Source organism: Eutrigla gurnardus, assembly GCF_963514095.1.
Source record: "Eutrigla gurnardus genome assembly, chromosome: 15".
Taxonomy (NCBI): domain Eukaryota; kingdom Metazoa; phylum Chordata; class Actinopteri; order Perciformes; family Triglidae; genus Eutrigla; species Eutrigla gurnardus.
This window is the reverse complement of record NC_139938.1, coordinates 13,230,948-13,361,144: the sequence shown is the minus strand read 5'-3', so window position 1 is coordinate 13,361,144 and position 130,197 is coordinate 13,230,948. Positions and strand designations below refer to the sequence as shown.

At 40.6% G+C, this 130,197-nt stretch overlaps 13 protein-coding genes across 14 annotated transcripts; 10 read left to right on the top strand and 3 right to left on the bottom strand.

Annotated features, from left to right (window-relative positions):
* Nucleotides 1-10,627: 10,627 nt before the first annotated feature.
* b3glctb (beta 3-glucosyltransferase b) lies at nucleotides 10,628-23,187 on the bottom strand. The gene is made up of 15 exons (XM_084028809.1): nucleotides 23,047-23,187; nucleotides 22,177-22,214; nucleotides 22,045-22,084; nucleotides 21,724-21,833; nucleotides 17,526-17,602; nucleotides 17,294-17,405; nucleotides 16,979-17,115; nucleotides 16,614-16,677; nucleotides 16,309-16,425; nucleotides 15,569-15,638; nucleotides 14,404-14,517; nucleotides 14,023-14,122; nucleotides 13,639-13,758; nucleotides 13,063-13,207; nucleotides 10,628-12,575 (listed from the first exon to the last, which is right to left on the bottom strand). The coding sequence occupies exons 1-15, from the start codon at nucleotides 23,132-23,134 to the stop codon at nucleotides 12,450-12,452; spliced, it is 1,458 nt and encodes a 485-aa protein (XP_083884935.1). The 5' UTR covers nucleotides 23,135-23,187; the 3' UTR covers nucleotides 10,628-12,449.
* Nucleotides 23,188-24,800: 1,613 nt separating this feature from the next.
* On the top strand, nucleotides 24,801-26,366 carry medag (mesenteric estrogen dependent adipogenesis). The gene is made up of 5 exons (XM_084028976.1): nucleotides 24,801-25,271; nucleotides 25,351-25,469; nucleotides 25,734-25,849; nucleotides 25,952-26,125; nucleotides 26,227-26,366. Exons 1-5 carry the CDS (start codon nucleotides 25,072-25,074, stop codon nucleotides 26,239-26,241), a joined length of 624 nt encoding a protein of 207 aa, XP_083885102.1. The 5' UTR covers nucleotides 24,801-25,071; the 3' UTR covers nucleotides 26,242-26,366.
* A 196-nt stretch (nucleotides 26,367-26,562) lies between these two features.
* alox5ap (arachidonate 5-lipoxygenase-activating protein) lies at nucleotides 26,563-29,438 on the bottom strand. The gene is made up of 5 exons (XM_084028977.1): nucleotides 29,224-29,438; nucleotides 29,052-29,133; nucleotides 27,561-27,631; nucleotides 26,929-27,010; nucleotides 26,563-26,853 (listed from the first exon to the last, which is right to left on the bottom strand). Exons 1-5 carry the CDS (start codon nucleotides 29,381-29,383, stop codon nucleotides 26,691-26,693), a joined length of 558 nt encoding a protein of 185 aa, XP_083885103.1. The 5' UTR covers nucleotides 29,384-29,438; the 3' UTR covers nucleotides 26,563-26,690.
* Nucleotides 29,439-31,266: 1,828 nt separating this feature from the next.
* Nucleotides 31,267-42,852, bottom strand: uspl1 (ubiquitin specific peptidase like 1). 2 transcript variants are annotated; one of them, XM_084028944.1, is made up of 10 exons: nucleotides 42,709-42,850; nucleotides 42,198-42,265; nucleotides 41,551-41,707; nucleotides 40,773-40,895; nucleotides 39,725-40,655; nucleotides 39,037-39,147; nucleotides 36,214-36,343; nucleotides 34,603-34,728; nucleotides 34,074-34,234; nucleotides 31,267-33,647 (listed from the first exon to the last, which is right to left on the bottom strand). In XM_084028944.1, exons 3-10 carry the CDS (start codon nucleotides 41,674-41,676, stop codon nucleotides 31,759-31,761), a joined length of 3,597 nt encoding a protein of 1,198 aa, XP_083885070.1. In that variant the 5' UTR covers nucleotides 41,677-41,707; nucleotides 42,198-42,265; nucleotides 42,709-42,850; the 3' UTR covers nucleotides 31,267-31,758. The 2 variants fall into 2 exon arrangements, with proteins under 2 accessions (XP_083885070.1, XP_083885069.1); XM_084028943.1 differs by lacking the exon at nucleotides 42,198-42,265 and having other exon boundaries at nucleotides 42,709-42,852.
* A 3,181-nt stretch (nucleotides 42,853-46,033) lies between these two features.
* On the top strand, nucleotides 46,034-50,156 carry hmgb1a (high mobility group box 1a). The gene is made up of 5 exons (XM_084029521.1): nucleotides 46,034-46,180; nucleotides 48,535-48,694; nucleotides 48,875-49,020; nucleotides 49,173-49,347; nucleotides 49,475-50,156. Exons 2-5 carry the CDS (start codon nucleotides 48,548-48,550, stop codon nucleotides 49,628-49,630), a joined length of 624 nt encoding a protein of 207 aa, XP_083885647.1. The 5' UTR covers nucleotides 46,034-46,180; nucleotides 48,535-48,547; the 3' UTR covers nucleotides 49,631-50,156.
* A 14,520-nt stretch (nucleotides 50,157-64,676) lies between these two features.
* Nucleotides 64,677-93,512, top strand: ubl3a (ubiquitin-like 3a). Its single transcript, XM_084029870.1, has 5 exons — nucleotides 64,677-65,311; nucleotides 87,778-87,886; nucleotides 89,425-89,511; nucleotides 90,606-90,683; nucleotides 91,578-93,512. The coding sequence occupies exons 1-5, from the start codon at nucleotides 65,285-65,287 to the stop codon at nucleotides 91,628-91,630; spliced, it is 354 nt and encodes a 117-aa protein (XP_083885996.1). The 5' UTR covers nucleotides 64,677-65,284; the 3' UTR covers nucleotides 91,631-93,512.
* A 14,841-nt stretch (nucleotides 93,513-108,353) lies between these two features.
* LOC311025331 (olfactory receptor 1-like) lies at nucleotides 108,354-109,337 on the top strand (the record flags this gene model as incomplete). The annotated part of the gene is made up of 1 exon (XM_084028180.1): nucleotides 108,354-109,337. The coding sequence occupies one exon, from the start codon at nucleotides 108,354-108,356 to the stop codon at nucleotides 109,335-109,337; it is 984 nt and encodes a 327-aa protein (XP_083884306.1).
* Nucleotides 109,338-111,487: 2,150 nt separating this feature from the next.
* LOC311025330 (olfactory receptor 1-like) lies at nucleotides 111,488-112,456 on the top strand (the record flags this gene model as incomplete). Its single annotated transcript, XM_084028179.1, has 1 exon — nucleotides 111,488-112,456. One exon carries the CDS (start codon nucleotides 111,488-111,490, stop codon nucleotides 112,454-112,456), a length of 969 nt encoding a protein of 322 aa, XP_083884305.1.
* Nucleotides 112,457-115,189: 2,733 nt separating this feature from the next.
* Nucleotides 115,190-116,181, top strand: LOC311025329 (olfactory receptor 1-like; the record flags this gene model as incomplete). Its single annotated transcript, XM_084028178.1, has 1 exon — nucleotides 115,190-116,181. The coding sequence occupies exon 1, from the start codon at nucleotides 115,198-115,200 to the stop codon at nucleotides 116,179-116,181; it is 984 nt and encodes a 327-aa protein (XP_083884304.1). The 5' UTR covers nucleotides 115,190-115,197.
* A 2,168-nt stretch (nucleotides 116,182-118,349) lies between these two features.
* LOC311025328 (olfactory receptor 1-like) lies at nucleotides 118,350-119,318 on the top strand (the record flags this gene model as incomplete). The annotated part of the gene is made up of 1 exon (XM_084028177.1): nucleotides 118,350-119,318. The coding sequence occupies one exon, from the start codon at nucleotides 118,350-118,352 to the stop codon at nucleotides 119,316-119,318; it is 969 nt and encodes a 322-aa protein (XP_083884303.1).
* Nucleotides 119,319-122,029: 2,711 nt separating this feature from the next.
* LOC311025327 (olfactory receptor 1-like) lies at nucleotides 122,030-123,013 on the top strand (the record flags this gene model as incomplete). The annotated part of the gene is made up of 1 exon (XM_084028176.1): nucleotides 122,030-123,013. One exon carries the CDS (start codon nucleotides 122,030-122,032, stop codon nucleotides 123,011-123,013), a length of 984 nt encoding a protein of 327 aa, XP_083884302.1.
* A 2,166-nt stretch (nucleotides 123,014-125,179) lies between these two features.
* LOC311025326 (olfactory receptor 1500-like) lies at nucleotides 125,180-126,148 on the top strand (the record flags this gene model as incomplete). The annotated part of the gene is made up of 1 exon (XM_084028175.1): nucleotides 125,180-126,148. One exon carries the CDS (start codon nucleotides 125,180-125,182, stop codon nucleotides 126,146-126,148), a length of 969 nt encoding a protein of 322 aa, XP_083884301.1.
* A 2,720-nt stretch (nucleotides 126,149-128,868) lies between these two features.
* Nucleotides 128,869-129,860, top strand: LOC311025325 (olfactory receptor 1-like; the record flags this gene model as incomplete). The annotated part of the gene is made up of 1 exon (XM_084028174.1): nucleotides 128,869-129,860. The coding sequence occupies exon 1, from the start codon at nucleotides 128,877-128,879 to the stop codon at nucleotides 129,858-129,860; it is 984 nt and encodes a 327-aa protein (XP_083884300.1). The 5' UTR covers nucleotides 128,869-128,876.
* Nucleotides 129,861-130,197: the final 337 nt, after the last annotated feature.

The window sequence follows — 130,197 nt, the reverse complement described above, 5'->3', positions numbered from 1 at the left end:
TTAACGAGATTTGGCAGTGGATTAATTTATATTGATAATAACGGTAAAAGAATGGATTTTCTTTTTCATCCACAATCTCAAACCAACGCAGTTTAACCCAAAATACAAGCTGAGGCGCGCACCTTGTGGTCCGGGTGCGCACATTACGTCCGTGCACGGCAGTGTGCACGTCGTAGCCGGTGCACCGCTGTTTTTTGTGATTTTAGTAATAGGGGGCCTGTGCCCCAGTAGAGCTTTATGTCTAGCGACCCCTGGACTCACTCGACTCACTCCCGTGCTGTCACCGGCTCCAGCAGCAGTGTGTGAAATAGGCAGATGTTGTTACAAGACCTGCTGGCTAATCAGCATTTTGGAGCTAACAGCAGATTTCACTATGATTTATATCTGCTATATTTCCCAATCCTACAACAAATTGTTTGTTTTTATTGTGTGAGTTTAGGCCTTACAGAACTGTTCAAGCAGAGATACCCGTTTTACATGTTTTCTTTTGTTGTGATTTATAAACAAGAAGACTGCTTTTTTCTTATCTGTGCACTTTACGATTCAGTTTGCAGATAAAGTTTGTGGATTTCAGCCATTTGTGCAGAGCTGAGCTATAGCATATGAGACAGTGTCATTGACACTTGAATAACAATGTTTTCAATGTTAATGAAAGTTTATTTTTTATTATTTTATTTTTTTATTCCATCAAAGGTTTTCATGAACTCTCTGACAAAACGAGACATGAAGGAGTTGACTGGCAGCAGCATTGTTGTCATCATTCTAAACACTGAGCACATGTTTCACTGCTGCTCTTTGTTTAGCATGGCGGGTCCAGAGATGTGGCTTGCTTGTTTAGCTAACAGCATCTGAACACGAGCAACACGCCAGCTTTTAAACTGTGACTTCGCTGCTGTGCCCGTTCTAATTTTGGAATCACACTTCATGTGAATGTTTTGGCCTTTTTCTTGCTGAAGAGAAGTCGTAAACCTCAGAATTGGCCCCAAGGTCATTGACCACATCTGACCAATTTGAACCGACAGCTGTGAGAATCTGAACCAAGTCAAAGCAAGGGTTTCGCATTTTGTTTAAATAGTTTAATTGTTTAAGTAGTTTAAATTAAATTAGTCTCTGGGAATTCATTATTTAGTTTCCCCAGATTTCCTCAGATTCCCACTCATTTGTCTAAATTACAGCTGTTGTTTTCATGCAAACCAGACTTGCAGTCGAGGAACTTGTTATTCTTATTTATGTTTAAAACTAATGACTGTTGTATCTATCCTTAAATGGACAAAGTAAGGAAAATGTTGGTCCTCCTGCAGACAAGCCTCGGGGCAGATCTCTGTGATCCCAGTATGATGTTAAGGATGGACTGTGTTGCACAGAAGAAACAAGTTGGCATAACATTTCACTCCCTGTTGCTTGTTGTTCTCAGTCACCGGGGCCTGGAGGTGGAAACGTTCCCCATGACATCTGTGTTCTCACACAGTTTTCCACTGTTAAAAAGGAATGCATAGTATTTGATCTATTTGATCATGAGCTTCCAAAGATGAGTGATTTTAGATTTAAATCATGAATGGCCACTTGGGTGCAGTGGAATGGCCTCAAAGCGCGACTTGTTATCGTCTTCTAAATTTCATGGGCTGAGCTGCACATGACATGATCCAGCACACAGAGCCCAATCCAGATCCAGATGTCACCTGGTTTTAACTTTTATTCGTTAAAACAGCTTCAATATGCAAAATTAAAATGGTTGATGAATAAACCAGGTGTGTAAAATTGTTTTTTCTGTGTGAATTTAATATGCCATTCTTTGTGAGCCTCAGGGCTTCCCCTGGTTACCTCAAGTTTAACATCACAATGCTTGGAATTGGGGATAATTCCCAAAGGCAACGTCTGCAGAAATGCGGATTTACAGAAAGAATGCAAAATCTGTGTGTCCGTGATTGTGGACGTTGGGATTGGGCCATTTATTTGGAGACATGTTTCATTTGAGCTTTTTGTCTCCAGGAACTCCTGAAGGAAATCTCTGGCTCTTTAGCAGCTGCATGGTTTTCTTTGTCTGCATGTGGCTCTGGGAAGGCAGTTTCCAGACTTTTTTTGTTAACCAAACCAGTAAATTGTAGGCTGTAAAGGGTTCAGGTGAGTGGCATGATGGGAACATGGCCATGACACTCTGTGGAAGATAACAGTGTTCATACACTGGAAATCAATGAAAGCAGAGGCAGTAAAGAGAGCCTAGAACAAAGAGAAGCCCTGCAGGGAGTCTGCTCAGAATGAGTGAAAACAACCAAATTAACTTTTACCAGTGACCGTCCCTCGCCATCTGTTACTTGGACGGACATATGCACACAAACACACAAACACACAAACAGGGACTAAAGAGGCTCATTGGACTCAAAATATCACAAATGCTTTTAAAGATAAAAAAGCAAATGTTTATTCATGATGAGTTTGTGAGCAGCTGGGAGGGAGACCCATTTGGCTTTCAGAGGAAAGAAACTGTTGCATTCAACAGAGGAAAACCCAGAGACAAAGTTAAGTCAGACATACATTTAATTCTGGAACTTTATATTAATGATTGGGAATATAAAAATCTTTTACAAAATGCTCAGTATATTGTGTTTGGGATTTTTATGAGTATTTGCTGACTTTGATATATCTCTCCCTCTCTCACACACCCACACACACACACACACACACACACACACACACACACACACACACACACACACACACACACACACACACACACACACACACACACACACACACACACACACACACACAGCCAGGTATCACAAAACTTGTTGGGAACTTCCCTCAACTGGAAATGTCATTAAAAAGTTTCACTGTAAGAAGTTTCTTTTTGTCATTTTATTCATTTCATGGGCAAACCAGCTTGAGGGACAAACTTTCCTCCATATTGTAATAAAAATGTGATAAAAGAACTTATTCCTTGAAGAGAATTTGGGTTGTCAGAATTTATATATTGCAGCATTGAATGTCCTTCCATGATGGTCTGTTGGACGTCCGTCGCTGCCAGTAGATCCCACAGGATGCTGATTGGTCCATGCAGGACAGGATGGGTGATTAGTGGTACCCCGAGCATCAAGGATATTGATTTGCTGTCACCAATTTCATCTGTGGCTGAGTCTGATTTCAACTCATAGCAGATTCTCACCAGATCGTGTGCTCCTCTCCAAACACTTTATTTAATCATATATGAAGGTCAAGAAGCAAAAAATAGTTTGCCAGAGTCAAATTATATGAGTAGTATTAGCATTTCAACTCCCAAAGTAATTTTCCCTGATGGGTATATATCGACAAAGGGCATGTGTGCCTGCCAAGGAGTGGAGACAGCAATTTCATGTAACTTCCTGCTCCTCCACTCTAATTGGAGATTGTTAAGAAAGGAAGAATGGAGGTCAAAGAATAACACTGTGACGGATAAAGGAACACTCTTATGCACTCACAGACCATGTTTCCACCCAAGTTGAGTGCACATTTTAACCAAATTGCCAGAAAATGTGCAAAAATCTGAAATGCTAATGTTTCCATTCACTGATGTTGGTTCGTCAATACAAACAGCTGGTGCAACAATGATGTCACTCAAATCCTAAACTCATTTAAAAAATGTGGAAAACATGATGGAAATACTGTATGTTTGTCTCATGTTTTCATTTGAGAAACTCCAACAACATGTAGTCCAGTTCATTATGTTACATATGAAACAGCAATTCTCCAATTTAATGTGTCAGGTAGCATGATTCCACAAAGCATGGTCCCAGTCCTCGCCCAGTCCTCAGCCAGTCCTCGCCCAGTCCTCACCCAGTCCTCACCCAGTCCTCGCCCAGTCCTCACCCAGTCCTCGCCCAGTCCTCACCCAGTCCTCACCCAGTCCTCACCCACTTTTAGTGCACAGCAGCAAACAGGCTTTTTTTGCCCACATATCTCAATTTTTTCTTCTTCTTTCATTTTGATGGAAAATTCTGCAGGAATGATTACATGGCTTACCAAGCTAATTGGTCACTATGGCAGGCTGGTCACATATTATGATCTCATCCTCCAAGCTGCTCTGGAGAAGGTGTACTGACACACACTGATCAGGGTTTAACAAGCACACAAGGAATCAGCAGGAGAATAGGACGAGAACGGTCAGATGTCACTGTGGCTTTGCAGGAATTATCTGCGCTCACAAACACCCCAGGAGACTCTGGCTATGATGACAGTGACACTGTTACGGCAGTGGTGTGGCTCCATGGACATCAGGACACTCATGGTCCCCAGAGGATGAAAAGTAATAATTTTGACCCCCTGACTTTTCATTTAGCACCACCAGGTCAAAGTTCCAATCTGTCCAATACTTTTTGTTTATGGCTAAATACCTGTAAACTAGCTGTGGACTCGTCTCCTTATTACCACACACGCTGTTTTTTTTAATGCTCAAATTGTATCAGGATTTAACCGATGATGCCAAGATGGCTGCTGAGGACAGTTTGCATGAGTGGCTCCACTAAAATCTGCCTTATTGTATCACTCTCTAGCATGGCTTGGCATTTTGACCCACACTTCTCAGCAAGCTTTCAACACTGCTCAGTGACTAAGCAGAGAGGAAGGAAGGGACCGTTTCACCTGAGATGCTACTGATTCCTAATGGACAGTGTTTATAGCCGAAGGAAAACCTTTAAAATGGTCAGTAATTTAAGTTGCTCGCTTCCACTTGCTTATTAAATGAGGAAAAACAACAAACCCCCAAATAAACAAGTCTCAGCACAGTTTCAATCCCAGGCCACCAGTGACTGAACAGGCAGCTCCACACTTGCACAAGTGCAAACTTGGTGGAGGATTTGATCATCCTGTAGGCTTAAGTCCAGAATCCACTGTCTGATCATAATATGACTCTTAGCATCAGGAAATTGACAGAAAACAGCCTGCAGTGTTTTGTCTTGACTTATCCGAATAAGTCAAAGTCCAAAATGCAATTTGAACATGACCTTGGGATGAGCTTATAAAAATGGAGTTTCTTTGTCAAATAATGTACAATGATAGTGCTACATACAGCTGAATACAATGATGTAATCATAATCAGCTAATGGACAATAATGATCCTTTTCTTTCCAATCAGGAAGAAATCAGCCAAGTTGGCTGTTCCTACTTCTCAGAGGGAGTTTTATTGGGGGGGATATATTTGGGCTCAGGACACGGTGTAAGATAATTCAAGAACATGCAGCACTAAGCCCTGAAATAAACAAATGGCCTCTGCCAAGTGCAGCACCTAGAAAATAGCTGTGAGACAAATGCTGAGGTGAGACAGCAGAGAGAGAGATAGACATATTTTTACATTTGTGCGGCCCACCAGTATTTTCAGGATCTCCAGGTTCTCTCTCTTATTCACACCACATTGTGAATTATTAACAAGAAGGGACTTAAAACGTCCATTTTAAAAGTCACATGCGAGTCAGGCTGACAGCTCTGGAGAACCTGCGAAATCCATTTAAATAGACATTCTTACTCACGTTAATGTACCAGGTGGAGCGGCAGAGCTGCCACGTGTCCCTCTGTGTGTGTGGTTGTGTGTCTAACAAGCAGAGAGTAGGTGGATTTATTTTAATATCTTATACTTGAGTTGCTGTTTGGTGTGTTTATAGTGTATTCCAACATATTATTTATAGTGTATTCTACAGATATATTTCTCGTGTTGATAATTAGATTCACACAATACGTATAATTAATGGTGTTTTAGATTTAGATTCGAGCTGCTGTAACACAATCATTTCCCAGTTTGGGATTAATAAAGTACATCTATCTAAATCTACGATGACAACCGCGTGCCGGGTGTTGGACAGGACACCTGATGTCTAATCTAATGACCAAAAACTCATTAGGTTACAGCACCCTCACAAGTTAAGAGCTTTGGTCTGATGCGAGTATTTAATGATACAATCTTTCATTCTTTAGATCTTCATCTGGGCAAAAGTTTGCAACTCTCCCAGTTTATAATGGCATCACAGCATCAATGGGGGTACATACTTGAACTGAAACATAAGTATACTGCATCTATCGTATACTTTTAAACCAACAGGATGTTGTGATCAACGTCTAATATCAAAACTGTACAAACCCACTGACCTCTACCTAACCTGACATGAACAGGTACATCAATGTTCCTCTATCTTTGAAGACATCTGTCTCAACTCCTTATCACTTTAAAAGCTCCTCTCTGAACTAATGAAAACAATCCATCAGTCCACGGGTAAAAGAATAAAGAAAAGCGCCTTTAAAGATTCACCATTATACAAATCACACACACACAGATTCAGGAAGATCGACGCTAATAAGTCTACATAATTAGCTTGCATGAGAATTCTGCCCCTGAATGAAAAATCAGAGAAATATGTGCCATTTTCACTGAATGAGGAGAAGAATAATATGCAACAGATGGGACCATGAACGAGTATGGAGAAGCAACTATGATGGTTGAGGCTTGATCACCTTCCAGATGTAACCACCACAGCTTTGCAGTGATAAACCGCATAATTGCATATGACTATAAGTATATAGGGATGCTGAACATCCATCCATTCATCCATTTATCCATTCATCCATTGAACTAGTCATCATCATGTCTGACTTTATTACGCCACAAACCTGCAGCGCAGCCATGATATGATTCAATCTCAAGAAATCACAACCTTAACCCACCGATTCAAATTTAACAAAAGTGGAGCTGGAGGCAATAAACCAATATGATCAAGTTACACATTGATGGATACACTACATTTTTATGTTTTATCCTCAGAGAAATCGTTTTACGGGTTTAGTGTGGAAGAACTTGACCAGCCTCGACCTCATCCAAAACCTCAGTGATGAGAGAAGGATGCTCTGAGACAGGCGTTACAGGCAGTGCCTGAACTTCCAAATACTCTTGCACTCTGCAGCAAATCACAGCAGCCAGCTCCCCAAAGACGCTGAAGTAACACGTGCATGGGGACGTTTCTGCAAACGATTTTACCGTGAAGTAAAAATCTCCTCTTTTGAATGTAATTTGAATGTATTAACAGCACGCTGGGGGCCCGCTGTAAGTAAGCTGTCACACAAACCACTTATCTGACTCTAATGCTTAGCTGTAGGGAGAAAAAAAGGAGAGGAAATGTAATCCGCTCTAGTTGTACAAACGAGGTTTTCTCAGGTTGCACTCAGGCAGCAGCATGCCGCGTTGGTGGTGTTCTGCTCCGAGCACAAAGGGAGCAGATTGAGTTTCTCTCACCTGCATATAGCCTCCCCCCTTCGCTTGTTCCTCATTACTGGTGACTTGGTTCACCAGTTAAACTCACTATTTCTGTGCGGATAACAACGCTGAGCTGTGTGACAAAAGCCAAGCCGACATAACCATCTGCCTAACAACTGATTTTTAATGAATGCCACAAAAAAAAAAAAAAACCTGAGAGGAAACATGCCACAAAAGCAGTTCGGCCCATTACACCGAAATATCAAACACAAGTGTTCATATGTCAACAACGAGCACGATTGGCGATGCAAATATTCCACAGAGATGGCAGCAACCTGGAGGAGCAATCAGCAGCAAGCCAACAGAATGACATTGCTCAAACTAATTAAAACCTACTTGCCAGCAGTGACAGCAGGCATTTAGCCAGGGATGCAAACACGTGGCTACAGTTCCCCTCCTGCAAGTGCAGCAGCGTGTCTAAACTTGCAGACTCATTTCCACCAGGGGATGTTTTCTGAAGACTTTGGGTGAAACGTGAAATGCCTTGTGCATCGCTTTCAAGCAGGTCAGCGAGATGGGACACGAACGCTGCCCGATAAGTGTTGTGGTTAGGTGGAGAAATTGCATTTCAGGGGGTTGTGATGAGGTGCATCTTCTTCTTCTTCAATTAATTAGTCCTGATCTTTCTTATAACGATCTTTCTCTAGGGAACATGTCGTAGCATTTCAGGTGTGATCTTTACGCCGTCGCCCTGGCAACAGCCATGGCCAGAAGGCCAGTATTATTGTTCAGATTGGATGGATGGACGGACGGACGGAGGTGATATCTCAGCAACACCTGAACGGAATTTCTTTAGATGGCACGAAAGACCACGTGGAAGATCAAAGGTCAAAAGGTCATTGTAAACCTCACACACAAAACACACTGTGGGCCACAACTCAAACACTTATTTGGTCATTTTGACAATTTCAGACTAATAGGATCAAAGGAATGAAATTTTGAACAGACATTGATTTTAACGGCAGCATCATGCCAGAGAATAAGTCATCAGGGCCTGCAGCCACAGGAAAACAATAGTACGCCCTAAGAAGCAGGGCAGTGATAGAACTGTCATGGTTTTAGTTCAGCACTCCATCCGACAGATTTGAAAAGGAAATAATGAGGTTGAAGTGCTGAATAAGAATCACTGTTATACCAGAATGGTTACATTTATGCATACCTATTTAGTGCTGCAGGACGGTGACCCAAACAGACATTTTTTTACTGACAAAGAAATCCCATTTAGTCATCCCTTTCTGCACCATCATCAGACCAAAAAATATAAAATATAAACGTCTCCCTTTTGTTTTTCCCCTCAAAAGAGAACACAGGATGATTGATTTACAGCTCAGATGAATGCTGTAGCAGGAAGGACAAAAGCACTTGGATTTCCATTGGTCTAGAATTTTAGACCTCAATCCGCCTGAGCGGAGATTTCAGTTGTTAAGACCAAACAAAAGGCAAGAAGAAGAAGAAGTGAAGCCATACAAGCCTGGCGGAGTATTACCATGGAAACTTCTGCAGACGTCTTAGACTCTTAAGTGTGTGTACAACTCTTAAGCTTCCACCATTTCTACCCATCATAATACACAGCTTGCCTCTAGATTCATTATCAGTTGTGTGTGTGTGAGGAATAAATAAACCAGCCAGTCAGCAGCTGTGTCTTGCAGTCATGAAAGTGAGATGGGAAGTAAGGGGTCCCAGTAAGTCAGTGCTAATATCGTTGATGGGAGTACTCAATCATTCCTCTGATGTCTATCAAAGCTTAGATAGAGAAAGATATAGGAAACAGGAATGGATTTGAATGGATTGATAAGATTTCACAGCATTTTGATACCGAGAACAAGTAAAGAACAATTATTAGACAAAACAACACAAAGTCTGAGGGGGAGCCGTGTATAAAAATAGTGCTACAAGAATAACACAATTAGAAGAAGTGTCCAAGGTGCTATGAGAATATGAATCATACAATCAGGCACTGTGCATTTACAGGGTTTGTACATCCATTTTTCTTCTGGATTATGACTTAACAGCACATTTTATGTGAAGATAAGGAGGTGTGCTTTTTGTTAATATGAACATATTTGAATTTTGTGAAACCCCTTTCCCAAACAGCTTTGACGAGAAAGCTGACCTGATTAAACAAACTGGACATTGTCTGTTGACAATGTCCAGTTTGTTTAATCAGGCGGTGATATGATTTTAATTAGAAAACAGCAAAGAAAGAAGGAGGTTTATGGAGGTTTATGAGAAATATTTAGCCTCAAAATGATTCATGAGTCACTGAATATACCTCCCAATCATACAAGATTTTTTATAAGATTTGGCTTTGATGAACTGCGTCCATTTTCTCCGGTAAGAAAAATGATTAATCAGAAATGTGGTGAAAGCTAAAGAAACAAATGATGGCAGAATCTCGGCAACAGGAAGACCAACCGGTATGATCAGAGAGAGTCTCACAGCATTAATGTTGGTGGGTGTGTGTCTGCATGTGTGCGAGTCTGTGAATGAAAGTTGCAGGAGGAACAGAGCGATCCATTTTTGTGAAGCTTGAAGAGACATTTACACATGAAAGAGCCGTGTAGTAATAGGCCCCGAACTGTACGACATCCCTGCAGCTGCAACCTCATGGAAATGTAAGGGAATTGTGATAAAAAAATAATACAAATGATAACGTCTGAAAGTTTAGGAGAGCAAAGGAGAATAGACCGTCTTACTTTATGTATTGTTTGAACCATTTTTATTTCCCTCACACAGAAGAACATTTACATATATCAATGCAAATTAAACCCGGCGACAATCCAACGCTGTATGAATAATGTGGCAGTGAAGTGAGAATGTATTCATTCTTTCTTTCTCAAAACCAACTGGATACATATTTACAACAATATGTCATCCGGTAGACATCACACAAAGCCGCCAAAGAAGAAACTGTCACGACAGGACCGTCCCTACGCGTAGTCAATGTCCCTGTTGCTATAGTAACGGATGTCACGGTGACATGATACTAAGGCACTTTCGCGATTTATGGGATTCTGGCCGCAATGAGAAAGAAAAGTCTGGGAGTATGAAAGACAAGCTGAGGCAGAGAAAAGAAAATGTAATATATTCGAGTGGCATCCTCAGCGTGGCGATCACTCGGCGACCAATTAGCCTTCTGGCGGCTGTGGCTCAGAAAGCCGGCTCCTACAGTCCACATGCCGAAGAGGACAAGATACTGAACCCTAAATGTCGCTGTGTTTATGTATGTGAATGGGAAAATAGACTGAATGTAGTGTGAAGTAGCCGGAAAGGCTAGAAAAGCCTTCTATTTATATTATAAATAACACAACTGTAATCATCATCAAAGGTTGAGTGGTTCTGTTTTTCAATCCGTGTCCTACAACTGCATGCGATTCTCACTTTCGTCACTCAAACTTGTGTCATTCTGTTATGAGGCAAACACAAAAAAACATGCACAAAAAAAGTTTTGCTCAACCTTATGAATCTTTTATTTTCAAATGATTTAAAAAGTCTGATTTAGCAGGTTTTAGCGAGTACTCACATTTGTATATTCATAAAAACAGCTGCAAAAGGACATTTTGACACAGGCTTGCCAGCTGTGGTTGTAATTACTTTTACACCCATCCACAGTGACTCCCATAAAAAATAAAATTATACAAAAAATTAGACAAAACTTAATTCAGAATTCCTCCATTAGAGACTCATTCAGGTAATTACTATTCAGCAAGCTCATTAAAACATGTACACACAACTTTTATGCATTTTCCCCCCAGAATATATAAAAGTTTGACATCTATCGGCATATTTCCAAAAAGTGATTTTGTAAAAAGTGTCTGGAAGTGAAATGAACACAAAATATTAGAAAACATTACTGAAATAAATGGATTACCATCACCAAGACTATTGGTAATACTATGGTAAATTGCTCCTTTGTTAATTGTCTCTATTCTGAGCTTAAATGTATTTTAGCCTTTTTAATACTGTTACCTATTTTATAGATTTTTTTTATCTTAGCTAATGCCTGACTTTTCTGTCTACAACTTCAGATCTCCTTTGTAGAGATTTCCAACCTCAAAGATACTTACCTGGCAATCACAATGCTAACATGATGACAGCACAATCCTTCAATAAAGTAAACATCTTGGTTCATGATAGAAAAGTGTTTGGGGGGTAAAGTGACAGTAGTGACATCATTTTTCACAATCTAAGTGGCACTTTCAGACGACCTCGGACGTCCTCCAGCTTCTTCTAATAGATATTTAAAGTCTCTCATTTCTGCCCTCGAGCAAATGTTAGCATGCTAACATGCTAAACTAAGATGCTGACCATTGTAAACATAATGTATGGTGAGCATGTTAGCGTGCTGATGTTAGCAGCACAGCTCAAAGCTCTGTTGTGTCTCTTTTTTTTCAACAAGTAGTTGATATTTGGCCACTAGAGGGAAGAAAGATACTCTTATCCATGACTAAGACAATAGAGTGCTGCAGGGATGAGTCCTTAAACCCAGAAATTAGTTTGTTATTTGTTTTTAGAAGCCTGAAATACAGTCTGTGGTGAACACAAGTTTAAGGGAATATAACATTTTATTTCTCATTTTTGGTCTTAAAAAAGGCAGTTCCCACACTCACAGCCTCATGTGTGTACTAAAACAGGTGTGAAGATTATAATATGTTATAATTATCTTGTATTATAATGTTTTGTTTGCCAAACTGCATATTTTGCAATATTCTGCAATGATCCAAAAATCAAATATAAAATAAAAATACCATTGGCGTTTTATCGAGGGAACCACTGTGATGCTCACTTCCAGGGTTGGCTTGGAATAAAAGTCATCCCTGCAGCACTCTATACACATATTTAAACAGTCAGCAGAGGCCAAGAAACATCAGTATCCACTCAGCAAGTCTGTCTGTCTGCTGTTTGGTGCTGGGTCGGCTCTTTTTAAATAGCTCTGATTCAATCATACAGTCAGTGCACAGGCTGTTAAACCAAATAGGTGATACTTGGCTAATAACTCTATTACCACCTTAACATTACCCACAGTCATTTCATTTAATGTTGAAATCATAAATATTCATCAGTGCTAAGAATGATGTTTTCAGGGCACGTTTTGCTGCTCGTTTGCTCTTCTTCAGCTCCTCGCTTTTGTGCAAATCTGGGTTCAATGTGGGTCTGGTATAAAGTTACAGTAGTTTATCTACAGTTCATCTCGTGGGTGTGTGTCCTGCAGCCAGTGTTTGTAGACGGCCACAGGATCTACGTTCCAGTGCTTGTGGAAGGAGACGGCCTCCTCCAGTGTCTCGGAGTAGTCGTACGGTCGGGCCTAAAATATCAAGAACAAGGGATTTGTCGCGTGTGTATGTATATGTGTGTGTGTGTGTGTGTCCATGTATAAGTCTACTTAATTATTCATGTTTCATTCATTCATGGGAGTCCCACTGGCTGGTGACAATGTGCTCCAAGGTAGTTCATTCAATATCCTGTTATTATTGCCTGTGCAACCCGCAAGGGAGCCTGTCTGTCTTTTCCCACACATTGAAGACAAATATGAAAAGAATGGAGCTGACTCTGGATAAATGGTAAAGCCTTAAATCTGGCTGATATTGGAATACATTTAGCTCATTTAACGGTGAAATGAGATCAGAGGATTTGTTCCTCCGGAAGCTGATTTATAAATAATCCCGATGAGCAACACGCCATCGAACATTGTTGTTATTGAGTGTTTGTCAGGTTAAATGGGTTATATAGTTAAGAGAGGTCCTCATAACCATATGTAGAATATGTACTGTGTGCGTGTGTGTGTTTCCCACCTGGTGGAAGAGTGGACTGTGTGTGATGGGAACACCGAGGGAAGTGAAGCACCTGCCCAGCACCATGTCATCAGGAGCATCATCACTGTAACAGCGACAACCACTGGATACCAGCTTGGACGCCGCCACCCGACTGAGCACCATCCTGTAGCAGAACAGACACTTAAATAAGAAAAGGAAGTTGTTTTCCCACAAAAGTGAATCCAATGTTTGTAGAGCATATTTTAAAATAACCAGTCGAGCAGATAAATGCAAAGCAAACAGCCGTAAGAGCAGAGGAACACATCTGGGGAACATGGCAGGAGTAAAAAACATACACAACGGAAGATGAAGACAGCCTAAACTCATGTTCAATGTTATTTTTAGGTACAGCGATGTGTTGGGCCAGTTACCAACTGAGTCAGGTAAAGACAGTCTATACACACAGAAATGGTTCTCCGTCGAGAGCTTAAAGCTACCGCCTGTGCGGTGGTTACATTGGCTGTCGAGGCGAATAAAGACAAATGGCGCATCAAATTCCATTCACTTTCTGTCTGAACACCTGAACACCAAGAGCACGACCACACTCAGGCTCACCCTCCTCCTCCTGTGGTGTAGCTGTATCCATTCTGAAGCAAGCTGTAGCCGTATCTCTCCCCCAGGCTCACTGCTTCCTTCGGGTCATAGCAACGCAGCAGCCGCCGCAACCTGGGCAAACTATAGATGGAGAACAATCAGATCAATGAACAGACAGGAAGTGAGTCAAGCACATGCATGCATGCAAGTAGTGACCTGCATGCATCGGTGCATGATCGTTAAATAAATAACATCCTTTGAAGAGATGTAAGTAAGTAATAATTTTAATTCAGTGAGTCACCGCTGCAACTTTAATGAATAATGCATTTGAACAGTTTGTGTTGATGCTTTAAATGAGGAGAATTAGGAGTGGCAGGTGGAAACAGAATCCCTTCTCCCGGCTACCTGATGAGTGTATCATCATCAACAATGAGGAGCCAATCAGCCTTTGGCACAGCTTTGCTCAAGAACCGCCTCAAGATGGCAAACGTTTTCCCACAATGCCCTGCAGGGACACACAAACATACGGACATGGATATGAAATCGTCTCTATTGCTGTGGGTTTGCTTCGCCGCCACCTACTTTACATGCAGCGCTATCATTACTGGAGTGAATCTGATGGATGAATCACAAACAGCTTAAGGCATGTTTTCAGTTAGTGTCGGGTTATTCTCAACTTCTCAAGAGATATGTGGGGTAGGTTTTGAATTTGCAGAAAGTTTGGATTTGTTGGGGCGGGGATTAATCTGTGATTTAATCCCTCCAACACCTCCAAGTTCAGCTCACCTCTCTCAGTGTTCGGCACTCCCAGACTAATAGTGGGAATGGAGGCATCGGTGACATCGCTGTAGTACTCTAAATACCCAGCGTCTTTCTCCCAGGTTGCCTTCACAACTGGTACTGTGAGAAGAAAGAGGAGAGGGGGAAAAAAGAGATCAGTTGATAGAGAGACACATGGAGCTCTTAATGAAATCTCAGAGTTCCTAGTGCACAAAGGACTTAATGATTAAATCTCACGTCTCTCACTGCAGGTTGGTTTGGGTAAGAGCACCATCTGCATTAAAACTTCAAAATGATAACTGGCCACACTATTATTTTTTACTCAGTACACTATGACAGCTTGCGCTGCAATTTTAATAACCTGAATTTAAAGTAGCAGCCATGTTAATTAATTCGACTTTTGATGTTGTTCATTGCTTTAAAACAGTCAGTCAATAACTACTGGCTCCTTTGACCCCTAAAAACAGACAGAAATGTTTTGGATAATTACACAAAACGGTTGCATTTTCTGCCGACAGTAGATGAGGTAGTTTTAACCTCACAGGTTAACCAGGACTGGATGACCAGCGGACTGTAAGTGGCAGTCAACAAAAAAGCAGTGACAGAAAAAGAGTGCAGGGTACTTTTTGCAGCTAAATGTCCTGTAATTTCCATTTAATTTCCATTTATTCTGCGATAAACATAACCTGAAAAGAGGTTTTTTTTTTGGCAGTTTTGGCTTGTAAGTGTGTTGTGTGGTGTGTTTCATTGCTTAATAACTCCAGAAAAGCAGAATTTCTCTTCACTGCACCTAAACAATGGACAAAAAGTAGAAATATTACAGTTATTGAGATTCATTCATTAGAATAATGCAGTAGATGTAACCACCACTAATGTAACCAGTGGTGTAATGTAATTATTCATTTACTAGAGTACTGTAATACATTTTGAGGTACTTCCTTTTTATGCTACTCATTTTATTTTATTTTATTTTTATTTTTTTTCTAGTATAACTTTGCTGGTAATATTTCTGTAATAACTAAGCAGGATTTCTAATACGGGACTTTTTCTTCTAATTGAGTATTTTTGCATTAATTTATTGGTACTTTTATTCATGTTAATGATCTGAATGGGCCCTCCACTACTGCATAATATTTTTGAATTAATTCAACTGGGAATAAAGCATACGCACCTCGTTCTGAGTGAAATTTATGGCAAGTTTTCACAGCAATAAATACTTCTTCCCTCGACACCGGATCTCCCTAGAAAAGAGACACAAAAAAAAATGTTCCTCCTCGTTCACAAAAGATACACATATTTCTATTTAGCTTTCAGACTGACTTAGCTCACTCATCCTTGATAGGACCTGGTTATTTGTATTCCTCTACAAGACCTCGGCAGTGGCAATGTGAATAACGTTATTCAAGCTGGACTGCCGAGTCATAAATGTGATTTAAAGTGATGAATCATAAACGCAACCCTCTTTGATGTCCTTGAAGTGCTGCTTTTGAAAATTACCTCTGCGGAAATCTATGCATATTTATGGAACCAGATTATCACTGAGGGGAAGCAGGAACACCTTGATCACATTGGTGCAATAACACACGTTCACACCTGAAAGCAGTTAAAGGCCTCGGTCAAAGACTGCTAATGAGGGACAAGCAGTGCTGATGTCCCATCTTTGCACCACCAGATATATTTAGCTGGTCCCAGTCACAAGCTCACTCTTCTAACCCTCAGGCCACCCAACTTCCCAACATACAGTTGGGATCAGTAACAAGAATTCATGTGCAAAATATTTCACGTGCCTGTTGGTATATCAGTATATCAATGGCTATTTATTATCCACAAACATCCGTATCACAGATGCATTCACAAATACAAATAGACACAAATACAGAGCTGTTAAACATCAATAAGAGTCATACATACACAGTCTGGCAGGTAGGATGTAAATGTTGTGGCACAGTCGTCTCTCGTCTCTGTACAAAACTCTGGAACTGCTGTCAGCGTTGGACCATTCCCTTCCTCCCAAATATACAATGCAATCTGGAAAACCAGAGACAGACACGGAGACGAGGTACAATGGCTCAATCTGGGTCCTCAAATGGATGCCTTGAATGCCTTCCTAAGTCTGCTGTCCCCACGAACCGACCCGTCACAGGTAGAAAGAGAACGGATGGATTGAAGAGATGACACATAGAATCACAAACCGCCTGGGAACTGTTTCAAAGTACCTCATGCTTCAAGTCGATGGTGAAATCTGACTTTAGATGCTCATGTTGGATCCGCTCAGCAAGTCTGAAACGCATGAAAGTGAAAGATGTTGAAAGAAGAGAAACAGCGGAATAGAAATGGAAACCGTATATGAGGATACACAGTCACAGTCATGGAAGTTCTTGGTTTGGTTCAGCAAAGTCTTCGAATCCTGTTTTGCGTTTTCTGCATTAAGAAATAGCAAAAGCTCCTGATTTGATGTATTTGATCCTTTGAATCAACGCTCTGTAGATTAATAAGTACTAATGAGATAATCATATGAAGGTCCTCTTAAAGCAAAATGTCCAAAAGAAAGGAAATCAGTAACACATTCATGCAGACGCACCTCTGGAGCAGCGGCGTGCTCAGAGCCCAGCCTGCTGCAGGGTCAGGGTAGCTAAAGGAACTGGGGTCTTCAGAGAACGCGTAGTGGTGGATAATGGAGGCCTCGTTGTCATGGAGACACTTACCCAAAAACCATTCCTTTGAGTCGCAAAAAGGAGCACGACGTCAGGATGATATGTAAAGAAAGTTGCACGGTTATTTTCTTGCCGTTGCTCGTTAAGATCACGATTAATACATTCACATAGCAGGAAATGCCGTATAATACATATAGTCAGTATTGTTAAGAGGTATGCACGTCATGGCGTCTGCATCTCACCTCATGGACTTGATATCTTTGGAGGACCTGCAGCAGAACAGGCAATCTGATGCTGGTTTCCTCCTCGATGAAGAAAAACCAGGATGCTGAGTGGCTATAAGTGGCAGAGAGACTGGAAAGATCCACATGAAGTTATTAACATTATGCATGCATTCATGCTGTAGGAGTCATTAAAGCTTCAACTTCAATTAAATCTCATTGAATCTGACTTCTGCGTGTGTTTATCTCTTACTGAGGAAGTGCAGGAAGGATACTCCAATCTCCTTCATACTCTGACAGCTCATGGAGAAGAAGAACACCTGGAAGTCCCTGCATGACGTAAAGTAATTACATTTGAAAATGAGTACAAACTTTGTGTGTGTGTGTGTGTGTGTGTGTGTGTGTGTGTGTGTGTGTGTGTGTTCACTCCTATATATCTAAAATCTTTATCTGTTTATTCAGTCATAAAGGTAAAGGAGTTTGTTAAACACACTCCATAAGAGGTGTTTATTAGTGTGTGTTAGATGTTTTAGTTGTTACAAAATAATGCTAATTAGAGACCTTCCTTTACTCGACATTAATGTTGTATTTTATTCTTTTGATATACCAGGTTTTTGTGGAATATGCATGTATTTGGGAAACAAATATAGCCAAAACTATCATGTAAATGACAGCTTACACATTAAGTTTACCAAAAAACAAACATTGTATGCATTTGATTGAATTTAAGTGTCAAATCATGCTGAAACAATGAAAATGTGTTCTTTCAATGTTTTTCTAAATGTTAATCTGAGACAATCAAAGACATCTAGGGTCCTGCTGGAAGATGGTGTGATTTGTTTACTGCAAGACTCTGCAAGTTTGACCAACTCCTCGAGGGATAGTTGATGATTAACAGCTCAAAATGGTCATACAGTTGAATCCACAACTTGCTAAAATGGTTTCAACAAATACATTTTAACCTTCATGAAGGCAGGACGTTTTACAGGACTGTTGCATAACATGAGTTTTAGCAAGGAGCACTGTATCTAATAAATGTAACGACTAAAAGTGACATTTTAGACACAAGTAAAAGATCAAATATTTCATTGCTAATAGTCATCCTCTAGCAGTACTAACAATAAAAATATGTGTCCATGTTACAATGAAAATAGTTGATTTTCATCACTTGCTGATAAAACTTTTAGTATGAGTCATGATGAACACAACGTTTTGGCAGTTTGCTTACAATTACACAGAATATTCACCACAAAAGTACGGTTACTTCATGTCCAAACAGACAATCAGGACTGAAAGTCCACTCTTCTCAGGTCTACCTCAGATTCTGAGGGCGTTCGATGGGGCTCATCACCATCTACTTCCAGTGTTGTGGTGACATGCGGGCAGAAAGAGCCGAGAGAGAGCGGCGGCCAAACGAGCCAACTCTGTAATGAGGCTGGATGATGTGGCTGGATTAAAAGGCCAGCAGCCACCATAGGACTCCTACTCTCTCCAGATAAATCGGAGAGAAACAGTCGAACTGAGAACATAAACACCTGGTTTCACGTCAGCCGAGACAGGCGTGACGCACAACCTGCCCTCGTTCAACACGGTCTGCTACAATCAAGGTGTATCTGGCTGTGATAAACATCACTAGAGAAAGATTTCACTCGTCTACCTCACTTAGACAACACACACACACACACACGCGCGTTTCAGGGCGAGTTTGGAGAGGAAGCAGGGCTAGCTGCTGTTTGGCTTACACCAAGGGCCAGGTGTAGGCTAACTGTTGAAATCTGCAGAGCTGCCTGTCTTCTATCCCTCTCTCTGTTCTGGTGCCAACATGATCGCAGGCCAAATGCTGGCTGGGGCTTTTGGACGGATTACTTTTCATTCTTAGTTTTGTAGATCTACAACTTTTTGTACATAGAGTCTATGTGTTGGAAAATACATTATTGTCATTCTTAAACCATAACAAGACAAATGTTAAGCTCATTTTCATAACTGCCATCTAAAAAGAGGCAACACATTGTCTGATGTCACTATGTTTAAGTTACATGACACCTACGTGTACGGTAAGGGCATAAACAGCATTAGTCATCTTGAAACTTATTCTTGTAGCTGACAAACCTGCTACATTTGAATTGAAAATGCCGTAATAGTGTTGCTCGAACTGCAAATCAAGGCTGAAACTGAAACTGAATGTTAATTGAATGGCCAACAGAAGAAAGGTTACTCAATTATATTCTATATTTTATGGAATAACATAGCAATATTATTAGAACACTGTGAGGGAATTAGGGTGGACATGAATGAAAATATTTCCACTTTTGCTCTATTAATTTGCAGGTCCAGTCAGAGAGAGAGATATATAATATCAGCGAAGCAGTTGTTGCCAACTTAATGATTTGCTCATAAAAGCTTTGCATGAAGAGCTGTGGGTAAGTCAAAGGGAAACTGTAAGACTTGGGGGCAAAAATATAGAGTATAGAAAAGTGAGGGAGGTGTATAATTCCCATAATTAATATGAACATATCATCGACACACATTATATAGACATCTTTTACATATTGTACATAATCATGCAGTCTATATGCTTCAAGTATTTATCTCTTTGAACTTGTATTTTTTTACAACTTCCCTATTCCTTATATTGTACGTGCAAACAAACTCGGCCAATAATACTGATCCAGGTTCACAGCTGTCATGCATGTCCTTAAGAGCCATGAAGCTAAACTAATGTTTCTTGAAGTTCCCACTAACTGCATTGTCTTTATGTCTCTCAGGTAGAAATTGGTGCAGAAACACCTCGAACCGACACGTGGCCTCAAAACCAAAACTATCCCAGAGGTGTCAAATTCAATCACTGCTCCCATTCTGCCACCGCTGAGTCACATACTGATGTGTTCGCAAACAAGGTGTCCATGATTCAAGTTTCTCCAGATGCTACACCGCATTTGTTTTATTTTTTTATATAGGCAGAGGTCTCAAACAACAGACTCGGAGGACGAAACATTATCATGATCAAATCACAGCGACCCACTTCCTGCCTTGACAGCCAAATAACGCCAGAAACATGTGAGACGCTTAAATCGTCCCACAGTCAAGGGAAATAATGATTTCACAACAGTCTGGGGCATTTTTTTTATTTCTAACATGTTCGAATGGAAATCATTCCACGGAGCCCCTGCTGACTGCCTTCTGGCATCTTTTTCTATCAGGGAGGGTTTTTTTCTCAAAATGAGTTCGGAGGCAATTAAAGACAGCATGACCTTCTTTATTTCACAGTTTCCATCCCCATCAGAGGAAATTCAACAATTTTGCATTCTCTACTGCATGCTGTTATGTCCATAGATCTTCATTCACTGCATAACACATTAGTCTTGCAGGCACACATGAGTAAATTACAGTGTGAGAATGGAGTTCCTCTCAGCTCAGGTAGGAGAGCTCTATGACAAGGAGGACACCTATTGGTACCAGTGTAATACGACAGCGAAGTCAAATTCCAAAAGTGACACATTAAAAGTCAAACTGCTTGCAGCATCATTATGTAATTGCCCACACAATATATTATATTACAATATACACAACCTTGAGCCCTTAATTGTGCTTCCAACCATAAACTGCTTCCTACAAATCTGCCTCAAGCAGTAAGCTTACTAAATGATGTACCTATATTAACGATTCCAAAAGCAAGAGTACGCACTTATATTTGTTGACATTTCCAATGCTGAGCTAACTTGCTCGCTGGCAGGATTTCTTCAACAAACTGACTTTCTCTCCGTCTACTCCCTCTTACAAAGCCAGACTTATGTTTTCCTCACCGAATCAGTCAAGTTGCTTTTCAAGGTTTACTGTATGTCAGAATGAAAATCCTGGATGAATACATAACGCTGAGACTCTGTGCACACAGACAGCTGTCAGTTGATTTCTGCTGTCACTGCTAATTAAAACAGACAAATAGTGGAGAATATATGTTAATGTTTCCGAATGAGCAGGATCATCGTCCAACTGCAGAAGGAAGACAATAATATTTTTCATCTCCAGTCAATGGCTCCTGTGTTTTGTTTATTGTAGGTTACAGCCTAATACACAGTCACTGTTGAGGAAATGTAAGTCTGGTAAATGATGAATTCATGGGCAACACGGGAAAAATGTAACTGTGTTAACTTTATAACACTTTTTCTGCTCCGACTCCGGCTGTTTTTCTTAAAGATAAATGTGCACAATCTACATCTACTGGATGGAAAATGGAAGCTCTGTCTTTTAAATACCTGTTGCCATGGTGAATCGTGAACAAACTCTGATCAAATGTTCTGGAACAAAAGACTCAAGAGTTTCCCATCCCGGTGTTACTCAACTCAGAGGTCAGGGTTAGGCTCAGACTTTGTTAAACCTGCTTTCTGAAACAGGGCCAACCGCCGAGATCTAAACCCGGCAAAGATGTTAATCTTCTGCCGGTCAGATATTACCTGTCCCAGCTCAGCAGCCTGCTGCAGAACCTCCGCCTTCTTCTGACCCCCTCGACGGGCGTGGAAGGAGTTCCTCTGACTCTGGATCACCAGCACCACCTCCTCCAATCCTGAGAAAGATGCACACAAGGAAGGTGACAACAAACCTGGAAACGATGTGTTTATTGTAATGAACGATCTTACAGATGTTGGTGTTTTACCCATGTACACTCTCTGGATCAAATCAGACCTCATTAATATGCAAAAAGTAATTGATTCCTAAACAATGTGTCACCACTGACAAATCCTCAGAGCATCTACGGTGAAATCCCCATCACTCACCAATAGAGCTGTGTGCTGTGTGCTCCTGGTGCTCTGCTGCCTGCCGGGAGTCAAGAGGGATTCTCGTTAAGTCTGACACACGCTGAGTCACACGATGAAGCACGATGACAGTGAGAATCTGAAGGCACTTACGTGAGCATGGCCAGTGTGTTTGTCGTCAGCAGAGGAACCTTGAGGAAAAGATTATTATGTAATCAAAAAGCATTAATTAGTTGTGATTAGTTTATGAGTAGCCAATTCATCTTTCAGTCAACTTAACGACCAGTAGAGGTGAGAGTTCACAGCAGAGGTCGTATGTCAAGCAAAATTGTGTGCCTGTTTTTTAATCATTGGAAACAGAACATCTCTGGATTTTGTACTGAATATGTCACTTTGAGCGACAAGACACATTAACCAATAATGGAAATAATTGCTAGTTGAATCTCATTAATATGCAGATATTTCTGTCAATAAGCTTGTCTTCACTGAAAACTTAAGTGCAGCGAGTACAAACTATGAAGGCATGAAAAGAACCACTTTTCAACTTAATTATTTCCACGGACGCTTCTGTCTAATTTCATTGGTGCATATTTTTTTTTTAAATACATGACACAATAAATGTAATTACCTTCACGTGCATCACTTAAACTACCTCTGGTTTGCACAACCCGAGTTCACCTGCTTTGTGGTGTGTGCGTCAAGCCATCCACTATAAAATCGCCTGCATGTATGTAATTTCAAACTAAAACTCACTATTCAATATTTTGAAGCAAAGCAAGTACCACACTGTCACTGACGAATACAATATGATTGGTGTCTTAATAAACACATATGCTGACACGTTTTTTTTTAAACTGTAATGGCCTCTATGTGTTGATAAGTTATAAACTACCATTACATTGAAGGCCAAATCGAACCAACTTCCGGTATTTTCCAGCCGTCCTGACGCAGTGAATCGTGCTTACTGCTAGCGGGTTTAGCTAACGCGGTAGCTGTCTCAGTAGGGCGTTGACGCCCCCTTACCAAGCCAAAGAAGAAGCACGGCGACCAGTTTACATCCGTTCACCACATTATACTGTCCCATGGTTCCCCTGGCTGGTTTTTCTTTCATTTGAAATCACCGTCCGTTCATGGCGAACCGCCGAAACCGGTAGCTACATTCCTGTACTGGCAGGAATCTGTGCTCAACTGTGGGGACTGTTAGTGCAGAGCTATAGCGACCTCTAGAGGCCACTGGTGTTACTACATTGACATACAGTACTGTTGTTAACGAGGCTGCAGTACACCAGAATAGTATTTTGTCCTTCATTTTGATATAGTATATAACATATATAATGTCATATATAATAGTTATACTAACAGACAATGTTGTTCATGTTTAGCATAGTAAATATGCATCAAGTATTACAGTTTTAATTATAGAGTTGTGTTTTACAGCGAGGCTATAGTTACCTAGAAGATAATGATTTTACTTACAAATATTATTGGCTGATACATTACACATTGTATAGATTATACTTATGTATCATTTTATAAACATTTGACCGATGATGTCTAGTTATATGAAATATAAATCTCATATTTAATGTAAAAATATATAAATCAGCTGTGCTCATGATTTGTATACATTTACATTTGTCATATCGTTAAAGTATAATATCAGTTCAGAGGTTTATCAGAAAAAAATGCTTTAAAAGAAAACTGATTGGTACTTTAAATTAGCACAAGATATCTGTATTTTTCCACACAAATAAAAGAAGGTCTGAGTCATGCCACAGAGTTTATTTTCCACACTCTTCCTCCTCCATGCTGCAACTCAACAAAAGATTCGCTGACTAATCTCTGAAGTGCACCGTCTGTCCCCGTCTGCCCTCCAGATGGAGGTCTGAGATTATATGAAAAGAAAAACACAGTAAACAGATAAAGACAAACTGAACTCCATGGGCTTTACAAACATTGTGTCTGTGAGTAAGAATAGTGTTTTCAGGACAGGTGTCTTTTTACGGTCTTATGTGAGAAAGCGGTAGCCAGAAATGAGGCTGAAAGCATGATTTCGGTTGTTGGTCAGTCTGGCGGAGACATCCAGAACAAATGAGTCAACAGTCTCCTGACCACAGAGTCTAAACATGGCCATGAAAATTAAACAGGCTGGTTCTGCTGTAGAACCACAACTGTGAGCCGTCACATTTTTGTGCAAATAAACTTTACGGTAAGAAATCCAAACGACAGGGCTGCAATCTGTAGCAGCTTGAAAGAATGAGGACAGTGGAATACTATGTGTGCTGAAGGATAAGCTGCTATTATTCACTTTGTAGCACAAGTGGGTATGTCATAAAGGTCAAACTGTTAAAGGTGGCAATAAAACCAGAGAAAAAAGTGATTTATGGATTTGTTTTGGATTCTGTCTGTGGGTCATTTGCTGAAGAAAGATAAATTACATGTGTCGCTCTAAAAGGTCCTAGCAAACATTGCTTATGGATTACAACTTTGACTTGCACGCCTAGACGGTTGACCTGAATCACAACTATGCAGCAAATTGATGTTGTCATTCCCACACAAACACTCTCAGGTGACAGACAGCTTCTGTTACTTTACAGCCTCCACACTGGAAGTAAATAAAGTCCTCTTGGAAGAGCTGTGTCATAACCGCAGGCTGCACAGGTCAGGTCCTGCATAATGAAGCAGGAAGTAGAATATATTTGCCTTCAAAATAAAGTTAGTTTTAGGAAACATCTGAGACTACCGGTACCCATATATATTTATTCAAACACCAAATTAAGTAGAACATCTGTAACATATGGACAGCATGATTTAATTTGAACTTAACATTTATTTGAGTGGCAAACCTTCACGTTTGAGACAATGAGAATGGGTGATATCCTTGCTAAATGACTACCATTATTTTGGCGAAAGAGAAACCGGAAGTCCCCTCGACGTCATCACATCCAACTTCACAGTGCTTCTTAAAGCCGCAGACTCGAGGCGGGCGACGTAAGACAGCTGCGGCCGCAGGAGGAGCGGGACGTACGGGGGAAAAAGTGAAACACCATGACGAGAGACAAAGTGTCCCACAGCAGGATGAGAGTGACCGAAGTGGGCGAGTTCCTGAGCAAACCTCCGGCCGGTTTCTCCGTGGAGGTTCTCAGCTCGGGATACCGAGTCCACAGCGACCCGGAGGAGAGCCTGGTGCTCATCGACGACTTCTCCTCCTGCAGGGGGGAGATAGTTTTCCAGAAGTCGCTGGGAAGGTGAGGGGAGGGATTGATGCACAGCCCTATCAATACGTACATGCATTCATATTTACAAAAAAACATGTTTTTTAAACAGGAAAGTGAAAATGCAAAATCTATGGGAGTACAGCAGCATGAGAGCGAGTCTGCTGTCAAAGAGGATCTACCTGCTGGTGTCTGCCTGCGAAGAAACCAACAAAAGGGCAGAAGCCAGTGGTGAGTTAAACTGTAGCCTGTCATTCATATAACCATACGACCTGACTCTGGCATAATGAGGCTGCAACGAAATAATTACACAGTAAAAACTGTCCACTCAGCACCACTATGCTGGGTCATGCAGTGTGGTTTGCTGGCTTCCTAATTTGGGATGTTTGCAATGGATGGAGTAGAGAAATTACAAAAGCAGCACACATTTAACAATAACAATAGCAGCACACAGTTTTTTCTGCATTTAATCTCCCCTCTTCAACCCTGCATCAGTGCTGAAGCAGTTTGTGGTGTCCACAGACGGCAACGATCCCTTCATCAAGTGGCAGATGGAGCGAGGCCTGGACTGGACCATCTCCTCTGTCGCTGGGGAAAGCTACAGGGTAGATGTGAGCACGACTTTATGGACTTTCTCTTTGCTTTTTTTTAATATGTTTTCAGCTGTCTCCCTTGTATCTTGGTCCTGAAAGTGGCTTTTTTCCTGATATCAGATTGACTTGACTGAACAAGTGGAGAACTGGGCAGCACAAAACATCCACATCGCAGCTGACGAACTGAGAAAAGTCAAACCTGTGTGGAGAGACGCCTCCTTCACCCTCAAATACTACTCTGATGCCCTCTTTGACTTCCCACACTGGTTTGGGTTCAGCAAAAGAAAATTTAATGTAACAACCTTTATTCTCCTATGTATGTGAATGTTGATGACCATTACCTGTTCTGTATTAGTCTCTAACTTCTCCTCTCTGCTTATCTGTTGCCCTTAAAGTTGAGACTGACATGAGCCAGCAGTGGATGGAGGAGAGGGAGGAAAAAAGACTGAGTTTGTCTGCTCGGTTTTTGATGGAGTTCAGGTCTGCTTCCTCAACTTGATCAACGGACGGATGGTTGTAACCTGTCAGGAGAAGCACCACCTCTTGGGACTGCAGGAATTTATAATCACTGTTGGGTCCAGATGAGGAATTCAAAAATATTTAGGCAAATGTTGTGTCTAAATAGATTTTTTTGTGTGTCGACATTTACCTCACTGTCTGAGGTGTTGAAGGGGTCACATCTGTGCTACTGCATAATGAAAGGTTTGTAGATATTTGTATATTTTGACGTTTTTATTTTTTATTCAACTCAAACGCAATAAATGCTCTTTTACAAAAACAACCAAAAACTGTGTTTTGATTGAGTTCTATCAGTTAAACGTGGGGACACGTTGTTGCCGTTATGTGACAACGTGCAGCACTAAGGGATGAGGAGCAGAGCGCTCGCAGCGCTGGTGATGGTTTCCACGGTCTCCTTGTAGTCGCTGCCGTAGAAGCGCACCAGCAGGTAGTTGAAGATTCCCACGATGCACATCAGGACCAGGAAGAAGACGATGCGTTTTCCAAACATGAAGCCCGGGGTGCTGGGTGTGAAACATATATGAGTTATACCATGGATCTACACACACAGAACACAGATCACTTGAGTTCATTTTTACCTTTGAGAGGTTTGTCCCATGTATCCGACAAAGTACTTCTGCCTGACTACCAGATACATGATCCCAGCAAAGGCAGCAGGAGCTTCAAATAGATGACAGAAAAACACTTGAATTCTGCATATAACCTTCATTTGTGTTAATAATAAGAATCCATGTGGAAACATATAAATACATGGTGCACTTTTGGCCTGGGGTTTTGTTTTTTACGATTTTGGGTGTGGCCCTCTTTTTTTGTGACACACATAGAGTCACATTTCTATTCTTGGGATTAATCTTATCAGTGAAGCCCATAAAACTGTTGGCAGAGGGCTAGCATGCACATGATGACTGACTGTTTGCATTGTTAGTGGAGGAAATTCCCACTCCCGCTTGAGGCAGTCTACACTACTATTTTTGCCATCTTTTATATGTAATGTGTTGAGGCATGTTAAGCTTTAAGGCAACAGTGAGTAAGCTATTCTTCTTTAAATGATCAACGCAGAGTGGAATTAAGTGTAATGTTGTTTAGAGGGCTGCTGATTAACATAAAACTGATGCACAGATCCAAATAACGCTCTTAAATGTCTTACTGTGTGGGTGTATTGTGTTTAAAAGTGGGTCAGTCTGCTTTATGGTAACTGATTAATGATTACCTTGACTGAGACACAGGCCGGCGCACCACATCACTGCCAGGAACGTAGGATACGCATCCATGCAGTTACGACTGGAAACATGTAGGAAAGACGTGGAATCAGCACATTTCAAGGAGGTCACCTCTTAAACTACGAGACAATCTGTGTTACAGACAACATGGAGACTGAAACCGAGCCCCCTTTCTCCATTTCTGTGAGGACATGCTTTGAAACTGGCTGTAAAATCCAAGGGATCAAACGGTGCATGAGCTAAGAAAACCTCGGTGTGTCAGACAGAGTGTCGGAGGAACAGCGTTGCATTGGGAAGCCAGGAAAAATTGAGCCCACTCTCAGTCAGCACGCACTGGCTGTTGCAATACATTGCAACAATAATCAGTACAATGTGTTGCACAGAGCCGTGGCCCTCAAACAAGGAGGGTTATCCAGAAGACATCATACCTCAGAACAGTTGTCAAGCCATGGTTGAGGATAAAGTGGCCCCAAAGATCAATCTGAGGGGTCACAGGCTGATTTGTTATACCAAATCCTTCCAGGGTTTTCTTGTGAAACACTACGGCCTTTAACAAGAGCTATTACAAATTATTAAACTGCCACTAAACATTTGCGTCACATTTCAGACGTTTGAAATCCTCAAGTTACCTACAAGACAGGATGTGGCTCAGATGTTTCCTTCTAAAAAACGGGAAGTGCATTGTTGCTTGTGGACTAATAGAGCCATTGTGTCAGCTACAAATATATGATTTGAATGTCAGGCTTTGGTGTAATAGTCAAAGCAGCGATGATGCAGCAGCGTGGATCGTTATCTGCAGTACTGCAATGCATGATTATGATTTACTTGGTGGACTATTTTTAGTCACAAGGCCGATAAAATGTTAAAAATGTTGGTATGATCGCAATTTCATAAAGTTTGGGGTGCTGTATTCAGATTGTCAGACAGTTTAAAACACAATCACTTTCAATTAACAATGATAGAGAACTTTTTTTTGTTAGTTGTAAACTTCTAAACTAAATCTATGAATTGATAAACATTTTGTTTGATTGTTGAACTGAGACATCTAAGTTGTGAGGCGTAAAATTCAAATTTTTTGAGAAACAAACTTGCTTTTAAGTTGCACATGATCCCTGGATTTAAATTTGAAACGGAGCAAAGACGGCAAATGTATGAGCAGTTTTCACTCTAACTCAACTTTCACGGAAGCAAATGACGATGAGTCACATAACTGAGAGGCTGGAGGAAGAAATGTTTATTCTAACGGCTATTGTTGCCTTGTCAGCAGGCATTCAAATGAGCTCATTCATTTTAATGCAAATGAGAGTAATTTGAATCCACCCCCTCCCCCCTATATATAGGTAATATTTGGTGGAATGTAAAACCACGTATTTTTTAAGTTTATGAATATGAGTGATAGTACAATAATGACACAAATCCCATTGTTTTACTTATATGTTTAATTAGATTAACAGAGGAACTGAGTGTGGAAGGGTACTTACTTGGCGCAAGAAACTCGGTCAAAAGCAGATGTTTGGGTAGTTTGACAGTTGCAGGCCTTCTCTACCTTCAGGGCGAAGAATCCTAAAAAAAACACAGAGATCATCAACGTCATCACAACATCCCTTTAATGAAACTCAAACTACTGATCTGATCATTCCTGCTTCTCCTCACCATTCTGGAGTACGCTGATGAGGGTGACGATGACCAGGAGGTAGATGTTCTCCACCACTACGCTGTCCATGCTGAGTGTCGGAGCAGGTCGACTGAGAGGCCGTGCTTCTCTTTCACCTCCAGAAGTGCGACTTTGCCGTGAGCTTACAGCACACAACATAAACCCTGGTCTGTCCCTGACATCATCTGCTCGCCCATCCCACCTCCATCCCAAGTACACACTTGTTTGTGGCTTCCTCTTTATGTAAATGATGCTCTGGCTTAATACAGAGGGGTGCACACAAGCCTGCCACTTCCTCTGTGCTTGTGTGAGACACACAGACACACCAAATTTGCATTGCTGCTGCCCTGTAGGCTCGTTGAGTGGCCTTTAAAAAGGATCTGTTAATATTATTATATGAAAAGGCCTTATTTCACAATGGCTCAGTATTGTTATTGATTATAGGTGTGCTCTTGAGTGTCTGCTGCTCTGGTAGAAGAAGTACTGAGATCAGAAATACCTGTAAAGTATTCCATGACAGGTTAACATTTGACTCAGCGTAATGAACCTATAAAGTGTGTGGAGTGGACAGTCATTGTAATATTGTAATTGATCATATATTTTGTATGTGAGATATTGATCTTCAAAGTTTCAAGTATCTGGTTTAAAATACAACAAGGAAACACAAGTGCCTCCACATTGTACTTCAGCATAGTATTTGAGTAAATGTCACCCCCCACCACTGGTCTGCTGTGAAAATATTTTTTAGTGGTTAACTTCAGTAAAATACAACTATTTACAACAATGACTTTGCCTAACAAGTCAAACAGCACCAGCATGTGCTTTTGAATGGTAATGCAGCTGCTCTCCCCCATTGATTGTATAATTTTAAAAGCTCCACAATTTCCTAAATACAAATATTTTGCGACTGATGGAGTGAATCCAATTAAAGCAACAAGGCCTACTCCCTCATCAGTGTTCAGTAATAATCGGTTATTAAGTGACATTTATTTGTAGAGATTATTTACTGATGAATCAAATCAGTAAAGTGAAACGCAAAAAGTCAAATTTATTCATTAAAAATTCTAATAAAATCATTGATTGAAATTTCAAAGACACAATAAGAGTATTACATTATTACAGTAATTAAATCATGTCTTTAAAATGTCCTTTAATTTATTACGTTATCGATTAAATCGATTTAAGAGATAACTAACGAGATAATGAATTATAATCAAGTACTATAAAACTCTAACAATTACCTTTACACACTTCCAAATACACACGAGGAAGTGTGGAACTGTATCTTATATACTGTGACGGCCTGTGAGGCGTCCGTGTCCCATATGGTCTAGCGGTTAGGATTCCTGGTTTTCACCCAGGCGGCCCGGGTTCGACTCCCGGTATGGGAACTACTCTTTTCGACTAACCCGTCGCGAAGCACTAATAAAACCGGTTTATGCTGTATATGTAGCACGTTGACACAAGCAACGGTAGTCAGCTGATTAAACAAGGCCACATGGACCGATGTTGGGAGTGGTTAAGGTTCCACTATTACCCTCTTATAGCCCGGATGTCAGTTATTTTCGGTTGAGAGACCATTCTGTTTAAATGCATTTTGTCCAATTAAGACACCTATTTAAAAACACCTGAGACCCAAACCTGTACATTTGAGTTTATATTCAACTTTAAATAAAAATATTAAGATAATTATTTATGGGTACATGTTCAAAAACAATGATTCTGATTATTTTTTCTTTAAGGTTGTAATCTTGCTAGGTATGTAATGCCAAACTCCCAGAGTTGCATATATGACCTTATTATCAATGCAAGCTTGATGTCTGCTTGACTGTAGCCTAAATTATGCTGACATCTATAAATATGTTTTCTGAAAGTGACTTTTTATTTTCACAACATTATGTCCGTCTTCTTTCTGTCATAATCAGTAGCAGCTTTGCTCTCAGCTACAACCTCAGGCTGATCAGTGCTGCAACTTTGAAGAATTGTTAAGATTTGTCATGCTGTATGTGCAAAAATGTGACTCAAATAACTAGATACCAGAATGGCTTCAAGCAAGTATTTACTTTTAAAAATTTAATATTGATTCGATTCCTCTTTGAGGAAAATGACACAAAACATGACACACGTAATCTGTATAATACTTCTGACATTTTGTACAACAAAAACTAGAGTCATCTAAAGTATTTATTAATAGAAACTTAAAAAAAAAAATGTTTTATGAGATTTTCAAGTTAATTATATTTTAAAAAAGAAAAGAAAAAAAAAGGCAAACAAACAGTTTCGGCTGCAAAAGGGATTGCTTACAATCCAGCAACATGCAATATTTACAAAGTGCCAGACTAGCAGAAAGAAATGTCATCCATGATTCAACACTTGCACACAACAAAACAGCTAGAAATGTAAATACAATAACAGTTGCACTACTTTAAAGTTCACGTGGAACAGTACATTTTGCATAATCTCCCTGCTGATACCGAGGACTGGTTGGTGTGATCAGTGCTTAGAGCCTGCAGACGACACCGACCCCCCACAGCTCAATGGAAGAATGCGAGTGCACTGAGCGCCTCCGTCTCCATCTCTGTCGGTCTCTGAGCCACAGCCTGCGAGAGAAACTCCTCCAGGAAGTTCTCGGCGTTGGGCGCGCTCATCTGCGGCAATGCGGCGACGGCCCCGCAGTCCAGCCGGTCGACTCCTTCCTGCCCGCTGGCGAGCATCTCGAGGAAGCCGGTGCTGTCTGGCGAAAGGTTGCTGGCTGTCGTCGCCGGGGAGAGCAGGTCCGACAGGAAGTCGTCGCAGGTGGAGCCGTCGTAGGTGCTGGAGGTGACGGTGTTGGGTGAGCCCAGGTGAGTGCTGTCCGGTCGGAGGCTGGTGCCCTGTGAATGGCCCAACATTTCATTCAGCTTCGCCAGCTTCTTCTTTTTTGCCTTCAGCTTCTTGATCAGCTTGTACCTGAGGGCTTCCGTGTCACTGAGGCCCGGGGGGAGCTTCGTCGGCAGCCGCGTTGCTCCAGGCATAGGAGGCGATGTACCAGACACCACTGTAGTGTACATTTGGGATTTCTGGAGGTCACGCGTTATGTGTTGAAGCGGTTTGGATATGCTGTTGAGAAGTGCGGGAGACGGGTGCGGACTTTGCGTGGTTGAGCCCTTCCCAGTGAAACCACCATACATTTCCGCGGCTTTCAACGGGATACCTTCACTCTCCTCTGTCCTGAGCTGAGGTTTGGGGAGGAATCCTCCAGGAGTCTGCGGTCTTCTCACAGGGTTGGGCGTAGAGTGAGCGGGAGCAGTGGGCTTCACGCGCGGGACCGAGGTGGGTGTGTGGATGGGGGCGAGTTCAGCCAACGACCTGGGAACTTGTGGGTGTCTGCTGAGCAGGAAGGACCAGCGGGCGCTCTCAGTCGGGAATGTGGTACTTGTCGGACTAGTGGACGGGGGTGAGGTACGAGTAGAAGACACTGAGGACGCTTGCTGTGTGTCTTCAACAGGCGGTGTGTCATCCGGAGGAGCAGACGTGGTCTCAAGTTCGCTACAGACTTCTTCGGAGGGCTCCGTAGACGCAGGTGGTGAAATGTGTGGCGCTGCTTTTGTCGAGGCTGCCTTTGTTGAGGCTGCCTTTGGCGAGGCTGCTTTTGGCGAGGCTGCTTTTGGCGAGGCTGCTTTTGGCGAGGCTGCCTTAGTCGGGACTGCCTTTGGCGAGGCTGCCTTTTTAACCTTTCGTCTTCCAACTGCTCTGCCTCTGCCAACTCCTCTTCCTCTACCTCTCCCTCTACCCCTCCCTCGTCCTCGTCCTCTCCTGTCTCCAGGCACATATGCAGGATCGCTAGACAAGCCGTCCGCAGATTCCGATGAAGCGGAGGGGACGAGCTCAGCATCAGGACCGTGAGACATTTCACCTCCCGTGAGAGCGGAGGAGCTATCCGGCGTGGGGTCGAGCATCTCTTTCCCGGTGGGAGCGCTCACGTCCTCGGTTTGCTCCTTGTCATTTAAAGGCTGCATCTCTGAATCCACTTTTATTTCCACAAGCGTGAGTGTAATGATGTCATTGTGAGAAAGGCCCTCGAAGGCGTCGAGCAGCGTCGTGGAACCTATCGACGCATCGACCGCTGTGACGGTTGTGTCCATGACACTGCCGCCGTCTTCAGATGCCGAGAGTGCACAGACAATGTCGGTGTCATTGTGACACCTCAGAAGAGACTGATCGGGAGTGCGAGCCAACGCTTCGTCTTTGTCACCTAGACTGGTGTCCATTACATTTTTACACGGAGGAGATCCGGCAAACGTGCTGGAGGGAGAACAGGCACAGGGCTCTTTATCCTCCTCCCCCTCCCAGAAGACGACGTGCATCTCCGTAGCAGGAACCGGGAGCTTTTGGTGCGTCTTACAGTGTGGATGCTTCAAGTCGTCATATTCCTGCCAGAATCCTGCGGAACAGGTACGACAGCACATGGTTAGAGCGACATTCGGTACGAAAAATGTGGACAGAATAATCAAATATTGGTTAACTTAACACATAACACATAATATGCAAATGCCAACGAAAGAAGCCTTAAATGGCTGCAGTCATCTGCAGGATAATATTGCATGAACTGTCCAGCAGAATGTGCTGTTGGCAAACAGACACCAATGTAGAGGAATAAAAATATCATGTGACTCAACTAGAAGCTGAAGTGTCTGTGGTTTGTCAACAAGAGCAAAACAGCTAAAAGATGAATACACCGAAGCAAAAACACAAGTTCCGCTTCAGTTCACTTATCCATGTAAAATACTGTGATATATAGCATCATTTTAAGGCTTAAAATGGTCCCAACCAGTGGAAACAGATGATAAAACTATAACAGAATACTCACCATCGGAATTACAAATCCAGGTGGAAAAGTGCTTAAGTTGCTGGTTGTACTGTATGACAGTGGTGACGGAGTAGCGTCTCTGCTTGAAGGTGAAGGTGTAGATGTTGACATCGCTGTCAGGAAGCCCCTCTACAAAGTGCAGTGCAAACACTGGAGGTACACTAAACAAAACACAAAGCAGAAGCCTGATTAAATGGAAGGAAGGACTAAATAATATGCCCGATGTGAAACGGTTAAACTCAATATGTAATTATGGACATTGCGGTATTCGATTTATCTTTAAATTTCAGACTACGTCAAGTGAGTAATAATTAATTGGTAAATGAATTCTCCTTGGCAATCATTTACAGCCACTTTAATACAAAGTGCTTTAACTGAACACCTGAAGGCAGACAATTCAAGGGAATTAGCTAGTGCTGTAGGGACATTTGTAAATCGTAGATTTCTGCTGGACTTGGTAATAAATGCTTGTACTTTTACACACATATGCCCACGCTCACGAGCACACACACAAACACACACTACCTACCTCTCCAGCATCATAGTCCTCCTCTGATTCTTCTGACAGCACACATTGCATGGGGCCAAGTGGACTGCATCAAGTGGGCACCAATCAGGCAACACTTTTGTGAAGGTGGGGAGAGTCTTCATCACCCTGAAAAGAGTGTGGAATACATTTAGGATTAATACAGTCTCACAAAGAGGAGCATGTCTTTGAAAATCTTTCCACGTCGACACTGAATATTACTTGTAGTATCTAGGATATCCACATAAGGACCCCCGTTTGATCTTGTATCATCTATTGATTTAGTAATAACACTTCATACAGTGGTCTGATGAGCATTTATTCACTTGATGTGGTGAAGTGTTCTACCGTACATATCACTGTCCATTGACAACATCGGCCACCTAGTTTACACAAACCTCTACCATGTTTACCAAAATTGCTTTATTTTTGAGATCCTCTGTTTGTTTACGTTTTGTCCATATAATTCGGTTCGTAAAAAAATCACGTCATTAAAATCCTCCTTCTAGCTAGAATTAGAGTTCAGTTCTTGTAAGAAACTATTTTTAACATTCGGCTAAACGGTTCTCTTGACTCTGTCGTGATTGACAGCTCTGAGGGCGGAACCAAAGTATAGAGGAGGTCAAAGATTGGCTGAACATTACACCTTGGGCTTGTGTGAATTACAGGCTCGTACTGATACGGCAACAGGTGCACCATCAATTAATGGTTTTCAACTTCTCCTAGTACATCTTCCTCATATTCATACTGGGACAGGTTGTGAACTTGCTCTCTGACCAGTATCTTCATCATCATCATCATCACGCTTGTTTAGCTCACTGCTTCCTGTTTACAAAGTCCAATTGGAGAACTTTTGTGTGTTGAGCGGAGAGAGTGTGCTTGTTATTGAGGTCGGTGCCGAAATGAGATTCTCGTGAACTTGATATTACCGGCTAGCTCCACACAGGCCAGGTCTGTTAACTGGAAGCAGCCGGACAACAAGCGCACCCAGAACCTGCTACTAGCTTCAGGCGCAGATGTGATTTGATATCAATGCGCAAATTTCAATGGCTTTTATTCGAGTCATTTCAGATAAGAATCAACAATGAAGTGATAATATTATCAAAACATGACCGCAGACTTTACTGGAGCTTTTTTCTCCTTCAAACCTGTCGCTAATAATCTAAATTTAATGAACTGGGAGTTCTAAGCCAGTCACTGTTTACAGTCACTTGACTGATGAGCTGAAGTGAAGTGCAAAGATATTAAAGAAGACACGTATGTATGTATTAACTCTGAAATCATGAGCGTATTCCAGTCCTGCTTGATGTGGAAAGTGTCCCGAGATAACTTCTGTTGTGATATGACACTATAAACAAAATGGAATTGAAAGACACCAATTCAAAGACTGGCCTTCAATGATTAATTTATCATACATAACATATATTCCCTTCCCCAAACAAAACTAAGGCAGAGTGGGCCCTCATCCAATTGCTATGGTGAACCATGTATAAGTTACCAGCATGATGACTTCCAACACAATTCATTTCTCTGTGTTTTCAATCTCTGAAGAAAGTTTCAAAAAGACAAAACACACACCAGTGAATCAACTTTAACACGCATTCCGCCCCCTACCTTTCTTTCGTAGCAGTTTTGCATTTACTGCACTTGAACTCCCAGTGAAAGGTCGACTGGAAGAGAGGCTCCGCCCAAGAGTCCATCTTCAGCAGAAGCGGCATGGCGAACACCGGCGTTTCCCTCTGACCTGAAAAGCACAAACGTGCAGCAGTTAGTTCACCATCAAAGGTCCGAGTGCTGACAGAAGCTGCCGTTACACTTTCCACCTCCACCTCATTTTCACGTCCAGCTGAAAAGCTAAAAAAAAAAGCCCTTTCAGCCCCTTTACATCACATCTGTGTGGTATTGTGCACACATTTAACAATATAGGCCGGGAAAAAAAACAAAAATTAAATATATTTCCTCAGATTCTTATACCAAAATCCATGCTTTTCTTTATCCTGGAAAACAAAATATGATGCATGCTTACATCAGTTAGTTCCAAACGATTTCAACCAATAACATCCATCCATCAACCAATCTGCAACTTCTGCAATGCAGAGCCAGAGAAGGCTGAAAGTGAATCTTTTGAACGATCAAATCAAATTTATCCCAACGTTATGTCCAATCCACCTCTACTCTTTCAAGCAGAAAAACATCACGGCTCGACTTTGAATAATTCAATTTGTGGATGAGATATGAGGTGAATTTTAGAGATCACTTCCACAAGCTAAATGAATAGTGTCTCTTCTACCTCTAACTGTGTCTGCATTGTTTCCCCCGTCAATAGCCTCACCCATCCCTTTGGATTTTCAGTATGCTGACAGTCAGTAAGCAAGTTTTCCCACTTTTATTGAAAGCAAACAAAATCCAAGGTTTGCGTATCCCCACCCGTCTCTTTCGGTTATCAGGTGATAATGGTTGCTTTGAAATGTCGAGATTAATTCTTGCCTTGGAATCTAAAGCGGGTTTGTGCCAAGTACCTAAAGCACAAAACTTCAAGGTGGAAAAAAACAAAACATTTAAGGTAATTAAGCACTTTAGCGTTTTTTTAAATCAAAGACGGAGCCTTTCACATTGTGTATAAAGTATGAGATGATTAGAAAGTGTTTCTCACAGATTTGTGAGACTATAGTCGGTGGACCTCAGACCCTCGAAAAGTTAAGTGCATGAAAAAGACCTAAGAGCTCAGATCTATGAAGAACGTTGTGCTCTTGTAAGAAACTTGTGCTTTATGCGAGTGTGCATTTCTAAATAGTTTTCTTCACGTATCATCATCTTGATATCAACACTCAGATCTGAGGGCTATTGCACAAAAGTAGAATCCAGAGCCCTCATTTATCAACAGTGTGCACGCCCAGTTCTGTGGGTAATGTAAATGTAATGGTTGCGTACGATCATTCCTACGCAAAGTGTGGAAGTTATCAACTTGTACTTGTACTTAGAAAAGTACGGAAATACAAGCACAGCTCTGACCATGCTTACTCACAGCATCCTGTGGTAGAATAGGAGAACTGCCAATAGAAAGCAATGCGTTCTCAACATCAGTTCAGTTCAGTTCAGTTCAGTTTACTTTATTAATACCCGTAGGTAGATTTGTTGTGCAGTAGCAGGACAGGGCTTCACACAAACATTGATGACAGGACAAACAGGAGACGGGTTAACACACAGCATGAAACAGACACGGGTACCTCCGATGTTCACTGAGCAGGATTAAAGGCAGATAAGATGCAACAAAAGTCGCATCGGCATATGTTCCCTATTTTTTTGATTAATAATTACTCACTTAGTATTTTTGTGTAGTTAGAAACCGACATGAAGCCTAATTGGTGTCAAATTATAAAATACACCTGTGTATTTGAAAATGTAACATGGCTCATCTTGCATAACTGGAAGATTTAGTAAATGAAGCGCTCCGCAGCGCGTTTTCAGAGCGTTTTTTCAGAGAGAACCGAGCAGCTTCTGAGTAGGGACCACTTCCCCAAACAGACTAGATTTATGCCGTGATTTAGAACCGATGTTGGGTCCAGAAGACGAAATGAACGAAAGCCCTTCCTGTTCACATCCAAGACTGGTCCACCCTGGGTTTTTGGCCACCGGCACGTTCCAGCTCGATCTATAAGTGAACTGAACAACAGCACCTCAATTTCTGTTGTGGAAAAGTTTCTATCTTGCTCTGCATTATGCCGGTGAGGGGAAAAAGGAATTTTCACGTGGTCCTTAAACGGATGTTTTGTTACCATATATAGTTATTTGGGGGCGTTTCTCAATGCAAACGACCGTTGCAAATAAGTGAAGCCAGGTGCAACTAATCCTGGGAAGTGCACACATGCGGCTTCCTCAAATAGGCCCTGAGATCGATCAGATTCACCCATACAGATCCCAAAGTCACCATGACACGACAGCGCGTGCGGTGTACATCTCACAACCCGAGCACAAGCGTTTGATGGAGGCATATGAGGAGGTCAAGCACCTCCTAAAAAAGAAAGGTGACAATGACGATCACAAGTGGAATTTAATAAAAATGTATGAATATAGGCTGAATTAATGTAAAATAATGGACAGTGTTTAAATAATGACAGAAGGCTACTCCACTGGATGGCGATATGTAATGAGCAGTGGGATAACTGTGATGAACACATTGGTTTCACCACTAAGTGACTGATGTACGGGATAAGATTGATAGATCCTGGATCTTAGCCTGGTCTGGAGCAGGCTAGCCCAACAAGATAAATCTCCATGGCGACTTATGTCATAACATAGCGACAAGATTTCATGAAAATCACCCCCCTAATTGGTAGTGCAGGTCAATGGAGACACACACTTACAAAGAGTCCAAAACCAATACCGGTAGTTTCATTTCACAACTTGGCCGAGTTTGTTTTGAGTGACTGAGCTTACCCAGTTTGCATTGCAGCTTGGGCTGCAGCAGTTTGAAGACCGACATCCTGAGACTCTGTAGGTCTGCATTGGCCTTCTGTAGCACATGAGTAGGCACCCTCACAACACCATCTAAACAGCAACAACACATGATATCAAAACAAAAAAAATTATTCAACAGTTGATTGGCTCAAAATGCTTTTTAGTGAACAGGGTTTGCAATCTTTCCTGCCAGCACCATATTTACAGCCAGAATATTTGAACTTGTCGGGATTCGTTCACGCAGATCAAAACAGGTGACACATTTCCTCAATTAACTGTTGTTGCATTTGGCAATGCAGACCGTTTCAGTTTAATGTGCCCAGATTTTGATGTATCCACCTCTCAAACATTTGCCTCCATCCCAATACAACGGAGCAACTGCCATATTATTTCAATGGTCAATGTTTTGTTTCAGCAAAAACACCTCCATCATATTGAGGTAACAGAAGTAGTATCAGGGATCTTAAAACCTGGACAACTGAAACAACAATTTGCTGCACTATAGGCACAGAAAATGTATGTGCTTCAGCTCTTTAAGTGACAGCACTTTTAAGATTTGTGTATTTTATTTAAGATATTAAATGACTAACTTTGTGTTGATTGTACCACACAGACTGTTGAAACTACATTACACTCACAGACATACTGTAGAGAATATTAAACGTACCTCTGCCAGTCTGTTGATGTACTTGCATGGCAGCACAAACGTCTTCATATTCTTTCATCAGCTGCCAGACAGATGACCGATGAGGCTCATCTTTAGGTTTGTACTTCCTCAAGCTCTTGCAGGCCACCAAAGCAACTAGCAGTGAATCCAGCCAACACAGGTTGTCGCTGTTCCTCCAGAAAAGCCGTTTCGGAACAGATACAAGCTCCTCCAAATGCGTCGCCGCGGCAGAGGACAAACCCTCCGTTTCCGACATAATGCCTCCTACGTCCTTACATGCGAAGACGTCTGCAGCCAGTAATTTCTGTTCTGTCCTTGCCGTGTGCTCATTGTGCGGAGGAGATGGAGTATTGATTGCAGTTGAATAAATGGCCTCGCTTGTGAAAAAGGACTGATTGGAGTTCAGACTGCAGCATCCGTTCAGCACTTCAGGAGGGCTTTTCTCTTGTCCGAAGTCATCCTCTGCCTCTGACGTACCAGGAGCACTGCGGTGAAGACAGGGCAGATGATCACCGCCGTCAACAGTCAACAAGGCTTCTGATGAGCACTGCAGGGGTCCAGCTGGTCGCGTGCACGAAGGAGAGGCAAAGCCATTTGTACAAGCAGAAGTCTCTGGTCCCTCATCCAGAACATCATCCTCAGGTTCCCCGTTTCCATTTACTCTTCCATCGTCCGTCTTGGGTGTTGCATATCGGCCATTACAGACGGGGTTTACAGCACCGTGCTCCACGTGGCTGATAAGTGTGTCCGTAATACTCTGTGGACCAAGACTGTCAAGTTCGCTTGATCGGAGGCGTTTGTGTACAGGTGTAATGAACTCTTCCTCTTCCAGTGCCATGGCATTTTTTCTCTTGCTCCCAACAGTGGGCTCCACAGGATCCAAACTAGCCAAAACATCCTCCAACGACCGGCTGACCAGGGGGAAGAGACACTGTTTGGGAATGGATAAAGAAAGGTTAACAGGGCAGCTCGCAAAAAAAAACATGGCTCTCCAGCTGGATATTTGTGTGTGTGTGTGTGTGTGTGTGTCAGCAGTACTGGGAATTACCTGTGGGTTTGTGCAGAGGGTGACTGACTCTTGGAGGTTTATGCGGTAAGAGCGCAGAGCATAGGTCAAGCCCTTTGAACTACACCAGGGACAACATTCCAGAGAAGCAGCTCTTTCCTGAACCTTTATAAAAAATAAATAAATAAAAAATAAAAAAAGAACATTAATATCACAGAAGTTTGATGCTATTAAAGATCACAGACCTCCACAAAAAGGTCGAGTTTCTTCACTACTTCATATTTAAATCCAAGTTCAAAAACAATTTTAATGAACATGCAAAGCTGGACAAAACTTGCATCTAATTTTCTCCATTTATGCTGATTAGATTTCAGCTTGCATAAATTATCTCTTTACAGCCAGCAGTATTATAATATTCTTCAAATCACATTTGAATACCGCTTGTACACACACATTACAGTAATAAGAAGAATATTAGCAATGTTTGACTTGATTTACGTGGCAGAATTTCTGCTCAGTGTGAAGTGAAATTTGATCCAATATCAGTAGTTGTGAGTGGGTTGTCCATTTTCTTTGAAAAAGTTCAAACTTTTACCAAAAAAGCATTACATATAGTACACAGCTGCTTATATAACACTGATTCCACACATAATATGCTTCAATTTGACCAAATACTTTCGCCTTTTACTACCAAAGATTTCCATTTGTTTTTCTTCTTATGTTTGATTTGGATTGGTACTGCCCAGTCACAGTATTTTTCAAATACAATTCAGCTTTGCGCAAGTGACAACTGTTAGAGGAAAACATGAGCTCTACTGACTTTTCCCAAATACCCCACCAGTGGTGAGGCCAAAGCCCCCAAACCAGTGTCTTCGCCAGTCATTGGCAAACCCCTGCTGCGCTTCTGGTCCACGGCTGTCCAGTACCATTCAAAAAATATTACCATGTCACTGCAACCTGGCTCACCTCCGACGGAGCTGGGGAGAACAATACAGCAACACATAGGGCAATGTTACGTAGTGCCTACAAGTGATGAACGTTCATGGAAATTCACTCCACTTTACAGGACCATAAGATGACATTTGTAAACTAAGATTATTTTGTAACCAGGGATAACTTCCACCGTGAGTTATTTTAAAGGCAACCTTGCAAACCAATGTATTGCTTTATTGCAATATTGAATTTACAGGATGTTGCATCCATGTAATGCAGTGCTTTACTCTGTTACTTCTGTTATATTGGTGTATGTTAATTTATATGTATGAATCTCTAAATGAAAAAATAATAAAATGATTATGGTACAACATTGTATCTATAATGTCAGTCCCTTCTACACGTTTGTGCAGTTTTGGTCAACATGTATAAACTATTTATTATTATAAGGTTTGTATTTATATAAATAATATCGGAGAAAATAAGTCCAGGATCCAGGCAGTTCCTTGCCCCTCTAACTTACACAAAACTAACCTAAGGACAGATGTTTGTGGGCACACTTGGGACCACCAGGCCAGCTACAGTACACTCTGCCACCGATGCTGAAGCACAGGAGTAATGTTATATGCATTCAACTATTACAGCAGCACACACACAATTTGTGACGTACGACAGCATTTCAACAGCAAAACGTACAGCTGACAACACTGAGTGAAGATGCACCGCCACCAGCATATACACTCAACGTAAACGTCATCTGTGGAGGAAATGACGTATCGCCTAATTCGTTAGCGATCTAATGCATTAACGGTACTGCGATGGAGTATGGGTTTTATTTCAACAGTAATTTTGACACGTTTGAAAACGATCAACTAGTCAAACTTACTGTTGAGATAAAGTCCATTAACAAGACTACATCCACGAACAAAACTCTGTGCCTCTGCACCTGGCGGATAGCATGCTAACATGTTAGCCTAAAGCCGGGTATTCATTTCAGCCACTACAGTCTCAGTCTCTGTTTTCTTGAATAAAAATGTATACGCACCAATGCCAAATTTAAATTAAAGTTGATATCGCGATGGTGACAGGCGAAATCCATCCATGCAGAGCAGTGTTTTTTGTATAAATCTCTGCCCGCGAAGTGCGTCCATGTGCACCCTTCTGCCAGTTCGTGTTAGAAACGTTCTACTTCCGCTCGCCGGCGGCTGTGCAGCATCCTTTGTCTTCCCCCTCCGACGGACTAGAGTTCCGCTGGTCCCCCACTTGGTCGTTCATGTGAAATGCAGCAGCCTGTGCTCAAATTATTGTTCGTGATGGTAAGGCGCTGCCAGCACTGAAACGGAGACTGATAACTGGTGCGAGTACATGAACAAGGACGTGATAAAAGATACGCTGCATTTAATTAAGTTATTACATTATTGCTTTATAGCAGCAGGTCTAGGAAGGCTGGCTGTTATTCTTAAAATGCATCATTTTACAACGGAAATTTAAACATTAGAACATTTTTAAGAAGGATATACTGCTTGTCTAAAGATACGTTAACGTAAACACGTTAATTTTCTATTCTAATGGTCTATATATATTCTAAACATTATTATTATTATTATTATTATTATTATTATTATTAATAATAATAATAATTATTATTATTAGTATTATTATATTTGTAATAGTAGTAGTAGTATAATCAAAATTGAAAATGAGTGGCTAAATGTTCTCATTATTAATTTATTTATTTGAGAGACAGTAGGGTGGAGCTGGTTAGGTGGGGGTGGGATGGGGGTTACATATGTCCCTCATTCTGGTTCTACAATACAGCCTAACTCTCACACCTCCTGCTCTTGTTCCCCCTACCCACATCCAGAGACGTGCACACACGTCTCCCTCCACCCAATCCCGCCTCTCACATGTACCCTCCTCCCTTAAGCCCCTCCTGTATTTTCTGCTCTCCTGTCCTCTATTTTCCTCTTGATGACAAAATGAATTTGCATATCTTTCCCAGGGAGTGCTCATTAGAATGCATAAACCGGCCACCTCCTAGCCTCATGAGCACGCTATAGCTTTCTGCCGTGGCATCTCCTGATGCAAAATGAGACACAGTCAGGCAGCATCACAGTCAGACATGTGGCTCGAGTCTGGGTTGTGATTGGCATTTGGAATCAGTTCACCCTTCCCATTCTTAATTCAAGGATAAGAATAAACTCTGTGTGTCAGCCATTTTTCTTTGTTTCTCTATTAGCTGCTAAGCAGACGCATATTATATACCAATTTACTGATTAAATGCATATAGAAACAATTAATCTTTTCTTAAGCATATATGGTAATATCACCTTCAGTAGGCATATGATTATATTTAAGAAATCATAATAAACATGACCATTTACCCCCCCCATTTAAACACAAAGACAGTCAGATAGTTGCATTTCATCCACTCTCGACAAAATAAGCAAGTCATCTTGAGAAGAACCCTTTAACAGTTTGAAATCATCTTCCTGAATTTTTTAGCAGGTTAGCCTGCTCAATGGATGCCGTTTTCTATTCTCTTTACAGGTGACCATAGACTGCATAAAGCTCAGGTCACTAGGTCACAAACATCAGTATTCTAACTGCTGGAAATGTGAATCGAAACAATAAAATACATACGCACAGTTCTTATATAATATGTAAATTATGATTAGTAATGTTCAACTATAGTGCACAGCAAGTGTCTTATGGGTCAGGAGATTACAAATCAGTTAATCAAAAAAAAACCACTTAAATACATTAAGCTAATCTTTGTCTGATGTTGGCATTAGAGCAAGGTCACAGGGTCGTCCATTACACTAGGCTTTTTTGTAAAGCATGAATGTGTACAGCAAATGTCATAACTATGTATCCTGTTGTTGATCAGAAAAACAAACAAATACACCATCACATGACATCTTGACAGAGCTTTGGGCCTAATTGTTCTAAAACAGTGCAACAAGATGTGGTTTTAGAGTGTTGTTGAATTTGTATTAGATAGATATATAACCTCATTGGATAAAATATAATATATATATTTTGTATTATAATCTGAATTAAATGATCAAAACAAAGAGGATATTGTTAGTGTTGAATATAACTAATCTGCTCCAATGCATTTTCATTTAATTAAAAAAAAAATCCATACACAGCTTGAAAAACCCTGATATCTGTTCTTATAATGTGGCTGGCAACAGTGAGTCGTTTAAAATGAATGGATTCGCACCGTTTGTAATTTGGGGCTTTTAACTAATTAATTGCACAGAACAATGGATCTGGGGTTCAGATTGAAAATCCCACTGCTACTAGGCTGTCCCAAGGACCTGTTATATCTATGGAACCTGCAATTAGCAAGTTTGAATATATTACTGTAAGACAACATGCCTGCGATCAATAGCAGTAGAAAAAATGAGACCCAATAGACCTGAATTATTGCCAAAATCCTTCCTTCTAACTATAAACTACAATATCCACTAACTGTGGCTTAAACTGTACAGTAGCCCTTTGATCTCCATAGGCCTGTGCTTTAATTGGGGATGAGCACTCTATTATCTTTTAATCAGCTACCATGTTAAGCCTATACAAATAAAGCCAAAGCATATTAAATGCTGAAAAAGAACAAAAAATTATCAATATCGATGCACATCAACCTATATTTAATGCAATATATGATTCAATGCCTGTTGATATATACCTACATCCACCTATTAGTGCAGCTCATAAGCAAATGTGCTTGACTACAGCACTGCTAAAATACATTAGTAGTTATACTTGTCCGAAAGACTATAACAATGCGTGGTGTATTTGTTTTCTCAATAACATACTGAATATCAAAGGCACGGTTTAATTAAAAGGTAAACAATTACCTGAATTGTCAGTGCGTTTTTCATTCCAGCCCAGAGCCAAATCCTTAAAAAAATGTGCGTAACCATTAGCTGCGAGGTGAGCAAACGCGTCTGTCGTGTTTAAAACGAGAACACGCGACGTTCACTTTTATGACAAATTTTTCAAAGTCACAATTTGCAAATAAGCTCAAGTGCATTGATGGGAACGCACGATGGAGCTTGGTGATGAGGAAGCAGGACAGCCCGTCCGACACAGTCGCACAACATGTCACAGCCACCTCGTCCGCCGTCTATAAGCGCTCCACGTTTTCTCATTCATTTAACTTGCCTACTGTACACTGAGCTCAACGTAGTGAATTCAATACTATGGCAAACACACTACACTACTACCAGCTCCGGCATGCTGGGACGGCAATGTTTTTGTATCCACGCGCCAGAGAAAACTTCGGTGACGTTTCACAAAAGGGAGCCAATGGGAGCTCGTCTTCTATTAGGACAATGAAAAGCCTCCGTCCAATCGGGGGAGCGCCAGACTGAGCGCTGGCCAATGGCGTGCGAGCCCCGTCGAGAGTAATGTTAGCGAGCTGAAGACTGAAGACACTGCGTATCGCCTGTGTTCCCTCACACACAGCCATTGCAGAGCATTGAGATCCAGCGATAGTCCCTTTGGTAAGTATCACACACGAAAATTTGAAGTGCTCGTAACGGCGAAAATGACGATAACATTTGTAAATGTCGTACTTATGTGTTTGCTGTGATCGAATACGAACCATCTAGCTGCTTTCAAATTATTTTATCGCGGAGAAACGTCAAAAAAATAACCGTAAAAAATAACCGGCGCTGAACAGGTAACGTTACTTTACCCTGCCTGGGAGTGTGGACCAGACGCTCCGTTAGGTGGAGAAAAAAAGAATAAATTAATATTAACATTCACCTTAAATCGACGAAAATCGTTGATTTTGTTGAAATCGAATAATTTTGTATAATGTCGTTGTGTCGTTTCTTACAAAGCGAAGTGGAGTCAAATGGTGGATACCGTGTAAAAAAAAAAAAAAAAAATCACGGTTAGCGACAATGGTAGAAGACTCGCCGTTTGCTAGCCATTGCAGTGCATTGCGAAGATGAACGCCTGTCATGCGAGGAAGGGGGAAGCGTGCGGGTTTTATGTTTTTCTTAACCGAACATGAAAAAAATATAAAAACACGAGAAAAAGAGAGACCACATCGAAGTGGACGCGGTCGTGTGCTTGTTTGCTGCAATTCAGCCCGAGAAAACTGCGAAAAAAATGTTACCCCTGCGATCTGCGCTTTACTGTAATGGCTGACTGTATTCGCATAGGAGGCGAAGCAGCGAGGCTAGTGACAGAGGCGCAGTTCGCTTCAACTTTTTCCAACCGTGTTTTCTCGCGAAACAAACCCGCAACTATGACATGTAACGACGGCAAAATAAAGTTCCATCTGTCGTCTTTCCAACGACGCCGTTGCGGTATTTTTGCGACGCTCGCGAGGGGCTTTAATCGCAGTTTGAAGCGAAGCGGTCGCCGCGGTCGCTCTGCCCTCTATTGCGTGCAGTGCAATGGCTGTGCGCTGACACAAAGAGAAGGAGCCATATTCTCCATGTTAGTGGATGAAGACGAGCGGCCATTAGGAGCTCATAGAAACCCAGCGGTAGCGCAGCCCGCTCATAGACACAGCACAGACCCAATGTATTACTATACAAACCGGCTAGTGCAATAGGAATCAATCGGGGGAAATATTTTGTCAAGATCGCCGGCTTTCCGGCCGTTTTTGTCGCGTTGCAAAGCGAACTGCAGGGCGGGAGGAGACATTTGAGGGGGACTTTCTTTCATGAAGAAGGCATTCTCACAAAATGGAAGAAGAAATATTGCCGTCGTTGTTGACCTCCTTTTCCTCAACGAAAGCCTATGCGCCATTACTACTTCGGTCGACACAGCTTAACGGGACTTACAGTAGCATTTCAACGGGGAAAATTTAGCAGTTTAAAAAAAAAAAACATCAGCAAATTTCCAGGAATTATTTACAGAATAAGAGAAAACGAAGACCTTTATAAGAGAAGATTGTCAAGTCACATTTAGTCGCAGTTTGAAGTGTTATGTTGTCAATAAATACGCCTTAATGTGCAATTTGTGTCTTTTTGTGTCAAAGTTATTTGTTTGATGAAACATGAACATGAATGAAGCGGGGACTTTCCAGAAGGCCTTTTTTGTTATTGCAGATGAGATTTTTTATTATTTTGTGTTTTTTTTTTTTTCAAATTTTTTTTCTTCAAAAACACGAGTCATTTTGTTCTATAGTCCCACAGAGGGCTCAGGTTTATGTCATGCAGTCTTACTTGAGGGGAACTTTTGCAGTTTCATACGAAAGTGATCCAGACCGGAAAGCTACATAGCTGCACTGGAAAAATCATGTTTATGGGCGTTTATGTGATGTATTTATTTATTTTTATTTCTTTAATTCTTGAATATGTAGCGACGTGTTTAGACAGTTTTAATCCAACAAAAATGTGAGTTGGCCACTTACTTTAATTTAAAGGCCACTGCTCAGATGACATAAATAAAGTAATTCTGATCGCGTCTGTGCTGAGCGGAGCGTTTTAACGCGCGTCCTAACTTGGTGACAGTGGGCGGGTCACCCAAGTAGCCTACTTCTATCACTGCTAGTGTCACTGGAGAGAAATCAAATACTTGTCCATTGTGTACTATTAAACATGGTAGGTGGATATATATATATATATATATATATATATATATATATATATATATATATATATAGTTTATCTTCAGAATTATTATTTTAAAATAGAATATAACATATTTTCAGATTAAATAAAACACTTTTTTTTTTTTTTTTTTTTTAGATTTTAGGATAAGGAATTTGGGCAATTTATCACAACATCCCAGCCAGTTGTCCACCTGTTCCTCTCTGCAAATGAAACCTACCAATACGTAACAATAATAATATTTTTAAACACCCATATGGCTAATCTCAACATTTTCTTTTTAGATACTGCGCCAAGATGGTGAGAGAGGTGGGAAAGCCGAGGGGCAAGATGTCCTCCTATGCATATTTTGTGCAGACCTGTCGGGAGGAGCACAAGAAGAAACACCCCGAAGCTTCTGTGAACTTTTCCGAGTTCTCCAAGAAGTGCTCTGAGCGATGGAAGGTAACCTTGAGGGATGATGGTGTTTTAATAGATTCAATGCTCGTTTCTCAAATTCAGAATACCATTTTTAAGGACTCATTGGTGGGCATCAATATTATTCAGGTGCAGGATGCTGTTGAATAATTTTACCTGTAAAGAATGTTGCAACATGCAATCAGTGAGGTGCATCTCTGTTTTCAGACAATGTCTCAAAAGGAGAAGGGCAAATTTGAGGATCTGGCCAGGACGGACAAGGCCCGCTATGAGAGGGAGATGATGAGCTACATCCCACCAAGGGGAAGCAAGAAGAAGAAGTTCAAGGACCCTAATGCCCCCAAGAGACCCCCGTAAGTACTGCAAGTCAACAAGTAGTGATTTTTATAGCCTATTGAAAAAAGTCAACAAAACCAATCTGACTCATGAGAGACAATCATAAAGACAATACCAAGCATTTAATACTGTATGAATGGCAAGCTCATTATTTCTCTTTATTTTGCAGATCCGCTTTCTTCATCTTTTGCGGAGAGTTTCGCCCGAAGGTGAAGGGTGAGACTCCTGGTCTGTCCATTGGAGATGTTGCCAAGAGGCTGGGTGAGATGTGGAATGGCACCGCATCAGAGGACAAGCAGCCCTTTGAGAAGAAGGCTGCTAAACTGAAGGAGAAGTACGAGAAGGTAAATATGCGACCAGATACTTCACGATGACTTGCGTCGGGCTGCTCTCACCAGTGAGTTTTAATCACAAATGGCCGCGTGGGTTTCTGCATTACTTCAATACCTTTTTTTCATTCGCCCAACGCAGGATGTCGCCGCATATCGCGCTAAGACCAAACCAGGCGCCGCCAGCGCGGTAGCACCGCCAAAGGCCCCGCCCAAGGTAGAGAAGAAAGTAGCTGACGACGATGACGACGACGATGATGACGACGATGAGGATGATTACGATGATGATGATGAGTAGATGAGTGACATATTTGTCATTTTCTTGTTTATAAAGCATTTAACCCCCTTGTACACACTTCACTTACTGAAAGAAAATACGTTAGTATCCAAGGGGTAGGACAAAAAAAAAAAACAACAAAAAAGGCTGTGTATATCGGTTGTTTTTATGCTGTACAGTTTTGTTTTCTCCTTTTTGTATAGTTGACACTACACAAGTATCGTGTCTGTATCTTTCTGCCAGTCTTATTTTTTCCGGTGATAGTTCTTAGACCACTATCCTACCTGGTACAGTGTAAAGGGGTGGGCTTACAGTATTTACCCTAGCAAGAGGTGCACAGCACATAAAAAAAAAAACAAGTTAGATCTGAGTGTTTCTTCCTTTTTTCCTGTGTTTTTATTTCAAATGAAATGTTGTCAAAATCGACGTATCACAATTGTTTGACTGATCTTTATGTACCACTGTAATGGCAAGAATAATAAAAAAAAAACGGCTTGTTTATTGTTGAAATTTCAATTGCTTCTGATGTCAATAAACTTTTTTTTTTTTAATAAATGTTGTGTTTTGTTTGTGTTCGGGAGGGGGGGGTCTTAAAAAGTAGTGCTTTTTATCCTGCAGCTATTTTAATAAGAATGGACTGGTTTTAAGTGAACAATAATACACAAGGCAGACGTATAATAAGCCAGTTAAAGAAGAGTCCCGCACTGGAATGTCAATGCTGACAAAATGAATGCAAACAGTTGCAACATAATTGATGATGATTCATATAATACAAGAGCATACGAGTCGCGACGGATTATTTTCTTCAGTAAACGATTAAGACCAAAGGTGAGTCTTCTGTGTTTACTTGTATTGCTGTCTCTACTAGAATTAAGAGGAGGAAACATCTAAAGACCGAGCATAAACTGTTTAAGTATGACTCATCACTAAGGCTGTGTGTATGTGTGTGGATGTATGCAAACATTACTGAAGCCTTGGCCCGGTGGAGGCACACTGAAAGTTAAGGCATGATTGCTCCGCATGTCTACATGCATCACTGACTGTTGCTGTTTTATTTAGATACAGCTGCTTCATCTCTCACGTACTCCTATTTGGGGTAAAAAAAAAAAAAAAAAGACCATTTATATAAGAAGGATTATGTGCTTTGAAAAACCCAGTGACATAAGAATATGGCTGATGTGTACAAACCACTGCATTCTAAGCCTAAAAAGGGACACGTTCACATAGTGTACATTGTGGTGTCAACAACACGGCTTCCCCCACGGGAGAGGGTTTATTCAGACCGGGGTTACCAACTGTCAGAGCTTGAACGCCACAGACGTGTCTCCGATCGGTGGTGTGAAACACAAGGATGTATCTCCTCCCGTGCTGCATATCTGCTCAGTCTGAGCACTAACGTCGGCCTTGGCCCTCTGATTGAGCCTCGCTATCATGTAGGCTAGAGGACAGGCAGGAGCAGGGCAGCAGCTGAAACTCTGCAATGCTCTGATAATAAAAAAAAAGAAAGAAAAACAGCCAGTCCCTGAAGGTGACATAGCCTCTTGCTATCCGGGATCTTCACAATAATGATGATGTTCTCTTTTCCTGTTGAATTTGAATCCAGTGAATGACATGTGCTGAACCCCCTCCCCCCCAACCTTGAGTCATATCACATGTGTGTTGTCCTGGAAAACTGAAAAGCTGTGGAAAGCTAACTGGAGGCAAACGTATACAATTACCAAACATGTGACAGCTGCAAGCTGCTGTCACTGCTGATTATTGTCCCCCCCCCCCCCCCCCCCCTGTTCCTGAGTGCATTATACAGCATGGCCCGCCTACAGTCACAAGTGATCAAGGGGAAGCTGTTATAATGATGAATGTTTACACTCACATCCACCGAGTTGGCCTAACAGATTGCCCCGTTTCTCATAGTAGAAGATCATGCTGCAAAAAAAGGGGACACTGTGCTGAAACAGTTGTTGGGCTGCACTCAGCTGTTGATCAGTGTGTGTGTGTGTGTGTGTGTGTGTGTGTGTGTGTGTGTGTGTGTGTGTGTGTGTGCCTGTGCATGCCTGAAGTGCGCATACAGTATAGCAGGTTTAGCTACACATGCCAGCCCCAAAGCCAGCCAGACACACTGGGTATTCTAGCTCATGTTAATCCCGGCCACCTGGTGTCCACTGTAAACAGCGCGTTCAATCGGTGGTCTCCGGTGACACCTAGTGGTCGCATTCTGCAACTGCACCCAGACTGGGGATAAAATCCATCAGAGGCGTTTCCAAGTCGTAGCCAATGTTGAGTCCGCGTTTTCATTGGAATACTAGGTGAATACTTAGTATATATAATTAGTAACCTCTGTTATTTTAAGTTACATTTAGATTTTTAACAAGTAATAATCTGGTTTTGAATATGCTGTTGAACTTTTTTCATGTTCCCTGAATATCGACTTGGTTTTCCTTCAAATGTTTGCTATAATGCTCCTCCTTGTTACATCTCTCAACCAATTAATTTCTATATCTATCATATATTTATGTTAATTTCCTTTTGTTCTACATTAGAGGAAATTCCTATGGAGTTTATTCTTCTGCATTCTGCAGGTTTTTAGTGATCTCTGGTTATTCGTGCTTCCCTTCAACGGGTCCATTAACAGAAACCCTGCCAGTCGTGTTTCATTAAGTCTTCCTTAAATGCATTTAAAGGCTTCCTGTAATCTGTGTCACACCAGTTTGCATGCATTAATATCAGCTTTGAGAATCCTTCTGAGGAACAGCAAAGACTGGCAGGTGGTGACTTATCATTTATAAGTAATCCACCCACCAGTTCTGTATGTAGCGTTTGTAAATGTTATCTGTTTGTTTTCATTCTACTTGGTTTTATAATCTTTATCATTTACCTTATCACACATTTCAACTTTTATCCTTAAATTAACCAATGTCGGGTCCTGCTGTTCTATATACGCAACTTGCGGTTCTATTTTTGGCTTTTTACAGTTTTTACATTCCATCAGATGGTCGATGACGCTGCCTTCACCTTGCATTTGATGTCAGTGTCATTAGTTGGTCCTATTTACAGAAAACTTCATCTCCCTCTAGTTCAACATCAACATCTTTATTTACATTAAACCGAGTCTCAAAAATCCTAATAACATTGAATCTGCACAAATGTGGAAAATACTAAGTGTATCAAGTTAAATGCTGTACAATCTTAACATAAAAACGTAAACATCCACTTACTCACCTGCCAACCAATCTTCTGAACACCTCCTCCTGATTGATGATTTCCCCCAGCTTTGACCTCTGACCTGTCCCTGGGTTAAAGCAAATGAAAATTTAGCATTACATTATATTATTATACCTTTTGTGTTGTGCTTTTGTGATCCGGTCTCTTGCTTTTGTTGTAAACATCAGGCAGTCATGCAAAAGATTTGTAGCTCATTTCATATCTAACTTTGTAAGGGACAAAGTTGTTATTCAGTCAAAGAAAAATTCCACATGGAAATTCCACTTTGCTCAATTCTACCTGCATCTCCTTCATATTAGCCTTCAGTGATTTTCTATACAGCATTAGAATTATATTTAAAAGGTTGTTATTCAAATTAAGATTAATACCAAACAAAAAAGAGAACCATATAATGTAATTTCTGGCATCTGTACCTGTCACACGTGTGCACTCAATACTGTATAGGAGTCTGGTTTGGGGTGGCACAGTGGTGTCGTTGTTACATTCGGGTTGGGGTTCTGTATGGAGTTTGCATGTTCTCCTCGTGTCCGTGTGGGTTCTCTGACTCTCTGACGGCCCTCGCCCAATGTCATCTGGGAACTTTAGATAATTGGACTGGTTATTGCTTTCCCTTCCCCTGACCTACTTGAATATCTCCACTTTATAAAAAAAACTGCATATTTTGCATTGCCCATCTAATCTTTTATATATTGTATGTATTTCTGTTTCTTTTTAACATTTTAATTATTATTTATTTTTTTATTATTTGGACTCTGTGGATTTTTTAAATATTTTGCTTGGCTCATTTTAAGATTTTTTATTTTCATTTTTTGTTGTTGTATAAATTGCTGATGTGGTTATTACCTCAGGTGTTTGCAATTTGGTTCCCCTCATGACTAGTTGTTGCAGACGGGGGCTCTAATATTATAACCATCTCATTTCATTTTGGGAATTTGGGCTTTTCGTGTTCGGAAAAATGTGCACCAGACAACACTTAATCTGACTCCTTAGACATTTGTCATTAAAATGCATGGTTGGAAAACAACCATCCTTCTCAAAAGGCCCTTTGCACAGCCAGGAACCTGCAGCCAGCAAGAGAAGCACATCATAACGCCGTGTCTATTGGGTTTGTGTTCACTGAAGTGAGCATATCAAGGCTCTGCAGAGGACCGGCAGAAAGCTTTGATTAATTGCTTTTTTTTCTGGATAAGAGAAGAGACATCCCACAGGACTGTGATTCAAGTTTTTTCTCTCTTATCTTTTTTCTTTTCTATGGCTAGTCCTTATTATAATGTCTATATTGTATCATAATGTATGCCTGCACATGGGACCAATGTGAGTATATTAATAGTATATTTTAAGTGTGTGTAAGACATTTTTTCCAGATCCAAAGTGTGAAACATGAAATATGTATTTTGTATATTTTTACCTAATATGACCTGATGCACTTACAGTATTTATTTACTTAATTAAAGTGTTGAATATTAGATTAGTAAACAGGACATCAGGTTGGATGCACCACATGAATGTACACTGCACATGCATACACAGGTTACATGTGTAACCCCCCAGCCATTGTTCATCCACAGCCAACGCACCACTGACCTTCGACCTTTACCTTTCCGTTCCATCTGTGATCTGATCTGAATGAAAGATGGATCTTTCCATTTCACTGCCCTGTTTTAAACCTCTTCCTCCACTGGGTGATGCTGTTGCCCTGAGTTTTTACCTGCACTTTACTTACCATAGTCACCATAGTTACCACGGTGGTTGATTATAATATACCTCTGATAACTGAGGTATATTAATGTCTCACTCATATTATATAAATCTCCGTTCAGCAGAAGCAGCTGAAAAGACATGTTTGAGGTCTCAGTCCTCCGTTATTGCAGGTCCATCACTCCTGTTATCACTTTTCGGCTTATTTAATCACTTAATTGACTCCACAAAGAGACAGAAAGTTCGACTGAGAAGCTTTCTAAATGGGAGACACGTCTGGAAGCATCCATGCTTGTGTGTATTCGTGACAGACAATGATGGAGTGCGTGTTTGCATGTTCTTGTGTTCGTAAGCGGACAAACTGCTGCAAACGCTCGAGTGGGCGGCAAACAAATGTTCAGTTCTTGTGAAATCAGATTTGTCATGCTGCACTCATGGTTGCATCTCATGAGTCATCTTGTATCTCCATTCTACGTGTGTGTGAGTGAGTGTGTGTGTGTGTTTTCTAGGAGACAGTATTGGTGTTTTGGCAGTGAATGTAAACGTGTATTTGCTTGTGTACACATGAACTTATATGAACTATGTGTGCAAACTGAAGGTGGACTTGTAGCCGTTACACAACAGAAGGGTGCAGTGAATGATAGAGAAAAAGAAAGGCGTATTAAAGAGAAAGAAGGTGAGGAGCACAACACTCACCATAAAATGTCAAGTCAGATAAAATAATCAGGAAAAACCCACCCTTTTCCAGAGTTGACATACAGATGAGTAACAGATTAGTCACCATTGATAGAAGAAAGGTGATCAGTGGCCCTTCTGACAGCTCTGAGCCCTCAGTAGTTCATGAGCATCTTTAATCACACAATTCTTGCTATTAGAGACAAATCAGTCCCATCCTGCCCTCCAGTAACTATCTATCCTCAAATAGGACCTTAGAACCAGCTATAAAATCTGATATATATATATATATTAAGACTGCTTTTCTCCTATCAACCTTCATCAGTTGACTTCAGACGTTTTTAGCGATCTTTTAGACCCCGAAGGTTGGTTAAAGATGTTAAAAAACCTTGTGTTACCCTTCATTATCACCTCATTACTAGATTTGTTCAACCTGCCCTTTCTCTCTAAGATCCTTGAGAAACCAGTTGTGTGACGTTCTTCAAGAGTAGTAATAATTATGCCAAGAATAGCAGTGACAACAATGGCAAGCTCATGTGACATTTAATTATGATGGTGATGACGACAAACCCTGTGGTTTGTGCTCTGATTAGCGCTGACAACTGGAGAACACACTGGGAACATTGCCGAAAAAAAATAAAAATGAAATGTGCTTTTAACAGCAGTGTTAAACATCTGTTTATTGATCTGTAATCAATACCTTCAGTACGGTACGTCCTCCCCTGAGTCCCTCCGTCAGTGTGTATTTTGTGTGCGTGCTGCTGTTTCATTATTCAAGACAAACCAGCAAATCAAGCTCAGGCTGAAACTGAAACGCCAAGGGAGTTGGTGCGCTTTGTCTTTAGTTAATATTGAGAGATGAAGATTAGGTGAACAGAAACGTGGAGGGAGCAAAGAGGTGTGGAGGAAGGAGGGTAAGAGGAAACACACCGAACAAGTATGAATGGAACTGGCGTTGGTATGTTGCGGCCTCTTTGTGTGGAGCGTGTTGAGACTGGAAAGGCTGAATAAGATAATGAGGTCCCTAACACATTACAGGTTTCATTTACACTCATTATACTGCCGTCACAGAGCCAGTAAACAAATATGTTCCAGTTGGGAATCGCAAATAAGCTATTTTCTTCTAGCTCAGCACTGAAAAGACTGGCCTGGCTTTCACAGATAGAAGAACAAGCCATCGATGCGTATGTTTAAATCTTTAGGTTTCTCTAAGACAGCTAGGATTGTTTACAAGCTTTTTAATGTGTAACTCTTGGATACAGAAAGTACCAACAATACACAACACCATGATGATTACCGGTAGTCTCTGTTCTAGTTTAGGGGGAAGAGTTGGCCCATTGCCAGGTCGGCCCAATGTCTTCCCCACCTTTTGTTCCAATTTGCTTCTCTGTTTTGTACTTTGGAAAGTTGTATCTTTTTTTGTTGGTCCTAATTAATGAAATCCCTTCCTGCTGTGGGTGTGTTTCCTCTGGTCTGTTGTCTGTGTCCTTGCTGGTCCCTGGTAGGCGGAGTCCAGTAAGGCACCTGGGACCACCTGGCCAGTCTCTCAGGAGTATTTAAGCTCTGGCTGTTCCAGTCCAACCCTCTCACTCTCCATTAATCAGCATCATGTTTTGCTTGGCTTTGGCCATGTTAGTTTAGGTTATACAACACCTTCCACTCATCATTTCAACACTCATCCATCTGCTGACACACTGATTATACTGATCAACACACCTCATAACTTTAATCTCTTTAGGATATTTGTTTGTTCATTAATACATTCTGGTTTAACGCTGTGTCTCTCCTGTTTCTGTCATGGCTCACGAGCCGGGTCATGACACTTGTTTTTTGGTACCAAAGAGTCTGGCGTCCTTTATATTTTGATCTCCACCTCTGCCTTTTTATTTATTTTATTATTTTATCATTTTAGGGAATCTATGCTTTTCTATTAAGACATTTCAACATGTCTTGCAGTGAAAAAGGCCTGTGTTGCCCCACAACTACTGGATGAGTCTTCTAAAACAGAAGCCAAAACAACTTTATAAGATGGTGACTGGCTGTCTGTCATGTGTTTTCTACCCCTGGTGGCCACAAATATATGAAATCATATGTAAAGAGTAAGGTGGCATTCAGACCATATTAAGTGCGTGAAAAGACACTTATTCATTCATTCATTCATTCATTCACTCATTCACTGTATATTGGTTACAATGAAAGGTTTAATTACTTTCACAATAATAACTTTCCAGAATTGTAAAATGTGCAGTGTTTAGGTGTCTGATTGTGTCATTGTTTCACCACTGCATGAAACAACAAGCTCCCACCAACGCAGCTTCCATAATTAAAAAACAAAACAAAAAAACAGCGGGCTGTTTCCAGTCGACTGACTTCATACCACGCTGGGAAGCAACGTTTCCTCTCCCCTTTCTGGCTGAAAGTTTGAGAGTCAGCATCCGTTAGGGATCTCTCTCTAGAGGAAGAATGAGGATTCAAGCACTCTCACCAAATCAAAGCATGCACTTTGAAAGCGGTATTATGGGTAAATATGTGGGTTTTATGATCAGACTCTCGTAAAGAAATGTCTTCTATGTAGGATTACAGGATGCAGACTTTTGGCACATTCGTTAATGAAATGGTTATAAGATAAAATCATACAGATTAAAATGTACAACATGATTTGATATTAGGAAAAGGCCCTTTTATTACAGTGAACCCTTATTAAGGACACACAACACATTTTCCCTACAGGCATGAACACCTCTAGGATACTGACATCCAACGCCAATGCAATGCATGCTAACTTTATTATAATTTATCTGAAATGCTTTGTAAAATAACATAATTTAGGTCTTGGTGTTAATGCATAATTGACCATCCGTCACATTTTTGTTTTCTTGTGTCACGAGGAAGCAATAATTTAATTCAAGATCTCTTTCATTAGGTCAACTATTAAAAAAAGTACCTCTGGTAAAAACCTTGAATCCCCCACAGGGTTTTCGGCCATCGGTGCCTAATCAACCCTGTGTGTGAGTGTGTAGTGCACACACACACACACACACACACACACACTAAGCCAGTGAATTTCAGCTGATGGAAGCAGGAAGTGAAGCACGGACACACATGCCGCTCCCCGTACTGAAGGGGGTTTTATTTCACTTTATCATAGGAATAAATGTGTGTGAGTGTGAATGTTGAGTGTGCAGCTTACAGGCAGAAAGAAGAAGGAAAAATGAAAGAAGTACGTGCGTCTCATTTGAATAGCTACGCCCTAAATTACAGGTGTGTGTTGTCCACACTGACTGGAACTTCCCTTGTTTTACCCTTCAGATGATGTTCTTGTCACTCTTTGTGACTCTGTCTGTTTTTATTTACAGCTTTACTAACAATGCCATGTCCGGTGCATGTGAGAGTGGTATCATGCCCGAAGGATAACCATGGGAACAGAACCAGCCACAGTTGACGCTGCTCATAACAGTCCCGTGTTTTTGTTTTGAGCTCCACAGTGAAGGCAGCTGCTCATCTAATCGCAGCTATTTTCTGCCCTAATAACTGCCTGACAAACACATTGTAGCCGTAATACCGGTCGTGCACTTCTGATAACGCCGCCTCACCCTCTGCTTTCAACCTGCCGAGTCACCGTGAGAGAGGGCGGAATGGAAGGAGGAAGAACAAAACGGGGGGGAGGTGAAGAAGGATGTGGAGGCAATGACGTCCGACTATACCGAAAAAGTTCACAACAATAGACAATGTGAATATGTCACGTAGGCAGGGAGGGTTATAATAGTCCCTGTAATACATGCAGGCAGTGACAAGAGGAGTTTTATTTTACAATATAATTGTACAGGTTGGGTGTCTTCCTGATGTCGAAGGCCTCCTCGCAAAATCTTTGTGTTTGTCTCTGCAGGTAATAGAAGGAAGTTAGTTAGGAGTTATTATAATTCATCCTCTCAAATAGATCAGTAGATCATCATCAGGGTACATCATCTGGGAACCACGAATGTCTGTTTAGAATGTCAATGGCAATCCATGAAATAGTTATTGACATGTTTCAGTCCGGACCAAACCGACTTGTTGGAGCAGCTAAAAACTAAACACACACACACACACACACACACACACACACACACAAACACACACACACACACACGCACACACAGGGCCTGACAGGTTGAACAAGCAAGAAGTTGTTAAGCAGAACAACCCCGGGACGTATTGCACAAACACAAACAGGGAAGAGACATCTAAAATGCTAAACAACTCCCACACACAGGTGAACAGGAAGAGAACTACGAGCTCCGGCGCTCTCGCATGAAGGTGCGCCGTGATGCAAAATACAAGCAGCGATTATGTTCTTCATTCCCCTCTCTGTGGCACACAGATGGCAAGAACGTGACACGATGACAAATTGCTTTCCCGGCAGACGGGACGAGGCTTTTAACTATGAGTATGAGTGTGTTAATGCCTTTTTCTCTCCTCGCATATCGTCCAACAGAAGATAGGACTTCAGATTTAGCCTCCGGCAAAAAGGTCTATCGGAGGGATCTGAGGGACAAATCCCTGTGTATATTTACCACGGAGTGTGTGAGACAGGTAGGCAGATTAGAGGAGCACCCACCTCCTCCTGATCCCCCACAACAACAGTTCGTTGTAGATTAGCCCCGGCTTAGGCTGTCTCCTGGTAAGTCTGAGCCAAATCCAACTCTGGTTTAGACTGTTGCTTTTGAGAGAGACATGAGCCGGAGTAATAAAGGCAGCTCTCCGAGGATTGGTCACATTACCAGAGCTGTCCGTCAGAGAAAAGAATGGGTTCATTAGAGCCGTTCGTAAGGAGAGAGGAGAGAGTATCTCAGATGGAGACTGAAGAGCAATCTGGTGTTCAGTGAAAGTATGAACGGTTGAACCCCTCGAGCTGAAAAAAAAAAAAAACACATAAGTAAAGCGAATTAGCCGAGCATTCAGACTCGACTGAAACACAAAGTACAGCTGAGGCTGACGGGAACGTCATTCGTTTTTGGAGGTATTTAGCCATAAACCAAAGTTTAACGCTTGCGAAAAAAGAATTTAAAAAGTCAGGGCCTCATTAAAGTTAAGATAATTCATCCCAAAGCGGATATGAATGTCTGAACTAAATTTTGTGACAATCCATCCAATAGTTGCTGAGATATTTCCATCGCTTTATAGAAGAAATGTGTGTGTGATAATCAGAAAATGTTGTGAATACCACAAACAAAATTCCATTCACTTCCATTATATTATGCTGGTCACATTAATGAAACTGCACACATGAAACCCCAACTATCTGCACGGCTGTGTTACCACAACGGCAGCTTTTGTTGTGTGACCTCTTTCAAAATAAGAGCCCCAGTGTTCCTGACCTTGATCTCTCTCAGGGCACAGAGGGCTAAATGAGGGCCAGTAGACGAGCAGGAAGGGGACATAAAGCAGTAGTGTGGTTAAAAGGGAAATAATTGCTTAAGCCACCGCTGGGAGAGCTGGACTGAATCGTCCTCCTAGTCGGGGGGGGGGGGTGAAGCGCCATGCTGGGTGTTGCGTTGCGTCGGCGGCTCCCAACACCAACCTTTGCGCCTGCTGCAGGATCTCAGAATAGCCCGAAGGCACACGGTGCATGTTAATGATCTGTGGGAAACATGGGGAGGCAGCGGAAGCTGAGGCGGTGGGACGTTTGAGTCGCGGCGCGCTCTGCGTCAGTGTTTATATATGGAGCAGTTGTGACCACCAAATGCGTCGCGTAACGCTGCCCTTCAGAGACAACAAGCAGCAACTGTGTGGTCGTGACACTGGAAGCAGAAATAGATCAAAGTGTATCTTCTGCTCTGACAGCGATACAGTAGTACTGGTTAAACGACTATGATCATGACCTTTGACCTTTCAAACACAAAAACTCCTTTCCGCGGCGTTCTGTATGCGTCTGTGTGGTCTGAGCGAGGCGGCGGCGGCTCAGATGAACATCTAAGTGAGTCAAGAGGTTTAGAGGATTACAGCGTTGTATTGTTTTTACACAAAATGCAACATTCATGTCTGAGCGGCAGATCTTAGAGAGGAACCGAGGGACTGTGAAGGCACCACGGGGGGTCACATTACACGGACCTGAACCGTCGAACAAGTACGGCCAAGTGCTGAGGAGGGAAACACGGGTTTATATATCACCTCCATACATTTTGGTTTTAGTTGTGAGATATTCGATGGTCAGTAACACACACACACACACACACACACACACACACTTGGGGACATTACAGAGATCATAATCTCCCATCTCTACCCAGCGGTATATATCTTGTTAAAGAACAAAAGAAAATGATGTGTGTGTCTTGACTTTAATCATCTCATTCAACCGATTAGTCAAGCAACATAAAATAACATTCAATTCAGCGTTTCTTTATCAAGCTTCTCAAATGTCCCCTTGATGCTTGTTTTGTATCATCACTTAATCTTCATTTAAGACTGTTGGTCAGAAGAAAACAAGCAATTTGAAACTGTCACCTTTAGATTGTTTTTTAATATTGTTTCATTTTGGATATCAAAACAATTCAGTCAGAAATTAATGAAGAGATGATGTTAATGACAGTAGTCACCGTTTGCCCTACTTTTTTACTCGCTGGAAATCATACACTGACCTTAATATTGAAAACACAGCCAACAAAAACACATTCACACCTCATTCGTGTTCATGGGGACATGCTTATGCTTTTGTGTGTGTGTGTGTGTGTCGGACTCACTACCCCCTCTCCACTCTCCCTTTATGGTGGGGAGATTAGGTGGTTAATCCTGTAGATCTCAGAGAAAAGCCACTCCTGATGCCACAATGGATTTCACTCAGTTCACCAGAGAGAGGACAGACCTGCTGCCGATACGCATCTCGACCTCTGACGAAAACAGGGCCACACACACACACACACACACACACACACACACACACACACACACACACACACACACACACACACACACACACACACACACACACACACACACACACACAGGCAGAGCACTTCACCAAGGACAGGATATTATATTACATATGAATTAGATGCATGCTATAAATAACGCCACAACCACACTGAACTAATATTATGAAACTGTCACATCTCTTTCCAACTCTATATGATACTGCTTACTATGTTCCGTAATACTTACTTATTGTGTGTAATATATGTAATACATACATACCAAAACCAGTCATTTCACACCCCCAAAGTCTTTAAGGCTGCTTAACAAAGGCCATAATTGTATCGTGTCACCTCAGTAAACCGTTCGTCACTCTCCACGACAGCACATGCAATCCTAGTATAGATACTAGATAGTGATTGGCTAATTTATTGATCAAGTCATTACTGAAGGGTGAAAAGCCTCATCCCCTGGTCGTATCTTCTAAGTTGTTGATCACTTCTAATGGTCACCATGGATTACTGCAAATATAACTGTATACAGGTTTTGAGCACTTGTGTGGCTCAATAATTGAAAGACATTAAAGCTGGAACAGAGCCGTTCTTGCAGCTGACCCTGATCTTGACCTTTCCAGACGTGACAGGCAGTTAAAGAGTTTTCCCTTTGAATAATAAAGTATATTTTCCAAGTAGTTAGAAAAAGGCTTCATTGACACTTTTCCACAGACAGAGACGATTATTCTCTGTCTGTGATTATTTTATTGTGTTTGGAAAGTGTAGCATATAAACATCAACGGTAGACTGTTTTCCTAGAAAGTTTCTAGTTTGACACCCAGGAGCCCTTCTCTCCTGTCTGTGTGTCTCTTTTTACAAGAAGGAGCCCCCCCTCCGTGCTTCTCCTCAGGAGGTGTGAGCAGTCATAAGCTGTTCCCTCTCCCACTCTGCCCCCACTACTTCCAGCACTCTCTCCCCCGTTAAACCCCCCATCTGGAGTCTGCCGCCATGTTCTTAAAGGGACTGCATCAAGCGTCGCGCTGAGAAACACCAAACCCGGATATTAAGTCATTCTGACTTCAAAATAAAACGTAAACATAAAATCACGATGCCATTTATTCCAAAAATGTTTTGAACATTTCGGAATAAATTGTATTTTCATTTTAAAATGTATTATGTATCAGTATAGATAGTATATATTGATGGCTCTGGATTGTAATTTTCTTTCTTGGTTGGCTGCACACTAGACACAAATGTAACAGTGACGGGCCCTTCTGCATACTGAAACTTTTGATACTTAAACTACATTTAGACTAATATCCTTTATTACATAATTCTAATTTTTATTGTAAGACTTTTACTTGTAATGGTATCACAACCTGCCTCCTGACCTATAACATATATGGGAGACACCATTTTCAATTTTTCAATACAAGCAAATGAATTGAAGGTATGGCTGAATATTGATAAGGCTCGACAAGGAGTGTGAGCACAATAAAATCAGTGATGCAGAAGGATTATGAGACCGGGAGCAGACCAGAATATTTACAATGTGGTACAGCTATTTTCACTTAATGATCTGAGTAATTGCTACACCACTGTGAGACTGTCAGTCAGATGTAAGTCAAGTATATTGCTTGTCAGGATAAAGCATCATACAAAAGGCTATATGACAACGAGCTTGCTGATTTAAGAGTGAGTGAGAAGGTGACTGAAGAATTTAACAGCTGAATAATCTAAATGTCATACCGATGCAGAATTGGATGAATGCAACTGTATTGCTGTATACTGGCACATAACTGTCATGTTCAGTCACTCAGATATAAAGAATTAAATAAAATAGATTATTTCTACTGGAGATGGAGAAACCATTTTTGCGATCCAGCTTTTTTGGTATGCCTTTATTATCATGGGAAGCCTGATAAACAACTTCATCATATTATTTTAATAGATAAACGTACATAAAAGCAAGCAGTGGCATTATTTTCTTTTGAAATGACATCTTATCTATAGTGTATTTGTGGTATTCATTTCTCCAGCTATGTATTCTGTATATGTATTACTATTGCAGCACTACTGTCCATATTGTAAAGGTAACATCTTAGCATATTCATTTTGCACTGTTTATACTGTCCATACGTTTATTATTTATAGGCCATTTCTGTTTATTCTATATGGTCAATAGAGTAAAGTAGATTCAAAGTAGATTTAATATAAAAAAATGAATATAAAAAAAAACAGACTCTATTGTCAGAGGTTCTGAAACTTATGGAAGCCCATTTCTGCCACTGTATCTCAAAATAATATAATAAAGTATTTTAAAATACTGACATACGAAACTCATTATTTTGAGATATTAAGTTATTATTCTGCCAACGTTTCTCATTATTTTGAGGAAGTTTGACAGTGGCAGAAATAGGCTTCCTTAGCAACAAATCTGTGTCCTTGTAATAAAACCACCGAGAAGTAAAAAGAAATGCGCATGCTGCTACGAGACTCACAAAAGTAGTTTTATTTTGTAAACACATAACCGGAAGTCCCGCCGTCGGTTTCCGTTACTAGCTTGATGTCGGTTTCCAGCGGCGAGATGACAGCTGAACGGTTCGTAAAGGTAGAGCGACGCAAGCCGTAACGTTAGGTTAACAACAACCATCACAAAGTCCCGTTTTAAAGCACAGGAGCGACACGCTTCCCCGTGTGAACTCTTTGTCTTTGAGTGTGTCAGAGGAACCGTTAACCTTGCGGATATTTTTTGTTGCGTGTGTGTGTTCTTTTTCACCAAGAGAGAGAAAACGATCCGAGTCCGGATGTGCCAGCAGTATCGGTGGGGTTTTTTTCGCATGGCGTAGGCACCTTTTCTAAAGCGGGATACTCTTGATGTTCGGAGGGTCGGAGGAGGCCCCTCGGGTCGACAGCTTATCCCACGAACATTAACCATACCTCCACGTCTCCCGATTTGCGTGGAAAAATGATCGACGAAATGATTGTGCAATAGAGAGGAAGAAGCGTCGAAACACGTCTCGGCAACCTCGAGTGTTGTGACTGCGGAGAGTCACCGGGAATTACATCGTCTGGTTTCCTGCTCGAAACCTCTCGACGACGTTTGTTCGAGCGCCTATAAGGGAAGCGAGAAGAGGGGACATCTGTGTGTGTGAGAGTGTGTGTGAAGCCCCTTCCGAGGACCGGGAGAACCTACACGATGACGGGCAGCACCCCAGCGGACATGGTGAGAGGATTTCACACTTATCCATTTACATCCATTTATTTTCTCAGGGGGGAGGGAATCAGACCAGCGTGTCTCCAAGTCTGCTCCTTCTGCTTCCATTAATCTCATATTGACATTTTGATCCTGAACTACACACTCCTCAAAGTTGGGGTTGTGGAAAGGAAACTTGGAAAAACTTTTCAAGTTTTAACCTCATTAACTTCAACTTGTACTTTTCCATTTATTTTCTGATATTTAAAATACACTCTACATTTATTTGATGCATTTTTCCCCCTATAGCTCCAGGCAGCCGTTGTCTTCCATTGATTTCTCTATAGCATGAAACCCTAGAAGCACACCCGGGACACTTCTTTATGGTCTGTTATCTATCATCAAGTCTGCATTGATGTTTGTGCGTCACATTATCGTTGTGTGGTAAGGCCTTTCATCCACGGATGGATCTGAGAAGATGATAATGGAACGTCCGAACGCAGACGTTGATGTTCATTAGAGATGATGTCGATTAGGGGAAATGAATCCGCTATTCTTATACATTTGATTTCATGCTGTTGGTCAGACGAGACACGATATTTAGAAAACGTGAACTCGGGCTGGGATACAGTTTGACTGGCTTCTTGTGGGTATTTTCTAAGATTTTATGGTGTGAATGGGAAAACTAATGGATGGTTTGATCAGTAACACCCACTGACGCCCACTGCGATGGATTGCAAAACTTTTGTGATGACACAAAGCATCAGAGAAAGCAGGTCTGGACGGGGTTGAGCTGAAGGCTGGGGGGTTCTTCTACTACGTATGAAGCACACGCTGACCTATAATTGCATTTCTGCTACAAGCCCATTATGTCACATCTACTGATGAAGTGCTTTAAAAGGAGGCTCAACTATGACCTTAAGCCCGTGGTCATCGTCAGGTGACTTTATCAGCTTAACCCCCACCACCTTCTCAAAGACACCGTCCTGTTATGACTTATTTTATTATAGCATACAGACTGTGGCATCATAAAGATTTATGTCAGCGTCTGGTGGGTAAGCCATGCCACAAATTAAAAGGCGTGTAAAATGCGTTTACTCTGGGTTTACTCCAAGTCTCAGATGTGATACCTCCCCTCTGTCTGGCAGGTTTGCGTCTGTCATTTTTTGCGGCTCTGAGAATAACTCCAGGTCTATGTATGGAAAGGATAAACCACGTAATGTGTCCCCCTCCACGCGGAGATCGGCTCACCCAGCTGCGTCCGAGTTCGGCTGATCCCCTGAACAGCAGGTCCATTATGTTGTTGGGATAATACTGTGTGCAGGTTAGATGTGAGCCGGCCTCTCGGTATATGTGGTCCGCTCAAAGCTGCGGACGTCTAAGTATAGCACATCGCAAGGAATTTCCCCGGATTATGGACATAATCACGAGTCAAAATTGTTCGCTCTCCGGTAGCTAAACGTGAAAAAACAAACATTCATAGAATGAATCGTAGTATGAACTTAAATCGCGGTGTAATGGTTCAGTCGCGATGGTGTTTTTCTTGCGTATTATAAGATTATCATTCAGCCAGAGAACTTTGGCTGAAGCTTCCAGCCACCCTGCTGAAGTGTCTTTAAGCAACACGCTGAATCCCTGCCAGATGGTTTATAGCTCAGCCCCGTGCTTTGAGAATTTCCCTATGGGAGAAGGATCACATTATTATCGCATCATTTATCGGCAGTGTCAGGCATACATTTCAACAGTAAGGTAAATAATATTTTTTTTCCCAACTGCCAACTCTCAAGCATTGTTTTTAAATGTGCTTTTATCCCTGCCAGAGATGCTGTCTTGGGGCTCATGGTATTAACATGCCTGCAGCGGGAAAACATAAAGGTCAAACCGTGCTCATAAGTAAGACATTCAGGATCCCTGCCAGTGATATTGCTTCCTTTTAGTGGCTTAGGTCAATCTATACATCAGGGCCGACTCCTTGCGTTCCCCGAGGAAATTTGAGGAAATATCAGCAGCCTGTGTTTAACTCGTCCTGTGTGGTTGAAATCACTCTTTTTGCTCACCCCCAACTGCCTCTCTCTCGGTCTGGGGAAAGAGCAAGTGTATGCACACACACTTATGAAGGCTGTGCAGAGTGGGAGTGAGAGTAGGAGGAGAGGAGACTGCTGGTGCCAAACATTGTGGGTGAATGAATCTGAGAGAAAGAATAGGAGAAGGAGAAGTCGTGCCTCTTGAGAGTGGAGCATGGTATTTTTTTTTCCTTTTCTCCCACGTCCTGAAAAGGAGAAAAGAAGGAGGGGAAGAGGGGAAGGATGGGGAGGGGGCAAATTGCCTCGCTCCGGGCGGACCCCAGAAGTGCTGACAGGGCTGAAATGGTTCCCATGGCAACAGTGGGATGCTTTGATCTGAGGTCTGGATGCCCCGTGTGAGTATATGTGGAAGGATTGGGACTGGGTGCACTGCAGGTATGCGTGTGTGACAACGAGCAGACGAGAGAGCAGGACAGAAGCGGGAGAAGAATAAAGCACCTCGGTTCAGATAAGACCTGCCAAATAAATACACTCCAGAAAAACACTGAGAGTCCCATGGAGTGAATTTCAAACATTAACGCTTTTTAAAATGTCCCTACGCGGGAGACATGATGGGGATATCCACACACACACACACACACACACACACACACACACACACACACGGAGGGAATTACATGACGGCTCCACTTAATCGTAAGTGTTTATCAGTTGTCCCCAATGTCTTAATCAGTGTTTAATAGATTCATATCGATAGATCACTGTATCAATAATATGAAGAACTTTTTGGGTTAGACTGGTTCCTCTAAATCCCTGCCTGTGTGTCATATTATTATTTATTTTTTTGTACAGTGATTCAGGAAGGTCTTGTGCTCGTTGACAGCTGTTTCCCTCGGTTGATAATCAGCTGAAACCATAAATGACTTAATCGATTACTAGGAACCGTTCCATAATGAGATGCCCCCGAATAACTCTGCTTTGACTGAGGGAGTTTGTGATGGACAATTTCACGGATCAGATTTCATCTTTCAAGCTTCAGGAACACGATTTTTGTCACAACAAAACAGCCTTTTTATCGTTGCACTAGTAAATCATCTATTAACCTTTTAATAAAGCCAAAACTGGTAGCAGCATGACTTGCTTACTGAAGGCGTACGGACACACATCTGATCCTGATATGGTATGAGGAAATAAACACTGTTACCACACGTACACACTCATACACATACAAAGTGGGTAGTATTCAAACACCCTTTCATTTGTGCAGTGTTGAGTATGTGTTAGATATAGTTGGTGGAAATTGCAGCCCTTATACCAGGCTCGATAGTACAAATGAACCCTTCAAATACCTGGTGAAATTACGATTGTCTTGCACAGCATATGGTGTTATTAACAAGTTTCTAAACTCTTAAATGAAAAGGAGCCAAAGCATCCCACACAGTTGATCCCTTGTATTTATTAAGTAACCATCTATTCAGAATAGTGGATTTTGCATTTAACTGTATCAGAATGTGGCTCAAAGCGAGTTACCTCTGCTCCTCTGTGTGTGGCTAATTATAATTTGTGTGCTTTTTAAGCAGTTTAGTTCATTGTTAAAGAGGCCCCTTGGTGCACACACACACACAAAGGAGTCAAAGGTAAGGGTCGGAGGTCAGCGGCGTGTTGGTTGCGGGATGAACAATAGGTGGGGGAACCCTTGCTGCTGAAAACAGCACTCCCTCTTCCCGCCGGAGCTCAGCTCAGCACTTATGACGCCGAGTAGCTAGAGACGGTGAAGCGTCGGCGGGCGGTCTTCAGCCTCGGGGCAGGAGCTGCTAACGGGGCTTTGATTGACGCCGTCAGAGGGAGGAAGGACCCCATTGAATCCTGACGGTTGGATGAAGCACGTCGGTGAATGTGTGTGCGGTCGCTGATGCCATGTGTCGCAAGTCTTGAGTCACAGATCGGGACTACGTCACCCCGCCCGGGTGCAGCAGTTGATGGATTGACTCTGGCATCGTCACATGCAGGCCTCGGAGCGCAACGGAAAGTTCTGACAGCAGTTTGAAGGTGCAGGTGTTGTTGCTCCATTATTCCTAATCATTTCAAGCATTTTAGGAAATTGATGACTCAGAGTTGAAACGCTGACAGATGCAGCAGCTACTATATTCATTCTACTTGAGTAGAGACTGGTGTGAACACCCAGTTGTTGATGGTGTGACTGCACAGAGAAATGATCGTTTAACGTCATATTTTGGTTCAAGAAAGGTTGTGAAGCATTTGCAGACGTTAGCATGTCGTCAATGGGTATGTCCGGCAGCCTTCTGTGATCGTGCAGAATGAACTCAATTATATTGATGTATGACACCAACAGGAAGTCCTAATGGGAACCTCTCATCCATTGATTGCCTATGTACCAGTTTATCTGCATTAGGTTTGTCTGTGTATTCTTCAGCATGTGTCGGTGCATGTGCATCCGATGTGATGTCCTCGATGAATAATGACACATTTCCCCCTTTTTTTTTGTCTGATTTTTGATTTCTGGAATCCATTCCGATTCACAAGGTCCGGATTCGTTTTAATCTCCGATTCGATTCGATTCAATATCGATTCGGTTAGGGATATTTCAGTTAAAATACTTTTTTTCTTGGATATGAAATAGATTCTCACAGAACGAATGCTGTAAATTGTACAAGGAACCTTCTAACCTGGTGCAAAATATTAATGTTTACATTAAGAATTGACCCCAAAGCAGCAACATGGACCAACAGCCTGTCAGGCTTACATTATATCTTATTTGTATCTGTACGGAAGTCAAGTAAGTACTGTAACTGTAACAGGGAATGCAGTGAAAGGACATGGAAGGTACATTTTCTAAATTCTGTGTTTTAAAATTTTATAGCATTTTCCCCCATCAAATGGTGTCTAATGATGTGGTTGATGAATCAAAATTAAGAAATTTACTGAATTCTAGTTCTTCTAATTCCTTGTCATTCAGAGACCATACACATCAATATGTAAGTGGATGTGCAATCATTTATGTAGGAGTCCCCCCCCTTTCTGATCAGCCCAGCTAGAAGACTGAATAGCTGTGGGAGTAACCCAGAAGGGTTTTAGAGAAAAAAAAAGTTGGAGTGTGCGTGTTGGGTTAAGGGCTTATTCTGCTGGAAAATCCCCCTCTTTTCAGCAGTCACTGTTGGCAGGTATGGCTTTGCTCAGGCTGAGGAATGTGTTGAACCACTTCACTGTTTTTGGGGGTCCCGGGTTCTAGAGGAACTACACTATTGATTCTGGTCCTGATCTCTCTTGACAGTGAACAGTGCACTTGCTGAATGCTGCACGTCTTGAACATTAATATCGTAGGCGCGGCAAACTATTCTGTGAGCTTTGCTGCTGTACAAATCCATTTGAGTTCGGCCTCATCTGTACAATAGCGATGTCACTTACGCTACATTTACGACGCTAATTACCGGTTCCTCGGCGCTGAGCTCTTGAAAAATGGCTCTACGTACTAGGAAGTCGGATCATGACATAGATGAGTGGGTGTGAGTGCGAGCACTAGCACTGCTAGTCCTAAAGGCACCCTGTATGCCCAGAGCCACTTCTGAAGTGAGCGTGCGTGTCTTTTGCTCATGCATGTGTTCACATTTGCATGGGGAAGCCAGCGAAAGCACAACCTGTTCTTCCTGTTAAATGTGACATGTTTGCCGTTGGCTTTATCAGTGAAGTAACACCCACTACAGTTCAGGTTTGCTCCAGAGAACAGAACAGCACCGACTAGGGCTGCGTCATAAAGGCCATTGTTTGCACTTGATGGTGTAGTGACACTGTACCATGCGGCCCCTTGTATCTCTCAGTGCTCTCCAGTTTGACCAGCGACTAAAAAGTCCAGGGAAATCATCTGACTTTTTGTTTTTCGTTGTTTAAAATTGTATTTATTCATCGATCTGTTCAATGATGTTTTCATATAAAGTGTTATCCCTGAAATGATTCTGTAAGCTTTTTCCACAACTGCAGGGATATCATTCTGGTGGAGGAATATAAAATCCAAATACAATTGTCTGTTTGCTTTTAAGGGTAGTTTGTGTGTAAATGTAGAACGTAAACCTCCTCACATTGTTGAAAAAAACGTAAAATACTCAGAAATGACGCGATTCTCTCCAAGGTTTTATTTTTTGTGAAAAGGAAGAAAGGAGAACATGAATTACTTCCTCACGATACGAAGGGAATTAGATTCTTAAGAAGCTGTGGCTCTGGCTGAATAGAGAAACTGAAAAGGAGGAAGAGGAACTTTTGCATCGCAGAGAGGAGCATGAACGGTCAAACAAAAGCCCATTCTACTGGACGTTACACTATAAAGATCCTATTCACTAAAAGCAGTGTGTTTGTGTAATTTCTCATATCAACCGAGGCTATTGTTTGAGGCGGTGTGTTTGCCTCGTTAAGTATTTCAGTAATGGTCGGCACTGTGACTCATTAATGGAGACAGGGAATTGCTAGCTCATGTGTTCCTTTTTAGATAATAAGTTTGTAATTCTGCACAAACAGTTCATGTCCTCAGTGCTTACACTGTATTGATTTTTTTTTTTAGTTTTAGACATAAATAAACTCAGGGATCTTAATACAAATTATGTTTTTGCCATTCAAGTGATGTTACAGTTACATCATCATTTAAATAGATGTAAAACAAAATCTCTCAAGTGAAAAAAACGCACTGCATTTCCCCCAAATGTTGAATAGAAATAGAGTGCATGTGTGTGTTTAGGAGAAATAAGGGATGGGGAGGGGTAGTGTTTGACTAGCTCAATAAAGGGAGCCTTTCAGCTGCACTGGAAACAATTTCCAGCCAAGGGGACATTTATATTAAAGCTTTGCCTCTGTGTGTGTGTGTGTGTGTGTGTGTGAGTGTGTGTGTGTGTGTGTGTCAGAGCAGCCTAGCTCGCTAGCAAGAATCAACTGTCCCTCTTCCTGATACATTTTGGGGCATGCTGCCATTTCTAAATCAGTGCTTAAATCTGTGCCCATATCCGAACGTCCTGTGCCAGCGCAGTCAGACAGACAATACGCACCGAGGGAATTAGAGGGGCATCATTGAGACTCTTCAGGTCCCAGACAGGGCAGACATTAGCCACGGAGCAGTCATCCAAAGGTCAGGCCTCATCGACTGGATGTTCCAGCAGAATCGGCTGGCCTCCAGTCTTCACATATATGCATTTTTTACCCAGATTTTTACTCAGCTGAGGTAGATGACTAGAGAATAACCTACAGATGCTTTTGTACGCGAACCCAAGTTTTGTTGTATTATACGTTGTGTTATCTTGGCTTATATGGGCTGCAACTTATGAATGTTTTGTGTTTATATGAAGTTTACAAAAGTTACCAATTGGAATACAGAAAAACATTTGCCGAAACCATCTCCAGAGTTCATCCTCCAGAAGCTTGTGTGTCACATATACCAAGCATTAACTAAACTAGAGCCTTAATCCTCAGCTGATAATGTGATCCAGCTTTAGTATTTACGCTTTCAGGGGTCTGCCACCATATGAACAGTCTGTGTAGACCAATAATCCTGCCAATTTTTCATATTGTTATTACATCTAAATCTTTTGTCGGTGTCGGTGTAAATACAAAGCTTTTGAAAATGTAAGGAGTAGAAATGACTGATATTTGTTTTAAAATGAAGGGAGTAAAAGAGAGATACCTGAAAATTCTATTTCAGCACAGTAACAAAATATTTGTGCTTCCCACCTCTGGCTAAGAGTGAAACCTAGGTGCTAAGTAGGTAGATGGGAGATATTTTGTGCATCTCTTAAGATTTGTTTATATTCAGACAGACACACGGAGGGATGTCGGTGGGGGAATAGTCACAGAAGAGTTAAAGATAGAGGAGACAGTCAGGAAGGAGTGTGTGTGTGAGTGTGTGTGTGTGTGTGTGTGTGTGTGTGTGTGTGTGTGTGTGTGTGTGTGTGTGTGTGTGATAGACTGAGTGAGCATGGAGAGAGGGTATATTTGGCCTTCATGCTGTCTTGCACAAATTTGTCATTGCATGTTGGATGCTATGGAGCACTCCGACTATGAATATCTCTAATGATCCCAGCAGGGCTTTTGTGTGTCTGTGTGTGTCTGTGTGTGTGTCTCTGTGTGTGTGTGTGTGTGTGTGTTTGGCTGTCTGAACGAGCGAGCCGTAATGAAGCATTGGACCTTGCACTAGAATGATTGAAGCCTTTTTAATCTTTTTTTTCCCCCCCTCAGTTTCTCATAATGAGGAAGCGATGTTTTATCTTACAGGAAGCAGTAGAACTTTGACTCACATAGGCAACATCACATATCGACCTATTGTTTAGTCGAATTACACACTTTTGTGAAGTGGCTTCACTCTGCCAGGGGTCATTTGGCTAAACATACGGTTGCCAACGTAACGGCAGCGTTCACTGACTCTGAAATCCGTGTTCCAGGCGAGTGTGTGTGAAAGCTCGGGTGCTTGTGCTTGAGTAAGGCTGGCGTGTTTCAGCTATGTCTGGCGGACTTCCTTTTAGCACAGAATAGCTCAGTCAGCTGATCGTTGTACAGTAACAGTTCATAGTACAGACAGTAGAACCGTTACGGCTCAGAGACGGCAGGTACAGTAATCCTGTTTCAAATGTAATCTAAATGTCACAGCGTTGAATAAACATCTGTGAATTACTTTATTCTCAAACTGATTTTAAGCTTCTCTCTTGAACTCAGGAGGCTGTATGAGGAGAGCATTCTTTAATATACTAGCATCTCTGTAAACATCTTAATTATGGTTGCACAACAGGCAACACAAACCTCCCCTAAACAGCACCCCACGGCTCCTCTGTATTCAGATTTTTTTCTGACTTGGAGTAGAAAAACTTTTGTCAAAGATCTTAATTGGGTCCCCAGCCTCCCCACCCCCCCACCTCCCCACTCCAATATCCTCATCTGCTGCCCTGCTCCTTCCTGTTGACGCTTGTGTAAGCGGTTGCCTCCACCGTCTCCCCACTGAGGCTGTTGCCCTTTTCCTGTTGTGCACAACACAAACATAACAAGTGGCTCAGATCTCTAACCAGACAACAATGAAAAAGAAACCAAAAAGGAAGCCCTTATGTTTGTGTATGTTGTGATGATTTACTCGGTTCATTTTGCACACATTTTAACTTAAATGTGAATGTACAACCTGGGCATCCTGTGGGAACTTCACTCTGTTGAGGCCATAGTTTTTGTTGCAATGGATGCATGATATTGTGTAGGTGTAGTTAAAATGGTTATACCTGCAATTTGATCTAATACAGCACCACAAAGAATATTATTCTTATTTTTATTATGTGTACAACACATCTAATAAGTTTTCTGTTTACCATTACACATGCTCACTTCTTCCTCCCTCAATAGTCCTAGAAAATGCTGTGTTTCTGTGTGTGGTTGTTTCTGTCCATTGCCATCTGGTAGATTCCAGCACAGAGGGCATTTTAGCTTGCCAGCAGTCTCTATCTGTGTGCCTCCCCCCCCCCCCTCTCACACACACACTCACATGTAGACACACATTTTGCTACACACACATCACGTGAGTTGTGACTGCAGGGCAGTACTCTTTTCTGGGGGAGAAAAAGAAAAACGCAGTGTTGTGGATGTAACTGCAGTCTCCCAGCCGTTTCTCCCTCTCCACTCTGACGTCGTCTCTCTCTCTCTCTCTCTCTCTCTTTCTCTCTCTCTCTCTCCCTTTCTCTCACATGTTACATCGGTTTCTCCCATGTCTGTCTGTCAAGCCTTTATATGATCTGAGGAAAGGGACGAAGATAATGGTAGAAAGGGAATGAGGTTTGCAACCTAAATGTGTGCAGCGATGTGCCGTGCTTCGTTAATTTGGTGAAATGAATCTCCAAAAAACAACTTGTCAGGATTTGAGATACAGGATTGGGTTCACCGGCCAACCATTCACTTTCAAATAATGGGTTTTCTCAATTCAGAGTCCTTCATTTGGGGCTGAAAACATACATTTCCACCTGGCAGCAGTAGTATTATAGACAGGATCATGACAGATGATGGAAAATATGTTCCATCTGTCTCCATCTAAACATACCTGCATAGAAGAAGAGAAAAGCCAACAAATGTCTGTTGATTTTAGAGCTGCAACTAAAGATTTTTCTCATTATTGTTGATATTGTTTTTTCCATTATCAAAGCTGGAACCAGTAAGTGAGTTTAGTAAATTGCTGAACCAATAACTAAACAATCATATCATTTTCTGTAAATTCATTTTGAATAATGACTAATCAATTCAGCATTACATTTTTTCACAAGACTTATTTTAACATCTCATAGGGACCAGCTGTACATCTAAAACGGCATAATAATAATAATAATAATAATAATAATAATAATAATAATAATAATAATAATAATAATACATTTGTAAAGTCAAATGTTCAATGCACACAGAACATGTGCTTGGAAAGAACAACCTGAAAGGTTACATCAAGTTAACACTGACTGCGGGGCGTTCTCTCCACACGGTTGGGGAGACCACCTAGGAAAGAGGAAGGGGGGGAGACGGGGGAAGGCAGAGGTTACCACATAGTATACTGTTCTCCTGGGAGGGGGAGAACAGCATGGGGATGCTTTACTTGACTCCAGGGCTTCCACATAACGGGGGGGCCAGGAAAACACGGGGGAGGAAGTCACATTGGTGAGACACACTGTGATGGAAGTGAGGCAGAGTGAGCGGAGGAGGAGGAGGAGGAGGAGGGAGCAGACAGGGCTGCTGCAGAGCAAATGGAAGGACGGAGGAGGCACAGGACAGGAGGTCCTTTCATCACAGCCATCATCAGGGATTATCATCCCTCTGTGTGGTCCCTTTGCACCAGCGGCATGCCGACATGTAGCATGTTGGCCTTTGGGTTTGTGTCTCTGCCGGTAGCTGGACAGACAACATATAGACGAAGAGGAAAGACAAATAATGAACCGCACCGAAATGAAGACGAAACAAAATACAAGTTCTTGTAGTTCATATTTAATTTTTGCTTCCCAGCCAGCAAACAGCCATTTATGTGCCACATGGACATGACGTAACTATTCATTGAGCTCATAATTAAGAGTAAATGTACATTTTTGATACCGAGGACATCATGTAACGCTCTATTGTGCCGCCTAACGAGGGTGAGCTCCAAAATGAAAAGCTTGGATGTCGGAGGGAAATTAGTTACTGTAAAAGTAGTAAAGCTGTCTGGCTTTCATAGAGAGAGGAAGACGCAATATTGTTTATATATGTGGATGACAGCGTACATTTTCACGTCCTCAGTGTTGTACCCAGTCGAACACACAATAAGCGACCGAAATAATCACTTGAGAGAGACGTTCTTACGTAGCTTACTTTATCGCCTCCACGCAGCCGGCCAAGCTTTGCATTAAATGAGTGTGAAAGTTGGGTTTTTGTTTTACAGAAATTCTCCCTTGTGGAGAAAAGTTTAAAAATAGCCTTTCCTTTGCGTTCACATAGTTTTTATATGGAGAAGCAGGGTGATGTTATGAGCTGACAAACGGCCCCTAAACTGGAGTATGTGCATTTAAACCTCCATGCTGGCAAACGTATGCTTTACTGCAATCCACATCAGCCAACAGCCAACCAGGGGCAATATTGTTTCACTATACAGCACATTGTCAACCAGCGATGACAACCAGAGATGCATACATCTATAGGCCGCTGTTATCCCCTCCTCTAGCTCATGTCGTGTGTTTGGGAGAAGCGGACAGACAGTCTAGACGAGAGGAGAATCGATTGAAGCATACAAGAGCAATTTCACGTCTCGGCCCACAGCTTCAAAAGCGGAGCCTCAGCAGCCCCCCAACGGGCATTTTTCAGTGCGCACGCAGAATTTTTGTGCGTATTGTTTCGCATACGGGCAAATGTGTGTGAATGTAACACCCTCAATAGTTAAAACGAAGTGGATTTCACATTCACGCTTACTCTTCACGCTGCCTCTCTCTGACCTTCGTCTCCGAATTCCCCTCTCTCATTTCCTCCCTCCTCTAAATGTGTCAGCGTTCCCTCTGTTCTCCTATAGCAGCCGACCCCGTCATCGCTATCATGGCGTTTGTAGGGCACCGGCAATTTAGAGGTGACGTGTGATGCAGAACTATGTAAATCTCTGTTGACTTTTTCCTCTACTCTGATAAATCTCCCTCGCACTTGCAGTGGTTTCTTTATTTATTTTCCCCCCCACGTCACTCTTTTATTGTTTTCATTGGAGTTCTGTTCTCCCTGAGAACAGCGGAGCGAGTCCTAGATAAGGTCTGACGTGGAGATGATGAGTCATGGTCAAGGTCATATTTTTCTGCTATGTGACATTCCTCGTCAGTTCTCCGAAGTGTCTTTACTCCTCGTGTTGAGTCTGTAAAGAAGTGAAAAAGCTCAAAATGTTCACCTTTATAGGCAAAGGGAAGAGTCAAGATGGCAGCATGTGGGTTGAAGTGAATGGTGGCTAGTGGCATGCGGTTGTTTTAGCCCCCCCTGGCATTACTACTACTACTAAGGAAATGTGATGTACAGCTTTTTGTCATTTGCACAGAGGAACCAGTTGCACGGTACAATGAAATTCCTACTTTGCTGTCCTTTCTGGTTGCCATTTATAAACATGAAAGTATTCAAATGTGTGCACATGCGTCGGTTCTCATCTCTGTGCTTATGTGTTTGCAAAATGAGGAACTTGTGGTGTAGGAGATTGTTGTGACACTAAAATGAGCACTGAAACAACTCCGATGTTCTTCACATCCCCGAACGGTCGAGCCTGTTTAGTTTGGCCTAAACAGGATCCACATTGGTTTTGTTTTTCAAATAATTTATTCAAATGTTTTAGTTGCTAAATCCACGTAGGTTTTATGTTCAAGAAATAGTTTAACATTCTGGAAATTCTCTTTTTCTTTAAATCAACGTTCTTTCCGAGAGTTAGATAAGAATGGTATCTTCTCATGTAAGTTAAATAACAGTGTCACTGACTACAACTGACAGAGAAAAATAAAATTAACAATGCTCGTCTGAAATAACATTGAGCAATTATTTTAATTAAGAACGGATCTTTTCTCTGCTCTTGTCACTCCTGATTTTACCTTTAACGCCTACTTTAATATGTAGCTTGCGTTGTTTTCCTGTTGTACTGGTTTTTGCCATTAGAAAGGGAAGTAAAATAGAAATGAGGGCAAATGAGGAGGACATGCTTTTTAAAATATTTAGCTGGGCTGACACCTTCTGGTCGGTTGGATGGTTGAAAAAGGGCTTCTTTCGGGGGGGGGGGAGGGGTGTGTGAGAGAGAGAGAGAGAGAGAGAGAGAGAGCGTACAGTAATGCACAGTAGTTAACTTCCGTTTGGGTTCACATTTGGCTTGTTAATTCATTTCTCCCAGGGGTGTTGAACAGCCATTTTGAAATGTGAAGAAGCAAGGCACAGAATTGAGGAAGAAGAAGCTGGAGGCAGCCATGTGAAGTAAACCTGCGTCAACCTCTTTGTGAAAGCTCTGATCGCAGAGAGGAAGCGATAGGGAGAAGGTGTGATCAAAGGCACCTAGCTGGCGTCTGTCAGGAGAGAGGAATGCAGCCCTGTGTGGTGTGTGTGGTGTGTGTGTGCGAGTTTAGCAAGTTTTCAGTGAGGGGGGATGATGGCATGAAAGGGAGCTCTACCTGTTTCTGGAGAGGGGAGAAGCAGCTAATGGATTAAAGGGTTATCTGTTTGTAAATGGGGAGAAGGGAATGATGAAGCGAGAGGACGGAGAGCAGAGAGCTGTCAGGTACAGGAAACCGCCTGTCATTGTGGTGACAGGAGGAGAGAGGGAGGGAAAAGAGGAGGCAGAGTGGATTCATGGATGTGATGAGGACGACAGCTTATCAAAGGATAGGTCTTTTTGAATGGCAGTACAAAAAGCACGAGGGCTTGGAGGGAGATATGGAGTGTGATGGGGCAACCGTGTAATGAGACGTATGACTGATGGCTGTGAGAGCGACTAAAGGGAGAAGGGGATGTTGATGCTCGTTCTCTCCTGGAACCCAAACCCAGATTTACGTGTTACAGCAGCAGTGGGATTATGAGGTTCACAGCTGCGAGGCCCACACTTTTAAGGGTCAGAGAGATGTCTGCAAAAGAACATTATCCTGCTTGTCAAATAGTTTTTTTACCCTCGTAATTATCACATACAGTAGATCTGTATTTTTAGTCTTCGCCGAGGAGCCGTAAGTGGAGGGTTTCTTTGCTTTGTGCAATTAAACTGCCACAGGATGTTTGAGGCTATAATGAAGGAATGAAAACCTTAATTTAACAACTCTGTAGGAGCCGTTGCCATTAGACGCCTCTGCCACAGGAAGTTAGCATGATGCACCAGAAAGTGCATCGGATACAGGGCTGAGGTCTGTGGCCTTTACAATCTCTCCCAGAGTAGATCTTCTCTTTAATGATTAATGGTCTTAATAGAGTAGGGAAAGGTCTGTGTTCCATGCATATACTGTCCATACACCATCTTGGTTTTTGGCCGTCTCCATTTTGGCTTTTTGGAACAATAAGGCACACCGGATTGGCTGGACTGAAAACTAACATTTTAAGGCACCCAAAAAGATTACGCTACTTTCACAAAAATGTTGCATACCCTGCTTAATCGTCTGTTTTACTCTAAAGGGACCACACAGACTTGAAACTAGCGATTCAGGCCATAAACTCATGTTTATTATGTTCCGCATTCAGCAGTTACAGAGCAAAATGATCATTCACTTGGAGTCGTGTTTGTTGTGGTGTTTGTCTCTACTAGTTCATGAGTGAAATATCTAGCTATTCAGCTGATAAAAGCACCAATATGTTCCCCAGCTGGTCGTTAACTATGTCCGCCTGCTGTTTGCTGCTGATCAGTATTGCAATAGCAACTTAAAGGATGCTCCCCCATCCTCATCCTGTGTTATTATAATAGTATTATGGCTATTGTGCGGCTGGTTTTGCTGCCTGGATCTCTCGAATCCAGCACCCAGCCTCTGGGGATGAAATTAAAATTCCTTTTCATATTGTAGCTGAGTCAAATGATTTCAATTAATATAATGTCTGGAGATGAGGCCATATTGTTGTACTGTAGCGATTATTCAGGCATGCCTGCTATGCCTGAATGAGCAGCAGAAACACTAGCCGAGGGTTATTTGCATTTTGCAACAGACACAAAAAAAAACAGCATCCAATTTGTTGTCTAAGAAAAGACCAGTTGTTCGCTTGTTAGAGACATTAAAGCTGACATTTCACACTTCAACCACGTCGAGGCAACAGCAGAAGCTACGTCAGCTTGTAAACAAATTGTGAAATGTGCAAATCTTTAAATGTCTTTACTGCTGACATGAATTCTATGTAGATTGAAATATGAATGAAACTTGTCTGTTGCCAAAAGGGGAAGTCTGCGCATGCTTTGCTGAGCATATACTGTAGTGTGAGCCCTGCATGCCTTTAAACAAACACTTTTATGCAATAATCACGGCAATGATCGACTAAAAATAAGCACATGCAAGAGAGAATGAATGAGTAACTTGAAAGTACATCCTGTGATATCATGTTTCTGAAGTAGTTTAAAAAAACAAAACATCTTTATGGCTTTCTGTTGTGATGATTTTTGGCCATGATTTCCATCAAATCATTTACTGAATTTACTGTCATGGAGCAAGATAAGCGCAAGGACAGTCTGCTTTGGCCGATGCAATTATTTAATCATCTCTGGATGAATGTTGAATCAACTTAGCTGATTTAAAGATAGAAGAAGAGCACACATATTTCAATGCGTGTGTCAAATGTGAGGACCTCAGAGTAACATCACAGAGAATGTTTTTCTACCTGATGAATGATAAAATGCTCTCGTCTTTGAGGAAACTACTGATAGTGTTTTACTGATGTACTATCTCTGCTGGCACTGAGTTACTGTAGCTGATCAGGTTAGACATGTTTAATCCTAACTGCACGTGTGCATATATTCAATACAATAAAATGCAAAAAAAAAAAATAGAAATAATATTGCAATGACAACTTAAAAGTCCCTTTTTAGCCGTGCCCAACGACAGTAAGGCAGGACAAAACAGCACCGATGACTAACTAGCTTCCTGGTTACTGCAAGTGTTGGCTTGGCAACCAGCAGAGTACGACTCTAGGCATAATTGGCAGTGTTGGAATACATTTTTACCAGGCAGGTTGTCTGACTGGAGCTTTTTGATTCTCTAACAGCAACAGACAATTTCTGACAAGAACAGAGCTTGCTTGCTAGCTCTGCTGCTTCCTGTCAGTTTGTGTCACATTGAATGCAATCTAGGCCAGTATACAGTATACATGCATATATGAACAGCTCACTTGTTGTTTCACGTTGTTTCATAGTTTATATGTTTGTTTAATGTTCTTTCTTCAACCTTTGTCCTCCACAGAAACAACATATGACTATGGTTTGGATATGGTGCAAAGTGTAACACAAGCGGTTGGTTGAGCAGGTCAAACCAAACCATGACACACGCTCACATGGAGATAAGTGCCGTATAAAGATGGTTTAAGTTAATAATAAACAAGCTTCAGCTGGGTCACGGTCTTGCTGTTTATTTCTACATCGTTACTGCTGTGAAAATTGCTGTTGCGTCCCTTAGCTGTGCTTTGAGACAACCTACAAACTCATCCTAGCTTTCCTTTAAAATATAAAACATTTAAATAATTGTCATACGTGAAAAATTATGATGGCACATAAGGGAATAACAGTAGTACAAAAGCATGGTTATCTGTCTCGCCCACAAGTCTCCACAAGTGAAGATTTGAAGACAGATTAATAATAATATGTTATTTACAACACACGTTTCTTTTGGTACAAATCTCAAAGTGCTGTCAGAGTTACTTTATAACTTTAAATCGAACTTTCACTACTTTTATTTTGAAGCAGAAATACATCACATTATATGCAGAGGACAGTATCCTCTGCATATAATGTGATGTATTTCTGCTCCTTTTCTGGATGTGAATAGCCAGGTGGTAGTCCCGATTATGTGTTGAAAATAAACATTAAAAGGAAAACATTTGGTGAAAGTACCTAAAACTGACTGCAATAATGCACAACCCCCAACACTATTAGACACACTGAGTTTACACGTCCTTGCCTTAGGCTTTGTTTTCTTGTATCACACTATCATCAGTCGGCCGCTGTTACGTAACTGTAGTCTGTGCATATGTGCGCACACAAAGGAAGGAACAAACACAAAGAAAAAACACTTTATTATATTTTATTAAAATGTCAAACTCAAAATGAGGGGATTTGACAAATCAAAAGAGTTGATTTTCTGTGAACTCGCTCAGTATTGTAACATCTGATGAGCAGCATTCAGCCTGCTGCTCCATCACATGCAGCCATTCTCTAAAAACACCCATTTCAGTGTGTTTCTAATTAATGAAAACAATGCCACCATGATAGAATTTGTGTGCTAATGGGTGCTAATAATTGCAGTTGCTCTTTATGTGATTTGCAAAATCACTAGGCGCCTGCCAAGCTGTTTTATTTACTCCATTTGGCTAATTAAAAAAATGGGACAAGTGTCTTTCAGGCTGCTCCTTTTCTTCTTCTCCTTTAGGTTTGTTCAGTTTGTTTGACAAGCAGCAGCACAGCCTATTATGTCTCCCCTTTTGTCACTTTTAATAGTAATTTTGTATATTGACAGCCGCGCTGGAAAGAAAAGCGCCGACATGTTATTACCAATAAAATCCGCAACTTAAAATTCAGGTGGGATTTGGATTCTCAAAGCGCTGTGTCGCTACATTCTTGAGTTTACAGTTGAATTGTCTCCAAATTTAATAGGCAAGTTAAAGCAGACTGGCTGCTGGATCCAGCTGGCTGGTTTTCAACAGACCCCAGTCAGGCTAATCCCCCACCACATCTTTTAAACTCATTCATACAGTGAGGCTTCCATGCTGACAACAGTGGCTAACCTTTCTGCACAGACTACATATAAAGCTGCTCTAATATATTCCCACAGGAAGGCTTCCCACTCTATAATTTGTTGACTGCTGCAGAGGGTCTAAAGACCTGCAATACTCTTTAATGCACTTATAAACACGAGAACATATAAACACACACACACGCACACACACTATTGCCTTGAGAAGAGATTGGTACTCAGGGTGGAATAATTATAGATGGCATTGAATTTCCTGCTCTCCGCCATGTGCAAACAGTGTTTAGCCAAGAGGGTCTTCACATGTTTACACCACGGCACTACTTGGCAGCAGCACTGTAGTATTGTACTGTGTAGTGTGAGGCTACATCCACGCTAATACGTATTAGAGTATTAGTGAGTACGGAGATCTCTGGAGAGACAGCTCCATGTGCATTTCGCGTGACACTGCAGTTCACGAGGCATGAACATGCCGGTGTGAACTGGACAGCAGGTTGTCTACTCTGCGGTTGGTTGTTTATTTAGAAAAAATACTGCACTTTTATTGTACTTTCTACGAGAAAAATGTCTTGTTTGATACTCAAGATCTTGCTCTATCTTTCCCACAGGTGCACTCAAACAAGGGAATGCATTTTGTGGGGAAAAGTTATTTTTTTTAAAAGCAATTACAAGGCAGCTGCAAGGTTAGTGTAGTCTGTCTTGCTCCATCTCTCTCACACACACTCAAATGAACTTACAACAGTTTCAGACCGAAGTGTTACTACATTACGAGTCAAGAAATGTGGTCAACACACGTCACACCCATTTCCCCTCGGTTTCGTCGTTCATACACTTGTAGCTCTGGATGGCTGGGAGTCCCTGTTGTACTGGAGAGCAGCCTTTACGCATTGTTTGTTTACAGTTTCTTTGTGAACTTCACAATTGAATAAGGTAACAAATAAGGTAAAAAGAAAACTAAGTCCTCCAGCGATCCCCCTCCTCAAAGGTGTAAAATGTGCCTGGACACGCCACTTACAAATCACTTCAATAATAGCTTTTATAATTGGTTTTCCAGGTTGTATTTACCACTGGTAGTCGCAAGGTAATCGGATGAGCCCCCAGGAATTGCGCCAGGCTTACATAGTGGCCAAACTGTGGAATTACATCATCCAGGTCCATCGCATCGTCCCAAAAAGACGTTTTCCCATGTACTTACATCTGGAAAGAGATGTCTGTAAATCAACAGATATGTTTTGGTAGTAAATCAACTTCCCAGTATGAACACTTAAACGATTAGGTCCTGTCCTTAACAGCTGAATCCAGAGCTTTTCTCCTTCCTCTAGTCATGTGAATGAGCCCGAGATTTAGGAAGCGGGGTTAAAGGAAACACTGCTGCTCTTTCTCTAGGTGTGCATATGCAGAAGATCGCATACTTCAGTTATTTTATCTGAATGTGATGAACTTTTTTATTGTTCACTTTCGCACGCAACATTCAGGAATGAACGCTCGAGACAGTCTTGGATACATATAAGACGCGAACGTGGGGGTCCCGTCTCCCATCTAGGCTGAAACACAACTCAGTGTTGTGTGTTCAGACTCTTTTCCAACGTCTCCGTTTAAGGCGTTCTGAAACGACATTGTGTGTGTATGTAGCCTGAACGTCTGCAGTGGAGGCTTGACGGGCAGGAAGCTGTGTCACCACTTTCATGCACAAGTGTTTCTTTATTTCATCCCCCCCCCAGAAGTGGACAGGAATAGAAGCTGCTGCACCAGGGTGTTTCAGCATTACAAAAACATCCACGTAGTCACATTTGAGAAGTAATATTCCAGTTCTGCACAAGCTCTACAAACTGGTGAAGCCTCCATACAGTTGATTTCTGACATCATGAGCTCAGAGAGAGAGACTGGTAGGATGTGCTTTATGCATGAGTGTTTGCCTGCAGATATGTGTACTGTATATTGATGTTCATGCATGAATTCATGAAACACTGCTCTCCCCCACTACCTGGAGCTGTTGTATTTGTTCCGGAGCATAGATGGTCATTGAATAATGAATATACATCAGTGAATATACCCTGAGCTGGCTGTGAAACCTCATTATCAGCCGCTTTGCAGGAGAGAGTCAAGGGAGAAGGGGAGGGGGGGGGGGGGGGGGGTGAGGGAGAGACAAATGACCAAGAGAGAGTTAAGACCTTGATTCGGTGGGGAAAAAAAGTGAGACGTGATGAAAAATCGAAGGCAAAAACTCACCTGTAGCGATCCAGATGGGTGACGAATGGAAAATAAAACCTACATAAAGTGTTGTTGATGTTGTGATGCTGGTGGAGGGCGTTGTCAAGCACGCTGTTCCAAACTTCCCTGCAATCCGGTGAGCGCGAATGCGATAGCGTGATGATTCTCATCATTATAATACTCAATGACCTTTGTACCTTGTATGGTAGCATCTGCATCTATTATTCATCTTCCAACTTAGTCTTTTTTATTTTTTTGGGACGACTGTCTAGGAAGAAACTGCAAGAATAGAGAGGGGGTGAGAAGAGAATAAAGAGATTTAATGGTCTGTGGGTTGATGATAAGAGGAGAAAGAGATGTTTCTGTTGTTTAACTGACACTAGCTCAGTGCTTCTTGTGATTCTGGCCTTGTACATTCCTCCACTGTACGCTGTGCAGGGCGAGAGATTGACAGAATGTGGGGGAGAGAGACAGAATGAAGCAGACAGAGCGAGGGGAGGGGGAGGGGGGGTGCAGTGACTGCTGCAAGGAGACGAAGACAATATGATGTGACACTCTAGGAAATAAGCAAGACGGAGAGGGGAGGAGGGGTGAAGCTATCTCGTAGGTGTTATCAGGTTAAGCCACCCACCACTGGCTGTCGCCATGGCGACACCATGGTAACGACCAGGTGTTCAACCAGGATGGAGTGAGACCTTGCTTATGTAAAGGGTCTTCCTCATCCCTTTCTGTCTGTCTTTGTCCGTCTCTTTCAGAGTCTGTCTCAGGAGAGGCTGTGTTTGTAAAGTAACCGTCGGCAGCAGATGTAATAACTTTCCCATTGGGCCAATCACGCACCAGCATTCCTGCTTCCTGTATTGCTGAAACTGTTCCTTGTGAATCACAGCGGGAAACTGTTGGCCTTTATTATTTCTTATTATTACTTAAAGTCCAAGAAGTACACGCACGCACTGTACGTACGTACCGACCTGACATGCTGCATAAACAAAACACAAAAGCAAAAAAATGTTGTCGTTCATGTGATCTCTTTAAAAGCAGCCTTACTCGTGTGTATGAATGTTTGAGGGGTCAATGTTGATGTCAAATGCGTCTGTTTTTCCCTGTATTGATATGTATGTGAGTGTATACGTCTGTATTGCTCCTCCATTCTTAAACCTATAAGCTGATTTGATAACGTGCTTACAGAGATGTCTGTTTCAATCTGTTGGTGTTAGGTCTGTTACATCACTAAAGCTGTGTGTGTGTGCGTGTGTGTGTGTGTGTGTGTGTGGGGGGGGGGGGGGGTGCTCAGCACATGGAAACGCACTAGAAACAATGACACACACACGTGCTTGTGCCATTCATGCACTCCAGGCTAGACACACAAATATAGAAAGCCAAACACACACCACAGACCTTTGCTCTCGCTCTTAAAGGCATACTGTACTACTGCTAAACACACATCACGCCAGTTAAGAGACGACCTCTAATCCGCATCCTAATGCCAGGCAAGTCACTCCTGTATGTGGGTGATTTAAGGTGAGGGATTTGCAAAGATCGATGTGGAGGTTAGCAACACATCTGGGCCTTTTAGTGCGACGATTGACTGAACACGACAGTTTCAGTTATTATAATCTCCAACCCTGTTTCCACCTAATAAATCAGGTAGTAGATCAAACAATGACAATGAGTGTGAGGACTTGCACACTAATGTCACACTATTAGTCATTTATTGGATAAGATATCCACAATCTCATTCATAAATGATTACAATCAAAGTTAACCTTATGGCTACAAGCCAGAGGTTTCAGTGTTGTACTCCTTACTCATGAAAGTAACCTGAAAAATGCAACACAAATTAAAATGAATGCAATGAAAATGCAATTGGAAAATGCAGTTGGCCCTCTGAGTATAAAAGGGGAAAACCAGGTAGTTGGTAAAATATGGATAGTACCTCTAATTTTCAGTCAAATGAGTAAAAGTCTATTTTAGTCTCACGGGGAATATCATATGATAAAGTATATGTTCAAACAATATTCGACTCCAAACAAAAGGCAATACAAAACATCTGGCTTGTGCGAGGTAAAGGAGAGAAGGGACAAACTGCCAGTAAGCTGATAGAATTGTGAACCAAAGACGTTTGAGTGGAATGAGAGAAACGTGAGGAGGAAGTCGGAGAGACAGATGTGAGTTAATCCTGCGGAAGAACACTCCTCGGGGTCGTCCTATCCCTCTCCTGTTTCCTATTAAATGACTTCACTCAAACCTTTGTGCTTCCTGTTTGACGCCGTTTAATGTGACACATGACGGATGGTTGCGTTATGTTCCATGTGGGGATCCTCATAATGTAAAAATCTTGTTTTTTGAATCTGTGTTGCAGATAAACCTGCGGCTTATTTTAGTCAGCGGGAAGACGAAAGAATTCCTCTTCTCTCCCAACGAGTCGGCGGCGGACATCGCCAAACACGTCTACGACAACTGGCCGATGGGTGAGTAGCTCCGTTTACACGCCTCGCTGATTGTTCCTCGCAATGGCAGTTATTGATGACTGATGTAGCTGTAGTTACATAGCGAAGCCAATAAAATCATCCTGAGGTGATCCAGCTATTTATTTTTCCTTCACTCAGACATTGATATATTTGTGACCCTTCACTCTTATTTTGAAATTTCACGTCCAATAGAAATCATACGCTATCATCTATAAACTTGTTGTCTATTTGGATTCCCCAAAGCTGATTCAACTAAATTTTGATCAGTTTTTGTTATGTTGGATATATTGGAAAATGTTCCTACATTCTGCACATATATAATATAGACACATATTGTGTTGTATTGTAATAAATCATGTTATTGCGTGAGCTGTAATCCCTAACAATTTAGCTGCTAATGCACTTAGAAGCCTGATTCATCTTGGCCGTTTCTATGACAAAGCTGAAGGCGGCTGATGAGCTATAGTGTGCCTCCAGAGAGCTGAGGTCCCATATAAACGTGCTGCTAATTACTTACATGTAGGTCTATATAGTAGTGTGGGAATTTGACAAACTTTGGTGTAGGGAAATTAGAGCGCGCTCTTCCTTTCAGCCTGATTATCATTGCATATAGGAATGTGGGATTGCGGTACAGCCACCTCCTTTCTGTTATACACCCACTTCCTAACTGGCGTACAACCGTGTTGGATTTCATTCCATACCGCCGACCTTAACAACACCGTTTTGGAGAAGCCCACAGTCATAAATTCTACTGATGGACTCGGGACAGAAAGGGGAAAAATTCAAGGAGAATCTGTCTGTTTTGGAAGTGCCCAGTGTTCCTCCAAGACAACACATCTGAACCCTGTGAGACCCAGAGCAGGCACTCCGTCAGGGCCAACACCCTCCGCTTAGCTGGAGACAAACATCTGGTGGACAGATGTTGCTGCCGTGCAACTCCCCCCACTGTTTTCTCTCTCATTTAATGCCTTCACTTTTGTCTGTAGCTCTTCCCAAGCCACACCTCGTGTTCTTGTCGTGCTTTCCTTCGTTCTCACATTCTGTAGTGCATCCCACAAAGCCTCAAAATAAAGGCCCTCAAGGTCCGAAGAATATCTTCAGAACGGTTGTTGGTGGTCTCTTTCCTAAGCCGTGCAATGATTCATTTTCACTTCACCGTTTACACTATTTGATATTAATGCAGAACAGGATGAACGCAGTTATTTAAAATGTTCATCATATCTGCAAAAACGTACGTTCTTTATTTCCTTTTCTTAATGACAAAACTAGTCTGGGAACCTTCACTGGCGATAATCAATGAATAACGGACCTTGTTCATTATTTTTTTCAAACATTCAACCTCAGGCAGTAATAAAATGGTCATGAAATATCAATATTGACCCAGCATGTTATCAGTTTAATAGATTATACAGTGCTTTATGGGGAAAGAAAAGAAAAATAATGTGGCAATTTAAGACCAAATCAATTATCAATTTCAATGAATGTGGAAGCAAACAAATAAGAGATATTTAACTCTCTCTTGTTGTTTTTTCTTTCAGACTGGGAGGAAGAGCAGGTCAGCAGTCCTAACATCCTGAGGCTGATCTACCAGGGCCGGTTTCTACACGGCAACGTAACACTAGGAGGTGAGAAACCACAGAGGGTGCACCTCCCAAAAACCCTTATGTGCTCATAGACATGCACAGTGTGTTGCTGGAAAGTTCTTCGGCTGTTCTCATCTTTTTTCCCCGAGCCACAGAACAGAGGTACCTCAGTGCTCCGGACAAGTCTGCTTTGACGGAGGGAGAGGGAGGAGAGAGGAAATACAGAAAAAGAGGGGAAAGGGACTGGTCAGGATAGGAGCAAGAATGGCGTTAGTGTCGACCTCGGGCACCACAAAGAAGAGACCTGAAGGGAGGCGGGCGTGAAAACGAAAAGGGAAGCGAAAAAGAGATCATGGCGGTCCACTTCCCTTCTCCCTGCCTCATAGGCTTTTTCAGTCTACAGAACCCATTTTTGATTTGACTGGTGTTTTGTGTGGTTAACGAGGTTATGGCCACACCTAACCCTTGTACATGCATCCCATTGCCGCCATCTATCTGATGACTCCCTTATCTTTGGTGTAACATGTTTGCACGATGGCACAGCATCCTGTTAAAGTGGAACCGAAACTCCCAGTGGTTTTGAAATGCAAACTTAGACGCCCGACATGGGAAGGCATGATTCACGTGATTAATAGGAAGTTTTGGCTTTAAAAAAACACACACACACACACAAAAAACAGCATATGTGTAGTATATGAGGAGATTGTATTTGACCTATCTTCCGCCAGCCATTAGGAGGAGACATTTAATTTTTAGGAACAGCTAATCTCCATGTGTTAAACATACAACATTGTATAAATATTTGTTTTACAAAGATAACATTGTTGGCCATTTCAGGCCCTTTTCTTACCTGCAAGAGATTATTTCTCTCCAACAAAGTTACCCATGCTTTATTATTTCATTAAGGATCTTAAATGTAGTTTTTAGCTTCTCTTTCTTTTGCAGCCCAACTCGTTCCAGTGTAGCATGATCTCCGAAAGATTTCAAACCGCTGTCGAAGATGATACTGATTGTGAATGACTTTGTAAATGCAGATATGCTTTAACTCACTGAATAACCTTTCCCTCCTCTTCCTCTCTCTCTCTCTCTCTCTCTCTGTCTCTCTCCCTCTCTCTCACTCACTCCTCCCCCGTTAGCTCTCAAACTGCCCTTGGGGAAGACCACAGTGATGCATTTAGTTGCCAGAGAGACTTTGCCTGAGCCAAATTCCCAAGGTAACCAGCCCTTCTTTCCTTTCAGCGGGCCTTTTCACACGCTGAACAACTTTAAACGTTCTGCTCCCGGCCATTATTTATCTCTACACATGGCTTCTGTTTTAGTAACAGCCACTGGTGCAAATAATTGGCTCCCTCAAGTGAATATCCGAGATACAGTACATTGTGGAGATTAGACAGCTGATATAAATCATATTAGGTGATGGGTCTCCTTTTTGTCATTGTGTGGAGTGGAAGATCCATCTATGTGGAGACGGGCTGATTTCATCCTAGCACATAGTCAGAGTTCAGAGGGACATCTATGGTTGCACAAAGTGCTCTGGTTATCTTCTATCCTCCAGAAAACCTGTCTTGTGGAAGAACAATTATAAGGCAAAGGTCTATCTGTGTTTTTCAAATGTTAACTGTTGTCTGGAAAAACATTTCTTGCTCCACAATATTGTTAGCATCCAACATTTAGAGCCCTGGTTTCCCTCTTTTGTCAGTTGCAAGGAAGTGTCGATGTTAACAAGCATCACTGTTAAAATACACACAGATCTCTTGATTCTGATAACCTGGAGTTTTTTTTTTTTGCATTTGGTCTTTGTTCTTATGAAACCATAACAAATGTCCATGTAAGACGTGAGCATGTTGCTTCAGGCATAGGTGAGACAGGAAATACAATCCAGGAAGTCCGGTTTGAGTCACAGATCCGAGAGTTTGAAGGCTTATTAGGCACCAAAATGCTTCACGCTGGTTTATGAAACAATGAGACAGGATTTTGCAGGGATTTTACCTTTTGATCGCAACAATCGCAAACAGGAGAAATATGTCTTTCACGTTATAAAGTGATCAAACAGGAATGTGTGCCTATGTTTATTTGAAATGACTGTGTGTGTGTGTGTGTGTTTTCAGGTCAGAGGAATAGAGAGAAGACTGGGGAGAGTAACTGCTGTGTCATTCTGTAAATAGACACCACCGCCGCCGGCCCTCCATCCTTCTCATTCGTTCTCACCGTCGACATCCTGGACCTAATGAGCTTGTCCCCTGTCCTGGAGCCTGTCCACAATGCGGACATGCATACAGACAAACACACATACTCTTCTGCTTCTGGTTTTCCCTTATACACACACACACACACACACACACACACATAGAAAGAGAGCAAGCTCGGCTGATTCAGCACCCAGAGTTGGGAGCAGGAAATTGATTGACGATATAGTTGATTCCTTTGTTGTACTTGATTTTGTTGTCATAACTGAAAATTAGTGGAAGAAACTGCATTTGCATGTGGGTTTTCTTTTTTCATTTTTTTTTTTTTTTTTTCTTAATGCACACCTTTTAAAGCCTTCTGCCACACACATGACGCACACGTTACATGCAATGGACATGCACACCTTCCTCCACCATCCTCAGCCGGTCTGTTAAAGGAGCTCCTCATTCTAGCTGGTTGTCATAGTAATGCAGTGCCCAAGTTTGTGTGTGTGGCCTTGTTTTCTCGTACAGACCGCTGAGAATTTTAACCACTAACAACTCGCCAACATGCCAACACAAACACACACATGCACACACACACACTTGAACATCCTGTCTACAGATCCGACCATATGTGCTTGTGTGATCTCCCCTCGGTGCAGCAGACGAAGCGCAGACGTGCCTGACCAGAGAAATCCAACCAGGACACATACACACATATATCACACCTGTGTCCTTTTAACTGCCCTCCTCTGCATGTGCCCTTAAAGGTCACAAGAGAGAAATGATTCCTTTTTGTCTGCAGAGCGCTGCAGAGGCCCGAACACATCCTACATCTTTCAGTAGTCGCGTTCTTAGCCAAACAAAACCTAACAAGCAAACAAATAGACAAACAACCAGTGTTGGTGGTCTTGTTTCGGTTATTTGTTTGTCCGGGACATTTGTGACTATATTTTGACAGTCCGCGCATATTTCTGACCGACCAGTGTTGTGATTAATAAAACATGCCAGTTTGGTTTCCTCCCCGATGCGCCATCCCTCCCTCCCTCTCTCTTTGAGGAAAGACTCATTGTGCTCCTTTTTTAAACAGTGTTTTGAAGGATATTTCTGACAAATTGCTGTCCGAGCAGGGAAATTAACTCGGAATTGAAATTGTTCCTTATTTGTCTTAATTCGCTTCTTATGCTCTCTCTCTCTCTCTCTCTCTCTCTCTCTCTCTCTCTCTCTCTCTCTCTCTCTCTCTCTCTCTCTCTCTCTCTCTCTCTCTCTCTCTCAGCATTAATAAGTCCACTTGCACAACCGAAGCATGTGCTCCTTCATCAGATAAATAAAAATGTATAAAAAGTTTTATTGTTTTATTTTATATTTTTCCAATGGAAGTAATGTTCCAAACTAAGGTAACGTGTAGAATATATTTAATATAAATCTTATATAGAACATGATGACTCTAGATCTTGTTGATATACAGTATATTGGTGTTTAGTCTATGATTGTGTGTACGGTTAGCTTCTAGCCAGTTCACAGTCACTCGTTGACAATGTCTTGTGCTTAACAGCGGCAGAACCTCCCTAATCATCGACAGACTATTTTTATTTTCTTCTGTGCTTTTTTGTTATTTTTTTTTTTTCATTTGTTTATAATTTAATGTAATCCTTTTTTTTTCTTCTCTTTTTGTGTTTTTTTGCTTTAAAAGAATCGCTTTGTAACAGCACTAGGTCTTAAAAAAATAATATTGTTTTTATTGATCAGGGTTCAAATCTGTACAGAGATAAACATTTTCAAACCAATTGTAAATAGCACTAATGCTCCCTCTCCCCCCCTCCGAACTTCAAAATGGAATACATCTGTAAACTAAATAAAGGTTATTCAAGTGCACTGCTCTTTGTCGTGACTGAAGTTGTAAAACTCACCTGATTTTGATGGCCTACTGTCAACAAGAGTTCCAACGGATGGCTAAATCAGATGGCCATTTTTAGCTGACTCGACTGATGTTCGACCGTCTTGACGACTGCAAGGGACTATTTCTGGTGAAATGATTCTTGGTAGTCAGCTGGGAAGCTGTCGTTATGAATTAAGTACTTAACTTAAAGAGGTATCTCAATGTAAAATTACTCAATCACAAGTAGAAGTACAGCATGCTCAGCAATCCTGACTATTCAAAATGGACCCTTTTAGAGTGGTATGTTATCATCAATATTTTTTTGCCCTAACACGTAAGCAGCATTTACCTGAGGTGGAGCAAATGTTTACTACTTGATGTGTTTTTGGTTAGTTATACCACAAAACATGGGGAAACTGATATTACATAATGGTTTTAAATTCAATGTTTATTTGTCCCCAGGGGCAATTAAAGGCAAATGGTGTAGCTGTGCAAGAACAGGTTCTCCTTTTACGTCTATAAGACCCAGAAAACGGATTACTGCTCGGTAGCTAAAGCGATGCACCCTATTTTACAAGATTATTAAAAATATAATGAAGCACATACTCAAGTACTTCACCTAAATACATTTTTAGAAATATTGCTGCTAAAGTCATTGTGAATTTGTTGCTTGTCAGTTAAGACTCGATGACGGTTAACAGGGGATCAGTGAAGGGACTTAACAAACGCTTGTTTAAAGAGGAAGGACTTTCCGCTCACTCAGCATTCGGTAAAGATGACACACTAATGAAGTGTCTTTACAAGAAAAAAAATGTAATTGCATCCATTTTTCCTTTGACAACCACGTGACGCTGTTATGTCACTTGTGCAGTTTGCACAACAGTCGGTCGCCCAAAGTGCAGCAGGAAGGCCGGGCTGGAACATAGAGTACCGTTCAGCCTGCCATTCCCGAGAACATTGTTTTCAGCTGAGTTTTGCCCCACATACTTTGCTAATGACACACCGGGCAAACAAGATGTGTTGCATTGTCGCGAGGACAGTTTTCGTTGCAAGTTTGCGACACCATGGTATGAGGGCAGTGCTGATTTGCTCAAGAAAATGTTATTAATAGATGACGTCTGGACTTCTGTTGCCATCAGTGAACTCCTGTGTAGTTTTTTCCCTCCTCTCCTCCCTGTTTTCATCCCTCCCTCCACTCTTTCTTGCAATCATGCTGTTTCCACACAGTGATATGAATACATCTATTCTTCTGGCACGTACACACACACACACACACGCATACTGTCTAAAGAGTCTGGGTGCAGACAGAGAGGATTGGGGTTACAGTACTAGTGATCAGACTGACGCACTCGGTGCTGTGGCTGCCTGGCCTCTGAGCAATACACCAGTCTCTTCATACAGACTGGTGATTGTTTCTATGGTAATGTATGAGTCTGCATAAGTCAACATTCTGCAGTATCATTTACACATATGTGACATTATTTATTCATAGCATACAGACTGTGAACATGAATAAAGGATTCCGTGCATCTGACTACAACTGGGATGGGTATGAGGAAACCTTTTCACAATGCGCTCATTCATTATTTTTTGATGGATTTTATAGGCAGAAATGTAATTATGGTATAACTACCAAACAGCATGGCAGGAAGGATTTTCTTTGCTCTGTCTGATCCTAACAGGCTGCTGTAAGGTTTGAGGATATCACCATCTTCTGGCAAAACACCAATATAGCAATATTAATAACCACCAATGTATGAATGCACATTAAGGGTGCTTTGGATGACATATTCCACCAAGTTGATACCATGTATTGGCTGGATGATTCTGGCAACATACTTATTTTTCTACTTTTTGCATTTATAATATTTTTGGAGGAAATTTGTGTTGCTATGTGTTTAATATTAAATCTATTTTGTGATTTGCATTCTCACTGGTTTTGCTACAACTGTAACTTTAGATTTCTTATTCTGTCATTTGATCAGGGTGGTCCTTTTTTTATAATCTCCTCCATTACAGCGTCATGTTGTCAGTCAAATCAGTGCACTCCAAATGTTTCCTTTAGAAATGTTCAGGAACCTGCTATACATTTTATTTACAGAATAACATAGGGCTATGGTTAGAGATTTATCCATCCCTGAATTAAAGAAATAATATTTTGATGAAATCAGTAGGAATAGTGTGACTGTCTAGTCCTCTTCAAGTAAAAGTTTATAAACCTCTTCTACACAAATTTCCTGCAATAATATTGTTTATGAAAGTCGCATTTCACCTACTACTGGTTCCATAAAATCTAAATTTACACTCATCAGCTACATATTTTAAAACTATTGATTAACAGACAAACAGAAACACAAACAGCTGTAACATGTTTGTGTTTTGATATTCAAATACCACGAGTATGGATGAGTTTACTTTGCTACGCTAAAGCCAGAAAAAGAGATTTTCTTTAAAGAATTTCTTTTTCCCTCCTTAAATACAATAGCTGGCAATCTATCCTTTTGTCTGTCTTCTTTTCACTATTTATTTATCTACAGTATGGTCTGTTGTTTTGTTTTTGACAGGCCATATCTGATATGTCTGCAACTTCTCTCTCCCTCTCTCTCTGTGTTTTGATTTATAAGAGGACGGATATATTGTCCGTCTCTTACAGCATGACTCAATATAGTGCTTCAAATCTCCAAACTGTCAACATCTTCCTGTATTGTATTCAGTTTGCAACAGCAGGACGTACAGATAATTATGTTACATTTGCATTTTACACAAGGAATGGACAGTCGTCAATGTAGATTGGCTTCATATTTAGGAGTTACAGCACTATTGGCACACATCCCCTTTCCCACTATCTATTTACCATATTTCCATGTATGAATATTACCATGGGCTCATCTCTGTCAATTTTAGAATAAAAGTATCTGGTTTAAAGCTGGGGCCTAGTCGTTCATTTGAAACATTATCCTGATCCTGAGATTGATCCTGATAAGGTCATAGCGACGAGTCTATAACTGTTTTTTTTGCAAACATATAAATGCATTAATTTAAACAGATTGTGTTCATGACACACTAGCCTGGAGACTAAATTGCCATGTCGGTTGATTTTTACATCGATATTTGGTTAATTCTGGCTTACTTCATCAGAAACATGGACTGCACTTTAATTATTGATATTTTTTATTCTTCCTCTCATGTTCTCTCAGCTGCCCCTGTTAAGCTCAAGGTCAACAACAGTAATTTGTACAATCAATGAGAACATTGATGTTTGTGTAACTGTTTAGCCAAGTGATGACTGTTAGGAGTAATGTTTTTTTTATGAAAGCAGTAGCTAGTAGCCTACACTTGATCCTGAGAACAGAATCTTATAATAAAACACAATATATGTTAGAATAAAACACAATATTGAGGTTCTGTTATAAAATTCCCAATAAACACAATGGGATAGTAGAAAAGAAAGTATGAAATATGATGTTAAGTGTCCTGAGATGACTTCTGTGAATCTGTGATATGACACTATAAATAAAAAAAATAAAATAATAATAAAACATTTTTATTGAATTGAATTGAAATTGAAAATTGAAATCTGAAAATGCAGGGTAGGCTCTACTATACTGGCAGGCTGCATTTGAATGGAAATACACATTTTAAAAAAGAAAAAGAAAAATCCAACTGTAACCAAATACACAGTGGTTTACACAAAATACACACGTTACATGCCAACAGCACTGGGGACCAAATATAGGGCTACGGTATGATAAATGATAACGTTGGGTAAAAAAAAAGATGGCGTCTTTATTGGTGAGGGAACTCGTTGGACAGGAGAATGACATGGAGCAACTACAGTGTCCAGAGGAAGGAGCGCTGGCTGCTAACATCACTCAGAAGAGACACACAGGTGGGGTTTTGCTTTTTGGGAAGTATTTTTAAACTGACCTAGGTTTCATTTATCGAGAGAAACAGCAACTAGATCTGACAATGTTGTCAAACGTAAATAGGCTAACGGTTAACTCCTAGCACGTAACGCTAAGCTAACACGTGGCTAAGCTAGCAAGCGGCTATGCTAGCGTTAAGTTTTGCAGTTTTCCAGAACTGATGGTCACACCGTTAGAGAGTTATTCATGAGAGAACTCTTAATAACTCACCAAAGCACTGTTAACAAATGTGTTTGGTGACTGAACTAACGGTAATTAACATTAAACATACATTTTGATGATTTATGGTAATGGTTGTAATGCTGCCTTCACGTGGTATCGGAATTATGGAAAGTACGAGTTCAACGTGGCTGAAGAGAGGACAGATTCAGTAATTGATAGTACATAATTCTATTTGGTGGAAATGCTTTAAAGCATTTCCAACCTATGTTATCCTAATCTTTATTATTTTTTTTTTTCTTATTATTATTCTTCTTCCGTACGTTTTTTGGTCGTCTCTAACTTCTGCATACTTTCAGCTACAAAAACCATTCAACTATCAAAATGTTCAGCTTTTTCAGCTCTTTTGTGCTGATTTTCAAACTTTGTTCTACCTTTCATACTTTTTAAAATATTCAGCCTTTTCCATATTTTTTTTTCAATGCATTCCTATGGAGATCAGCCTAAAAACCTCTTGAACATCCTCCTCTTTGAACTCCGAATACTTTCACATACTTCCACCTACAGACTCCATTTAAACTTTAAACAACCTACAAGACTTTGAACTATAACACTATTACTCAGTGTTTTGATATCTTTTACAGTTTTTCTATAATCACAGTTTATGTTTGATGGTTTTTTAAGACCTGATCAGAGTTTACAATGGGTGTGTATTGCGCCTGCTAGAGTGCGTGACATCATCGTTAGAGTGTGAGAGCTCCTCGTCATACTTCAGATTTTTTTCCTTTCCAAACTCCTCCCGGCCACAATTTTCACTCTACACACGTGATCTTTTCCAATTTTGTAGACAAACTTGTCCTGTCTCTCACAATGTGCTCAAAATCTCTGTGAGATTTACAGAATTTGAACTAGCAACCTCTAAGTGCGGCCAAGTCCTTTTTTTCTCCTCATCCGCTCCAATGTTAATTGAGAAGCAGATTTTCAAAGAAACCTGATATGAACAGCATTTCTAACTCGCCCTAGCGTCCACATTTCTGACACTAGGAAAAAATAAAAGTCATCAGTGTCTTCAGCAGAGTCTTGTGGCGCTAACGGTGCGAAAATTTTGGCAATACAACTTTCGGTGTGAGCGTGAGAAGCTTTTGTTCGGACCCTCCGAAATGGAGGAATAGAGACAGGCTCTAGACAGTTACACAGGCGCGTAGATGGCTTTGATCTCTGTGGCTTTGATCTTTAGAAGTGACAGCAGGTGTGCTCTGATTGGCAGACGGGAGCGGCAGACAGGAGCAGTCAGTGGGATTTGTAGTTTTTTTTGTCAAACATCGTCTGCTCAAACATACTTTCACCTAGAAACTCCATTTAAACTTTAAAATGTATACACAAGTCTGTCTATCTCTCTCTGTCTCACTCTCTGTCTGTCTGACTACTACTACTACTACTACTTCTACTACTAGCCTACTACTGATACTACGTCCACTGCTCGTACTTGTACTAGTACTACTACTACTAGCCTACTACTGATACTATGTCCACTACTTGTAATAGTACTACTACTAATACTACTAGTACTAGCCTACTACTGATACTACCTCCACTACTTGTAGTAGTACTACTACTACTACTACTTCTTCTACTACTGATACTACGTCCACTACTTGAACTTGTACTAGTACTACTACTGATACTATGTCCACTACTTGTAATAGTACTACTACTAGCCTACTACTGATACTACCTCCACTACTTGTAGTAGTACTAGTACTACTACTACGTCTACTACTGATACTACGTCCACTACTTGAACTTTTACTCGTACTACTACTCCTTTTGCTACTAGCCTACTACTGATACCATGTCCACTACTTGTACTTGTACTAGTACTACTACTACTAGCCTACTACTGATACTATGTCCACTACTTGTAATAGTACTACTACTAATACTACTTGTACTAGCCTACTACTGATACTACCTCCACTACTTGTAGTAGTACTAGTACTACTACTACTACTACTACTTCTTCTACTAGCCTACTACTGATACTACTTCTAATACTTCTACTACTAGCCTACTACTGATACTTCCTCCACTACTTGTAGTAGTACTACTACTACTTCTTCTACTACTGATACTACGTCCACTACTTGAACTTGTACTAGTACTACTACTGATACTATGTCCACTACTTGTAATAGTACTACTACTACTACTACTAGCCTACTACTGATACTACCTCCACTACTTGTAGTAGTACTAGTACTACTACTACGTCTACTACTGATACTACGTCCACTACTTGAACTTTTACTCGTACTACTACTCCTTTTGCTACTAGCCTACTACTGATACCATGTCCACTACTTGTACTTGTACTAGTACTACTTCTAGTTTACTACTGATACTACCTCCACTACTTGTAGTAGTACTAGGACTACTACTACTCGTACTTCTACTTCTACTACTACTAATACTACTAATACTTGTACTAATATTACTAGTACTAGTAGTACTTCTACTTCTACTACTACTAATAATACTAATACTTGTACTAATATTACTAGTACTACTGCTAATACTACTGCTACTACTAATACTACTTTTACTAATAATACTAGTATTACTGCTACTACTACTACTACTGATACTACTCCTACTACTTCTATTAGTACCCTACTAATACTAAAAACAAAAAGAACATTCAAATATTAAAATGTTCAGCTCTTTATGGACATTTCAACATGTCTTCAACATTTTTTTGCCTTTCATATTCTTTTCAAATATTCAGGTTTTTCATATTTGTTCAGCTATTTAGCTTATTTCATACATTTGCAGATATTAAGCTTTCTTAATATTATTTTCAAATATTTAGCTTTTTTCATAATTTTACACATGTTCAGCTTTTTCAAAATTCTCTTCAACTATTCAGCTTTTTGAATATTCTCTTCAACTATTCAGCTTTTTCAAAATTCCCTTCAACTATTCAGCTTTTTGAATATTCTCTTCAACTATTCAGCTTTTTCAAACTTTTGCACATATTCAGCTTTTTTAATATTCTCTTCAGCTATTCAGCTTTTTCTAACTTTTGCACATATTCAGCTTTTTGAATATTCTCTTCAACTATTCAGCTTTTTCAAACTTTTGCACATATTCAGCTTTTTTTAATATTCTCTTGAAATATTCAGCTTTTTTAATATTTTCTTCAAATATTCAGCTTTTTTTTCAGTGTTGCTTCAGCATTAAAGCATTTCCACGTATTTCCGCAGGAAATGCATTTTCTAGTTTTATTTTATTATTCTTGATGCAACATTAATGCAAATTTACTTGAGACTGAGGCTACCCTCTGATTCAGGAGTTAGGATGTATTTAGACATTTGAAATGGTAACGTAACGTTAATGTAATGGCCTCTTTCAGAAAAATTAATGATGATTTTGCCATATCTAGATGCAGACAAGACTGCTTCAGGTATAGTTAGCGAAGTGCTAGCTCCAAACCCTCTGTACTTGGACTTGCCAAAGACTCAGCTTCTGCTGTCTAAGCTAACGGCATACCGGTTTGAATTTGATTACCTGCTTTCTCTCTGTCCAGACTACATTATACCTGTTAAAATGTCCACTGATTAGTGTGTTTCCATTGACTAGTTAGAGCTGAAATAATCAGTGACATTAATTATGGTTGTATTCCACTTAAGTGTCAGTGTGTACAATACCAGGACCTTGGAACTGGGACAGCCATCATTTGTGTTTACACCTCTGCTTTTTGTGTCATGAAAAATGTATAAATTAGGCAGTTCTTACCATGACAGGCAAACATATCCCATTACATAGTGTTTTTTGACACCTCCTTGTGTATGATTGCCTTTTAACTGAAAATATTTCAGTTTCTAGTTTGTATTTATTAATTAATTGTTTGCCAACAACAGCCACAACTCAGCTGGTGGTATGTCTGCTTTTTCTGATGCATTTCTGCCCCCTTGTGGCCAAATGTGTCACTTAGGGTAATTTTTAACATCAGGGTCCTTACACACTGAAGAGTCTGTTAAATTGTTTAGGCTTAAGACTCAGATCAACGCACTGAACAAATAATAAAAAGACCAAACTGTGTTATCCTTCAGTTTTTCAGTGTCACCTGTAGGATGAGTTTGGACTTAATTCATGGTGTGTAGTGGTCATAAAACACAAACAAGGTATTTCATACAAAAAAACTTCAGCATCAGCCAGTTTAACTGAATGTTATCAGATAAACAGGCTGATGCATCACATTTTCTTTGGCTTAACTGGAATGCACGGATTTTATCCCCCATTTCTGTAGGAGACCAGAAAGAAGAAATGGATCGATCAGTGTGACCAAAAACCCTCCTGAAGCTCTAATTGGCAGTGAGTACAACATCAAGATATAATTGAGAACCTGTCCTTTTTAAACTTTGAGGCAACTATTTACATGATTCACTGTTAATATGGAGAAAAGCAAAAATAAATCCAAAGGCCAGAAAAGTCAGAACACATACACTCAACAAAAATATAAACGCAACACTTTTGTTTTTGCTCCCATTTTTCATGAGATGGACTTAAAGATCTAAAATTCATTCCAGATACACAATATTACCATTTCTCTCAAACATTGTTCACAAATCTGTCTAAATGTGTGATAGTGAGCACTTCTGCTTTGCTGAGATAATCCATCCCACCTCACAGGTGTGCCACATCAAGATGCTGATCTGACATCATGATTAGTGCACAGGTGTACCTTATACTGCCCACAATAAAAGGCCACTCTGAAATGTGCAGTTTTGTCTCACAGCAAAATGCCACAGATGCCACAAGCATTGAGGGAGCGTGCAATTGGCATGCTGACAGCAGGAATGTCAACCAGATCTGTTGCTCGTGCATTGAATGTTCATTTCTCCACCATAAGCCGTCTCCAAAGGCGTTTCAGAGAATATGGCAGTACATCCAACCGGCCTCACAACCGCAGACCACGTGTAACCACACCAGCCCAGGACCTCCACATCCAGCAGGTTCACCTCCAAGATCGTCTGAGACCAGCCACTCAGACAGCTGCTGAAACAATTGGTTTGCATAACCAAACAATTTCTGCACAAACTGTCAGAAACCGTCTCAGGGAAGCTCAACTGCATGCTCGTCGTCCTCATCGGGGTCTTGACCTGACTCCAGCTCGTCGCCGTAACAGACTTGAGTGGGCAAATGCTCACATTCGATGGCGTCTGGCACGTTGGAGAGGTGTTCTCTTCACGGATGAATCTCGGTTTACATTGTTCAGGGCAGATGGCAGACAGCGTGTGTGGCTTCGTGTGGGTGAGCGCTTTGCTGATGTCAATGTTGTGGATCGAGTGGCCCATGGTGGTGGTGGGGTTATGGTATGGGCAGGCATCTGTTATGGACGAAGAACACAGGTGCATTTTATTGATGGCATTTTGAATGCACAGAGATACTGTGATGAGATCCTGAGGCCCATTGTTGTGCCATACATCCATGAACATCACCTCATGTTTCAGCAAGATAATGCATGGCCCCATGTTGCAAGGATCTGTACACAATTCTTGGAAGCTGAAAATGTCCCAGTTCTTGCATGGCCAGCATACTCACCGGACATGTCACCCATTGAGCATGTTTGGGATGTGCTTGACCGGCGTACACGACAGCGTGTACCAGTTCCCACTAATATCCAGCAACTTCGCACAGCCATTGAAGAGGAGTGGACCAACATTCCACAGGCCACAATTGACAATCTGATAAACTCTATGCGAAGAAGATGTGTTGCACTGCATGAGGCAAATGGTGGTCACACCAGATACTGACTGGTTCTGAGTCCCCAGACCCCCAATAAAGCAAAAAAAATGCACATTTCAGGGTGGCCTTTTATTGTGGACAGTCTAAGGTAGTGCTGGGCGGTATGACCAAAAATGTATATCACGGTATTTTTCAAAATGATATCGGTTTCACGGTATTTGACGGTATTTTTTTTTTCAAGCACGACTGGGTGTTAACCTAATTTTCTAATAATTTAGAGAATAATTACTGCAGTAAATTGGCTTGGACTGACATATTTTAATGTCATAAGGAGTGAATATTGTAGAAAAACATTAATGTCCACACTAGCATTAATGATGTGAAGGAATCAGAATGCATGACTGTTGCAGTCAAAATACAGAACCCTTTATTGTTTTGCAACTTGAAAAAACATCTTTTGTAAACCAACTGGCTACACAATGTAAACAATACGTCTCCTGTAACTGCAATATGAAGACTTCTTTATCCACTGGACATCAATTAAGGCAACATCCATAAATAATATTGAAACAAATAAATTAAAAAAATAAATAGTTCCACAGTTTGCTTTTCTTGTCGTAGGCAGTCCCCCTAGCAAACGCGTCTTTGAGTGACATTTGACTCGTCTCTTCTCCCGCAGTGCGAACAGCGGCTACAACTTTAGCCCAACGGCATTTGCAGAATATTGTTGTTTGTTCGACGTCGATTTTTTAAAGCCGAAGAATTTCCAAACAACAGACACGGCTCCTCTTTTCGGCACAAGTTCTTCTGTTTCATTGCTTGCTCGTTCGGAACTTTCGGCGAAAGTTTCGGCGAAAAAAAGAAATGGATAAACACGGCGAAAGTTTTGGCAAAAATAAACTTTCGCCGTGTTTATCTATTTTTTCACCGCATCTTACGCTCAACACAGGCTGTGCTCTCGCATGCTGCTTGTTTGGTGCAGCTGCTAAACAGCCCCCTCTCAAACAATGTCCGGCGGCGCGACGTTCCGCCGCTCTGCGTTCCCGACGTTCATACGCTACACACTCACCGGTATTGGGGTATATGAAAAATGCATATCATAAACAAAAAAACCACCGGTATTCGGTATGAACCGGTATACCGCCCAGCACTAGTCTAAGGCACACCTGTGCACTAATCATGATGTCAGATCAGCATCTTGATGTGGCACACCTGTGAGGTGGGATGGATTATCTCAGCAAAGCAGAAGTGCTCACTATCACACATTTAGACTGATTTGTGAACAATGTTTGAGAGAAATGGTAATATTGTGTATCTGGAATGAATTTTAGATCTTTAAGTCCATCTCATGAAAAATGGGAGCAAAAACAAAAGTGTTGCGTTTATATTTTTGTTGAGTGTATTTACATGATTCACTGTTAATATGGAGAAAAGCAAAAATAAATCCAAAGGCCAGAAAAGTCAGAACACATAGTAGGAAATTCCTGTATGGCTAATGTGAGACTTACAAAAACAAAAGTACTTGGAACAACAATAAGCTGCATCATTTATGTGATAAATATTTGTGTCTCTGTCTGTATTGGGGGCCGAACCCTCTCAGGATCAATTAGCCACTTAACATAACATGTTTAAGCAGGACCTCCGGGGAAACGGTCTGGTTTAAGGAGGAAAACAGCTCAGGTCTCTCCTGAGGGTGTATGAGCAGGAACAGTGGCATTATGTCTGGATTCCCCCGGGTCACCCTGCTGGAGGATCCACAGACCTGTTTGTAATAGAGGATGCTTGTTGTAGGGTCTCTTTGCTTGTACAATAGTCATGCAACACATAATATTATGTACATAATGATGTACATAATAATATTAACTGTGACAACTGCTACTTCTACTACTAGTATTATAGCTATTACTGTGACTACAACTAATAGTAATACTACTACTATGAGTTTGACTACTACAACTATTACTGTAACTACACCTAGCAATAATACTATTACTCTAAGTATTACTACTCTGAATAATACTAAGTATGCTGCATCTTCAGCTAGTAAACCTACTGTACTTACACTGTGATTTAAAACAAATAATGATAATATATATTTTTACAAAAGTGCTGAAATTATTTGTTGAATTGATCAGTCAATTCTAAAATAAAAATGGCTAGTATTTGTAGGCTCCAGCTGTGCATTTGCAACATGTCTTTTTCTGACATCTTGTTTAAGAAACAGACACACTGATTGTTGAACCAATTAAGTGAAACAGAAACCGATAAAGAATAAAATCAATAGTTGCAGCCCTGCTATATCACTAGTTGATTTCCTCAAGAGGCTAATTTGTGAGCTGTTATTGATTTATTTTTTTTCCAAAATGTAGAATAGTGTAATCAACCGTTCCCTGCAGGCCTGAGGCAGTGGATGCATCCCGTCATTTTGTCTTATTATTATTATTTATTTTCAGAGGAGATCACTCACTGTGGGAGATTCTAAACACTTGGGAGCTAATTTCATTAATTTGGTAACAATACCTTAATAGTAATTCCCTACAGATAATGCCCCATGTAATAGTTTGAGTTTAGATCTCCCCAGGCCCTGGAGCTTCAATAGTCTCTGGAGTAGGTTCTGATATTGTTTGAGGCACAGCAAACTGAGCCAGATGAAATTACTAAAAAATGATGAATGTACACAGTGTATCTGCTATGTACATTTTTCAGCGGATGCCTGCTGGATTCAGGCTATGTTTATTATCCCCGGGGGCCAATTTGTAGTGCAGCCAACAGAACAAACACAACAATCAATGGACACTATAACAATTCTTTAGTGAATCGATTTTTTTATTTTTATTTAACTCAACCCTAGCAAATGCAAATTCCTCATTTACATCATGGACCAAATTGGGTTGTGTTGTGACTCCTGGGGAATAAAATGTGCGTACATTTTATGACTTCTTCTAAATCGCTGTTTGGTCCATTGGTGAAGATGTAATGGAGAACTGTCCTTTTATGATTCATATGACATTCACTTTCTATACTTGTTGTTAAAATGACCCAGGTCATGGAAAGTTTATAACTTCAGGCAAAATGAGGCTGTCTTCCAACTTACCTAACACGAGTGTGACAAAGTGTTTACCTAACTATGCTGGATATGTCATTATCCCGCAGGAGCAGTGTCAACAAACAGCTCATTACCAGCCTCATTAGGCAGAGTTGGGCCGGTTTTCAGCAAGGGAGGGAAGGACAATTCAGTTGTGAATTTTACTGGCTCAGGAGGACTGCAAGAGTCAAACAATCAGAATCAAAGTATGAAATTGCAAAATTATTTTTCCGTCTGACTTTATAGACATACAGTATAATGTAAAATGCAGCATGATGAACAGTCTCAACCCGGTTAAACCAACAAGATAGTGGACCATAATTTGTTTAAAACTCTGTGCTGACATTGTACAACATCACCTGAATGTGCAATTAGTGGAACAAATCATAAACCGACTGAAGGACAAGTAATCTCAATCATAGATAATACAGAATTAAAGCATACGGTCATTTATTTACGCTCAACTTCATGGTCCACCTGCATACAAGCTGAAATTAAAGCTCTGATTTCAAAGATAGAGGATCTTCAGGCACACTTTGGCCATCATCCAAGTCCCCAAAAAACAGGATCCCTGGTCTTAGCGACCAGACCGTCACTCGACCTCTGTGATTGTTAAGTGTTGTAAGTGCCCCGTCCTGTCCCACCTCAAAATCCTCACTGGCCGACCCCTCCGACGCTGGACACAAACTGTTGGAGTAAATACCCTCTGACAGGATGTGTATCAAGACCAAAACTTTCTTCCTGACTTCCAGGAGTCGGCCTCACCAACAAGGCCTTGGACCCCTACTGACTCGGTCTCTTATATCCCTATGACAATCATTTTTACATCCCTGCACAGCTGCGCAATTTAAATATGGACACTTTGAATACAGAAACTTTAATAACTAACTTCTATTTTTATAATGTCTTTATGTTGTACTTTGTTTGTTATACACCAGTCACAACGTTAAATTTCTCGTATGTGCAACCATATTTGGCAATATAAAGTTTCTTATTCTGATGTGATTGTTACACTCTTTACTGTAATGCCAGTACACATACCGCAAAACAATTTCTATCCAGGCTATTTCCCTGTTGCTTCCGTCTAGATATAAAAACATACATTACACACATGCATGCCCATACCGGGTGGAAGTGCCTTAAACAACAAAAGGTTGCAAGAGAAGTCTGATTGCATGGAAGTCGATGACAAAATGACCCTACTTCTCAATCTATCACTGTGAAACATGAGTTTATGGTCTCAATCGCTAGTTTCAAGTCTTTAATACAGCATGATGTCCATTTTTAATATGATGATCCCAAGAAAAAAGACGTATATGCTTTAGGAAGTGGCTACCTTATGATTGACAGGTGGCTACCGCGGCCTCGCTTCTGCATTTATTTATTTATTTAATTGTGGACTAGTTCAGTGGACACTTCAGTGGACACTGAACTAGTAGTTGTTTCTTAGTGAGCTTAGATGTTGTGTTTTGAATCATCCATTGGTCCCACATCCTCTACATATAGGCCCTCTCAGTGAGTTGCTCATATAGTAGCATTCTGACAATTCCGTATTTTTCTGCAACATTCTAAAACCGTTTCGTCTCGTTGCAAATCATTGATCTGAACGGACCTTAGGGTTGGCTGGCTTAACCAGCTATTCTCCTGTAGTAACCTGCCACTCGCCTGAGTTTTGTTCAGCTAATATAATATATATATTTTCTGATGTTTGCATAGACTACACTCCAGGGATCAGGCATTGACTTCATTGGACGTAAACACAGAGGACTTCAAAACAGTTAAAGCTCGTCAGAGCTTCACCATCACAGAGAGAGTGAGAAAGAAGTGTTCACCTCTGTTTAACAGAACACAGTGCTGACGTGCTGTTCTCTCCATCAAACACTGCTTGGGACAGTGAAAACTGAACAGTTTTTTTTAGAATGGACCTTTTCAACTCAGCTCTTGGAAAAAACATCACATTTGTGCATCCAGCTTACTTCATAATAACTGGTTTGTCTGGTATCCTAAATATCAAGTATTATTATGTCTTTCTCTTTTTTGTTTATATTGTTTCAGTGCTGGGAAACACAGTTGTAATGATCGTAATATACTTGGATCATAACCTGAGGACGGCAAAATATATTGCAGTTTTTAATTTAGCATTTGTCGACCTGTTTGGTAACTCTGCTCTGGTGCCGAAGCTTCTTGACATCTTCCTGTTTAACCATCGCTACATCCCCTATAACGACTGCCTGACATTCCTTTTTTTCTGCTACACCTGTCTGTCGATGCAGTCGTTTAATCTGGTTGCACTGTCCTATGACAGGCTGATAGCCATCATCTTCCCTCTGCACTACCAAGTCAAGGTGACTCTCAGGTTCATGTTGTCTTTGATCGCCTCTTTCTGGCTCTTTGTTGTAATTGCTGTTCTCATTGCAGTTGGCCTCATCACGAGACTTTCCTTTTGTAAATCCGTGGTTATCAACAGCTATTTCTGTGACCACGGCCAGATATACCGGCTTGCATGCAATGACCACTTCCCCAATTATATCGTCAGTTGTCTTTTCCCTGTTCTTATATTTTGGCTTCCATTCATTTTTATCGTGTTAAGTTACCTGTATATTGGCTGCACTTTGGCTAAAGTGGCAACAGTTCAAGAAGGACTCAAAGCCTTTAAAACATGCATAGCTCATCTGTCATTGGTGGCAATATATTTCACCCCAGTGTTGGTCACATTTACCCTGATGGAAAATATACATCCAAATGCCAGGATCATCAACCTGTCTCTGACCTCTGTCTTTCCTCCCATGTTGAACCCAATCATTTATGTTCTGCAGACAAAAGAAATCAAAGAATCGGTTAAAAGGTTATTAAGAATCAGAGGGAAAAGTAAAAGAACTATAAAGACATTAACCACAATGTGACGATTTGTCTGTGCTATACATATCTGTGTTTTATTTATTGTAAATTTCCCATTGTAAATGGTAGAATTTTCCTTTTTAACATGAGATGTTTGTGAATTGATTTAACAGTCCTTTTTTAAATATATCACTAAATAATAATAATAAACTCCTGTTACAGTGTATGAGCCCACTGAGGTCGGACTGTAGAAGTGTTGAAGAAGTGATTTCAAAGAGAGTTTATTATATAGGAATGTATGAAAGCAAAATGTCTATTTTATTCTTTGTGTATTGTTTTTTTTTTTCATTTCAGAAGAGGATTATAGAATTAAAAAAACAGCCTAGACTGAAATTATTCTTTACAAAGTAACATAATTTTGTGAGCAGATGTAACATCTGGATTAAAAGTAAAACCTCACAAAGAAATGTAAGTTTGTCTTCTTTATATCAATAATTGAGCAAAGAAGTTGGAGCCACCTTGTTGGAGTATGCTGTCTACTCTGTGCGTTTGTGTGTATGTGTATTTTTATATACAGGATATACTGTATTTACATATACACATGTATACAAAAAAGTAGTAGCTATGTTGGATGATCTATAAGTCTGTACTTGAGCACGATGTTTTGAGCTAAACAATTTTTCTCTTTATTGATGATTAAAAAAATGACATATCAAAAATAGCCCCACTTAAGCAGTTTTTTACATCTTATCTGTTTATGAGCAGAAAGAGGGAGCGACGTGTCTGTTTACCATAAGTGCATGATGTGGAGCCAGAGTTTACACAGTGATCGGGGGGTTGGACCCGCTGTGTCAAAGTTCTGCCCACCGTAGCTGTTCAGGTTGAACGACGCCACAACATCTCTTTAACTACATATATGAAAAAATGGACTATTACACGATCTTGTCATGTTCATAAAAAGTAAATTACATCTCCTCTATCGTACAATTTCAGAGCCTTCCACTCAGCAACTTCTTCGGAGCAGCTGTCAATCGACACATCATCGTCCCCTTTTTTGTAGCATCAAATAACTAATTAAAACCAAACAGAGCTAGTAGGCAAAAAAACAGGGATTTACTTACCCCAAAAACGCTTAACAAACATCACCAAAACAAACTAATATTCCAAAGAAATAAAAATGAATCTCTAAACTAAAAATCACAATCCCTACCCTGATGTGGCAGGAACATCACAGGCTGATTATATAGTACCGCTCTGCTTTAGGGGCAACTCAATATAAATACAGCTTAGAACAATTTATGATAAACTAAAATAAAGACAAACAAAAGTGTGACAGTATAGAAGTTAACAAAATGTGTTTGCTACATAAATTAATGCACTTTCAATAATTATAAACAAATTGTGTGTGAGATGTGTATGAGGTCAAAAGGTCAAAGCAAAGCAAATGAAGACAAAGTGAAGTATTTAACTGTAGTGGAAACTAAGGTGTGAAAGTGCAGGGGGGTAAGTCAGCTATGCGGCTGCAGGTGCGGCCATCACAGATACCAATATAAACTAAAATGTAATTTAATATAGAAATGATATGATTCCCAGAGTATAAGGTCTTCTGCAGCTCATATCTGGCACCGAAGGGTGAGCTAAACAAGCATGTTGAAAGGCAAGTAGAGCTAGTTATCTGTTAGCAGGTGGTCCGAGTCCGACAGTGTGTCTGGCTAACAGCTAACTGGGCTAATCAGAGTAAATAACCAATACAGTTTTGGTGAGTTTTATTTTCTTTCTGCTGCTGTGCTTAAATGAAGTGTGTTTTTAGGAAGAGTTAAGTGAGTCTTAGATTGCAGAGACACCTGGCAGAGATCTCAACGTATCCTGTTTCTACATTTAAATCACGGATTGCGCCCTAAACCGATAATTCATCACCGCGGTGACATAAGTTGACTGAGACGATTGCACCAGCACATCTATGACATCACCCATGAGACACGTTGAATGAACATGTGATACTGCCATCTGCATGTCTCACAACATGAGCAGTGAGCTATAAATGTCAGGTACAAGTCGCCTTAGTCCACTGCACACTTGATGCTGTCTCAGGTGAGTTTAGTCATAATGAGTTCCATCCATCAACCATGTCATATATATATATATATATATATACACACATATATATATTTTACTATGTCATTTCTTTGTGTATTTAGGGAAACAGGTATTCATAATGACCCCAGAAGAGGAAGCCGTGACCACTTTGAATGCCACATTTTTTCGCCCTGCCAAATTCTATCTCAGTGGGTTTTCCAACATCTCTAATGTTAAGTATTTCTACGTCTTCCTGTGTTTTGTCTACATCGTGACCGTTCTTGGGAATGGGCTCCTTCTCTTAGTCATTTACCTGGTCAAGACTCTCCACACTCCTAAATACATGATCGTCTTTAACCTGGCTCTGACAGACTTGTGTGGGAGCACTGCTCTCATCCCAAAGGTCTTGGACACATTCTTGTTTGAGAGGAGATACATTACCTACGAGGCTTGCTTAACTTATATGTTCTTTGTTCTTTTCTTTGTGAGTGTTCAGTCCTGGACACTTGTCACGATGGCATATGACAGATTTATAGCAATCTGCTTCCCTTTAAGGTACCATAGCATCGTGACTAAACCAGTTATTGCTGCAGTGCTGATGTGTGTGTGGGCTTTATTATTTAGTCTAATAACATTTACCGTTGATGCCATTGATCGCCTCTCCTTCTGTAGGTCTTTGGTGGTAAAGAGCATTTTCTGTGATCATGCGCCAGTATATCGTCTAGCCTGTAATGACTCATCTTTAAATAACATAATGGCATATGTTGCTTTCTTTTCAATCATCTGCATTCCTTTTGTACTGATCGCATTCACATATGTTTGCATTTCCATAGCGTTGATCAGGATTGCATCAGGAGAGGAACGACTCAAAGCATCTAAAACTTGTACTTCTCACCTGATTCTCGTGGCTATTTTCTTCCTACCAATTTTTGGCACCAACATAGCATCAGTAGCCACCTACATTAATCTTAATTCCAGGATCATGAACACCACTTTGACACACACCATACCAGCTTTGCTCAATCCTATTATATACTCTTTTAAGACGGAAGAAGTTCTGACCTCTATCAAAGCACTTTTCAAAAGAATTTGGATCAAAAAATGGTGATCTCTTAATCATTGCTACAATGAAACATTGAGGGTTGTTTCAATCTGCTAAACTCTTATAAACACTATCATTTTTAGGAAGGTTATCACCTAATTATTTGTTCTTTACAGTTCTTTGCTATGTATAAAACTACAGCAGCAAAACAGTAAAATGATCTCCCATTCAAAATGTAATCAGGAATTTCAGTATGTGACTGTACACTGTTTATTATGACAATTATTTGGGACAAATATGCAGTATGTCGTTTTGTTTACATCAGTTTTGAAAAGATTGGAAATGACACATCATGTAACACATACTCCTGAACTGAGCTCATAAACAAGTGATAATAAAGCTTTATGACAAACCATAGTAGGTCACCTGATTAACAACTGAGTATAAATAATGGTGCCGCATGTAATGTACAGACAAACCCACAAGAGGGCATGAAGGTCTTCTTATTCTCTCATTCAGTGGGTCTCAACCTTTTTCAGTTTCTATCTCCATAATAATCAGATTGATGTTTGCAACATCCTCAGTTTTGTTTGAACGGCAAGCACAGATTTGTTGTCTTTCCCCCTGATCCGCTGAAAATCCCCCCGTCAGCAACTCATATGCATGCACACTTTTACTCTCACAAACACAATCATTAAAATTCGACTCCGAGGCAAATTATATTACTGGTACAGGTGATATAAAGTGAAAACCATTCCCCAGTCTAAAATATGTTTATTTTTAATAAGGTTATTATATTTCGCCTGCCCCCAGAAATGGTCTTCCCCACACTTGGGGGTCCTGAACCCCAGATTGAGACTGCTCTTATTTATGACCTCCATTATCTTAAAGCACAGTGTGCATTATACAACAAGATATCATTAAGCAGATACATTTTTAGAAGATCTGAAAGAGTTGTCTACTGTAGTTCATGATGCCACTCTTTACTCAAGGACCCGACCAAATACATTGCATTAAATGCATCTGGTATCCTGTTTATATCTACATATGATTAATGTGTGTCTTTCAAAACTTTATATTTTGTGACCGTGAAAGTGAATAAACAGTGCAATGAAATAACTTTTAATTGTTCTAAGCTCAGTCCACAAGCACTATATTACACACCTGATGAGAATGTCAGAACATTTGTATGCAATAAATAAACGATGCACAGTGACTCTTCTTAGCACATTAATCAACATAATGGTAAAAAATTAGCCCAACATGCTGCCCTTATAGATTTTATGAATGGCCTTTTCTTTAAAAAAATGAAAAACTTTAACTGTATATACCTATAAAATAATTAATCAGCAGAATAAGTGTAATTTTAAATAGTAAATTTGCATATTTTAATATGGACAGTGAGATCTGCTGGATATGGAAAGGAAAGAATAATCTTAAAGCCTCAGTGTCCCAGGATTATGTAGGTGTCTGTACATCCAATGTCACCTTACAGCCTTTAAAAGTCTGAATGTGCCTCATTCCTGATTGTCATGCACTCCTTCATGGCCCCTCCCACGCTGGACACAAACTTTTGGAGTAACTACCCTCTGACAGGATGTGTATCAAGACCAAAACTTTCTTCCTGACTTCCAGGAGTCAGCCTCACCAACAAGGCCTTGGACCCCTACTGACTCAGTCTCTTATATCCCCATGACAATCATTTTTACATCCCTGCACAGCTGCGCAATTTAAATATGGACACTTTGAATACAGAAACTTAAATAACTAACTTCTATTTTTATAATGTCTTTATGTTGTACTTTGTTTGTTATACACCAGTCACAACATTCAAATTTCTCGTATTTTCAACCATATTTGGCAATATACAGTTTCTTATTCTGATGTGATTGTTACACGCTTTACTGTAATGCCAGTACACATACCGCAAAACAATTTCTATCCAGGCTATTTCCCTGTTGCTTCCGTCTAGATATAAAAACATACATTACACACATGCATGCCCATACCGGGTGGAAGTGCCTTAAACAACAGAAGGTTGCAAAAGAAGTCGGATTGCATGGAAGTCGATGACAAAATGACCCTACTTCTCAATCTATTTATCACTGTGAAACATGAGTTTATGGTCTCAATCGCTAGTTTCAAGTCTTTAATACAGCATGATGTCCATTTTTAATATGATGGTCCCAAGAAAAAAGACGTATATGCTTTAGGAAGTGGCTACCTTATGATTGACAGGTGGCTACCGCGGCCTCGCTTCTGCATTTATTTATTTATTTAATTGTGGACTAGTTCAGTGGACACTTCAGTGGACACTGAACTAGTAGTTGTTTCTTAGTGAGCTTAGATGTTGTGTTTTGAATCATCCATTGGTCCCACATCCTCTACATATAGGCCCTCTCAGTGAGTTGCTCATATAGTAGCGTTCTGACAATTCCGTATTTTTCTGCAACATTCTAAAACCGTTTCGTCTCGTTGCAAATCATTGATCTGAACGGACCTTAAGGTTGGCTGGCTTAACCAGCTATTCTCATGTAGTAACCTGCCACTCGCCTGAGTTTTGTTCAGCTAATATAATGTATATATTTTCTGATGTTTGCATAGACTACACTCCAGGGATCAGGCATTGACTTCATTGGACGTAAACACAGAGGACTTCAAAACAGTTAAAGCTCGTCAGAGCTTCACCATCACAGAGAGAGCGAGAAAGAAGTGTTCACCTCTGTTTAACAGAACACAGTGCTGACGTGCTGTTCTCTCCATCAAACACTGCTTGGGACAGTGAAAGCTGAAACATTTTTTTTAGAATGGACCTTTTCAACTCAGCTCTTGGAAAAAACATCACATTTGTGCATCCAGCTTACTTCATAATAACTGGTTTGTCTGGTATCCCAAATATCAAGTATTATTATGTCTTTCTCTTTTTTGTTTATATTGTTTCAGTGCTGGGAAACACAGTTGTAATGATCGTAATATACTTGGATCATAACCTGAGAACGGCAAAATATATTGCAGTTTTTAATTTAGCATTTGTCGACCTGTTTGGTAACTCTGCTCTGGTGCCGAAGCTTCTTGACATCTTTCTGTTTAACCATCGCTACATCCCCTATAACGACTGCCTGACATTCCTTTTTTTCTGCTACACCTGTCTGTCGATGCAGTCGTTTAATCTGGTTGCACTCGCCTATGACAGGCTGATAGCCATCATCTTCCCTCTGCACTACCAAGTCAAGGTGACTCTCAGGTTCATGTTGTCTTTGATCACCTCTTTCTGGCTCTTTGTTGTAATTGCTGTACTCATTGCAGTTGGCCTCATCACGAGACTTTCCTTTTGTAAATCCGTGGTTATCAACAGCTATTTCTGTGACCACGGCCAGATATACCGGCTTGCATGCAATGACCACTTCCCCAATTATATCGTCAGTTGTCTTTTCCCTGTTCTCATATTTTGGCTTCCATTCATTTTTATCGTGTTAAGTTACCTGTATATTGGCTGCACTTTGGCTAAAGTGGCAACAGTTCAAGAAGGACTCAAAGCCTTTAAAACATGCATAGCTCATCTGTCATTGGTGGCAATATATTTCACCCCAGGGTTGATCACATTTACCCTGATGGAAAATATACATCCAAATGCCAGGATCATCAACCTGTCTCTGACCTCTGTCTTTCCTCCCATGTTGAACCCAATCATTTATGTTCTGCAGACAAAAGAAATCAAAGAATCGGTTAAAAGGTTATTAAGAATCAGAGGGAAAAGTAAAAGAACTATAAAGACATTAACCACAATGTGACGATTTGTCTGTGCTATACATATCTGTGTTTTATTTATTGTAAATTTCCCATTGTAAATGGTAGAATTTTCCTTTTTAACATGAGATTTTTTGTGAATTGATTTAACAGTCCTTTTTTAAATATATCACTAAATAATAATAATAAACTCCTGTTACAGTGTATGAGCCCACTGAGGTCGGACTGTAGAAGTGTTGAAGAAGTGATTTCAAAGAGAGTTTATTATATAGGAATGTATGAAAGCAAAATGTCTATTTTATTCTTTGTGTATTGTTTTTTTTTTTCATTTCAGAAGAGGATTATAGAATTAAAAAAACAGCCTAGACTGAAATTATTCTTTACAAAGTAACATCATTTTGTGAGCAGATGTAACATCTGGATTAAAAGTAAAACCTCACAAAGAAATGTAAGTTTGTCTTCTTTATATCAATAATTGAGCAAAGAAGTTGGAGCCACCTTGTTGGAGTATGCTGTCTACTCTGTGCGTTTGTGTGTATGTGTATTTTTATATACAGGATATACTGTATTTACATATACACATGTATACAAAAAAGTAGTAGCTATGTTGGATGATCTATAAGTCTGTACTTGAGCACGATGTTTTGAGCTAAACAATTTTTCTCTTTATTGATGATTAAAAAAATGACATATCAAAAATAGCCCCACTTAAGCAGTTTTTTACATCTTATCTGTTTATGAGCAGAAAGAGGGAGCGACGTGTCTGTTTACCATAAGTGCATGATGTGGAGCCAGAGTTTACACAGTGATCGGGGGGTTGGACCCGCTGTGTCAAAGTTCTGCCCACCGTAGCTGTTCAGGTTGAACGACGCCACAACATCTCTTTAACTACATATATGAAAAAATGGACTATTACACGATCTTGTCATGTTCATAAAAAGTAAATTACATCTCCTCTATCGTACAATTTCAGAGCCTTCCACTCAGCAACTTCTTCGGAGCAGCTGTCAATCGACACATCATCGTCCCCTTTTTTGTAGCATCAAATAACTAATTAAAACCAAACAGAGCTAGTAGGCAAAAAAACAGGGATTTACTTACCCCAAAAACGCTTAACAAACATCACCAAAACAAACTAATATTCCAAAGAAATAAAAATGAATCTCTAAACTAAAAATCACAATCCCTACCCTGATGTGACAGGAACATCACAGGCTGATTATATAGTACCGCTCTGCTTTAGGGGCAACTCAATATAAATACAGCTTAGAACAATTTATGATAAACTAAAATAAAGACAAACCAAAGTGTGACAGTATAGAAGTTAACAAAATGTGTTTGCTACATAAATTAATGCACTTTCAATAATTATAAACAAATTGTGTGTGAGATGTGTATGAGGTCAAAAGGTCAAAGCAAAGCAAATGAAGACAAAGTGAAGTATTTAACTGTAGTGGAAACTAAGGTGTGAAAGTGCAGGGGGGTAAGTCAGCTATGCAGCTGCAGGTGCGGCCATCACAGATACCAATATAAACTAAAATGTAATTTAATATAGAAATGATATGATTCCCAGAGTATAAGGTCTTCTGCAGCTCATATCTGGCACCGAAGGGTGAGCTAAACAAGCATGTTGAAAGGCCCTAGCAAGTAGAGCTAGTTATCTGTTAGCAGGTGGTCCGAGTCCGACAGTGTGTCTGGCTAACAGCTAACTGGGCTAATCAGAGTAAATAACTAATACAGTTTTGGTGAGTTTTATTTTGTTTCTGCTGCTGTGCTTAAATGAAGTGTGTTTTTAGGAAGAGTTAAGTGAGTCTTAGATTGCAGAGACACCTGGCAGAGATCTCAACGTATCCTGTTTCTACATTTAAATCACGGATTGCGCCCTAAACCGATAATTCATCACCGCGGTGACATAAGTTGACTGAGACGATTGCACCAGCACATCTATGACATCACCTACGAGACACGTTGAATGAACATGTGATTCTGCCATCTGCATGTCTCACAACATGAGCAGTGAGCTATAAATGTCAGGTACAAGCCGCCTTAGTCCACTGCACACTTGATGCTGTCTCAGGTGAGTTTAGTCATAATGAGTTCCATCCATCAACCATGTCTATATATATATATATATATATATATATATATATATACACATATATATATTTTACCATGTCATTTCTTTGTGTATTTAGGGAAACAGGTATTCATAATGACCCCAGAAGAGGAAGCCGTGACCACTTTGAATGCCACATTTTTTCGCCCTGACAAATTCTATCTCAGTGGGTTTTCCAACATCTCTAATGTTAAGTATTTCTACGTCTTCCTGTGTTTTGTCTACATCGTGACCGTTCTTGGGAATGGGCTCCTTCTCTTAGTCATTTACCTGGTCAAGACTCTCCACACTCCTAAATACATGATCGTCTTTAACCTGGCTCTGACAGACTTGTGTGGGAGCACTGCTCTCATCCCAAAGGTCTTGGACACATTCTTGTTTGAGAGGAGATACATTACCTACGAGGCTTGCTTAACTTATATGTTCTTTGTTCTTTTCTTTGTGAGTGTTCAGTCCTGGACACTTGTCACGATGGCATATGACAGATTTATAGCAATCTGCTTCCCTTTAAGGTACCATAGCATCGTGACTAAACCAGTTATTGCTGCAGTGCTGATGTGTGTGTGGGCTTTATTATTTAGTCTAATAACATTTACCGTTGATGCTATTGATCGCCTCTCCTTCTGTAGGTCTTTGGTGGTAAAGAGCATTTTCTGTGATCATGCGCCAGTATATCGTCTAGCCTGTAATGACTCATCTTTAAATAACATAATGGCATATGTTGCTTTCTTTTCAATCATCTGCATTCCTTTTGTACTGATCGCATTCACATATGTTTGCATTTCCATAGCGTTGATCAGGATTGCATCAGGAGAGGAACGACTCAAAGCATCTAAAACTTGTACTTCTCACCTGATTCTCGTGGCTATTTTCTTCCTACCAATTTTTGGCACCAACATAGCATCAGTAGCCACCTACATTAATCTTAATTCCAGGATCATGAACACCACTTTGACACACACCATACCAGCTTTGCTCAATCCTATTATATACTCTTTTAAGACGGAAGAAGTTCTGACCTCTATCAAAGCACTTTTCAAAAGAATTTGGATCAAAAAATGGTGATCTCTTAATCATTGCTACAATGAAACATTGCTGTTTCAATCTGCTAAACTCTTATAAACACTATCATTTTTAGGAAGGTTATCACCTAATTATTTGTTCTTTACAGTTCTTTGCTATGTATAAAACTACAGCAGCAAAACAGTAAAATGATCTCCCATTCAAAATGTAATCAGGAATTTCAGTATGTGACTGTACACTGTTTATTATGACAATTATTTGGGACAAATATGCAGTATGTCGTTTTGTTTACATCAGTTTTGAAAAGATTGGAAATGACACATCATGTAACACATACTCCTGAACTGAGCTCATAAACAAGTGATAATAAAGCTTTATGACAAACCATAGTAGGTCACCTGATTAACAACTGAGTATAAATAATGGTGCCGCATGTAATGTACAGACAAACCCACAAGAGGGCACGCAGGTCTTCATATTCTCTCATTCAGTGGGTCTCAACCTTTTTCAGTTTCTATCTCCATAATAATCAGATTGATGTTTGCAACATCCTCAGTTTTGTTTGAACGGCAAGCACAGGGGCGATGTCTCTCCCCCTGATCCGCTGAAAATCCCCCCGTCAGCAACTCATATGCATGCATACTTTTACTCTCACAAACACAATCATTAAAATTCGACTCCGTGGCAAATTATATTACTGGTACAGGTGATATAAAGTGAAAACCATTCCCCAGTCTAAAATATGTTTATTTTTAATAGGGTTATTATATTTCGCCTGCCCCCAGAAATGGTCTTCCCCACACTTGGGGTTCCTGAACCCCAGATTGAGACTGCTCTTATTTATGACCTCCATTATCTTAAAGCACAGTGTGCATTATACAACAAGATATCATTAAGCAGATACATTTTTAGAAGATCTGAAAGAGTTGTCTACTGTAGTTCATGATGCCACACTTTTCTCAAGGACCCGACCAAATACATTGCATTAAATGCATCTGGTATCCTGTTTGTATCTACATATGATTAATGTGTGTCTTTCAAAACTTTATATTTGGTGACCGTGAAAGTGAATAAACCGTGCAATGCAATAACTTTTAATTGTTCTAAGCTCAGTCCACAAGCACTATATTACCCACCTGATGAGAATGTCAGAACATTTGTATGCAATAAATAAACGATGCACAGTGACTCTTCTTAGCACATTAATCAACATAATGGTAAAAAATGAGCCCAACATGCTGCCCTTATAGATTTTATGAATGGCCTTTTCTTAAAAAAATGAAAAACTTTAACTGTATATACCTATAAAATAATTAATCAGCAGAATAAGTGTAATTTTAAATAGTAAATTTGCATATTTTAATATGGACAGTGAGATCTGCTGGATATGGAAAGGAAAGAATAAAGCCTCAGTGTCCCAGGATTATGTAGGTGTGTGTACATCCAATGTCACCTTACAGCCTTTAAAAGTCTGAATGTGCCTCATTCCTGATTGTCATGCACTCCTTCATGGCCCCTCCCACGCTGGACACAAACTGTTGGAGTAAATACCCTCTGACAGGATGTGTATCAAGACCAAAACTTTCCTTCTGACTTCCAGGAGTCGGCCTCACCAACAAGGCCTTGGACCTCTACTGACTCAGTCTCTTATATCCCCATGACAATCATTTTTACATCCCTGCACAGCTGTGCAATTTAAATATGGACACTTTGAATACAGAAACTTAAATAACTAACTTCTATTTTTATAATGTCTTTATGTTGTACTTTGTTTGTTATACACCAATCACAACGTCAAATTTCTCGTATGTTCAACCATATTTGGCAATATACAGTTTCTTATTCTGATGTGATTGTTACACGCTTTACTGTAATGCCAGTACACATACCGCAAAACAATTTCTATCCAGGCTATTTCCCTGTTGCTTCCGTCTAGATATAAAAACATACATTACACACATGCATGCCCATACCGGGTGGAAGTGCCTTAAACAACAGAAGGTTGCAAAAGAAGTCGGATTGCATGGAAGTCGATGAGAAAATGACCCTACTTCTCAATCTATTTATCACTGTGAAACATGAGTTTATGGTCTCAATCGCTAGTTTCAAGTCTTTAATACAGCATGATGTCCATTTTTAATATGATGGTCCCAAGAAAAAAGACGTATATGCTTTAGGAAGTGGCTACCTTATGATTGACAGGTGGCTACCGCGGCCTCGCTTCTGCATTTATTTATTTATTTAATTGTGGACTAGTTCAGTGGACACTTCAGTTGTTTCTTAGTGAGCTTAGATGTTGTGTTTTGAATCATCCATTGGTCCCACATCCTCTACATATAGGCCCTCTCAGTGAGTTGCTCATATAGTAGCATTCTGACAATTCCGTATTTTTCTGCAACATTCTAAAACCGTTTCGTCTCGTTGCAAATCATTGATCTGAACGGACCTTAAGGTTGGCTGGCTTAACCAGCTATTCTCCTGTAGTAACCTGCCACTCGCCTGAGTTTTGTTCAGCTAATATAATATATATATTTTCTGATGTTTGCATAGACTACACTCCAGGGATCAGGCATTGACTTCATTGGACGTAAACACAGAGGACTTCAAAACAGTTAAAGCTCGTCAGAGCTTCACCATCACAGAGAGAGCGAGAAAGAAGTGTTCACCTCTGTTTAACAGAACACAGTGCTGACGTGCTGTTCTCTCCATCAAACACTGCTTGGGACAGTGAAAGCTGAACAGTTTTTTTTAGAATGGACCTTTTCAACTCAGCTCTTGGAAAAAACATCACATTTGTGCATCCAGCTTACTTCATAATAACTGGTTTGTCTGGTATCCTAAATATCAAGTATTATTATGTCTTTCTCTTTTTTGTTTATATTGTTTCAGTGCTGGGAAACACAGTTGTAATGATCGTAATATACTTGGATCATAACCTGAGGACGGCAAAATATATTGCAGTTTTTAATTTAGCATTTGTCGACCTGTTTGGTAACTCTGCTCTGGTGCCGAAGCTTCTTGACATCTTCCTGTTTAACCATCGCTACATCCCCTATAACGACTGCCTGACATTCCTTTTTTTCTGCTACACCTGTCTGTCGATGCAGTCGTTTAATCTGGTTGCACTGTCCTATGACAGGCTGATAGCCATCATCTTCCCTCTGCACTACCAAGTCAAGGTGACTCTCAGGTTCATGTTGTCTTTGATCGCCTCTTTCTGGCTCTTTGTTGTAATTGCTGTTCTCATTGCAGTTGGCCTCATCACGAGACTTTCCTTTTGTAAATCCGTGGTTATCAACAGCTATTTCTGTGACCACGGCCAGATATACCGGCTTGCATGCAATGACCACTTCCCCAATTATATCGTCAGTTGTCTTTTCCCTGTTCTTATATTTTGGCTTCCATTCATTTTTATCGTGTTAAGTTACCTGTATATTGGCTGCACTTTGGCTAAAGTGGCAACAGTTCAAGAAGGACTCAAAGCCTTTAAAACATGCATAGCTCATCTGTCATTGGTGGCAATATATTTTACCCCAGTGTTGATCACATTTACCCTGATGGAAAATATACATCCAAATGCCAGGATCATCAACCTGTCTCTGACCTCTGTCTTTCCTCCCATGTTGAACCCAATCATTTATGTTCTGCAGACAAAAGAAATCAAAGAATCGGTTAAAAGGTTATTAAGAATCAGAGGGAAAAGTAAAAGAACTATAAAGACATTAACCACAATGTGACGATTTGTCTGTGCTATACATATCTGTGTTTTATTTATTGTAAATTTCCCATTGTAAATGGTAGAATTTTCCTTTTTAACATGAGATGTTTGTGAATTGATTTAACAGTCCTTTTTTAAATATATCACTAAATAATAATAATAAACTCCTGTTACAGTGTATGAGCCCACTGAGGTCGGACTGTAGAAGTGTTGAAGAAGTGATTTCAAAGAGAGTTTATTATATAGGAATGTATGAAAGCAAAATGTCTATTTTATTCTTTGTGTATTGTTTTTTTTTTTCATTTCAGAAGAGGATTATAGAATTAAAAAAACAGCCTAGACTGAAATTATTCTTTACAAAGTAACATAATTTTGTGAGCAGATGTAACATCTGGATTAAAAGTAAAACCTCAGAAAGAAATGTAAGTTTGTCTTCTTTATATCAATAATTGAGCAAAGAAGTTGGAGCCACCTTGTTGGAGTATGCTGTCTACTCTGTGCGTTTGTGTGTATGTGTATTTTTATATACAGGATATACTGTATTTACATATACACATGTATACAAAAAAGTAGTAGCTATGTTGGATGATCTATAAGTCTGTACTTGAGCACGATGTTTTGAGCTAAACAATTTTTCTCTTTATTGATGATTAAAAAAATGACATATCAAAAATAGCCCCACTTAAGCAGTTTTTTACATCTTATCTGTTTATGAGCAGAAAGAGGGAGCGACGTGTCTGTTTACCATAAGTGCATGATGTGGAGCCAGAGTTTACACAGTGATCGGGGGGTTGGACCCGCTGTGTCAAAGTTCTGCCCACCGTAGCTGTTCAGGTTGAACGACGCCACAACATCTCTTTAACTACATATATGAAAAAATGGACTATTACACGATCTTGTCATGTTCATAAAAAGTAAATTACATCTCCTCTATCGTACAATTTCAGAGCCTTCCACTCAGCAACTTCTTCGGAGCAGCTGTCAATCGACACATCATCGTCCCCTTTTTTGTAGCATCAAATAACTAATTAAAACCAAACAGAGCTAGTAGGCAAAAAAACAGGGATTTACTTACCCCAAAAACGCTTAACAAACATCACCAAAACAAACTAATATTCTAAAGAAATAAAAATGAATCTCTAAACTAAAAATCACAATCCCTACCCTGATGTGGCAGGAACATCACAGGCTGATTATATAGTACCGCTCTGCTTTAGGGGCAACTCAAAATAAATACAGCTTAGAACAATTTATGATAAACTAAACTAAAGACAAACCAAAGTGTGACAGTATAGAAGTTAACAAAATGTGTTTGCTACAGCTATAAATTAATGCACTTTCAATAATTATAAACAAACTGTGTGTGAGATGTGTATGAGGTCAAAAGGTCAAAGCAAAGCAAATGAAGACAAAGTGAAGTATTAAACTGTAGTGGAAACTAAGGTGTGAAAGTGCAGGGGGGTAAGTCAGCTATGCGGCTGCAGGTGCGGCCATCACAGATACCAATATAAACTAAAATGTAATTTAATATAGAAATGATATGATTCCCAGAGTATAAGGTCTTCTGCAGCTCATATCTGGCACCGAAGGGTGAGCTAAACAAGCATGTTGAAAGGCAAGTAGAGCTAGTTATCTGTTAGCAGGTGGTCCGAGTCCGACAGTGTGTCTGGCTAACAGCTAACTGGGCTAATCAGAGTAAATAACCAATACAGTTTTGGTGAGTTTTATTTTCTTTCTGCTGCTGTGCTTAAATGAAGTGTGTTTTTAGGAAGAGTTAAGTGAGTCTTAGATTGCAGAGACACCTGGCAGAGATCTCAACGTATCCTGTTTCTACATTTAAATCACGGATTGCGCCCTAAACCGATAATTCATCACCGCGGTGACATAAGTTGACTGAGACGATTGCACCAGCACATCTATGACATCACCCATGAGACACGTTGAATGAACATGTGATACTGCCATCTGCATGTCTCACAACATGAGCAGTGAGCTATAAATGTCAGGTACAAGTCGCCTTAGTCCACTGCACACTTGATGCTGTCTCAGGTGAGTTTAGTCATAATGAGTTCCATCCATCAACCATGTCATATATATATATATATATATATATATATATATATACACACATATATATATTTTACCATGTCATTTCTTTGTGTATTTAGGGAAACAGGTATTCATAATGACCCCAGAAGAGGAAGCCGTGACCACTTTGAATGCCACATTTTTTCGCCCTGACAAATTCTATCTCAGTGGGTTTTCCAACATCTCTAATGTTAAGTATTTCTACGTCTTCCTGTGTTTTGTCTACATCGTGACCGTTCTTGGGAATGGGCTCCTTCTCTTAGTCATTTACCTGGTCAAGACTCTCCACACTCCTAAATACATGATCGTCTTTAACCTGGCTCTGACAGACTTGTGTGGGAGCACTGCTCTCATCCCAAAGGTCTTGGACACATTCTTGTTTGAGAGGAGATACATTACCTACGAGGCTTGCTTAACTTATATGTTCTTTGTTCTTTTCTTTGTGAGTGTTCAGTCCTGGACACTTGTCACGATGGCATATGACAGATTTATAGCAATCTGCTTCCCTTTAAGGTACCATAGCATCGTGACTAAACCAGTTATTGCTGCAGTGCTGATGTGTGTGTGGGCTTTATTATTTAGTCTAATAACATTTACCGTTGATGCCATTGATCGCCTCTCCTTCTGTAGGTCTTTGGTGGTAAAGAGCATTTTCTGTGATCATGCGCCAGTATATCGTCTAGCCTGTAATGACTCATCTTTAAATAACATAATGGCATATGTTGCTTTCTTTTCAATCATCTGCATTCCTTTTGTACTGATCGCATTCACATATGTTTGCATTTCCATAGCGCTGATCAGGATTGCATCAGGAGAGGAACGGCTCAAAGCATCTAAAACTTGTACTTCTCACCTGATTCTCGTGGCTATTTTCTTCCTACCAATTTTTGGCACCAACATAGCATCAGTAGCCACCTTCATTAATCTTAATTCCAGGATCATGAACACCACTTTGACACACACCATACCAGCTTTGCTCAATCCTATTATATACTCTTTTAAGACGGAAGAAGTTCTGACCTCTATCAAAGCACTTTTCAAAAGAATTTGGGTAAAAAAATGGTGATCTCTTAATCATTGCTACAATGAAACATTGAGGGTTGTTTCAATCTGCTAAACTCTTATAAACACTTATCATTTTTACGAAGGTTATCACCTAATTATTTGTTCTTTACAGTTCTTTGCTATGTATAAAACTACAGCAGCAAAACAATAAAATGATCTCCCATTCAAAATGTAATCAGGAATGTCAGTATGTGACTGTACACTGTTTATTATGACAATTATTTGGGACAAATATGCAGTACGTCATTTTGTTTACATCAGTTTTGAAAAGGTGGAAATTACACATTATTTAACACATACTCCTGAACTGAGCTCATAAACAAGTGATAATAAAGTTTTATGACAAACCATAGTAGGTCACCTGATTAACAACTGAGTATACATTATGGTGCCGCATGTAATGTACAGACAAACCCACAAGAGGGCATGAAGGTCTTCTTATTCTCTCATTCAGTGGGTCTCAACCTTTTTCAGTTTCTATCTTAATCAGATTGATGTTTGCAACATCCTCAGTTTTGTTTGAACAGCAAGCACAGATTTGTTGTCTTTCCCCCTGATCCGCTGAAAATCCCCCCGTCAGCAACTCATATACATGCACACTTTTACTCTCACAAACACAATCATTAAAATTCGACTCCGAGGCAAATTATATTACTGGTACAGGTGATATAATGTGAAACCCCAGTCTAAAATATGTTTATTTTTAATAGGGTTATTATATTTCTCCTGCCCCCAGAAATGGTCTTCTCCACACTTGGGGGTCCTGAACCCCAGATTGAGACTGCTCTTATTTATGACCTCCATTATCTTAAAGCACAGTGTGCATTATACAACAAGATATCATTAAGCAGATACATTTTTAGAAGATCTGAAAGAGTTGTCTACTGTAGTTCATGATGCCACACTTTACTCAAGGACCCGACCAAATACATTGCATTAAATGCATCTGGTATCCTGTTTATATCTACATATGATTGATGTGTGTCTTTCAAAACTTTATATTTTGTGACCGTGAAAGTGAATAAACAGTGCAATGCAATAACTTTTAATTGTTCTAAGCTCAGTCCACAAGCACTATATTACCCACCTGATGAGAATGTCAGAACATTTGTATGCAACAAGTAAACGATGCACAGTGACTCTTCTTAGCACATTAATCAACATAATGGTAAAAAATGAGCCCAACATGCTGCCCTTATAGATTTTATGAATGGCCTTTTCTTAAAAAAATGAAAAACTTTAACTGTATATACCTATAAAATAAATAATCAGCAGAAAAAGTGTAATTTTAAATAGTAAATTTGTATATTTTAATACGGACAGCGAGATCTGCTGGATATGGAAAGGAAAGAATAATCTTAAAGCCTCAGTGTCCCAGGATTATGTAGGTGTCTGTACATCCAATGTCACCTCACAGCCTTTAAAAGTCTGAATGTGCCTCATTCCTGATTGTCATGCACTCCTTCATGGCCCCTCCCACGCTGGACACAAACTGTTGGAGTAACTACCCTCTGACAGGATGTGTATCAAGACCAAAACTTTCTTCCTGACTTCCAGGAGTCAGCCTCACCAACAAGGCCTTGGACCCCTACTGACTCAGTCTCTTATATCCCCATGACAATCATTTTTACATCCCTGCACAGCTGCGCAATTTAAATATGGACACTTTGAATACAGAAACTTAAATAACTAACTTCTATTTTTATAATGTCTTTATGTTGTACTTTGTTTGTTATACACCAGTCACAACATTCAAATTTCTCGTATGTTCAACCATATTTGGCAATATACAGTTTCTTATTCTGATGTGATTGTTACACGCTTTACTGTAATGCCAGTACACATACCGCAAAACAATTTCTATCCAGGCTATTTCCCTGTTGCTTCCGTCTAGATATAAAAACATACATTACACACATGCATGCCCATACCGGGTGGAAGTGCCTTAAACAACAGAAGGTTGCAAAAGAAGTCTGATTGCATGGAAGTCGATGACAAAATGACCCTACTTCTCAATCTATTTATCACTGTGAAACATGAGTTTATGGTCTCAATCGCTAGTTTCAAGTCTTTAATACAGCATGATGTCCATTTTTAATATGATGGTCCCAAGAAGAAAGACGTATATGCTTTAGGAAGTGGCTACCTTATGATTGACAGGTGGCTACCGCGGCCTCGCTTCTGCATTTATTTATTTATTTAATTGTGGACTAGTTCAGTGGACACTTCAGTGGACACTGAACTAGTAGTTGTTTCTTAGTGAGCTTAGATGTTGTGTTTTGAATCATCCATTGGTCCCACATCCTCTACATATAGGCCCTCTCAGTGAGTTGCTCATATAGTAGCGTTCTGACAATTCCGTATTTTTCTGCAACATTCTAAAACCGTTTCGTCTCGTTGCAAATCATTGATCTGAACGGACCTTAAGGTTGGCTGGCTTAACCAGCTATTCTCATGTAGTAACCTGCCACTCGCCTGAGTTTTGTTCAGCTAATATAATGTATATATTTTCTGATGTTTGCATAGACTACACTCCAGGGATCAGGCATTGACTTCATTGGACGTAAACACAGAGGACTTGAAAACAGTTAAAGCTCGTCAGAGCTTCACCATCACAGAGAGAGCGAGAAAGAAGTGTTCACCTCTGTTTAACAGAACACAGTGCTGACGTGCTGTTCTCTCCATCAAACACTGCTTGGGACAGTGAAAGCTGAAACATTTTTTTTAGAATGGACCTTTTCAACTCAGCTCTTGGAAAAAACATCACATTTGTGCATCCAGCTTACTTCATAATAACTGGTTTGTCTGGTATCCCAAATATCAAGTATTATTATGTCTTTCTCTTTTTTGTTTATATTGTTTCAGTGCTGGGAAACACAGTTGTAATGATCGTAATATACTTGGATCATAACCTGAGAACGGCAAAATATATTGCAGTTTTTAATTTAGCATTTGTCGACCTGTTTGGTAACTCTGCTCTGGTGCCGAAGCTTCTTGACATCTTTCTGTTTAACCATCGCTACATCCCCTATAACGACTGCTTGACATTCCTTTTTTTCTGCTACACCTGTCTGTCGATGCAGTCGTTTAATCTGGTTGCACTCGCCTATGACAGGCTGATAGCCATCATCTTCCCTCTGCACTACCAAGTCAAGGTGACTCTCAGGTTCATGTTGTCTTTGATCACCTCTTTCTGGCTCTTTGTTGTAATTGCTGTACTCATTGCAGTTGGCCTCATCACGAGACTTTCCTTTTGTAAATCCGTGGTTATCAACAGCTATTTCTGTGACCACGGCCAGATATACCGGCTTGCATGCAATGACCACTTCCCCAATTATATCGTCAGTTGTCTTTTCCCTGTTCTCATATTTTGGCTTCCATTCATTTTTATCGTGTTAAGTTACCTGTATATTGGCTGCACTTTGGCTAAAGTGGCAACAGTTCAAGAAGGACTCAAAGCCTTTAAAACATGCATAGCTCATCTGTCATTGGTGGCAATATATTTCACCCCAGGGTTGATCACATTTACCCTGATGGAAAATATACATCCAAATGCCAGGATCATCAACCTGTCTCTGACCTCTGTCTTTCCTCCCATGTTGAACCCAATCATTTATGTTCTGCAGACAAAAGAAATCAAAGAATCGGTTAAAAGGTTATTAAGAATCAGAGGGAAAAGTAAAAGAACTATAAAGACATTAACCACAATGTGACGATTTGTCTGTGCTATACATATCTGTGTTTTATTTATTGTAAATTTCCCATTGTAAATGGTAGAATTTTCCTTTTTAACATGAGATGTTTGTGAATTGATTTAACAGTCCTTTTTTAAAGATATCACTAAATAATAATAATAAACTCCTGTTACAGTGTATGAGCCCACTGAGGTCGGACTGTAGAAGTGTTGAAGAAGTGATTTCAAAGAGAGTTTATTATATAGGAATGTATGAAAGCAAAATGTCTATTTTATTCTTTGTGTATTGTTTTTTTTTTCATTTCAGAAGAGGATTATAGAATTAAAAAAACAGCCTAGACTGAAATTATTCTTTA

Coding starts and splice junctions, on each gene's coding strand:
- b3glctb (XM_084028809.1), bottom strand. CDS start 23,134: ATGAAAGAAAAACCAGCCAGGGGAACCATGGGACAGTATAATGTGGTG. Junction 16,426..16,613: donor CCATCGACTTGAAGCATGAG/GTACTTTGAAAC, acceptor CTGGTTTTCCAG/ATTGCATTGTATATTTGGGA. Junction 14,123..14,403: donor AGTGCCGAACACTGAGAGAG/GTGAGCTGAACT, acceptor GTGTCCCTGCAG/GGCATTGTGGGAAAACGTTT.
- alox5ap (XM_084028977.1), bottom strand. CDS start 29,383: ATGTTGTGTGCTGTAAGCTCACGGCAAAGTCGCACTTCTGGAGGTGAA. Junction 27,632..29,051: donor GACCGAGTTTCTTGCGCCAA/GTAAGTACCCTT, acceptor ACATGTTTCCAG/TCGTAACTGCATGGATGCGT. Junction 27,011..27,560: donor CGGCCTGTGTCTCAGTCAAG/GTAATCATTAAT, acceptor ATCTATTTGAAG/CTCCTGCTGCCTTTGCTGGG.
- ubl3a (XM_084029870.1), top strand. CDS start 65,285: ATGACGGGCAGCACCCCAGCGGACATG. Junction 65,312..87,777: donor GCAGCACCCCAGCGGACATG/GTGAGAGGATTT, acceptor TCTGTGTTGCAG/ATAAACCTGCGGCTTATTTT. Junction 90,684..91,577: donor GCCTGAGCCAAATTCCCAAG/GTAACCAGCCCT, acceptor GTGTGTTTTCAG/GTCAGAGGAATAGAGAGAAG.
- medag (XM_084028976.1), top strand. CDS start 25,072: ATGACGAGAGACAAAGTGTCCCACAGCAGGATGAGAGTGACCGAAGTG. Junction 25,272..25,350: donor TTCCAGAAGTCGCTGGGAAG/GTGAGGGGAGGG, acceptor TTTTTTAAACAG/GAAAGTGAAAATGCAAAATC. Junction 25,470..25,733: donor CAAAAGGGCAGAAGCCAGTG/GTGAGTTAAACT, acceptor ACCCTGCATCAG/TGCTGAAGCAGTTTGTGGTG.
- hmgb1a (XM_084029521.1), top strand. CDS start 48,548: ATGGTGAGAGAGGTGGGAAAGCCGAGGGGCAAGATGTCCTCCTATGCA. Junction 48,695..48,874: donor AGTGCTCTGAGCGATGGAAG/GTAACCTTGAGG, acceptor CTCTGTTTTCAG/ACAATGTCTCAAAAGGAGAA. Junction 49,348..49,474: donor TGAAGGAGAAGTACGAGAAG/GTAAATATGCGA, acceptor CGCCCAACGCAG/GATGTCGCCGCATATCGCGC.
- uspl1 (XM_084028943.1), bottom strand. CDS start 41,676: ATGGTAATATTTTTTGAATGGTACTGGACAGCCGTGGACCAGAAGCGC. Junction 34,235..34,602: donor AGGACTATGATGCTGGAGAG/GTAGGTAGTGTG, acceptor TGTTTTGTTTAG/TGTACCTCCAGTGTTTGCAC. Junction 33,648..34,073: donor CTGGATTTGTAATTCCGATG/GTGAGTATTCTG, acceptor CCTGTTCCGCAG/GATTCTGGCAGGAATATGAC.